Source organism: Hemiscyllium ocellatum, chromosome 13 (assembly GCF_020745735.1).
Source record: "Hemiscyllium ocellatum isolate sHemOce1 chromosome 13, sHemOce1.pat.X.cur, whole genome shotgun sequence".
NCBI classification, from domain to species: Eukaryota; Metazoa; Chordata; class Chondrichthyes; order Orectolobiformes; family Hemiscylliidae; genus Hemiscyllium; species Hemiscyllium ocellatum.
The window spans coordinates 73,761,300-73,905,478 of NC_083413.1; the positions used below are offsets into that span (position 1 = coordinate 73,761,300).

The 144,179-nt window shown below is 44.4% G+C and overlaps 2 protein-coding genes and 2 non-coding genes across 5 annotated transcripts; all 4 read left to right on the forward strand.

Moving 5' to 3' along the window:
* The first annotated feature begins 319 nt into the window (after nucleotides 1-319).
* Nucleotides 320-19,867, forward strand: LOC132821614 (uncharacterized). The gene is made up of 6 exons (XM_060834290.1): nucleotides 320-388; nucleotides 5,388-5,472; nucleotides 9,250-9,355; nucleotides 11,745-11,818; nucleotides 15,351-15,602; nucleotides 17,596-19,867. Exons 1-6 carry the CDS (start codon nucleotides 334-336, stop codon nucleotides 18,581-18,583), a joined length of 1,560 nt encoding a protein of 519 aa, XP_060690273.1. The 5' UTR covers nucleotides 320-333; the 3' UTR covers nucleotides 18,584-19,867.
* A 4,962-nt stretch (nucleotides 19,868-24,829) lies between these two features.
* Nucleotides 24,830-75,060, forward strand: LOC132821941 (autophagy-related protein 16-1-like). 2 transcript variants are annotated; one of them, XM_060834937.1, is made up of 18 exons: nucleotides 24,830-25,044; nucleotides 37,681-37,774; nucleotides 40,206-40,308; nucleotides 40,586-40,659; nucleotides 41,218-41,469; nucleotides 43,559-43,624; nucleotides 43,892-43,978; nucleotides 47,156-47,206; nucleotides 50,475-50,577; nucleotides 53,631-53,736; nucleotides 55,337-55,407; nucleotides 58,032-58,103; nucleotides 62,247-62,367; nucleotides 63,226-63,331; nucleotides 66,262-66,411; nucleotides 67,544-67,591; nucleotides 68,733-68,834; nucleotides 71,509-75,060. In XM_060834937.1, exons 1-18 carry the CDS (start codon nucleotides 24,945-24,947, stop codon nucleotides 71,600-71,602), a joined length of 1,800 nt encoding a protein of 599 aa, XP_060690920.1. In that variant the 5' UTR covers nucleotides 24,830-24,944; the 3' UTR covers nucleotides 71,603-75,060. The 2 variants fall into 2 exon arrangements, with proteins under 2 accessions (XP_060690920.1, XP_060690921.1); XM_060834938.1 differs by having other exon boundaries at nucleotides 24,957-25,044; nucleotides 40,206-40,303.
* LOC132822002 (small Cajal body-specific RNA 6) lies at nucleotides 54,353-54,626 on the forward strand. The gene has a single exon (XR_009645387.1). It is a non-coding gene; the product is annotated as a small Cajal body-specific RNA 6 (non-coding RNA).
* Nucleotides 58,563-58,822, forward strand: LOC132822001 (small Cajal body-specific RNA 6). Its single transcript, XR_009645386.1, has one exon. It is a non-coding gene; the product is annotated as a small Cajal body-specific RNA 6 (non-coding RNA).
* Nucleotides 75,061-144,179: the final 69,119 nt, after the last annotated feature.

The following is a 144,179-nucleotide window of genomic DNA, read 5'->3' on the forward strand; positions in this document are numbered from 1 at the left end:
TGCCAGACCTGCTGAGTTTCAGCAGCACTTTCACTTTTGATGACATTAACACGGTGCTCAAGGTCAATGCAGGCTGAGAGGGATGGGCAAGACTGGCGCATATCAACAGCTCACAGCGCCTGTATGAAAGATGGCGACACGAAGCCCAAATGGTTGTCCAACCTGCCGCCTGTTTGGAAACTTGGGTACTTTAAAATGCGACTACTCTTCTGTTTTTCTATCTCAATCGAGGGGCTGTAGTCCGTAGCTTTAGTACGATTCTTGCCCCGACGCCTCGACAGGCAGATAGTCGGGAAGCTCGGCGCCGCTGTGTGTGGAAGGACCCCGGGGAAGATGGCGGAGCGGGAGCGGTTGGAGCGGCAGTCGCTGGGAGCGCTGTTCGGGGCCTGTAGGTACCGGGTCGGGCTGGGTTGACAGGCCGCCTGTCGCACTCTTACTCTCCCTCTCTGCTTGGACGGGGCTCCCGGACACTCCTGTCTGACCCTGAGCTGAACTCTCCCCGGTTCACACCCCACCCCCACCTCCAGCCAAGCCCCAACTGCTGCTCAAAACCCAACATTACAAATCCATTCACTAACATGTGAAGATAATCACTCTCTTTGAGCTGCTCAAAACCCCTCGTCCTGATTCGCATGGGATTGACATCCACTCCCAAAAGGCAAAAGTGAGGACTGCAGATGCTGGAAGTTAGGGTCTAGATTAGAGTGGTGCTAGAAGACGAACAACGAGACCTTGGAGTGCAGGTTCATAGCTCCTTGAAAGTGGAGTCACAGATAGGTAGGATAGTGAAGAACATGTTTGGTATGTTTTCTTTTATTGGTCAGAGTATTGAGTACAGGAGTTGGGAGGTCATGTTTCGGCTGTACAGGACATTGGTTAGGCCACTGTTGGAATATTGCGTGCAATTCTGGTCTCCTCCCTATCAGAAAGATGTTGTGAAACTTGTAGGGTTCAGAAAAGATTTACAGATGTTGCCAGGGTTGGAGGATTTGAGCTACAGGGAGAGGCTGAATTGGCTGGGGCTGTTTTCCCTGGAACATCAGAGGCTGAAGGGTTATAGAAAGTTTATAAAATCATAAGCACGGACAGGATAAATAGACAAGGTCTTTTCCCTGGGGTGGGGGAGTCCAGAACTAGAGAGCATAGGTTTAGAATGAGAAGGGAAAAGTTTAAAAGGGACTTAAGTGACCACGTTTTCACACAGAATGGTGCATGTAAGGAATGAGCTACCAAAGGATGTGGTGGAGGCTGGTACAATTACAACATTCAAAAGGCATCTGGATGGGTATATGAATAGGAAGGGTTTAGAGGGATATGAACCAATATCTGGTCGGCATGGACGAGTTGGACCAAAGTGTCTGTTTCTGTGCTGTACATCTCTGTGAGCCCTTACTCAAATACTTTGAGGAGTCTGTCCCAGAAATTTTCCAGGTTTTGTCCGTAGTGGTTTTCCACCCTTAACTGTGTGGACTCTGCTCGTGATGCTGAGAGAGCAGAGCCAGCTGCTGCCATCCTTCACACGGATTGGAGCAGTTGTGGACGCGACACTACCCACTGCACCTCAATGTATCCTGCTCACTCAGATCCACCTTCTGACAGTGTGCAAATACCTCAAAGTCAGAAATCACACTAAATAACTATACCTGGTGAAAGAGCAGCGCTCCAAAAGCTTGTGATTTTAAATATACCTGTTGGTCTACAACCTGGTATTGTGTGACTTCTGACTTTGCCCACCCTGGTTCAACACCAGTATCTCCACATCATAGCAAACATCTTAAGCACATCCCCAATCCCTAGCAAACATTACAACCCTCCTTTTGGGCTATGGAGTTTGACCATTCTAGATCTTTGGAGAAACCATTCTGCTTTTTTGTGCCATGTGGTGGAAATATGGAATTCTAAAATTATTACTAAACTTTCAAAATGACATCTGCAAATTCCAAGATTGTTACTAAACTTTCAAAGTGACATTCGCAATTTGTCCAGTTGCCCCAGATGTCTCAAGAACGTGATTTGAGAATAAAACATTCATTCTGCTCAGCGAGGGTCTTTTGGTACAGCAGTACTGTCACTTCTTCTGAGTCAAAAAGTCTATGTTTAAGTTCCACCTGCCTTGAAAATGGGTCATAGGATGTCTGAACAGCTTGATTAAGTGTTTAACAACTTGTGTATTCTAAATTTTCAGTCTACTTTCGTTTGTAATTTATCAGACAAATAAAAGTTGAGCCAGGTGTCACTGAAAAGTCAGGTGAATGATATGGGGTAAATTGTTGGGTCAAATGTAGCTGTATTCCCTGAACAGATGGCATTTATTTTTCCTGTCCGGAAGCAGTGGGAGACTGAACGGGAGTGACGTTGGAGACCAGGAGGTTGCAGGAAAGGTAAGAGAACAGTATAAATTCTTACCTTCGAAGCCCACGGCCTTTTTCTTGTCCGGGTGCAGTGGGAGACAATGGGGGTGACGTTGGAGACAACAAGGTTGCCGGGAAGGTAAGAGAACAGTATAAATTCTTACCTTCGAAGCCTAAGGCTTTTTTCCTGTCCAGGAGCAGCAGGAGACAGAGCGGAGGTGACGTTGGAGACAGGGAAGTTGCAGGGAAGGTAAGGACTTAGTATAAATTTGGGCAGTGGCTAAACCCGAGATACTACATACGTAGTGTCTCTCTCCTGCCCACCCTCCTCTACCAGAAGAGAAAGGACTCTGTAAGGTAAGGTTTATTTATTTTTCCTTTCTTATCTTTCATATATTTAAGTACATTGTTTGTTTGGATGGAAGCTTATCTCTCCATGCTTCCAGCTCACTGCCTTTATTCCTGATGAAGGGCTTTTGCCCAAAACATCGATTTCGCTGCTCGTTGGATGCTGCCTGAACTGCTGTGCTCTTCCAGCATCACTGATCCAGAATCTGGTTTCCAGCATCTGCAGTCATTGTTTTTACCTATTCCAGGTAACTACAGACCAGTGAGCCTAACATCAGTTGTGGGAAGTTGCTGGAGAAGGTACTGAGAGATAAAATTAATTTATATTTGGAAATTAATGGGTTTCTCAGTGATAGGCAACATGGTATTGTACGGTGTAGATCGTGCCTTACCAACTTAATAGAGTTCTTTGAGGAAGTGGCCAACTTGATACGTGGAGGAAGGGCTGTAGATATTATATATGTATATTTTAGTAAGGCGTTTGCTAAGGTTCCCCTTGGTAAACAAATAGAGAAAATGAAGTCGCAGGGTGTTCTAGCTAGGGGGATAAAGAACTGGTTGAGCAACAGGAGACAGAGAGTAATAGTTGAAGGGAGTTTCTCAAAATGGAGAAAGGTGACTAGTGGTGTTCCACTGTTCCGCTGGGACCACTGTTGTTTGTGATATACATTAATGATCTGGAAGAGGGCACTGTTGGTCTGATCAGTAAGTTTGCAGATGACATAAAGATTGGTGGAGTAGCTGAAAGTATAAGGGACTGTCAAAGAATTCAGGAGAATATAGATAGAGTGGAGAGTTGGGCAGAGAAGTGGCAGATGGGGTTCAATCCAGGCAAATGTGAATTGATGCATTTTGGGAAGTCTAATTCTAGAGTGAACTATACTGTAAATAGAAAAATTGATGAACAGAGAGATCTGGGAGTTCAGGTCCATTACACCCTGACGGTGGTTGCACAGGTGGATAGAGTGGTCAAGAAGGCATTCGGTATGCTTGCCTTCATTGGACATGATGAATTGACATGATAAACCCTTTAGACCTGTCGGGTCTGAACTGATTTTTCCATCTACCCCATCTTCTTTCACTGGGCAAGCAACCCCTGTCTGCAGGCAGTGCCAGATCAGCACTGTGGGCACTGGAGATCTGAAATATTAACAGAATGTCATGGAGAAACTTAGCAGTTCTACAGAATCTATAGAGAGTGAAACAGTTAGTGTTTTCATGTCTTGTTTGGAAACAAATCCAAAGAAGAATCACATTGGACTTGAAGCGTTAACTCTGTTTCTCATAAATCTCCTGCTGCCAGACCTGATGAGCTCCTCCAGTAGGCATGCCAGATCAGCGAATCCTGCTTTTCGTGTTTCTCCTGGAGTTATCCTGTAATAGGAATCATGTAGCTATTATTTCATTTGGCTCTAAGTAAAAACATTATCTGCCACAGTTCGGTTCAGACATAATCAATCACTCTAGCATTAGATGGAGTGGAAGATGCTACAACAGGTTCTAGAGTCTGAGTGGTTAGGCTTCTGTGTGGCTGGTGTAGCCCATTAGGACTATTCAGTCGTGATAGGTAGTTTTAATTTAGGAGCTGTGATTTATTTGTTTTAGGAGGTGAGCTACATGAGGAAGGTAACTCTCATTGGCTACCTTCTTTAGAGCAGAATAATTTTTATGTCAAATTATAATAACGTTGAGTTGGACTGGAGTCAGGCATATACCAGGCTAGATAGGTGAAAGTCCTTGGAAGACCTGAATTGATTTTTTCCCCTTACCCCATCATGTTTCTCCTGAAGCTGCTAATCTGCCTCTTAATGAGGGAGGTCTTACAATGCCCCAGGCCCCCTCCACCATGTCTTTATAATTGATGCTGCCTGTTATGTGTGTCAACAGCTTGTTAAACACTAGGAGCCTGACAGTCGAGTCTGATCATGCTGTTTCCCACCAATTTTTAGGAGCAACACCAGATAACGATAGGGAGCTCTTCCCTCCCATTCATCCTGACTTCACCCCTCAATAGTTTAGATGCATTGAGGATAACAGCTGAATTTCCAACACTTGATCCACATATGGTCTAAAGCTGGGTACAGACGATTAAACTGAACAACTTATGTTCTCTGTGTTTTAGGCAGTAGCTGTATCCGTTTAGGAGGGCACCTATCATTTCTTGGGTTGTTAGTCATGATAGAACGTGTTGAAATATCTTTGCACTTTTCACTATTTTTCTGCATCCAGGTAGAAGTGGCAATAAAACTTAATCGAATCTAAATATGCTGGAGTCTGTGCAATGACTTCTCCGGAACAAGCATCAAATGTAGGATCCTGAGCTGTTTAATGCAGTGTCACTTGGATCACTGATTTGACTCAGTAAAGTTTAAAAATAACACAACACCAGTCCAACAGGTTTATTTGTAAGTGCAGCTGTACAAGCTTTCGGAGTGCTGCTCCTTCATTTGGTAACTAGTGCTGATGAAGCCAAGTGCTCTGAAAGCTTGTACTTCCAATTAAACCTGTTGGACTATAAACTGGTGTTGTGTGACTTTTAACTTTGTCCACCCCAGTTCAACACCGGCACCTCCACATCTTGACTTGGTAAGTCAGCCTGTGGTGATAGTAGGCAAGCTATTTGAATGCTCTTGAGAGCAGTGGACATCATACTAACTCTGTTTTGCTCATGTTTTACATTTATTGTAGATGGTAAGCTGCTGGACAAATGCGATCTGCAGGCAGCTCTGACTGACAGACTTCGGGTTGAAAAATGTGACCTCCAAACTATCAGGTATGTCAGGAGTGTACAAGCTGTAATGCCTCCATGTCATTATAGTGATGCATTCATACCATGGAGTCTTGAGGTAGGATGGTAAAAATCTAAAATTTTAATCTGTGATCCATGAATAGCCACTTAGGAAACCCCTACAGATAGGAGAGCATTCTCACACTTCAGAGTTTATGTATTTGGGCATTGTTCCTCTTATATTTCCATCATGGCAGCTATAATAGTGGTCTGCTCCTGACTGGATTTTAACTTTCTTATTCTGAGCCATTACAGGCAGCTGTGCCTTCAACAATCTAGTCCCTGAGCTCTGGAATTCAATACCTAAACTGCCTTCTCTCTCTGTCTGTGCCTGTCTCTGTCTGTATCTCTCACTCACTCGCTCTCAAAACATTCCCTATAACATATTGCCTTGAATAGGGGTTTGGCCATACAGTGTAATACGCCTTTTCCTGATGTCAGGTTTTGTTTTATTATGCTCTAGTACATAATTAGGAGCAAGTAAAGGCCATTCCGGCCAGCTCTGCCATTTAGTAAGATTGTGGCTAATTTTCAATCTCAATTCTTGCACTGTCCAAGTATTCCTTGGTATGCCAAAAATCTATTTGATCTATCTGTCGAATGGACTCTATCACTGAGCACCTTCTGGGGCTGAGAATTTCAAAGCTTCTCAAACTTCTAATGAATCCCTCCACACTCTTCCGCAGAAAATGCCAAGTGCCTTATTTTGAGATTGTGACATCAAGGTCTACACTCTCCAATCAGGGGAAACGTTCTCCCAGCATTTACCCTGAATGTTATGTATTTCAATTGGATCACTTCTTGTTCTTCTAAATTCTAGGGAACTCCACTCTAACCTACTCAATTCCCCCTCCTGGGACAAACCCCTCATGCCAGGAACCAGTCCATTGAGCTTCCAGCACACTCCCTCTTTGGATAAGATAGGCTGATCAAACCTGTAGACTGTCCTCCAGATACAGTGTTAGCAAGATCCATTGTAAGTGCATAATTTCACATTTATTATATTCCACATTCTTGTTCACTTCCTTAACCTGTCTATATTTTTGGCAGCCTCTTTGTATCCTCCTCTCAGCTTACCTTTCCACCTAACTTTGTTCTATCAGAAAACTTGAAAGTAATACAGTTGGCCTCTCATCTAGATCCTTGATAGAGATTATAAGTGGCTGAAATCCAAGAATGTTGAGACAATTTATGTTAAAAGTGTTATATAGATTGATTCCCGTTTGACTTTGTGTCTGAATGTTGTACAGTTGATTCTGTTGGATAAAGACAATGCTAAATTAAGCTACTGTGTTGATCCCCACTGAAGTGGCAATCGAGACATGACAATTAGCCTCAAAGCTACTAGTTAAAGGTTAGAAATATTAACCTCAGCTCCTGTTCCTGCTGGAATTTGTACATTCAAAGAAATTTCTGATGGAAATAGCACGGAAACAGACCCTTTGGACCAACTCGTCCATGCCAACCAGATATCCCGATTTAATCTAGTCCCATTTGCCAGCACTTGGCCCATATCCTTCTAAACCCTTTCTATTCATATACCCAACCAGATGCCTTTTAAATGTTGTAATTGTACCCCAGCCTTCACCACTTCCTGTGGCAGCCCATTCCATATACGCACCACCCTCTGCGTGAAAAAGTTGTCCCTTAAGTCCCTTTTATATCTTTCCCCTCTCACCCTAACCCTATGCCCTCTAGTTCTGGACTCCCCCACCCCATGGAAAAGACTTTGTGTATTTAACTTATCCATGCCCCTCATGATTTTATAAGCCTCTGAGGTCACCTCTCAGCCTTCAATGTTCAGGGAAAGCAGCTCCAGCGTCATTCCTCCATGATGGAAGTGTCTGCTGACATTTTCTGTCTCAGAGCAGATGATAGCATGGCTCCTCGAGTTATGTATGGAAGGCGATGGCAAATTTTGGAATTGCAATCTTGAAGAATGGGACGAAGACAATAATTTCTATTTTCACAGCATCTGTCATGAAATCGGAACATCTCAGACTGTTTCACAAGCACCAGAAAGAAATATATTGGCAATGCAGTTGTTGCTATGTGAACAAATGCCCCCTCAAGTTGCTAATCTCAGTAGTTTTGCTTTGACTATTCGAAAAGAACTTTGGTTAATGTTCCTAATTCTGTTGGCAAATAAAGTAGGATGAAACTAAGAACTGAAAGCAGGGTGACTGGTCACAGATTTACAAGGCTTGAGAGAAACTAAGTGGGATAAGTCAGAATAAATACTGGCAAAATAGAATTGTATCTGGCATCCTCTCACTTGCTCATCAGCTCTTCTCTGGTGACCTCACTGTCTCACTGTTTTGCATGTGTTTCTTTCTCTCGCAAACCTTTCTGTATTTTTAAAGTGGGCGGCACGGTGGCACAGTGGTTGGCACTGCTGCCTCACTGCGCCAGAGACCCGGTTTCAATTCCCGCCTCAGGCGACTGACTGTGTGGAGTTTGCACATTCTCCCCGTGTCTGCGTGGGTTTCCTCCGGGTGCTCCGGTTTCCTCCCACAGTCCAAAGATGTGCAGGTCAGGTGAATTGGCCATGCTAAATTGCCCATAGTGTTAGGTAAAGGAGTAAATGTAGGGGAAAGGGTGGGTTGCGCTTCAGCAGGTCGGTGTGGACTTTTTGGCCCGAAGGGCCTGTTTCCACACTGTAAGTAATCTAATCTAATCTAATCTACATTGCATGTAATCTCATCTAATCTAATCTCTTGTGTTCCTATTTATCAGTCTCCAGTATACCATACTTTGTGTATCTCTCAAGCTCGTTTTATGTTCATTCTCAGACATCCACAAACATTTCCCTTTCCTGTAGCACATAATATTTAAATATTATTAGTGCTGTAATTAGTCTGTGTGCCTTTTGGTGGCTGAGGATCTAAATCCAGGAATTCATAGGAATAGATGAATCATAGTACTTATAGTAAAGCACTAGAACTCTGAGTCATTAAAAAAAAAATAGTCATCTGTTTAAAATAGATGAGACAAGATGTTCTCTCAGAAGAATGTTGTTCTTCAAAAGATGGTGGAAACAGAGTCTTTGAATATTTTTAAAGCAGAGATGAATGGATTCTTGTTAAGCAAGGGATGAAAACTTATCAGTTATAGGTGGGAATGTGAATTTGTGATTACAGTCAACCCTTATTAAAGGCTGGAGTGTTCGAAAGGCCGAAACTACTCTTGTTCCTCATTCATATGTAGGCAGATGCCATTTGACTGCCATTCACATGCTGGTTATTTGAAAGAGTAGCCTTGCTTGGTTTGGCATGCCCATCTTTTTTATCATTACTCTGCAAGTTCCTCATCCTTGTTTTACTTCATTTTCAAATTACTTACGGAATCATCATTTGCTATCTCTTCAGGGAGATTTTTGACCTTGTCAGGATTCCAGATCCTGGCAAATCCTCAAGTCATTCAAAATATCAAATCTCCCTGTTGCTGAAAAGAGAAACACATTTCTAAAGTTTTGCATCTTTAATTTATCAACACAAATGGAAGAATGCCAAATTTCAAACATTCTCAACAGTTTTGATTTCCCTGGAGCTTGGGAGCGTGTAGTACATCACTGCTTTCTTCATAGCAAAGCCTTACCCAATCAGTCAACCTGCCAGCCATTCTCTCATGTAGTATAAAGAGTTGTATTAAGTCTTCCTTTGCTAGTGTATAAGCATGGTGCAGCTGAGACCTGTTCTTGATTACGTAAAAACCTTCACTCTGACCATTAACATGTCTATTTTTATCCCTCCCACATATTAGACCAGCCCTGCAGGGGACACAGCATGAAATACTGCGGCAAAAAGGCACTCAGACCTGGATCCAGCAACAGGATGAGTTGATGGAGTTTCACAAAAATCGCGGAGATGTAGGTGTCAACCCCAACGGTCAGGGTTCTTTGCAGTAGCTCTCAGCTGCACAGTTTTGCTATTTGGTGCGATTGAATACCTGAATCTCTTCTTCAATAGATTGGAAGGTCATGACTAAAGCTGTGTAGCCCCAGAGTCCTTATTCCTACAGCTTTAACTGTGGTTCTTCATCTCCCTTGAAGCTCTGATGTTCTGTAATTTGACAGTCGCTTATCAGCAGAAAGTCCCTCTGTTATCCTAGGCCAGCAAGGCCAATTTCATTGCTTGTTATGATCATTTGCTGTTCCTGGTTCAGGAATCATCTCTACCTTTGACCTACTGTTCTTCTGCTTCTGGTATTTGCATCAAATCCCTATTTATAATGAGTTTCTGCAACCTCAGTGTTGATTAGATTAGATTAGATTACTTACAGTGTGGAAGTGGCCCTTCAGCCCAACAAGTCCACACCGACCCTCCGAAGAGCAACCCACCCAGACCCATTCCTCTACATTTACCCCTTTACCTAACACTACGGGCAATTTAGCCTGGCCAACTCACCTAACCTGCACATCTTTAGACTGTGGGAGGAAACCGGAGCACCCGGAGGAAACGCATATAGACTCGGGGAGAGTGTGCAAATTCCACACAGACAGTTGCCCGAGGTGGGAATTGAACCCGGGATCTCTGGCGCTATGAGGCAGCAGTGCTAACCACTGGGCCCCCGTGTGTGTGATGACACTGAGAGACAAGCTCCCCGAGGTGAGGTCAAGTCTCAAGTGTATTTGTGAACTGTGAGGGAGTAACCATCCCACACAAAGTTTAAAATGATGAAGACCATGACACTGAGGCAGAGGTTGAGTATTGGGAAGCTGTGTCCATATAATATACAAGAATTCTGCCTTGATGTCTTCAGGAGAAAGTACATTAAACTTTCTTAGATTGCTGGTTTAGCCTCTGCTGGAACATTGTCCACCTGTGGGAAATATACTATCGGAAGGTTGTCATGACCTTAGAGGGGGTACAGAGGTTTAACAGAATGGGACTAGCGATGAGGGATTGAGACTGGAAAAGCTGGAATTATTATCCCTAGAACTCAGCTGTTACGATGGAAATTTAATAGAGCTGTTAAAATTTATGAAGAGTTTTAGTAGAAGAAATCAAGAAAAATTGGCAGGAGGGTCAGTGCTCAGAGGATGGCAGAGGGAAGATGAGAATTTTTATTATGCTGTGACTTATGATGATCTGGAACGTATTGTCTGAAAGCACAGAGGAAGCAGATAACATTAAAAATGGAATTGAAAAAATAAAGTAATCAGGGCTCTGGGGAAAGAATGGTGGAATGGATTAATTGCATGGCTTTGACAAAGAGCCAACCTGGGCCTGATGGACTGAAAGCTGATCTCCTGAGTTGAAAGATACTTTGTTGTGTTGTCCCACATTAACTTTAGCTTTCATTGAGGAATTTTGTGTCAGAGACATAAGTTCAACAGTGGCAAAACATATCTGGATCTTTGTCAGTACAATGTGTAAGAAATCAACATATTAGAATTTAGAGTGTTCCTGAAATCCTAGCATATTTTTAAAACAAATTTGTTAAAGGGCTGTGTGCATGAACAGCATAGCCAACATTTATTGCCTTTTCACTAGCAGACCAGACCAAACCAGGTCAGGATGATAAATTTCCTTTGCTAGCATCGGCCAAGCAGTCTCCCCTGCTGCCATGCATTGAAAAAGATGGATTGCTGATTGGGGTATTTATTTGTGGTGGTAGCTACCTTGGGCCAGCATAAGTGTCCTATTAATTAGAGAATGGTGGAGGGAGGCTTGTACAGAAAGTTTGGGCACAGAAACAGCCCATTGTAGAACGTAATATTACAGTACAGACATAGCTCATTAGCCCATAATGTCTGTTCTGGTGTTTGACTGCACTTGAGCCATGTTCTCCTATTGCTTTGATTGCTGCCTGTATCCTTCAATGTCCCTCTTTTTGATAAACTACCTAATTCCACTTCAAAAGAATGGAAAAGTGTTTTAACAACAGGTTGTTGCCCCAGTTTGCATTTCAATTAAGTAATACATTTAATGTTTTTTAATGACATTAATTTTATTCCTCCTTGTTACTGTTTTTTTTGCCAGTCAAAATCACGTGTCACATTTTGCCTTACAACTCTTCATAACATTGATGGTTTTAGATTCAAACAGTCACTACTTAAGTGAACGTTATTCCCACCCCCATCCATCATTCTTGCTTTGTTGCTTCATTTACTTCAGTTAAATGTACCTTAACAGTTAGGCATAATTGATTGGATTTATTTAAATAAATTAAAATATGCACACAGTAGATGCCATGGTTTTGTACTGTATGGGGTCTTGTAATTAATTTTTTTTTCTCCTTTCTCTCTTGCCCAGCTCACACAAAGCATGATCGAACTCAATAGCAGACTGCAGCAAAAAGATAGAGAAATCTTGACCAACGAGGCAAAGTAAGTTAGACCATAACACATAGGAGTGGAAATTAGGCCATTCAGCCCATTGAGTCTGCTCCGCCATTCAGTCATGGCTGATAAGTTGCTCAACCCCATTCTCCCCCTTTCTCCCTGTAACCCGTGATCCCATTGATACTCTATCGCAGTTTTAAATATACTCAATGACCTGGCCTCCACAGTCTTCTGTGGCAATGAATTCCATAGACTCACCACTCTCTGGCTGAAGAAGTTTCTCCTTATCTCCATTCTAAAAGGTCTTCCCTTTACTCGAAGGCTGTGCCCTCAGGTCCTAGTCTCTCCTACCAATGGAAACATCTTCCCAATGTCGACCCTGCCCAGGCCATTAACTAATCTATATGTTTCAATTAGATTCTCCCTCATCCTTCTAAAGTCCATCAAGTATAAACCCAGAATCCTCAAACTTTCCTTATTTGTTAAGCTTTTCATTCCTGGGACCATTCACACGAACGTCCTCTGAGCATGTTCCAGGGCCAGTACATCCTTCCTGAGATATGGGGCCCAAAACTGCACACGATATTCCAAATGTGGTCTGAATCCAAATGAGCCTCACAGAGCCTCAAAAGTACATCCCTGTTTTTATATTCAAGTCCTTAAAATAAATGCCGCCATTGCATTTGCTTTCCTAACTGCATTTGCTTTGCTGACTTAACCTGCAAGTTTACCTTGAGAAAATCCTGGACTAGAACTCCCAAGTCTCTTTACACTTCAGACTTCTGAATCTTTTCCGCATTTAGAAAATAGTCCATGCCTCTATTCTTCCTACCAAAGTGCATGACCTCACACTTTTCCACATTGTACTCCATCTGCCATTACTTTGCCCACTCTCCTAACCTGTCCAAATCTTTCTGCAGCCTCGCCACCTCCTCAATGCTCCTGTCCCTCTACCTATCTTTGTATCATCTGCAAACATAGCCAGAATGCCCTCAGCTCCTTTAGCTAGATTGTTAATGTATAAAGTGAAAAGTTGTGGTCCCAACACAGCCTTGCGAAACACCACTTGTCACTGGCTGTCATCCTGAGAAGGACCCTATTATCTCCACAATCTCCCCACCGTCATTCTTCGTTGGTCCAGTGTTCACTTTTGCCTCTTTTTTGCCCTTTATATACATCGAAAGAACCTCCTAGTCTTCCTTTATACTACTGGCTAGCTTGCCTTCATTTTAACCTTCTCTCTTCTTATTTCTTTTTTCTGTTGCTGTCTGTCCGTCTTTGTAAGCTTCCCAATCCTCTAGTTTCCCACTGCCCTTCGCCACATTATATGCTTTCTATTTTGCTTTTATGCTATCCCTGACTTCCCTAGTCAGTCATGCCTCATCCTCCCTGTACCATGCTGCTTTTTCCTCGGGATGAATCTCTGCCGTGTCTCCTGAATCACTCCCAGAAACTCCTGCCATTGCTATGGCTTTGCTGCCAGGCTCCCCTCCCAGTCTATTCTATCCACTTCCTCCTGCATGCCTCTGTATTTGCCTTCATTCAGCTGAAATACCATTATCTCTGATTCTATTTTCTCTCTCTCTCTCAAATTGCAGAATAATTCAATCATATTATGATCACTGCCTCTGAAGGTGCTCCTTAAGCTCCCTTATCAAGTCAGCCTCATTGCATAACACGATATCTAATATTGCCTGTTCCTTATTGGGCTCCATCACAAGCTGCTCCAAAAATCCATCTTATAGACGTTCCACACATTCTTTTTCTTGCATTCCACTACCAACCTGATTTTCCCAGTCCACTTGCATATTGAAATCCCCCATGATCACTCAAACTTTAACTTTACCTTTCCTACACATGTTTTATATCTATTGGTATATATTGTGTTGCAGCTCCTGAGTACTATTTGGAGGCCTGTACATAACTTCAGCTATGTTTTTTTAACCTTTTGCAGTTCCTCAATTCTACCCACACAGAATCTACACCATTTGACTCTACTTCATTTCTTACTATTGATTTAATTTCAGTTCTTACTAATAAGGCAACCCCACCCCCTCTTCCCACCTGCCTATCTTTTCGATAGGATGTACATCCTTGATTACTCAGTTCCCAATTCTGATCCCCTTGCAGCCACATCTCCATGAAGCCCACCACAACATACCTGCCAATTTCAATCTGTGCCACAAGTTCATTTACCTTATTCCTAATACTGCGTGCATTCAGGTATAACATCTCCAGTCCTGTATCAACCTTCCCTTTTCTCATTGTTGCTTGTTTGTCCAGTGTGCTTGAAGTTTGGTTGCTAACCCTTCCCATTCACTCTGGCCTGGAGATTTTAATAACCTCTCCTGAGTTCTGCACTCTTACCTCCTTTAATTCAGGTTTTCTAATTTCCCTTAGAACTGAGCTGTCCCCACTGCCCCTTACTACCACCACCATTTAGTTTAAAGCCCTGCCTACAGCCCTAGTTATATGATTCTCTAGAACCCTGGTCCCAGCATGGTTCAGGTGAAGACCGTCCCATCGGAACAGGTCCCTTCCTCCCCAGTACTGGTACCAATGTCCCATGAATTCAAACCCATTTCTCCCACCCCAATCTTTGAGCCATGCTTAACCTTATTGGTCCTGTGCCAATTAGCTTATGGCTCAGGTAGTAATCCCGAGATTATTATGTTTTCGGTTCTGCTTTTGAATTTAACTCCTAACTGTTCATACTCCCTTAGCAGAACCTCTGGCCTAGTTTTATCTATGTTGTTGGTACCTATGTGGACCAAGACCACTGGCTCGTTAGTGGGCAAATTAGAGTCAGACTCATTTTAGATTTGAAGAGAGGATATTTAGATGCCCATCTGCCTGCAATTGAGCGTATTTTTGCATTGAACTGAAAGAGAATATCTCTCTCTATGATAGTACAATCCTGCAACCCATGATTCATCTTTAAACCGTGTCCTTGACTCTGCTGTAAATCCTTTGAATTTTATCTTATAATTACGTGCTTTCATTTGAAATCCTTCAATGGCAGAAGCTCTCTGCTTATTTCACACTTTGAATTGTTTCTGATTTTTGTATTGATATATTCAGTCAGAATCACTCAGACCAACAATGGCAGATTGGATTTTATAAATGAGGAAATTTGGAGGCTCATGTATTAAAGGGCTAAAGGAAAGTTGGAATACACAGTGTATGCTGGAAACGTAGCTTCAAATCAAAGGAGATAACTCTGTTCTTTAACATCTTGTGGTCTTACATTCAAATGGGTGAACCTTGTTCTTACTGTTTCCCTGCACCTGTATTTTCTCTTACTCCTGAAATCGGATGTGTTATTAAGTTTCTTTCAGCCAAGTCTTCCCAAGGTGGAGATCAGGACCCCAAGTGGGGTCATGTGTGAAATGTTGTGATTGTGATGGCCATCACAGATAAATCCACTCTCACTCTCAGAGATATTTTGTATCTTTACCCCATTTTTGTAGCCTCCCTGTTGTCCAATGTAATTGTGAGACATATCCACCTGCTGAACACATGCAGTCTTTGTAAATTACCCAAGTAAACCTGCACTTTGCATCCTACTGTGTTTCAGAATGGTAGAGTACCACAAACGGATTAAGAGGCTGGAGGTGGAATGCCAGGAGCTGCGGACTAACCTGCAGGACTTGGAGCGAGCCAATCACATACTGAAAAATGAATACAACACTCTCCACATCACATTCAGCACCCTTGAAGAACGACTGCAGAAGATGGCTGATGAGAACCGTGAGCTAATCACACGGTGGATGAGTGAGAAAACACAGGACACAAAGAGGCTGAGTACAGAGAATGAAAAGGACTCCAGGTAAATGCTACAATTCAATTGCACTTGCTTTACTGCTGTCGTGTGAAAAGTAAAATAGGTGGGGAGATAAGCAATTGCTAAAATTTTGTATTTTCCATCCCTCTCAGTCTGATGGCTGACTCACAACGTTGTAATTAGTCAATCACTTCATAATTTTGTTTCTTCCCATGTTTAAAAGATGAAGCCTTTCAATATCTGCCGCAAGCCCACAGTTCCCCTTCCCTTTGAGGCACTGTCCTGAGTTCTCACTGTTGGCCTCACTATCTTGTCTGTTGCTAAAGTATGGAGCTCACTTTCCTCTTTTGTAAAGTAAACCGAATCCTTTCTGCTTGACACCTTTTTGCAGAGCAATCCCATTGTTGTTGCTTTTTGTGGCAGACCATTTATCCTCCTGGGAGGAATTGGAACCTTGCCCATGATGCTGACGAATCACAAGCGCACGGGTCTGCCGCTTGCTGAGAAGGTGAAGGTTGTCATGGCCCATGCTGTTTAAGGCTTGAGTCCTAATCTCTGATCTTCTAAAATTTCTCCTGCATTCCTGAACAGAATATAAGATGAAGGAACTTTGTTATCTATAGAGTGCGATGATGATGGCATGAACCAGTTTCATCTGTTAGGCCAAATACCTGTTTCTACGCTGAGATTCTGTGAATTTGATATATGTTATTTTTCTCTCAACTGCAGCTTCCCATCTCTTAGTTCCTTTCCTTCCTGTCCTGTCCCTGATCAATGCAGTGATGTTCAGATCTCCTTTGAACTTGAATTATTTGTTCGTTTTTGATTGAAATCAGCAACTTCACATGATCTTGCTTCTATCTGACTCTCACTGCCCAGAATTCAGCCTAGTATTCTGACCGTTTTATTCTAAAAACTAATTGGTGATGGATGATATTGGAGGTACTGTTTACTTACTCTTATATTTATTTGAAGAGTGAAACATTTACAGGCATACACCTCCGTTTCCTTATTAAAAGCAAACCACTGCAGAAACCCATTCCGTTCCTGCTCAGTTTCTCCACTGCTTTGTTTTTATTACTGTTTCCTTATTATTTTCTTTTGTTTGTGCTCAAGTGAAAGCCCATTAAGTGCTCTCTTCCTGGATATAGTAAACGCAATGGATGTAGAATTTACACTGACAACTGCTCTTACTCCTTCATTCCCAGGATCTCAGAAAACATTGAATTTTTTTATCCTTTAAACACTTCCGTGCCAGCTCATCAAGACTTCCTGTTTTAACTTTTCTGTACTCTTACTTGTTTTGTGAGCCTTCGCTTGCCAGTTTGGCTTCTGATATAGATTGGAGCAAATGGTCATCTGGCTGAACCACTGGTGGTCCATTGAATGAAAAGCAGAATCCAGTAGATGCTGCACAACTGAAATGAAAACATGAAAATTCCTGGAAATATTCAGCAGGTCGTCATGAAAGGCCATGACTTGAAAGGTTCAATCTGTTTTTCTCTCCACAGATGCCCTGACCTGCTAGGTATTTTCAGCAATTTTCTCTGTATTTCTAGTCCATTGATTTCTTGCTGAAGCCGGTACTTTATAGCATAGCAGCTTGGTATACCAGAGTCGGAGACAGTAAGCGACTGGTAAGACAGGAAGCCTCATGGGCAATTAAGAGTCAAGCACATTGGCTGTGGGTTTGGAGTCACATGTAGGGTAAGGATGGCAGATTTTCTTCCTCCGTGAACCAGATGGGATGTTTATAACAATCAACAATGGCTGCTATCAGACCAATTTTTAATTCCAGATTTTACTGAACTTAAACATCAACATGTCCTCAGAACACATTAGCCTGGGTTTTTGGACAATGAGTCTGGTATAATTATCACTACACCACTCCTTGCTGTTAGTTTGCCTCATGCCAATTGTTTCTTGCAGTGTATTTAAAATCTGTTCTTGTTTGTGTAATTTATTCCTTACTGTTTTTGTCATTATCCAGATACTCATTCACTGTACAAAATCTCATTGCTGCTTCTTTTTATGGCAGACCATTTATCCTCCTGGGAAGAATTGGAACCTTGCCCACGATGCCAACGAATCACAAGCGCACAGATCTGCCACTTGCTGAGAAGGTGAAGGTTGTCATGGCTCTGCAAGGCCCAAAAGTCTCCTACGCCTCAGTGGCCAAGATGTTCAACATCTCCAAGAGTCAGGTGGGACGCATCAGCCAGAACAGGGAGAGCATCCTGGAAGAATGGCGACAGAACGCCAATCCCAACCGCAAGAGGAAGAGGAAGGGGAAGGACATTGAGGTGGAGGACGCTCTTCTCTTGTGGTTCCAGCACGCTGTGGCTGAAGGAGTCCGCATCTCTGGCCCCATGCTAAAGACAAAGGCCAAGGAGTTTGCGGAGGAGCTACATCACAATGACTTTGAGCCAACTGATGGATGGCTCTCGCGATGGAAAGCTCGGAACAACATTGTCTTTAAGAAGGACCCCAACGAGCGGCACGATTGTGATGGCTCTGTGGCAAATGGGCTGACTCCTGAGAGACCTGAAGCCGAGGCCAGAGTCACTGATATTGGCCACAATGTGACCTTGCTCGATGCAATCCAAATGCTGTATCGGGCCTATGGGGGCATGGAGCAGACTCCCTGTGCTGACCCACACCATGGAGACAAGTTGAAAAAGCATGCAATCTGTCTGGGTCCCAGACTCCCCGGGGGCGACCTTGACTCGACTAATTTCTGTCCTCACTTGCTCCCAGCAAAACAGGAGGAGCCTCCTGGCATGCAGCCCAAATCTGAGGACAGTTGTGTGACAACCAAGAGGCCCCGCCTGGAGATCAAAGTGCAAGAGCGTGAGGCTGACAGAAGGTCACCAAGCATAGCCCCTGTCATCACCAATAACGAGGTGTTAGAGTGTGTGAGCAAGCTGGGAAACTGGCTTCAGCTGCAAGGACCATCGGGAGTTTACGAGCCAATGCTGTGCATGCTACAGGAAATGCAGACTGCAGTGGCAACTTTCCTGAGGTAGACATTAGGGTCTTGCTGATGATACAAAGAAAGGTTTTTTTTAAAAAAGAAATGAAACTGAAAAATGCTGAAATTGTACCTGTAAAGATTAACCCTCTAATGGACCTTTCTTGGAACTTAAAAATCAGGAGGCCAAGAGAGCAGGGTCTTGTGAAGATGTTTCATTTTGATGGGTGGCTGTGCCTTCAGACTCCAAGGTCCCAAGCTCTTTCACCAGACCTTCTGTCTCTGTCCTTCTGATTAAGACATTTCTTAATACCTACCTCTCTAATTGCCACCAATCTTAATACCCCTACCTGTTTACTTGGCTTGGCATAAAATTTGTTTGGTTATTCTTCTGTGAACCAACTTTGGACCTTATACTATTTTAATGACTCTCTACGAGTGCAAATTGTTGGTGTTTGATTCCAACCACAACATCAACATCTGGAAGATACTTCACTGATTTTTTTTTAGATTAGATTAGACTTACAGTGTGGAAACAGGCCCTTCGGCCCAACAAGTCCACACCGACCCGCCGAAGCGCAACCCACCCATACCCCTACATTTACCCCTTACCTAACACTACGGGCAATTTAGCTTGGCCAATTCACCTGACCCGCACATCTTTGGACTGTGGGAGGAAACCGGAGCACCCGGAGGAAACCCACGCAGACACGGGGAGAACGTGCAAACTCCACACAGTCAGTCGCCTGAGTCGGGAATTGAACCCGGGTCTACAGGCGCTGTGAGGCAGCAGTGCTAACCACTGTGCCACCGTGCCGCCCACGGTGTATCTCTAATGCTTTCTGTTTTCTGACTGAATTGATTTCTCAAATGTTTTTATATATTTATCTGAGACACATTGTATACTACACAGTAGTCAGAATATAAAAAAAGTCCTATTATAGAAAACAAAACTCTGCTAATTTATTTAGAGAAGCCTTTTTTTATACTTACAATAATAAAGAAGTAACTGAGTCCAGTGGAGGCTACATTTTAGCATTTAGTACAATTAAATCAGTAAGTTGGCTGGGTTTAATGTTTGTAAGGGCTTAAAAGAGATGATCAATTCAGTACCAAAGACTGTATTGCGTGTATTAACTGCCAGATATTATGTTAAATTGAAAAGCACCACAACTGCAACTTAAATGGATCAGTTCACCCTTATAAGGGCTGAGATATTGACAGTATTATACCATAGAGTATGTAGAACAGTCTCGGCTGGTGTGAAGCAAACTGCACTGTACAACTTCATGTTTGATGCTGTTTCCACTTCACACAATAAAGTAGTGCAGTGTTTTAATCCTGCTGTAAACCACATGTTCTTTATGATCTCTGTGTTAGTGTTGGTGTAGAACTGTTGATGCTGAGGAAGTAAGATTCCGACTTCAAACAGTGGGAGGTTTAACATTGATTCCAAAACCATTTAAACAAATGAAGCTGTTAGTATGGCAAGTGTTATTGCTACACAAGACAAAATAAGAGCTTCTGCTGTAGGGGATGACATTAGTAGGGGTAGACGATTGGTTAACTAACAGGAAATGTCAGGATGGCAAGATGTATGTGAGAGGAGCATCAACTCCTAACAACTTATTTATACATAACTTGGATGACAGGACCAAATGTATCTTGTTGCTAAATTTGCTGATTAGATTAGATTACTTAGTGTGGAAGCAGGCCCTTCAGCCCAACAAGTCCACACCGACCCGCCGAAGCGCAACCCACCCATACCCCTACATTTACCCCTAACACTACGGGTAATTTAGCATGGCCAATTCACCTGACCCGCACATCTTTGGATTGTGGGAGGAAACCCACGCAGACACGGGGCGAACGTGCAAACTCCACACAGTCAGTCGCCTGAGGCAGGAATTGAACCCAGGTCTCTGGCACTGTGAGGTAGCAATGCTAACCATAGTGCCACCATGCCGCCCACAAGATGACACAAAGATATGTAGGAAAGTAAGCTTTGATGACAACATAATGATTTTGTGTGGGATGTAAATTGGTCAAGTGAGTTGGCAACAATTTGGCCAAGTATACATGATAAAATATGAAAGTATCCACTTTGGCAGGAAGAATTAGAAAGGCATATTATTCAAATAGGGGAAGATTGCAGAACTCTGCTGTATGGAAGGATCTGGTATTCTGATACACACATCCCTAAATGTTAGTATATGGGGACAATAAATGATTAGGAAAACAAATGTAATGTATCATTTGTTTCAAGAGGAATGGAATATAAAAGTAGGGGAGTTTTGTTACAGTTATATAGGTTATTGATGAGATCACATCAAAAGTACTGCATACAGTTTTGGTGGTCTTACATAATGGTATTACAAGCAGATCAGAGTTGGTACTCAGCTGATTGCTGGGACATGGAAACGTTGGATACATTGAGCCCATATCCACTGGAATTTGGAAGAATGAGAGCTGACATTATTGAAACCTATGAGATCCTGAGAGGGCTCAATAAGGTGGATAATGAAAGCATGTATCTCCTTGTGGCAAAGACAAGTACTTGGTGACACAGTTTAAAAATAAAGGGGTCTCCCATTTTAGAGAGATTTTTTTTTGTGATAGTCAAGCATCTGTGGAATTGTCTTCCCAGAGAGTACAGTATTAGAGACATTGTTGTTGAATATTTTTAAGACAGAATTTGATAGATTTTGTTTTACAAACAATGAAGTATGGGGTTAAGCACTAGAATAGAGTTGAGGCCACAACCAGATCATTCCATCTTATTGAATGGTAAAGCAGGGTTGAGGAACCAACAACCTGCTCCTCTGTCCATTCTTACATTCCTATATAATTAAGTTGTATTGGCTATTTGGTTGACAGACTTGTTGCTCCTAGTAACTGATGCCTCACAGGCATCTTTTGGATGGACTTAATAAGCCATATTTGTGCAGAGGGTCCCCAGCCAGGGGTGCAGTTTAGGTTTCCTCCTATACAGTACTTACATTCACACTCACAGCAACAATCAGCTTCCATAATTACTGTCCAACACACAACAAATTGAAACTTATAACTTTGCGCATGAAATGAATGAGTTAATGTGCAGCAAGATGAACAGTTGTTTTAGTGAGCTATGTATTGGTCTCAAGTATTTGGCAGAAAAAGACCTTCTGTAATTTCAGGCAAAGCTGCAATTTGAGTTTATTACAAGGGGCTAACTTATATAGGCGCAAGTTAACAGATAAACAGCAGCTGAGTGTTAAACTTACACTAATACTTTCAAATTATTTCTGAAAGCAAAATAAAAAAGTGTTGTTGAACCCTCAGCTGTATCCAGATAAATGTAAAATGGGTTCCAGAGTTGTGACGGGTTCTGTTGAATCAGAAAAATGAAAATTGTGAGAGAACTCCAGTCATGGCAAACATCTGTTACAGATCTTTATTGGCCTGGCAGCACAGTTCAGCTGTAAACCTTTTATAACCAGAAGATGGTTCAGACCTGTAACATCCAATTAGAATGTGATTGTATTGAAGTAGCTAGTCACCATTTACTGTCTGTCTTTGAATTAAAATGGCCACTTGGATGATGCACAAGCAGGCTGTCCAGATAATTACAACAACTTTTACCAACATGAGTCCCTGCCTCGACTGGAAACATGCCCCCATTATGAAAAAAATACACACTGACATTAACGTTAAAGTGCACATTAACACTTGCTGGAAAATATTGGTTATAAGTACTATCTATGTCCTGATTGATTTTTTAAAAACTTTTATTTGTGCACTTTACTGTCAGTCTCACATACTGGAATCATGCCAATATGGTTGAATTAATGTGTTTGCCTGGTGGAAATATTTGATGGGCTCTTGCTCTCAATAAATTCTAACGGTTGACCAGTAATGTAATCACTTACCACCATGTCAATAGATATAAAATAATGCTGCTGACACAACTGGTGATTGAGGATACTGACCTGATCACTGCACATCCCAGAAATGACACTAGCAATAATTGCTGCTGTAATTATCAATTTGATTTACAAAGACTTTTGCAGTGGGCATGTAGCAGCACGGTGCCTCAGTGGTTAGCCTTGCTGCCTCACAGTGCCAGGGACCTAGGTTCAATTTCACCCTGGGGTGGCTGTTTGGAGTTTGCACATTCTCCATGTCTGCATCCCTGGTTTCCTGCCATAGTCAAAAGATAGGCAGGTTAGATGGATTGGCCAGGCTAAATTGCCCATAGTGTCCACGGACGTGTAGGCTAAGTGGTTTAACTATGGTAAATGTGGGGATATGGGGATAGGGTCGGGGGGGGGTAAGTCTGGGTGATCTTTGGAGGGTCAGTGTGGACTTGATGGGCTGAATGGCCTACTTAAGCATGTCTAGATTCTATGCATGTATAATATTGTGAATGCTGGATGTGTGCAAATGACTAGTTTTCAGCTCATCTTTTATGTTTTTATGTCATTATAGGGAGGAGACATGCTCCTGGTTTCTCAATGCTAAAAGGACTAATTATCAGGAAAACTGAACAGAGAGAACAAATCTGTTTGTTTCTCCTGCTAATTATGTTCTTTCAATATTCTAGCAAAATGAGAAAATTGAGAGATGATCTAGTAGATAGTCAAAGGTTAGTAGATAACTTTTAAAATGTTTCCACTTGTTGGGGAAATCCAAACTTTGGGATCATAAATTTGAGAGTCATCAAAATCCAATTTGGAATTCAGGAGGAATCTCTCCACAGAACGTGGATAGAACGTGGAATTTGATACCATATGGAGTATTTAAGTCACTTTGCATAGGTACCTCAAGGAGAATCAAGATAAATGCATTAGGGAGAAAGGAGTAGGGTTTGTTAATATAATTCGATGAAGGAGGCTTGTGTGGAGCATAAACATATATGAGAAAAGACTTCTTCTTGGGACCATGGGTTTGTGTGATATGCCACTAATGAAGTGTTGATTCACAGGTGTTGAAAAGCTGGATAAATGTCTGATCAGCAACAGGATTAGAGGTTAGAATGTTAAGTCTGGATAGATATAATCCGATGTATTGAAGATATTGACTCAGCTATAATGTCAGGCCAAGGGCACGAATTGGAAGGTCTAGTAAGGTAAATTCAGGAATTACTTAGTTGAGCTTTTGGATTGGAAAACAGTTGCATAGAAATATCCCTCAACAAATTGAATGAATTATTGCATAGAGTGTACTTCAGTTAGGGCAAGTATTGGCTTTTCTTATCTCAGGAGCACAGTATTGTTTGTGAATTTATCATTAAATCACAGATAAGGAGCAAATGAAGAGAATATTCCATAGTGAAAATGCATATTAAGTTTATTTTGTTAGTAATTGTCTTTATTGTTAATGGCTCCTGGTTACCTAAGTACAGTAGCTGAAAATGTGTTGCTGGAAAAGCGCAGCAGGTCAGGCAGCATCCAAGGAACAGGAGAATCGACGTTTCGGGCATAAGCCCTTCTTCAGGACCTACCTAAGTACAGTAACCTGACACATCTCCAGTGTAGTGTGAAAGTAAGCCACTTCATGCATTTGATAATTAAGAAAAAGCATTGTTTTTTTGGCTCAGTTGGAAAGTTACGGGTTCAAGCCCAACCTCAGTGACTTGACCTTATCCCACACGGAAGAGTGCTACACTGTCCAAGTGAATGTAAATGAATTGAAGAACTTATATCCACCTAATATTTATCATGTTGCGTCTGAGTTCCAGATGAGGCAGCACAGAGTAGAGTTACTGGCAGATCAGGCAAAGAATTCAAGAGCAAATGTTTTGAATTGAGTTGTGGGACGTACTTGTACATAGGAGCTTCTGCATCAATTCAAGGAGGCTAATGGCACTTGGGTCGAAGGTGTCAGCTATGTGATGATAGCTCCAACTGTACTGCACGAAAAGTATTGACTTTTCTTTGTGCTCAAGCCCTCAAGTGGGACTTGATTCAGAAAAAGAGTGCTACTAACTGTGCCACAGCTGATCTCTAACCCTGTTATAATGAAGAGGAATCCAAATTTGCCGTGAGGGAGCAACAGGTCAGTGAAGTGGGAGGAAACTCAATGTGGATTTCAAATAGAGGCGCTGTGTAATTCTGTGGTCAAAGTTAACATAACCATGTTATAATCCAACAGATTTATTTGAAGGTGGAAGCTATAGTGTCCACTCTGATCCAACACGAACACCTCCACATCTGTGAATAGTGGTAGGGTAAACACTGGGCTGAAGCTGGCGGTGCCTTGATCAAATATGGCAACTGGCGACTTTATCAAACATGGCGGCGCAGCGATGGGGGCATGGCCCAGCACTTCATGTCTGCGCATGTGCAGCCTCAGTAGGCCCGCGTTAGTGAGAGGCACCGTCGCTGGTCCCGGAGCGGGAGCGGAGAGCGCGGCTTCGGCCGGACAGAGGGAGAGAGATGGCAGCGGCGGCGCAGGGCTGGAGGAGAAACATCAGCGAGCAGCTGCGGCTCCGGGACCGGCTGCAGCGCCAGGCCTTCGAGGAGCTGATCCAGGCGTGTGAGTGTGAATGCGGGCCCGGCCTGAGGGGAGCGGAGCGGAGCGAGGCCCGCACCTGGAGCTGGGCCTGAGCACCGACGCCACGGCTGCCTTGGCGGTTCTGAGCATCCCTTGGGGGGAAGGGGGGGCGGTGTCGGCGCTGCAGCGAACTCGAGCCCCGGGCTCCTGCGGGGCCCACAGTGTGAGCCACTGGACAAGCAGATGGATGGTGTCCTTGACCCCTGTAGGGCATCCTCCCTCCGTCCCTCCCTCTGCAGCATTGTAACCTCCCACCAGATTAATAACTCACCATCCCGTCCTTTCTTTACTTCTCTATCTTTCCTGAAAGCCTGGTGTCCAGGAATATTTAGGACCCAGCCCTGTCTTTTTCTTTCTGAGCCAGGGTCTCTGTCATCGCCAGAGCATCATAGTTCTGCCATGAAGGCAGGCCTCAAGCTGGTGTCTGTAATAATATCTCACAATCCCTACAGTGTAGGTTCATCGAGTCCACACCGACCACCCTCCTCCTCCGTCCCTGTAAGGGACATGGCTAATCCAGCTAACCTGCACATCTCTGAACAATTTAGCATGGTCAATCCACCTAACATGTGGGAGGAAACCCACGAGGATAATGTGCAAACTCCACACAGATGGTTACCTGAGAGTGGAATCAAACCCAGGTCTCTGGCGCTGTGAGGCAGCAGTGCTAACCCCTGAGCCACTAAGGACTCTTTCATCAGTGCCTGAATCCTTCATCTAGTTTCCAGTGCTATGACTCACTGAGTGGTTGGGGAAAGTATAGAGGAGCTAATTTGCACTTTGTCACTACTCAGCTGTACGTCAATTAAATACTTCAACCATTCACCTGTAGACCAGATAATATAAAGTGCAGAGTGGAGAGAGTTTCTAAAGTGTGAATTTTGTGGATCAGTGTGTTTCTACCTTGGAACAAAGAAGGCGTTGCTGGTTCTGAAAAATCAGAAAGTACATCGAGTCAGTGGAGGAAAATCTGGGGACAGTGATCATATCATAAAATTAGGCTAGCTGTGTCTTGTCCTTTCCATAATCAAGATTCAAATATATTTGATTGGAGGAGGGCCAGTCTTGGTGTGCTGAGAACAGGTCACAGCCTGAAACTGAAATTGATGGCTGATTTAAATATGCCTTTCAAAAGTGAACCTGATAGTACTTGAGAGAGAATGTGCTGGAGACCATGCTTACAACTTGGGATAAGAAAGCAGCAAAAGGATGTGGAATTAGAACTTCTGTTTTTGTTGGGAGTAAGTACTAATATGGCCTAAATCTTATTTGCCAAATACCCTCCCTCCCCCACTTCACACTTTCACTGCTCAGCCCACCAACTTCCACAATTTTACATGCGTGCACTTGCGCTGCTTGAACCTAAACAGGTTGTCGCAGTTGCCCAAACACTCTAGCTCTGCGTCCCTTAGCTTACAATCTGTTCAATGCTTGAATAATGCTCATTTTGTCAATCTTGCATCTCTTTTTACGTCCTTTTGCTTTTCTGTTGTCTGTGAGGATCTTCACCTATATTATAATACTCTGGCCATCTCATCCTAACAATGAGGAGATTAACATTGTCTGGCACTGCACCTGATCATATGGAATCCTTAAGTGTAGAAGCAGGCCATTTGGCCCTTCAAGTCCACTCCAGTCCTCCAAAGAGTATCCCCATCTAGATCCACCCTCCTATCCTATCCCCGTAACCCTGCATTTCCCATTGGCTAATCCGTCTAGCCTGCACATTCCTGGATATTACAGGCAATTTAGCATGGCCAGTTCACCTAACCTGCATACCTTTGGACTGTAGGAAGAAACCGGAGCACCCAGAGAAAACCCATGCAGATATGGGCAGAATGTGCAAACTCCACACACAGTTACTCAAGGCTGGATTCGGAACACACTGTGAGCACTAACTAGAATGCTTTACCAATGGAAATCCCCCATATCCCCCCAAGATTGTCTTCAACTGGTGACTGAAGTTTGCTAACATATATGTGATAAGGCAATCTTTTCTTATTTAATTTCCAAAATTGTATTCTATCAGACCCATAATATGATTTGGAGCAATGACTTAGGTTTGTACTGTTAGTAAAAACTAAAATTGTTAGTGGTTTTCTGAGACAGCAGCCATATGTCATTGCTTTTGCACTGTAACTGTAGCAGCCTTGCATTTAATTCCTACTAGAACCAATAAAACTCTCTCTGCTTTGTTCATTAAAGTAGCATTGAATGGTTTTCCTTCCATTAACCAGTACTTTTGATATATTGACCCTATCCATACGCAGACTGTGCAAAACAAATTTTTGCTGTGTCATATTCTTTGTCTTCAAAATCTTTATAAAGCTAACTTTATTTTATATATGTCTATGTGAAAGTGAGGATAGCAGATGCTGGCGATCAGAGTCAAAAGGTGCAGTGCAGGTAAAGCACAGCCGGTCAGGCAACATCTGAGGAGTGGGAGAGTCTATGCTTCGAGCATAAGCATTTCTGATGAAGAGCTTATGCTCGGAATGTTGACTCTCCTGCTCCTCAGATGCTGCCTGACCGGCTCTGCATGTTCATATATCTCCTTACCCCAGACAGGGACTTTGTCTTACCCTCTAAAGGTGATGTACCTTATGATATTCTACTACACAAAATGCTGATGTGTAAGTGTGAATTTTTGAACATTTCTGACTTTGTGAGAGTTTGATCTATGTTTGAACATAGCAGGTATTGCTCACGAGATGGGTATGGTTGAAGATGGATGTTTCCCCTGGTTTTGGGATCTACAACCATGGGGCACCGTTTCAGAATAAATAGCAAGCTATTTAGGACTGAGATAAGGAAGGTTTTATTCATATAGTGTCATGAATTCTATGGAATTTTATGCACTGTTGAGAGATATAACAATGGTTTTACAGAGTTTTGAAGGTGGACAATATTACACAGCAAACTTTGTGTTGCACAATCTGGAAACTGATAGGATCAATAAAATCAAAAGTCATTTTAAGACTGAGATCTGAATATGGTCATGACATGGGGAGAAGGGTGGCTCATTGGTTAGCACTGCTGCCTCATAGTGCCAAGGACCCAGGTTCACTTCCAGTCTCGGGTGACCGTCTGTATGGAGTTTGCATATTCTCCCCGTATCTGTGTGGGTTTCCTCTCTCAGTCCAAAGATGTGCGGGTCAGGTGAATTGGCCATGCTAATTTGCCCATAGTGTTCGGTACATTAGCCAGAGGGAAATGAGTCTGGGTGGGTTACTCTCCGGAGGGTCGGTGTGGACTTGTTGGGCCAAAGGGCCTGTTTCCACAATGTAGGGAATTTAATCTAAAAAGAAATCAAGGGATATGGCGTTGAAGTAAACGATCAGCCATGACTTAGAATGACAGGGTCAAGGGGCTAAATGGCCTCTCTGACTGTTTTTTTGGACCTCCAGTGATTCTAGATGACCGCTTGCTCCTTCGTACTTCGTCTATCCTTAAAAACACTGTGGTGTGTTCACTATAATGTGCAAATGTTTAATTGAATGTTAAGTAGGTCTGTTGAATTGAGAAAACAAGATGGAGGACGGGAGAAATTTCTGGCTGTAACAGGCTGCTCCTTTTCTTTTGATGTATTTTAAGTGTTGGGATTGATTTCCTCAAAACCCAGGAGCAGCAATTACTGTTTTATATGCTGTTGCATTGTTTTGGAACTTCTAGAGAAAAAAAAATGTGAAAACAATTGCACTTCTAAAAGGGAGAGGAACAGACAAAGGTAGCACATGGTGAGGTCAGTGCAGGAGGGCGAAAGAGAGAGTGAGAGACAGAGAGAGTAAGAAAGAAATCCACACTGCTAACTGACACAGCAGCGAACCTGCGCAGTTACTGCCTTTGTTGTTTAACTCATGTATCGCTGGACATCGGAGTACATCTTGGGAAATTAAAAAAACAGTGAAATTCTCAAGTAATCTTGGAAGAACCTGTTTGGGAGAGGTCACAGCACAGACTGATAAGTAAATAGTTTTCAGCATGACCTTGAGGCCTTGCTGTAAGTCTGCAGTAGTGAAAGGAGTGGGTTCTTTCTTAATTATGTTTATTGAGATATGTCTCTTGACTAAACTTAAAAATATAAGCCATAAGTATTAAGTTAGCCTGGAGCAATGTTTCGTAGAGGAATAAGATGGGGTTATATTCTGGGGTCTGTAGACTGAAAGAAGCAAAAATGGTCCTCAGTAGAGTGATATGCTCATCTTGTCGATGTGGGAGTTTAGGGAGAGTTTGCATGTTACTAAGGATTATATTTGAAATAAATGCCGTTGGTTGAGATTCCTATCAGATCTAATGGAGCAACAGTTAGAGGCAATGAGGAATTTACAAGAGTAAGGGGGTGTGATGGATGGCAGCTAGAGGAAGGGAGAAAAGTCGCAGATACAGTCACATAGGTTAACTCGACGAAAGGTAAGAGAGGTGGGCAGGTAGTGCAGGAGTCTTCTGTGGCTATCCTCATTTCAAACAAGTATGCTGTTTTGGAAAGTGTAGGGGGTGATGGATTCTCAGAGGAATGGAGCACGAACAGGCATGTTTCTGGTATTGAGACTGGCTCGAATACAATGAGGGGTTTGTTAGGTTCTAATGGATCAATTGTGTTCGGGGACTCTCTAGTCTGAGGCACAGACAAACATTTCTGTGGCCAGCAGCGAAAAATCAAAATGGCGTGTTGCTTCCCTGGTGCCAGGATCAAGGATGTCTCAGAGAAGGTGCAGAATGTTCTCAAGAGGGAGAGGGCCCAGCAAGAAGTCATTGTACACATCGGAACCAACAACATAGGAAAGGAAAAGGCTGAGATTCTGAAGGGAGAATATAGTGTTAAGCGGGAATTTAAAAAGGAGGTCCTTGAGAGTAGTAATATCTGCATTACTCCCAGTGCTACGAGATAGTGAGGATAGAATAGGAATGCATGGCTGAGGAGCTGGTGTATAGGAGAAGGATTCACATTTTTGGATCATTGGAATATCTTCTGGGGTAGAAGTAACCTGTACAAGAATTGCATCTGAATTGGAAGGGGACTAATATATGGGCAGGGAGAATTGCTAGAGCTGTTCGGAAGGATTTAAACTAGTCAGGTGGAGGGGTGGGACCCAGGGAGATAGTGAGGAAGGATTTCGATATGAGACTGGTACTGAGAAAAGAAGCAAGCCAAACAGTCAGGGACAAAACAGAGAACAAGGTTGGACTGGTAAATTAAACTGCATTTGTTTCAATGCAAGGGTCCTAACAGGGAAGGCAGATGAACTCAAGGCATGGTTAGGAACATGGGACTGGGGTAACATAGCAATTACAGAAACATGGCACAGGGATGGACAGGACTGGCAGCTTAATGTTTCAGGACACAAATGTTACAGGAAGGACAGAAAGGGAGGCAAGAGAGGAGGGGAGTGGTGTTTTTGATAAGGGATAGCATTACAGCTGTACTGAGGGTGGATAATCCTGGAAATACATCCAGAGAAGTTATTTGGGTTGAACTGAGAAATAAGAAAGGGATGACCACCTTATTGGGATTGTATTATAGACCCCCCAATAGTCAGTGGGGAATTGAGAAATAAATTTGTAAGGAGATCTCAGTTATCTGTAAGATTAATAGGGTGGTTATGGTAGGGGATTTTAACCTTCCAAACATAGACTGGGACTGGCATATTGTTAAGGGTTTAGGTGGAGAAGAATTTAAGTGTGTCCAAGAAAAGTTTCTAATTCAGTATGCGGATGTAGCTATAGGGAGAGGTTGAATAGGCTGGGCCTGTTTTCCCGGAGTGTCAGAGGCTAAGGGGTGACCTTTCAGGGTTTATAAAATCATAAGGGGTGTGGATAGGGTAAATAGACGAGGTATTTTCCCTGGGCTGGGGGAGTCCAGAACCAGAGGGTGTAGGTTTAGGGTAAGAGGGGAAAGACATAAGAGAACTTAGGGGCAACATTTTCATGCCGAGTGTGGTACGTATGTTGAATGGGCTGCCTGGGGAAGTAGTGAGGAGAGTACAATTGCAACATTTAAAAGACATCTAGATGGGTATATGAATAGGAAGGGTTTGGAGAGATATGGGCTGGGTGCTGGCAGGTGGGACTAGATGGGTTGGGATATCTGGTTGGTATGTATGAGTTGGACCGAAGGTTCTGTTTCTGTGCTGTATATCTCTATGACTCTCAGTCGATTCCCATGGGAAATGCACACAAGTGCCATCCAGGAAAAAAGACGCCTTTCACCCACCCTACTTATTTTGAAATAAAAATGGTAATGCTGGAGCAACTCAGAAAGTCTTGTAGCATCTATGGAGTATGAAACAGGAGTTGATGTTTCAAGTCCAATGACTGTTATTCTGACCTGAAAGGGACTGGAAAATGATGGGTTTTTTTAATGCCATTAGCAAAAGAGGAGGAGGAGAAGCAGTTGGAATACATTTGTGAGGGTGTCCATAGCAACAGACGAAGGGAATGCTCATGTTTGTAAAGGAGAGATTGAGATGTAACGTAAAATTGAAATGTAAAAGGGTATGTGAATGGAAGGTTAAAGTAGAAGAAAAAAGGTCCATGCTGGTGAGAACAAAGCAATAAGGCACTGGCAAGATGGGGGTGGGGAGGAGGGGGAGGCTGAGAACACAGGAGCATTCTTGCTGTCAAATAGTTGACGTTGAGTGCAGTAAAATGTCTGTGTGGTAAATGCGATGCTTATTCTCCAGCCTGTGTTGAGTTTTATTGGAACACTGTAGCAGGCCTGGAATGGAACATGTTGGTTATTGAAGTGACAAACAGCTGATAAGTCAGTGTCTTTCTTATTATCACTGGTGGTGTTCTACAAACTGGTCACCCAGTCTGAGATTGATCTTGCCATTGTAAAGGAGACTGCATTCTGAGCAGGGAATATAGTAAAATAGCTTGAAGGAGTCTGACCTCGTTTGTGGGTTGAAGGGTTTTTGCCCGAAATGTCGACTCTCCTGCTCCTCGGATGCTGCCTGATCTGTGCTTTTCCAGCGCCACACTCTCTACTCTGATCTCCAGAATCTGCAGTCGTCCCTTTCGCCTTGTATGTGGGTAAATTCTTGGAGGTGATTATAAAAGATAGGATTTTAGAGAGGCAAAAATTAATTAGGGGTAGTCAGCATGGTTTTGAGTGAGGAAAACTGCATTTCATAAACTTGATATTGTTTTGAGGAAGTTGCCAAAAAGATTGATGGCAACATAGTAGATGTTGTTTATGTGAGACTTTCGAAAAGCCTTTCACAAGGTTCCACATGATAAACTAATTAGTAATGTTTGGTCACATGGGATTCAAGGCGAGCTTGCCGATTGGATATATGCTTGCATAATGGCAGGAGACACAGTGTTGGTGGTTTGCATTTCAGACTTGAGGCCTGTCACCAGAGGTGTTCCACAGGATTGGTTCTGGGTCCTCTCTTGTTTGTCATTTATATAAATGATTTGGATGACAACATAGAAGGTATGGTTAGTAAGTTTGTGGTTGACACCAAAATTGGTGGCATAGTAGACAGTAAAGAAGGTTTTCTAAGTTTACAATGGGATCTTAATCAAATGGGTCAATGGGCTTAAAAATGACAGATGAAGTTTAATCTGGACATATGTGAGGTGTTGCATGTTGATACAACAAGCAAGGGTAAGGCTTATACAATTAATGGTAGTGCCTTGGCTAGTATTGTAGACCAGAAGGACCTGGGGTGCAGGCACATAATTCTTTGAAGTTTGTGTCACAGAAAGACGGGATGGCTAAAAAGCCTTAGGCATGCTTGCCTTCATTGCTGAGTTATTTGAGTATAGGAGTTGGAAAATCATGTTGAGGTTCGACAGGACATTGGTGAGGCTTCTTCTGAGACATTTTTCACTGGAGAGTCCAAGGTTGTGAGGCGACCTTATAGAAGTTTATAAAATAATGAGGGTATCGATAGAGTTAATGGTAGGATATCTTTTCCCTAGGATGGGGGATTTCAAGACTAGGGGGCACATTTTTAAGGTGAGAGGAAAGAGATTTTAAAAAGACACAATGGGCTAATTTGTTTTACACCGAGGGTGGTTCGAGTGTGGAATGAACTTCCTGACAAAGTGGTGGATGGGCACAAATTAAACATTTAAAAGACATTTGGATAAGTACATGGATGGGCAAGTTTTGGAGGGGTATGGGTCAGGAGCAGGCAGGTGGGGCTAGTTTAGTTTCAGGCTATGGTCAGCGTGGACTAGTTGGATTGAAGATTCTGTTTCCGTACTCTGACTCATAGTACAAGTAAGTAGCTGCCTCATTTGGAAGGTATGTTTGGAACCTTGGACAGTGAGGAGGGAAGAGGTAAAAGAGAAAAATGTTGCACCTTCTCTGATTACATGTGAAGGTACAATGGGGAAGTGAGGAAGTGTTCGGAGTGGATCACTATGTTGCGAAGGGAACAGTCCTTGTGGAATACTGACATTGGAGGGGAGAGAAGCATGGGATTATGATGATGGATGGTCCTTTGAATGTGGAGATTAGCATTGTGGAAATTGAAGGGACATATCCACGCAATCTATCTCTCTCACTTTCTCTTGCACGTGCTGTCATACAGTCTTCAGCCATTCTCCTCCATGGCTATTTCCTGTGCTTCTGTCCTCACCCCTTCTCCTCCATCCAGAACAATGATAAGGTCATCTTTTGCTCACTTTCCACACCATTAGTCTGTGCATTTTGATTGCCCTCTTCCCATGTCTTGTTGCTTTGCCAACAGCAAAGCTGTCCTGTTTTCCCCCACTCAGACCTCATTTATATACCCCCCTTTTTTAACCACCATTAGCCCTCCCTTTGTCTTTTCCTCTGGGCACCCTCGCCATCTTTTCTCCTTGTTCCTCCTTCCCTTTGCCAAAAACATAAAATGTCTCTAGTTCCTCTTGGTTCTAAAGAAGAAACTTTGAACTCAAAAAGATAACCCTGTTTCTCTCTCAGATGCTGCAGAGTTTTTCTAGCTTTTTACTGCCTCCACAGTATTTTGCTTTTATTTGTGTCACTGGACATGGGAGTGCATTTGGGAAAATTAACAAACAGTGAATTTCACAACTGATCTTGGAGGAACCTAATCTAATCTAACCGGTTTGGGCGAAGTTCACAGCACAGAATCAGATAAGTTAATTGTTTTAAGTCAGTCCAAGAGAAAGGCTGCATTAGTGAGTACAGTGGGTTCTTTCTTGATTATATATTTTTGGCGATAAGTCTCTTGATTAAAGTTAAAATATAAGTCATAGCTATTAATTTAACCTGGTGCAGTGTTTTGTAGAGGAATAAGACGGTGTTATTTTCTGGGTCTGTAGATTGTCAAGGAGCAAAAATGGCCTTTGCAGTGATATGTATTTCTTGTCAGATGTGGGAGTTTAAAGAGAGTTTAAGGGTTACTGCGGATTATGTCTGCCATAAATGTTGTTGGATGTGAATCTTATCAGATCGAGTGGATCGGTTGGAGAAACAGATAGAAGCAATGAGGAATTTGCAACAGCAACTGTATGTGATGGATGGCAGTTATTGGGGGGGGGAGGGGGGAGGAGGGGGGGGGGGGGCAGGAATGTCTCAGATACAGTCACAAAGATGGGTTAATCCCAGGAAGGGTAAGGAGAGGTAGGCACCTAGGGCAGGAGTCTTTTGTGGATATACCCATTTCAACCAGGTATGCTGTTTTGGAAAATGTAGGGGGTGATGGATTCTTTGGGGAACGTAGCACGAACAGCCAAGTTTCTGGTATTGAGACTGGTCTAATGCAATGAGGGGTATGTCGGCTTCCAAGAGATCAATTGTTTTAGGGGATTCTGTAGTCCGAGGTATAGACAGACATTTCTGTGGCCAGCAGAGAAAAAGCAGAATGGTGTGTTGTTTCCCTGGTGCCAGGATCAAGAATGTCTCAGAGGGTGCAGAATGTTCTCTCGGGGGAGAGGGGCCAACAAGAGGTCATTGTCCACATTGGAATCAGCGATATAGGAAGGGAAAAGATTGAGATTCTGAAGGGAGATGACGGAGAGTTAGGCAGAAATTTAAAAATGAGGTCCTCAAGGGTAGTAATATCTGGATAACTCCCAGTGTTACAAGCTCGTGAGGGCAGGTATAGGAGGATAGAGCAGATGAATGCATGGCTTAGGAGCTGGTGTATGGGAGAAGGATTCACATTTTTAGATCATTGGAATCTCTTTTGGGGTAGAAGTGGCCTGTACAAGAAGGACGGATTGCACCGGGATTGGAAGGGGACTGATATACTGGCAGGGAGATTTGCTAGAACTGCATGGAAGGATTTAAACTCGTAAGGTGGGGCGTGGGACCCAGAGAGATATTGAGGAAAGAGATCAATCTGAGACTGGTACAGTTGAGAACAGAAGTGAGTCAAACAGTCAGGACAGGCAGGGACAAGGTAGGACTGATAAATTAAACTGCATTTATTTCAATGCAAGGGGCCTGATAGGGAAGGCAGGTGAACTCAGGGCATGGTTAGGAACATGGGACTGGGATATCATAGCAATTACAGAAACATGGCTCAGGGATGGGCAGGACTGGCAGCTTAATGTTCCAGGATACACATGCTACAGGAAGGATAGAAAGGGAGGCAAGAAAGGAGGGGAGTGGCATTTTTGATAAAGGATAGCAATACAGCTGTGCTAAGGGAGAATATTCCCGGAAATGCATCCAAGGAAGTTATTTAGGTGGAACTGAGAAATAAGAAAGGGATGATCAACTTATTGGGATTGTATTGTAGACCCCCTAATAGTCAGAGGGAAATTGAGAAATAAACCTGTAGGGAGATCTCAGCTATCTGTAAGAATAATAGAGTAGTTATGGTAGGGGATTTTAACTTTCCAAACATCGACTGGGACTGCCATAATGTTAAAGGATTAGATGGAGAGGAATTTGTTAAGTCCGTACAAGACAATGTTCTGATTCAGTATGTGGATGTACCTACTAGAGAAGGTGCAAAACTTGACCTACTCTTGGGAAATAAGGCAGGGCAGGAGACTGAGGTGTCAGTGGGGGAGCACTTTGGGGCCAGCGACCATAATTCTATTTGTTTCTAAATCGTGATGAAAAAGGATAGACCGGATCTAAAAGTTGAAGTTCTAAATTGGAGAAAGGTCAATTTTGACAGTATTAGGCAAGAACTTTTGACAGCTGATTGGAGGCAGATGTTCACAGGTAAAGGGACGGCTGGAAAATGGGAAGCCTTCAGAAATGAAATAACAAGAATCCAGAGAAAGTATATTCCTGTCAGAGTGAAAGGGAAGGCTGGTAGGTATAGGGAATGCTGGATGACTAAAGAAATTGAGGGTTTGGTTAAGAAAAAGAAGGAAGCATATGTCCGATATAGACAGGATAGATTGAGTGAATCCTTAGAAGAGTATAAAGGAAGTAGGAGTATACTTAAGAGGGAAGTCAGGAGGGCAAAAAGGGGACATGAGATAACTTTGGCAAATAGAATTAAGGAGAATCCAAAGGGTTTTTACAAATATATTAAGGACAAAAGGGTAACTAGGGAGAGAATAGGGCCCCCCAAACATCAGCAAGGCGGCCTTTATGTGGAACCACAGAAAATGTGGGAGATACAAAATGAATATTTTGCATCAGTATTTACTGTGGAAAAGGGTATCGAAGATATAGACTGTAGGGAAATAAATGGTGACATTTTGCAAAATGTCCAGATTACGGAGGAGGAAGTGCTGGATGTCTTGAAACTATAATGGGGGATAAATCCCCAGGACCTGATCAGGTGTACCCGTGAACTCTGTGGGAAGCTAGAGAAGTGATTGCTGGGCCTCTTACTGAGATATTTGTATCATCGATTGTCACAGGTAAGGTGTTGGAAGGCTGGAGATTGGCTAACATAGTGTCACTGTTTAAGAAAGATGGTAAAGCCAAGCCAGGGAACTATAGACCAGTGAGCCTGACCTCGGTGGTGGGCATATTGTTGGAGGGAATCCTGAGGGACAGGATGTACATGTATTTGGAAAGGCAAGGACTGATTAGGGATAGTCAGCATGGCTTTGTGCGTGGGAAATCATGTCTCACAAACTTGATTGAGTTTTTTGAAGAATTAACAAAGAAGATTGATGAGGGCAGAGCAGTAGATGTGATCTGTATGGACTTCAGTAAGGCATTCGACAGGTTGGACCGAAGGGTCTGTTTCCATGCTGTACATCTCTGACTCTATAAATTGAGATGAGCTAAAATTTGCATCAATTCAAAAATGATATTCTCGCTATGTGCAGTCGTTTGCTCAGTGTGTGCCATTAGTAATTAATGTCCACTCCATTCAGTGTTTCAATCAGCCATTCCCACACATGTAGAAGTATTGAAAAGATTTCTGTTTGCAGTCTCTAAAACTAACCATCTGAACTGCATGTGGGCAATAAAAATTCATTTTATGGTGGGATCACTGAGACTGCTTTAGATGGAAAATTCTTTAGTATCTCGGTGAGCCTATCTTATTTTAGTAAGGCTCAACCAAAACTCAATAGCATTCACGTTTTTGAATGACACCTCATCATCGACCTGATTCATTGACTCTCTCTTGCTATTGTTTGTTTTTTTTATTTTAGAGTTTCCAGCATGTGCTGATTTGGATTTTTGGTTTGTGTGCATGGGTTTTCACTTCTTTCAATGTTTGGTCCTCACAGACAATAAACTTCTGGAGAAGTCAGACCTGCAGACCGTGCTGGCTGAGAGGTTTCAGGGGGAGAAATATGACCTTCACAACCGCCAAGACATTAGGTACGTAGCACGTGTAAGTGCTCATGCTTTCTGTTTACTGTCCCTCAGATTAACTGCTTGAAACCCCCAAAAGATTGTAGTAGCATATAATATTTCTTATCACCATCCTCCAACTCCCTTTGCGGGGAAATAATATGCTCAGAGAACAGAAGCTTGGCCCATCATGTCTGTTTCAGCTGTTTGAAAGAACTGTCCAGCTAGTCTCTGTCTTCTGCTTTTTCCCTGTAGTTACTCAAGGTGTGATGAATCAAAGTGGGGATACTGCTACTAAAGAGCAGTGGGGAACAATGCCAGAAAATAAACTGCTGAAAAATTGTGGATTGAGATGCTGGGCCCTATAGCCATCCCAACAGATATGCTGTTGAAATTATGGACTGTTGTTCTTGATTTTTTTTTCATTTCTTTGGGGCATGACAGCGTTACTGACAATGCCAGCATTTACTGACCTTCTGAAGGACATCTTGAAACTCTGCACTCCCTAAGGAAGGTGCACACGGGGTTAGAACAGGAGTCCCAGGGATGTAGCCAACTAACAGGCAGAATGATTGTAGTCCGTGGGCAGGGTGCACTGTATATTGCATAGAGGAAAGTGCATCTAGTTCCTGTGGCAAATTTTGGAAAGTTAAAAATGGCACAGTGGTTAGCACTGCTGCCTCACAGCGCCTGTAGATCCGGGTTCAATTCCCGACTCAGGCGACTGACTGTGTGGAGTTTGCACGTTCTCCCCGTGTCTGCGTGGGTTTCCTCCCACAGTCACAAAGATGTGCGGGTTAGGTGAATTGGCCAAGCTAAATTGCCCGTAGTGTTAGGTAAGGGGTATGGGTGGGTTGCGCTTCGGCGGGTCGGTGTGGACTTGTTGGGCCGAAGGGCCTGTTTCCACACTGTAAGTCTAATCTAATCTAAAAAAAAACACCAGGTTTTAGTCCAACAAGTTTATTTGGAAGCACTAGCTTTGGAGCACTGCTCCTTCATCAGGTGGTTGTGGAGAATTCTCTTAGTCGGAAGTTGGTCATCTGAGGGTCAGAATATTGTGGGTGTCTTACACAATGCTGTCTTTTAGATGAGATCTTACATTCGGACTTTGTCCTCTCCCAAATGGATGTGAAAGATTCTGTGATAATGTTTTCAATAAGAGCAGGAGTCTATGTCAATATTAGTGTCTCATTCTCTCATAACAAAAACAAATTTCCACCAATTTAAACCCACGTAAAACTTTGCCTGTTTGTATCCAGAATCAAGTCTTATTCAAACATTACCTGTTTGTTCGTTGGCTTTCGATCCATCAGCACTTTGATTTTTAAAACCTGCTGACCTTGTTTGTCTTATCACTGTAACCTTTTCCAGTCCAACAACCTTGAGATAATTTTCTTCTCATCTAACCTTGGCCGCTTGTGTAATTATTTTGCTCCACTATTTGCAATTGTTCTGCTTTTCTCTCCTTTTTTTGAGATCCTTCTCAAAATCTTCCTCTTTGACCAGAGTTTTACTCATTCATCCTAATATCTGCTCCCTTAGCTCAGTGTCTGAAACACTCCTATGAGGTGCTTTGAAGTTTATTGACCTAAATATTGACACACAATTATCAGTTGTTGGGATTGTGCTGAAAATAGACTTAATCATTTTGAAACTTATTCTTAGCTGTTGTTCTATCTACCATCTTCCCTATCCATCACAAGCTTTACTCCCCACATTTGATGGTGTCTAATTGCTCCTTCTTTAGTACGGCTGTGTATCGTCATGGGTTTTGCTGTACGACTTTTGCTAAGTGAGAATAAATAGATCGTGGGAAGGTCAAAATGCTCTGATAGAAAATAACTTTGAATCTTGTGACTACTTTTCATTTGGTCATAGACATTGATCTGTGTTGTTAATTATTTCAGTGTAATTTAGTAAGTTTTGAAGTGTGCTGCTTGATTGGCAAAGCTTATATTATGGGAGAAAGTGAGGACTGCAGATGCAGAAAGCTTATATTATGCCATGGATGTCTATTCTCTGTGACCCAGCTAGATTGAGAGATTGGGGAGTGTTATGTTGAGCACTTTTGACCCAACATGGGGCACCACACATCGTTGTCATTCCCTGGTCTTGATTGGAGGAGAAGGAGAAGATATTTCCTGATCCTTATTGCTGAATGGTTAATGCATCTTTGAATGGTGGCAAGGACAGATCAGATTAGACTGAGATTCCTCGCTACCAGAGTTTCCTTGGTCAGAGACCTTGTTAGCACTTAGTGTTTTTACACTTAGCTGAATAAAAGTCACTTTACTGGAGTGTCTTTGGGAAAAGGGCAAACAGCACAGATGGAACTGATGCCTGAATAAAAGTGGGACATTTAGGTCAATTGGAAAAAAGTTCGCTACAGCGAGAATTATGCTTTTTTAAAAATCCACACTAAAGTTTGTGTTTTCTTATTGCTGTCTTGGTGCTCCAGTCCAGGCTCTGATGGGGCACGGAATGAGATGGCGCACGAAATCGCCCAGATGCGAATTCGTCACCAGGAGGAACTTACGGAACTCCACAAGAAGCGTGGTGAGGTGTGTGTGTGTATGTGTGGAACAGAAAGCTATTTGCCTGTTTTGCTTATTGTCATGGGTTACCTAAGCCTGAGTTCAAGCCTGCTGCAGCTCCTCTAAACGATTTGTATCATGATGTCTTAAAGACCTTGTAAAGCTCCAAATAGCTGGTAATGGGAGACACTTCCCTGTTTGAATGGTTTTTGGTTAAAATAGTCTGTGGTAGCAGGAGGCTTAAACTGTACTTAAGTATGTATTAATTTTTTTCATTATTTTTGTGCATATGTTCCTCCTTCAGCTTGCCCAAAATGTGATTGAACTCAATAGCCAGTTGCAGCAGAAAGACAAAGAGATTCATGCAAATGAAGCAAAGTAAGTGGCAACCAGCAAACATTTGGAGATACTCCCTTGACCTTGATCAGATTCTGAAGCTTTTCTTTCGTATTTTGGATTGTAAGTACCAGGGTGCCGTATAAGCATTGCACGTGAGACACATAAGCCTCTAACAGCATCTGAGCATTACCCAATGAGGCCTGCTGTAAAGTTAGAGGTCAGGAGCCTGAAAACTGACTGACTCAGTTGTCCTCTTCTGGTTTGGATGTTAAGACTAGTCACATCTAAGAATTGATAACTTGGCAGAGAGAGATTTGGCCACTGACAGAATTAACTATTAAAATGTTGAAGGAGGTGCAAAAGAGCATCTAGTCCTCGGATCTGTCAGCTTTGACATATCCTAGTGTAGCACAATGAGCTTTTTGGATTTACTGGAGGTGGGTTTTGGGGTTGACAGAGACTATTGAATTAATTAAAGAAGGTGGGGTGGCTCTTATGATCAAAAACTTGCCTGTGTGCCTACTGTCTTCTTTAAAACCTTTGCATTGTCACCTTGAGAGCTTTATCTCTGCCCAGCCTGTATGTATTTTGTTTAAGGATGATGGACTATGAGAAGCAAATACAACAACTGAGTGATGATTGCCAGGAGCTGAGAAACAAGCTCCAGGAGCTGGAGCAAGCCAACCAGACTCTGAAGGACGAATATGATGCCCTCCAGATCACCTTCACCGCTCTTGAAGAGAAGCTGCGGAAAACCTCTGATGAAAACCGGGAACTAATCTCACGGTGGATGGCCGAGAAAGCACAGGAGGCTAATCGGTTGAATGCCGAAAATGAGAAGGATACTTGGTATGACTTTGTCTGTTAAAGATTTTGTGTTGATGGTAAATGTCATCTCATTAGTATGAGCCACTGCTAATAGGTAACACAGGCTGGCATTTTTAATTGATTTGTTCTCTGCTTATTGGCAGTACTTACACTATTGTAGTATGGCTTGATTCACCCAAGTACGGACAAATTCAGCATGTTTAAGGGCCAGTTTTATAGTGTGAACTAGTCACCTGTTGGCCAGATGAGGTTGAATGACTGGCATCTCTCTGGAATATCAGTATATGTTTTTCTGATAACTTCCATGACACTGTTTTTCTGGGGCCAGTGCACTGAGTTCGCCCATACGTCTCATCACTTGGTTTAGTGTGATGTACTTCTGTATTATGGTAGAGTGCATATAATAAGGGTATGAGAAGTTGAAGCAGGAGTAAGTTATTCAGCTCCTTAAACCTGTTCAGCCAAACAATATGATTATTGCTGATCGAACACTGTTCATCCATTTCTCCTGCTCTTTCCCTATAACCCTTGATTCCATTACTGATTAAGAATCTTATCGATCTGAGCCTTAAATATTCTCATTGATTCTGTCCCCACAGCAAGGAGTTCAGTCCCCCGAGAGAAGAAATTCCTCCTTATATTAGTCTAAAATTGGTGCCCCTTAATCTGAGAATACGCCCTCTGGTCTGAGAAACTCCCATGAAGGGGAGCATTCTTTCAGCGTTTACCTTGCCAAACCACTCAAACTTCCTATATGTTTGGATTAGATCACTTCTCATTTTTCTGAATAAGGTAAAGTCCTAACCTGTTCAACTATTGCTCATCATTGAATCTCTCCATACCAGGGATCATCCTGGTGGACCATCACTGAATTCCCTTAAATAAGTACTCCAGATATGCTCTCACCAGCACCTTGTTCAGTTGGATTAAGACTTCACTACTCTTATACTCCAACCCCTTTTTGAGATAAGGGCCAAAATTCCTTTAGCCCTCCTGATTCTCTGCTGCATGTGTTCTAGCTTTCTGTCTTTTGAGCACAAGTCCCTTTGTGTTACAGCTTTTACTTCATTTCTTTTAAGCCCAAAAAGTTCAGAATGGTGCTAGATTATCTTGACTAATATAAAATTAACTGGGACTTTTGGAATTGGTTTATATCAGGCTTCCACGCTGCTAGGAAACAACAAATATCTTGTTATCTGTAAATTGAAGCAGCGTCACATTCCCATGTCATGGAATACCATATAGGAATTCTGCATATTTAATCAGTTAGTTTTGCTGTGTAGATTAATGTTTTGTTTTGTATGTGAGCATCAAGTTTTTGAGTTTGTGTGTTGATGTTAAGTACTGTGTACCAGTGTACCAAGGGACTGTAGTATTGCCTTTCATTATTCTCTCAATTCTGCTGCTTTTGAGATAAGGGACCCAGCGTGTTAAGAATGGGGAGAAAAAGACTGATAAAGGACATACAAAAATAGAAAACCCATTTTGGATAACAGATGTTTGAATTATGGAATATTAATGTATGAACAACCTCTGAAGGACCTACCTTGCAATGCAGGGGGAAGGCTGACAGTTTGCAGTTATTGAGAATTGGTTCTGTGCTAACCTTTGCAAGTAATTATTTGAACTGAGTTCTGTGCTATATCTGAGATTGCCAGGAGAAATCAGTTTGACGTTTCTCTTCCCTGCTGCTCAAAAGAATATTTGAACTGGCTTGGTTATGGTGGGGCCAGTTGTATGACCTATTTCATCCACATCCTATGTTATTTACAAGGAGCTTCTTTAGAGCTAAAATCAATGGGGCAGATGTGGCATGGGATTCTAATATAAGGGTTATCAGGTGAAGCCTTGATTTGCTTTAGTGTCAACTAAGTACTTGGTTTGGCTTTCTTATTGAGAACTTAGGTCAAATTGAGTAATGTATCTTTTCTGTTTAGTTGTCAAGCACTTTGTTAAATTTTGACCCACTGGCCAGGCTATTAACCTTGCCTTGAAGTTTTGTTGAAAGTGGATGCTACTTTAAAGTTGACAACTGTGCGTTTGGCTCAGATAGACATGAAGAAAACAAGTGACAAACTTTGTTTTCATCTGGGCCTTTTTCACTTCTCAGGAGACGGCAGGCAAAGCTGAAAAAGGATCTTGCAGAGGCTGCTAAAGAGCCATTGAATATTGATCCGTGAGTTCCTTCTATTGCAGTAAGTCGTTTTTAATGCATGAGCACTCCGTCTCATGCAGTGTGTTTCTCCTAAGTTATGCACTAATCCAGAAGTGTGCCAAACAGGCCCAAAGCAGCTGTGTCCCTCTGGATCTGTGTTTGTACAGAACTGTGCAGCCAACTTTGGAGTGAAGTGCACTTCTGCTGCTCTGCAGGGTCAGTTGTACATGTCTGCAGCAGAGTGGAGTGAATATTGTATGCTTTCTTTCTGTTCTCTGCCTCTCCTAGAGATGATGATATAGAGGTGCTGGGTGAAGAAGGACCTGATGCTTCTGGAGAAACGTCACCGGTGCGAGCAACACACAGGACCTCTAGGTGGGAGTATTTTCTCTGAGAAATAATTGTGATAATTATCATACAGTAAAATAATTTGGTTTAAATTTGCAACAGATTATTTTCTTTAACTTTGATTGCTTTGGATTGAATGTGCTAATCAGTCTAGCTTTGACTCAAGCTAACACATGGAGGGTATCAGATTCACACATTATCTTTAAGTCAACTGATGCGCGTCCAGATATCAGCATGAGAATATTAATTGGAGTTCCTGATCTCGAACTGGTGACCCACTTCTGAAAGAGTATCTGCATGATTCACAGGTGATGGTGCAATTGTTTCAGGCAGCACTGCGCTCATTCTGACTGGACTCATACATTTGGATTGGTCACCAGAGCAGGGCCAGCAAAAAATGTTTTGGGGAGAAAAAATTGATTGAAGCAGCACACTCTTAAATTAATTCATGCTCATATTGAAGAATGTCTGCTGACACTCCAGCAGTGTGCTGAGTAAACGTAGAAATCATACTTGCATGGTGTCCCTGATGTTCATGCCTGTGACATCACACTATGCCATTTGCTCATATTTATTGTGGTTATTTAGGTGCCAACTATATATAGTTTTTAAACTAACATTGTGTTCTGCAAAGTGTGTATGCATAGAACTTTCTGTTAGGAGTGTCAGGAAATATAGCTTTTTATGTTGAAGGTGTGTGATGTAACAACATGTTATCAGATGTCACTATTAGATTAGATTACTTACAGTGTGGAAACAGGCCCTTCAGCCCAACAAGTCCACACCAACCCTCTGAAGAGCAACCCACCCAGACCCATTCCCCTACATTTACCCCTTCACCTAACACTATGGGCAATTTAGCATGGCCAATTCACCTAACCATTCTCCAGGTGAAATGCTGTTCAGAATGATTGGAAAGGCTCAATCTGCAGCTGAACTAATGGCTGTTTATCATGATTCCAGGGAACAGGATACAAAATTTTCCTTATACTTTAGGATCAGTTCATTTCTTTTTAAAAAATATTAGTAACGTTTTTGATGACATTGGGAGTTTTTACAGGTGTCCTTGCTTAAATGGTGGAAGGAGAACTTTCAAGAATATAAAATAAAAATTCAACAAAAGTCTCCCATTGGCATGGATAAGCTCTGTCTACTGATTCATTGCAACTAGTATAATAGTTAATATAATAAGATTTAATAGTAATTATTTTGTTGTTAAATCTCTAAATAATCTTGAGAAGTACAATTACTGCTCCCTTTTCAACCACACGATACCCAGTGAATCAGACTTCTTCTGAGAACTGAAGTTTCTAGTGCTTTCAGTTTAGACAGAAATTGTGCATTGAAATTGTTCAGCAGCAATGATGGTTTTACTTATTGAAAATCTGTTTACTGAGGGGGACAAGTTAGTCTGAAAGCATCTCAAATTTCGTGGATCTACTCTACATTTTTGCAGTTTCCAATATTCCTATGTTTTCTGAGCTGTACCAAGACACATTGGGTAAATGAACTCATTTCATTCCAATCAGAGGTATCCGTTTTAAGGGTGTATCTGGTCAATCCAAAACAAAGAACTGCAGATGCTGGAAATCTGAAACAAAGACCAGAAATTGCAGGAGAAACTCAGATCTGGCTGTCTCTGTGGAGAGAAAGCAGGACCTGAAACATTGACTCTACTTTCTGTCCACAGTTGGTGACCAGACCAGCTGAGTTTCTCCAGCAATTTCTATCTTTGTCTGGCCAGACCATCCTGGTCTGTGCTGAAGGGAGCTGCTGTTAATTGCAGTCACATTTGGAATTCTTCTGTTCTCCTCGCTCTGCAAGATTGGGAAACGAGGGAATGCTCCAGTGCCCATATCCCTTTGCCTCCCCAGAATCCTTACCTGGATCAACCGAGGTTAAGGTCAAGCTCTACCATGATGTCCTCTGCAGATGAATGGCTCATTGTTACATTTGCCATGCCTGGAAAGTGTTTGCTAGAATCAAATATTGATCAATCGTGTGTACCTGAATTTTCAGTACCATAGACATCAAAGCTCTTTGCCAACATTGCAGTCTGCTATAGTGGCCCATCACATACATGGCCCAGACCCAGGTATAAAATGGTACAGTTCTGCTTTAAATTTAGCCCAGGGACACGTCTCAAAGTATGAATTAAGGGTCACTGAGACATAGTGAGGGCAGTGCCCTTGTGTTAACATTTTGAGAGTATATTTTTAAGATTAGATTAGATTCCCTACATTGTGGATACAGGCCCTTCGGCCCAACAAGTCCACACCGACCCTCCGAAAAGCAACCCACCCAGACCCATTCCCCTACATTTGCCCCTGACTAATCCACCTAATACTATGGGCAATTTAGCATGGCCAGTTCACCTAACCTGCACATCTTGAGTTTGCTGGGAAGGTCTTCTGGTGCAGAGGTCCCTGACGTTCATCCAGCATTGGTGGATTTTCTTGTTTAATAATAACATGTTGTGAAAAAGTGCTCTTCACATTCCTCCCCACCCTGGTAACAGGTCTTTGGTGTTCCCTCCCATCAGCATTCACCACCTAGTTCTCTTCTGAAGATAACATGCCTCGACCAATTCTAGCCCACCTAAAGTGCAGTGTTGATTGCACATACCCTATGTGAAATGTATTTTTACTGCCTCAAAATGGGTATTTGGAAGCAATTGGCTGACACCTTGACCCAAGATTCAGATGACAAATAGAAACTAAACTGTTCCACCCTGTCCTAGAGTGTAAAAGGACATTGTCTGACCCACAGTACCATCCAGAGGATAACTATCATCCGTTTCTACTGCTTATGATAGACATGCTCTTGTATCAGTAATGAATGTATGTGGGATCAACCTTGACTCTACCCCTAAAATGCTTAAGAAATATTCATTGGATGATGCTTACAAACAGTCCTACATGTGAAAGAACGCCACTTGGTTGAGTTTCTTGGAGTGTGTGGGAAACGTGGCTCAGCCAGGAAGAGTAGATATGGAAGGTAGGGAAGGAAAACCAAGAACGTTTAGGATCTTTGTGTGCATGTGTGCATTTGCGTGTGTGTGTCTGTGTGTGCTGAGAGAGCTCATTTGTGCCTGATGGCCTTTGGGGAATGTGGGTAGGGAGGTGAAGGTGTATGATCTCAGCCAGGAAGGTGAGTGGGCATTAATTCAACTGCACTGCTCACATTTCTTTCTGTTCTTTGCAGAAGGACTTCGCAGACAGCTGGTCTCTTGGATTCTATCAGTAATATCTTTGGGTAGGTTAGGAACATTCTCCTCATGTTTTCTTTTTCAATGTTTGATCAAGATCTAATGTGATCAAAACCAATTTTTAATCAGACGGTAATTTAGCTGTCATTCTCTTACAAAAGCACACGCCTCTACCCATTTTATTTTGGTATTACCCTCCTTTTACACGGAATTGTTCCTAAGGATGATGCTCAGTGGTTAGCCTTTTGCTCATAACACTGTGTTTCTGCTTTTCATCTCTGCGCTGCAGTAAGCCCCAGGTTAATCCGTAGAGCTGAAAACACACCGCACTGAGAATTGGAGATGCCTTGTAGAAATTAAGTTAGCAATTATATCAGTAAAACATATTCGACAGCCACTACATATTTTGTAGTAGCCTCTGTTTTATACAAAAAAAACTTCTTCAAACGCTACTTCTGTCTGCTCTTTCAAATCAGTGTTCTGTCTTGTGAATCTACCAAAGGCAACATCCCAGACATGAGTCCCAAGAGCTCACTCGAAACTGGCATTTGCCCCTGCTCTGCCTCGGTAATTTTTTTCTTCTCTGCCTTATAAAGTGCAGCGTTCAAGACACCATTTGCTCTCCATTACCTAACTACAAGCAGCCTAGTTTCATTTGTGACCCTCTGCAATGAGTGACAGCAGATGATTTCAGTAAACAAGGAGGATCTTGGCCTCAACTATATTAAGTTCAGCCTCCTGCAGGAGTCGAGGAACAATGCAGCAAAGGAACAGACCCTTTGGTGAACTGAGCCTTCATTGACTCATGGGCACCATTCTCAACTAAAACCCTTTTTGCCTGTACGCAGTCTGTATCTCTCCATTCCCTACCTGATCATGTATCTGTCAAAATGCCTTTTAAGCATTGCGATTGTATCCACTTCTACCACCCCCAGCACATTCCAGGCACTTAGCACCCTCTGGATAAAAAAACTTGTCTCTTGCATCTGCTTTAAATTTCCTCCTATCTCCTTACTACTATGTCCATAGTAATTGATATTCTTACCCTGGGAAAAAGATTCTAATTTTCCATTCTATCCATACCTCTTGTAATTTTATAAACTTCTATCAGGTTGCCCCTCAGCCTCTGATATCCATGTGAAAACAAACTGAGGTTTTTCCAGTCTGTCCTCATACCTAATACCCTTCAAACTAGGCAACATCCTGGTAAATGTTCTTTGTACTTTCTCCAAAGCCTTTGCATCTTTATAGTAGTCTGGTGACAAGGACTGTTTGCAGTATTCCAAATGTGGCTTTACTAAAGTTCTATACAGCTGTAACATGATTTGCCAATTTTTAATACTGTGTGCCCTGATCGATGAAGGCAAGTATTCTATATGTCCTCTTGTCCATCTTATCCACTTATGTGGCCACTTTCAGGGAACTTTGGACCTGTCTGCTTAATCCCTGTATGTCAATGTGTCTAAAGGTTCTGTGATTTACTATATGTGTCATTTCTGCATTAGATCTTCCAAAATGTATTATCCTGCATTTGTTCAGATTAAATTCTATCTGCCTTTTCCTGCATATTTATATCCTGCTGTATCCTCTGGTAATTTTCCTCAATATCTACAGCTCCCCAACCTTTGTGTCATCCATAAACTTATAATTCAGACCACCCATATTCTCTTCCAAATCATTTATAGAATTTACAAACAACAGGGGTCCCACTACTACTCCCAGATCTCCAGTTGGAAGAATACCCTTCCATTGTGGCACTCTTCCAGGATGAAGCCCGTTCTGTAGTTTACCAGCTCACTGTGGATTCCATGTGATCCCATCTGATATTTTCTGTATATCTTCTGTATCAGCCTACCATGTGAGACCTTGCTGAAATCCATGTCAACAACATGTCCCATTGCCCTCATCAATAATCTTTGTCACTCCCTCAAAAAACTCAATCAAGTTTGTGAGATACACTCAAAGTCACGCTGCCTGCCACTAATAAGTTCATACTTTTCCAAATGTGAATAAATTCTGAAGCTAAGAATCTTGTCCAATAACTTCCCTACCACTGACGGAAGGCTCACCAGCCTGTAATTTACGGGTTATCTTAAATGAAGGAACAGTACTGGTTATTTTCCACTACTCTGGGACCTCTTCTGTGACTAAAGAGAATACAAAGTTTTCGTGCAAGGCTCCTGCAATTGCCTCCCTTGCCTTCCTCAGCATTTTGTAATGGATTCCATCAGATCCTGGAAACTTGTCTGCCTCAATGCTTTTCTAAGCACTCAACACCCCCACCATTTTTACATTGGCATTCTGCTGAATATCAACATACCCCTCTCCTGACTCAATATCCACCATGTCCTTCTCCTTTGTGAATACCAATGTAAAGTATTTAAGAATCTCACACACATCCTGTGGCTCCATGCGTAAATTCCCTCCTTTGTTCTTGTGTGGATGTACCCTTTCCCTTAATACCCTCTTGCTCTTTATATACATATGAAAAGCTTTTGGGATTTCCTTAATCCTGTTTACCAAGGTCGCTTCATGACCTCTTTCAGCCCTCCTAACTCAGTGTTTATGTTCTTTCCTACTTTCTTTACATCCCTCAAAGTTCTGTCTGTAGTTTCCTAAACCTTATTATGTCTCCTTTTCCTTTCCAACAAAACTTACAATTTTTCTTGCTATCCTTATCCTTCATTTTCAAAAGAATGTACTGGTCCTGATTCTAATGAACAGGCCATTAGAAGATACCCATGTGATAGGTATGGATTTATCTGAAGCACCTTAATCTATATTCCCCAGTTCCTGCTTAATGTCCACCCCCAATTTAGGGCTTTCACCTGAGGACTATACTTATCCTTATTCATACATAACTTAAAATTTGCAGAATTATCCCATGACTGAATAAAAACACAGGTCTTTAACTGAAAGCTCCCACTGCTGCTTATCCCCAGGTTCACTCTGCTCTGCTCCTGTCACCACTCGAGTGTAGTCATTCACTCGTGATCAGAAGAAACTTGAACTACGTGAGGTCCTCTTAACACCCAAAACCAGTTGTTGCCCTTGGTGATATAAGCTAATGCTGCACAGACTGACCGTAGAGCTGGGCTTTCCAGTCTGTATGATTGAGACCTGCATTTGTCCATCTCATGATTTCTTCATTTGATCCATTATTGTAGATCAGCTAACGTATCTTGCTTCTCTCCTTACTCACCGCACTGTCCAAAATATAAATACACACGTTGTTCTAAGTGAATGTTGTTCCTTGGTTATTTTTCACCATCTGCAGATGGAGTAAATGAGAGACTCTTTGTTTGCTACCTTTAGAAAACGTTCGCCCACATTGCATGGGACTGTGACAGATTGCCCCAGTGTGCGCACGGGGCCATGCAACGAGATGCGACTTCCCACCACAGCACTGCACGTATTTGTAAGTATTTGAACAAATAAGTAAAAGGACCTGCTATTCAACTTAGATGCAGTAGGATGGGAGGAGGCTCCGCGGAGCCTAAGTTGAGCTTACAACCTAGTAGGTGTGAAGGGAACAAACAGATGCTGGAATGTGTACTGAAAACAAAATGCTGGAAATCATAGCGGTTTTGACAGCATCCATGGAGAGAGAGAGAGGAAGCTAACGTTTCAAATTTAAATGACTTGTCATGAGACATGAAGTGTGGAAGGAGCAATACTTACGCAATGGTGAGTGATTGGAGTGCTGGAGGAGGAAGGATGTTGATTGTGTAGATTAAGTGATCAGAATGAGAGACTGGCAGAACAGTGGTGTGATTAATTTCCAAACTGGAAAGAACAGACAGTCCCACTGGGTTGGTGGAGGGGAGAGATAGAGAGAGAGAATGTAACAAGTAAAGCTAAAAGAAAGGGAAGGAATGGGACTCGGTTCACAACCTGATAGTATTGAACTCCATGTTAAATCAAGATGGTTGTAAAATGCCTAGTCTGAAGATGAGATGTTGTTCCTCCTGTTGCAGTGTTGGAAACACTGCATTCTGCGTCACCTACCAGTTTTTACTTGTCTCTGCTTAGAATTTTGCTGAATCATGGCATGTGAGTAATTTTCCTTCTATTGGACTGAGTTCCCGATCAGTGCTGGTCCTGCAGATTTAGTGAAATAAGATCATGCTGTTAACTTGGACTGTTTGAGAGTTCTGTTTAACAGGAAAGCATAGGAATAACATGACCATTACAATCCATCTGACTGGTTCCAATCTCGCAAGAAATGTGCTGTACAACATCTTTCATCTGACTGAATTGAGCTAAATTATTAAGTTGGAAAGCCAAAATAAAATCCTGGTGTAGTAAAATGGCAAAGAATAGCTTGTGCCAAAGCAGCATTTTATCATATCTGTCAGCAATGTCGCACGGTGCTTCTCTAAGTGTCATCATTGTCCGATAAACTTGAACAGGATTGTTCTCACATTTATTAGCTGCTGTTTAATGTTTATGGTTTGGAAGAAAGTTTTTTTTTCAGAACATTCTTGGGGAGGCCGAGTGCTTTTTTCAGACTCTTGTTATACACAACATATTAGAACAATCAAGCATCACAAATTGCATAACCTTTTTTTATATATCAATGTTACACTATTAATGATTCGTTTTACGGTCGGGCGTGTCTTTAAAAAGTAAGTTGAAATGTTGATGTGATTCACATTGTGACTGAAATTCAGAAGAAAGATCATGATTTATTCCATTACTTAAGCAAAAATACTGTAATTTCACTCTCCTAGTATTCAGCTGTCAAATGATATCACTGCTTTATCCAGGAGTCTTTTGCACGTATTGATATAAATTCTGAATATACTTCCCAGTCGTTTCATCTTTTGCTGCTAATTTGACTGTCATAGTTGACTTTGATATTAATTTGCAGGTTGACTTTGTACAATTTAGGATCTTTATTCAGGCCTCTTTCTGAAGCTGAAATGGACAAGCTTCTCCTGCCTTACCAGTGAATATAAAATGAGCAGTTTATGGCTCTTGATACCCATCACCAAAGTTTGCATATGCTCTTTGTTATTTATTTATTGTTTTGGTGCATTTTCAGTCTGGTGCTTTGCTGAGTTGTAAATGAGGATCGAGTTCAGTGATGTTGAATATATGGTCTGATTTGACATATTTCATCCTGTGTCCATAACAGGTGTTTAAACCGAACTACTGTCAGTGGACTGTTAGATGACGTGGGGCTACCTGTAATACATGACTTGATTTGGAAATGATTTGGAGATGCCGGTGTTGGACTGGAGTGTACAAAGTTAAAAGTCACAACGCCAGGTTATAATCCAACAGGTTTAATTGGAAGCCCTAGCTTTCGGAGTGCCACTCCTTCATCAGGTGGTTGACGATGGTCCTTCAACCACCCGATAAAGAAGCAGTGCTCTGAAAGCTAGTGCTTCCAATTAAACCTGTTGGACTATAACCTTGTGATGTGACTTTTAACTTTTGCTGAGAGCTGTGTTGTTTTTGTTCAGTGTTAAAGAATAATAAAAAAATTCTTGTATTCTTGAATAACTTTTCTGTTGAGTGGAGTGTCACTCCTAATACTTTGATATAACTGGCGATTATATTGTGCTGTTCATAACATCTGGACATTGCAAAGTGCTTTACAGGCAACAAAGTACTTCAGAGGTAGTTAATGTTGTAGTCTGACAGCAGCAGCTAATCTATGCACTGTCCTGGTCCTGTAAACAGCACTGAGGTAGACAACCAGGTAATCTGTTTTAGTGATGTTAATTGAGTGATAAATATGGCACACTACCAGAAAGAACTCATCAGCTGTTCTTTGAACAGTGCCTTGGGATTTATTTTGAATCCAGTTGAGGAGATAAGGAGGTGCCTCATTCTGGATTCTGGGTTAGTTAATCAATAGAATGCAGAGCATAGGAATGGATGGATCTTTTTTGAGTTGGTTGGTATAAGTAACTAGTGGAGGGCTACAAAGACCATTGCTGGGACCTCCACAATTTACAATCTATATTACTTGAGTATTTTGTGACCTGAGAATGGCCTAACTCTGACCTTATTGCAGGCCCAGGGTGCTACTGAATGTTGCAGGTTGTGGCTGGTGGTGAAAGAGTGAAACTTCGGTGCTAATAGCAGAAGAGCTAGGAAATACAACATCTATTTGCAGATGGATGTCTTTTTGGGAAGATAAATTGTTTTCATTCAGTACCTATGAGGAAGGCAATAGAAAACTAGCTCCAGTTCTTTTCCCTAGTCAAATTGCTCATGCTAATTGTTGAAGGTGAAAATGGGGCAGTCTTCTAACAACTAAAAAAGGACTGGAATGGAGAAAGGAAAAGAATTGACCTTGGCAATGTCATTACTATACTTTGTTACCTGCCTCGCTGTTGGCACCTGTGTGGTTCTAATACACACAGTTTCTGCTAAGGGTGTCCTTCCTGAGATGATCCCAGTATAATCCATGGGTTTCTCTTAACTTAGCTCTGGATTTTACTGTTTTATTTTTAGGATGCTCATGATGGAGAGGTAAATGCAGTCCAGTTCAGTCCAGGATCTCGAGTAGTGGTGACTGGTGGCACAGACCGGAAGGTTAAACTCTGGGAGATCTTGTCAGGTATGTTGCGGGGGATTTACTTCTAAATCCACACTGGTGCCAAGTAGCAGGATTAGAGCTTAACCTGACTCTTGTGTCTGTGACTGTTTTACTGTTCAAAAACATGATGGGTAATCCTAGCAATGTTTTCAGGGTTTTATGGGGGAAGGAAATCTCCTCTACCTATCTGCCATGAGCACCTATGGCGCACGTGTTGAAGCTTCAGTTGTTTTAGTTTCCTGTTCTCTTCATTCCCTCCCCATAGCTGTAAGTCCTAATGGGCTGTATTTCCACACCTGCTGAGTTTTGTCAAATGGAGAGTTAGACAGTGAGCGTTAGTAGACAGTTCCACTTTGGGAGGTATTAAAGCAGAATCTGATCCTGTCCTTTTCAATCTTCACAGAACACTTTGTGTAGTGATCGGGAACTTGAGTTAATTTTTGTAGCATTCCCACCACATTAACTCTTGGAGGTGAGATGCTTTGTAACCACCTGCCCCATTCCTTATTATGACCTGACTGAGAATAAAACTTACATTGTGCTTGGCGTGTTTTTATTGCCTCATTTTAAGATGTGCACAGTAATACCCATGTTCTTCTAAACTAGTGGTGGTTTTTGTAATTGTTTGAAGTACAGAGGTCAGTGATGATGGATAAACGCTCTGATGGCACTTTATTAAATGCCCACATGCTCGCTCCCAGGTGCTCCTGTGTTTTCCATTCTGCACCAGTTGCGCTGTGATGGACTTGGAGTTCCTGACAGTGACCGATGCTGCTGTTTCAGTTGATATTCTCGCAGAGCAATGTGGGATGTCTTTACAGCGTGCATCCTACAGAATTCATCCCATAGGAGCTTTTGAGCATGGTGGGATTTCTTTCTGGTGCATGAATGCAAGTTTTCAAGCTGAGACCTCTATTGAGACAGTGGGGTTAATCTTATATTGGTCTGGATGCTGATGTGAAACGCTGACGATAATTAGTCTCATCTGATTGCTAATCAATATTGCCTTACTTTAGCGATCAGTTATTTGAAGGGATGTTTCACTATGGGTGATTTGTAGTAGTTTTGCTTTTGGTTCCCATGAAGAATTGCTTGACGCTAGCAGCTGATGTCATTGGTTTGGAAAAGGTGCCCTGTGGGGATTCCTACGCAGTCACCTTACTGGTTTGGAGCATCAGGTGTAACCTGCTGGAGATGGATTTTTATTTAATGTTTATTTATTTCCTTTCCTTCAAGATACTGACCCCAACTTGAGTTCAGTGCCCTCTATCCTTGATTTTTCTTGCTTGCTCTTTAGATGAGACCAGTGAGCGAGTGTGGTACCTCTCAGTCCAGACCTATCCTTGCTCAGTGAACACAAGTAGCCGGGTAGCTGACTAAGCTCTCTAAACCAGGGCACTGAAGCAATTTGTAGCTTTCCTACTTCAGAGGTTAATTTTTTTTATTAAGCACATCCTGGACCTGGCCTGAGAGTACTTGTGCCTAAAATGCAAAGATTCCATTCTCAAAATTATGATCCCTCAACATGAATACAAATTCATCCAGGAATTCTAAATTTGCAGTGAAAGACTACCCCGGTTGTGAGACTGACAACTAATAGACTGTTGTTTGTTTTATCCAGGAAAGTGTGAGTTGAAGGCTTCACTCACTGGCAGCAATGCTGGCATTACCAGCCTTGAATTTGACAGCACAGTAAGTTGGAGTTTATGTGCTTTCGTGACTTTTGCTTGGTGCTTGCCAAAGTTGCAAAGAACCTGATTCCGTGTTAGAAGTATCGCAGTGAGCCGTACTGCTGGAAGGGGAGCTGAATCTCTGATTCTGTGTAAGAGACTTGGTGAGGACTTAAGAGCAGTTTGACAACTGTAGCAGTCAAACTCGAGCAAGCTGGAGGAATTGGATAGCTAAGTTTGAGATTTTGGAGAAGATTTGTGGATCAGGTTGTAAATTTGCTCGCTGAGCTGGTAGGTTTGTTTTCGGACATTTTATCACTATACTAGGTAACATCATCAGTGAGCCTCCAGTGAAGCGTTGGTGCTCTGATCCACTAGCTACTTAGCTGTCCCGGTTTGTTGTGATAGGTGATGTCATTTATAGTTCTGTTTTGGAGAGGTTGGTAAGTGGGATCCAAATCTATATATTTGTTAATGGAGTTCCAGTTTGAATGCCAGGCCTTTAGGAATTCCCGTGCTTGTCTTTGGTTAGCCTGTCCCAGAATGGATTTCTTGTCCCAGTCGAACTGGAGACCCTCTTCATCTGTGTGTATAGATACCAGTGATAGTTGGTCATGTCTTTTGGTAGCTAGTTGGTGCTCATGTATCCTGGTGGCTAGTTTCCTGCCTGTTTGTCTAATGTAATGTTTGTTGCAGTTCTTGCAGGGTATTTTGTATGTGACATTTGTTCTGCAGGTTGTTGGTACAGCGTCGTTTTAAGTTCATCAGGAGCTGTTAGTGTGGTAGTAGGTTAATGGAGTGCCATGATGCCTTGGGGCTGGAGTAGTCTGGTCGTCATCTCCGAGATGTCTTTGTATGGCAGAGTGGTTAGATTCTTTAGGCATGTTGTGTCATCTTGTTTAGGTCTGTTGTGCAGGAGTCGGCGGACTGCGCTTATCAGATACCCGTTGTTCTTGAATATGTTGTGTTGCTGTTTTCCTTGGCTTCTCGTAGTTCCAGGCTGCTGCAGTGTGTTGCGGCTCATTTAAATAATGTCCTGATGCAGCTCTGTTTGTGGGTATTTGGATGGTTGCTCCTGTAGTTGGTCAGAGAGTATGGCTTTGTTGTAGGTGCTGGTCTGCAGCTCCCCATCGGCTTTTTGTTTTACTTTGACATCTAGGAAGGGCAGTATGTTGTTATTCTCTTCCTTTTTGGTGAACTCTATACCAGTAAGTTCACAAGCAGTGTTTGCTTAGTGTAACTGAGCAAATTTGGAGCCTATAGGAAATATCCAGAGGCAAGGATGAAGAGCTGTTATTAGGCCTGTGAATAAGTACTGGAGTCTGGACAAGCTGCTCCTCTGGAAAGGAGGGCGATTGACTTGAAAAGAAACAGTTTTGCAGAAATCCATGATAGAATGACTCGAGAATTTGTTACAAGTCCAGATTGGTGAAAGTGAAGTATTGGGAAATTTAATGTGATCTGATGACCCACCTTCTCAGTAATATTTGAGGAGAATGGCTGGAAGGTTCATGAGACCTGTCTTTATTGCATTTGTTGTTTGATTTTTGCTGTGCGATGTTTAATCACAGTCTATTACCCATATTTGCCACATATTAATTTTGTGTTAGGAAATAAGCTGTCCATATAGTTTAGATTGCACTATTATTCTAGCATTGTACAGTAAAGTTTATTGTTTGTGCAACAGTTTCTTGAGGCTTTATTCTCTTAGTAAGTCCCTTAGGTGTCTCTCTCTGTTTTTAATCAATCATTCAGGGGACATGGGCCACCAATTATTGCCTATCCCTATTTGCCTTTGAGAAGATGGTGGTGAGCTGTTGCCTTGAAGCACTGCAGTCTGTGCTGTAGGTAGACGCATAATGCTGCTTGGGAGACAATTCCAGAATGTTGATCCAATAACATTAAAGATATATATTTCCAAATCTGAATATAAAGTGGTTTGGAGGAGAACTTGCAGGTGGTGGTTTTGCCATGTATCTGTTGCCCTTGTCTTTTTTGGATGGCAGTTATCATGGGTTTGGAAGCTGCTGTCTAAGGATCTTTGAATTTCTGCAGTGCATCTTGTGGATATTACACTCTGCTGCTATTGGGGATTGATGGTGGAGACAGTGGGTACTTGTGGATGTGTTGCCAGTTTAGCTGGTTGCGTTGTCCTGGATGGTGTCAAGCACTCTGGGTGAGTGGGGAGTATTCCATTACACTTGTGACCGGTACTTTGTAGATGGTGGACAGGCTTTGGGAGTCAACATATGAGGTACTTGCTGCAGTATTCCTAGCTTTTAGACTGTTATTGTAGCTGCTGCATTTGTTTGGTTAGTCCCATTCAGTTTCTTTGTCTATAGTTAAAGTTTCAAGTTGCTGATTCTAACCAGATTGTAACATAAATTTAAAGGTGTGCAGAGGGATTGTGACATTCAGAAATATTTAAAACTGATTTTCCTCCCTTCATCTGTACATAATGGACACATAATCATGCAGGAACATTGAATATGATCTTCATTCCTGCTCCTATCCTAGCTGAACTAACAGATTAGATTGCAGTTGAATCTGTTACAGTTCACACCATTCCGTGTTAGCCATGTTTTGTTCTGTTTGGTGATTTAGCTCTGTTTGCAAAGTATTAAAGTAACTTCTTTTTTCCCTCAGGGAGCGTACCTGCTAGCTGCCTCCAATGACTTTGCCAGCAGAATCTGGACTGTCGATGATTCTCGGCTGCGGGTAGGTAACAAATGTTTAACATATACTCAATTTAGTCTCTAATGTTGTGCTCCAAACCTATTGGTCTGGAGCTTCCTTCATACTATGTGTAGTATTTTGTCATGAGAATGAAAGATGAATTTTAAACTGACTTTGTGCTCATGGTAAATATTTTGTTTTTTGAAGTAAAGAAATACATAGTGACCAGTGTCCCTAGATAGTTCCACTAGTAGATAAACACAAACTCATAGCTTCTAATAACTCCGAACCTCTTCTAGTGAAAATGCCTGGTCCTTTAGTCTCTTCTAAAGCTGAATCCTCTGGTCCTTCCACATTTTGGCGATCTCTTCTGCACTGTCTCTACGGCATCACCAAGTAAGTCCCTGACTCCACACATTATGTAAGTGGCCAAGCCATGGTTAGAATAGATTTGAGACAGTCATGTTCAACTGACAAAGCCATATAAAGCTGCTGTGCAGAGGTCAGTGATGATAAGTAAAAGGTCTGACTGCACAGAGTTATCCTCACAGCCTCGCTCCCAGGGAACCCTGCAATTCCCATCCTGCTCTAGACGTGCTGCGATGGTAGAAGGTTTCCTGATAGTAATTGATGCTGTTGTTTAGTCAGTTCGCGAGTTTTGGAACATGTCTGCAATGCACACCTAACACACATACTTACTCAGGAGTGTGGTGCTGTGAGGTTTGTCTCTGTTGCCTGACTGCAAATTGAAAACTGAGACCTCTCATTCTAAACCTTACAGAGAGAATTTTGCATTGAACCAAATATTGTGTGTGACCTAAGGGTTTTTTTAATTGTATGTTTTATGTCTGTGGACGTGACTTTCTGCAACTTGCCCTGGTACACTCTGCACTGACGTTACAGAGCACTATTTGAGTTTTGAGTGTGGGCAGACCACTCTGCTGCAACCATCTTTCCCTGAGGTGCTGTTGTCGAGCTGTGTGAAACTGTGGATGCCTGTTTCCATTTTAAATATGTGAGCATAATTAGAGAATAATCTGTGATGGCTTTTCTTGCGCCTCATGCACTCCTGTATCTGGTGTTTCCCAAGTCTCAATCTGTGATCCTTTTCCAATTTTCATCTATATGCTACTCATCAATACTAACATCTGAAAATATATAGTGTTTCCACATGTGCATCTACCACACCACCCCCTCTCTCAGTGACTCTCACTAGCCATGCTAGGTGACTGACATCCCAATGTTGGAACAGCAGAAATCTCTCCGTTTAAAATTACAAACACATAAGTTATTATCCATTGTGCTTGCAACATCCTTATTTTGAAATTTCTCTTAAGGCCTGATCTCTTGATATAATCTCCATGTCATATAGCATGCTTTTAGCATCTGTGTTTGTGTTCAGTCTCAGCGTAAAAGATGCAAATCTAGGTCAGTATGCACGTTAAAACTCCAGGCCACATGTCGAATGTGAGATATTACAGAAAGGTAAGCACAGAGAAAATATATCATTTGGGAGCATTGCACAGCAGAAGATGGGATTCAGGGGTGAAGTGGTGGAGATGTCCTTTTTTGAATGTGCAGGATTGGTAGGAGATGCTGGGTAAATGGAACAAAGGAAAATTGGCCTGACACTAGTGAGCATGAACGCATACAGTGTGTGAGAAGCAGTGACTCGGTGCAGCATATTTGGATTTAAAAGTGAAGTGGGGGTGATTCACAGCTGGCAGTAGGTGAAGTCTTACAATTTAGAAAGAAAGGAAAATTAACATTTTGGGTCTGTGATGCTCTGTCAGAACTGAAAAATGTAAAAAGCTGAGAAAATAAGCCTTTGTTGCAGAGGCTAATTGGAAAGTTACAGGAAGTGGTTGGTCTTTGCAAGACATTGTGGCAAGTTTGAGGATATCCTGTTTGTCAAACCAAACAGTGTGGCATTAAAATATGTCTTTGGTTGAACTTCAGATATGTGCCTTTAGTTTGTGTTTGTAGCTAAGTGCAGTTGGGTTTATTTAAATTAATCTCTTTCCTAATTTAGCCTGGGAGCCATTTGCAGTTCACTAGTCCTTTACCAATGACCTCCAGCAGAATTACTGTTTCATGTGTTTCTCCCTGTTTAATTCCAGCCAGAAGAAAATTGACTGAATTAGAATTTGGTGCAGTTCTCTTTCTTTCTACCTAGAAAACAAGTGCTCTTGGTAATCAAGAGGTAGTCCAGCTTCCAAGTCAGTGGACCCCATTAAAACTGAAGCTTCTGTTGCTATTTTAACTTGTGTAACTCTGATGCAAACTTTGGCAGTATGATCAAACCAAACTCGCTGCTGGAATCTCATACTCAGTCAGCCCAGTATCCCATCACACCTGAAGGTGACTTTTGAGCCAGACTTTGGCCTAAGGTTTGGTTTTGAAACAAAACTCACATTTTGTTTTTAGAAGACTATTGTTTGGATAGCCTTTTAAGCTCTGAGTTCAAGTCAAGACCCACTCCAGGACTTCGAGTAAAAAGTGAGGTCTGCAGATGCTGGAGATCAGAGCTGAAAATGTGTTGCTGGTTAAAGCACAGCAGGTTAGGCAGCATCCAAGGAACAGGAAATTCGAGACGTTTCGGGCCAGAGCCCTTCATCAGGAATGAGGAGAGGGTGCCAGGCAGGCTAAGATAAAAGGTAGGGAGGAGGGACTTGGGGGAGGGGTGATGGAGATGTGATAGGTGGAAGGAGGTTAAGGTGAGGGTGATAGGCTGGAGTGGGGTGAGGGCGGAGAGGTCAGGAAGAGAATTGCAGGTTAGGAAGGCGGTGCTGAGTTCGAGGGATTCGACTGAGACAAGGTGGGGGGAGGGGAAATGAGGAAACTGGAGAAATCTGAGTTCATCCCTTGTGGCTGGAGGGTTCCCAGGCGGAAGATGAGGCGCTCTTCCTCCAACCGTCGTGTTGTTATGTTCTGGCGATGGAGGAGTCAAGGACCTGCATGTCTTCAGTGGAGTGGGAGGGAGAGTTAAAGCGTTGAGCCACGGGGTGGTTGGGTTGGTTGGTTCGGGCGTCCCAGAGGTGTTCCCTGAAGCATTCTGCAAGTAGGCGGCCTCTCTCCCCAATATAGAGGAGGCCACATCGGGTGCAGCGGATGTGGCCTCCTCTATATTGGGGAGAGAGGCCGCCTACTTGCAGAATGCTTCAGGGAACACCTCTGGGACGCCCGAACGAACCAACCAACCCAACCACCCCGTGGCTCAACACTTTAACTCTCCCTCCCACTCCACTGAAGACATGCAGGTCCTTGACTCCTCCATCGCCAGAACATAACAACACGACGGTTGGAGGAAGAGCGCCTCATCATCAGCCTGGGAACCCTCCAGTCACAAGGGATGAACTCAGATTTCTCCAGTTTCCTCATTTCCCCTCCCCCCACCTTGTCTCAGTCGAATCCCTCGAACTCAGCACCGCCTTCCTAACCTGCAATCCTCTTCCTGACCTCTCCGCCCCCACCCCACTCCGGCCTATCACCCTCACCTTAACCTCCTTCCACCTATCACATCTCCATCGCCCCTCCCCCAAGTCCCTCCTCCCTACCTTTTATCTTAGCCTGCCTGGCACCCTCTCCTCATTCCTGATGAAGGGCTCTGGCCCGAAACGTCTCGAATTTCCTGTTCCTTGGATGCTGCCTAACCTGCTGTGCTTTAACCTGCAACACATTTTCACCACTCCAGGACTTGCACATTAAAAAGCAGGGGGCCGGCTCTCCAGTGCAGTACTGAAGTGTGCTGCGCTGTTGGTGGTGCTGCCTTTTGGATAAAATAGACTGAGGTGCCATCTCTGCCTGTTCAGGTGGATGCAGAAGACCACGTGATACTTTGAGAAACAGCAGGAGAGTTATGCCATGTCTTGGCCAGGGCTCATTTATCAGACAGTAGCCCAAAAAATAAGTTAACTGCTCATTATCAAATAGCTGTACATGGCAACCTGTTGTGCTAATGTTAGCTGCTGTACTTCCTCTAGCACAACACAGTGACCTCACTTCACAACTACTTCATTGACTGTGAAGCACTTTGAACTGACTGGGTGGTCATGGAAGATGCCCTATAAATGCAAGGTTATTTTTCTCAATTGAGAGCAGAGCTGTGTGGGTAAGCCAGTTGCACTTCCAATACGTTGTAGTTGACAGCTGACTTGTACGTTGTACCTTCTCTTTCCATAACAGCACACGCTGACGGGACACAGTGGGAAAGTGCTGTCTGCAAAATTTCTTCTGGACAATGCCCGGGTAGTGTCAGGAAGCCACGATCGGACACTCAAGCTGTGGGACTTGAGCCGTAAGATCTGTAAGTAGGAGTGTGGTGTTGAGCTAAAGTGGCGTGAAATAGATTGGAATGCTAAGTTTCTTTGTCCTGTGCAGCACAGCGCAGCACAGGCTTAGCAACCTCCTGACCACCGTGTAGCAGTAAGCTATAACCATCAGGCAGTAAGATTTCATTCCCATTCACAGTTGAGATTGCTAATTTCAACAATTAAAATCATACCTGCATTACGAAACAAGGGGAAAAAAAGACTTGTGCTGAGTTATTCTATGCAAAAATGGGTTGTGGGACTTAATTGAGCTTCAGCTTTCCATGGTTCAACAGCCCCCTCTTACCCCCTGTTGACATGCAAGGTTTGGTGAGATTACTGGTGTCAGTGAAATGTTACCTCCTGCTGGTAATGCCCTTTATTAAGGTGGGAGGGTGAGGGACAGCAGCCAACCATTGGCCCAAGAGAAAACTTTCAAAATTCAAAGGATTGAATCACAAATGTTGACTTCTTCCTGCTTGTGTGCATCTCACTAAATTAGAGCGAAGAGCAATGAAAGACCATCTTGTTTCAGCTCAGTGCCTTCCATTCCTCACCCCTCCCAAAATGAAATCCATCTACGTGATAACCATGTGAGGCTCCTGATCAGACATCAAATGAACAATTAGTCGATGATTGATAGATGCTTGTGAGCAGCAGATTGGCAAGTAGGTGGAAGTCACAATGTGTAGCACATTGACTTCTAGAAACTAGTGAGAATGTTCTGTTCCTGAAAACCTTGACGTGTACAAGTATTAGTGCGCAAGTCTTTTGAATAAAGCACAATATGGCTCTTGAGGAATACCATTCTATCTTCTTACCATTTCTTTCAATGTTAACCCTTTATCTTCTAGGTACAAAGACAGTGTTTGCTGGTTCAAGCTGCAATGATATTGTTTGCACTGAGCAATGTGTTATGAGTGGGCACTTTGACAAGAAGATTCGTTTCTGGGACATTAGGTGAGATGAAGACATTGAGTTTCTCTCCAGAATCATTTAATATGCTTCTGAAAAGTTATCATGTCATGGACCCAAACAGCAAAGTTTTGTAGACTGGACAGTTTGTAAGACTGAAACAAATACAGAAGATCCTGGAAAAGCTCAGCAAGTCTGACAGCATCTGTGGAGATAAATCAGTTCATGTTTCAGGTCCGGTGACCCTTCCCCTGAACTTTCTCAGCGGTTTGTGGGACTGCTTTCTCTGAGTAAGATCTCTGTGAAACTGTTCTCAAGTCCTAAAAGGAGTAGGTTTGAGGTTACTGCAGAAGCAGCGCCAAAGGTTCCAGCTTTGAGCAAGGAGGTTGCACAAAGTTGTCAGAGCTTGATGGACACGTGGAGTAAGATACCTTTGGGATGAGGTAGTGAACACAGTCTGTAGATTTCTTATGTAGAGGATATAAGATTTAGCAAGATTATGAGCCATTGGTTTTGTTCTGCCGTTAAGTATCCTGGCTAAGCTTCAGCATTAACTTAATTTTTCAACTTATTTGCATACATTTTAATAGCCCCAACTGACTAAAAATGTCTCTATTGGCATTAAATATATTAAATCAACCAAGCATCCTCACTGTTCTTGGGACGAAGTCTAACTTAAGCAATTTCTCCATGTCTGAAATGGCTGCTTCCTTGCTCTGAGAGTCTGGAGTCAACAACCAAGGGTAACAGACTCTCATTATCTATCCTGCCAAAGCTTCTCAGAATTTTATATACTTCAATAAGATCCCTCCTCATTCTTGTAAGCCCAAAGAATATCGACAAATTTAGATAAAAAGGTGAAAGGAACAGCTGACTGAGAAAAACTAGTTTTGGAACTGGTGGATTGTAAAATCTTTTTTAGTTCTGCATTTGCCATGTAACCAGAAACACACAACATTGTTGAGTATTATAATGTTATGTTAGTGAGACTTGTTCTGCAGTCTGTTAGGTAAGCCTGGGTAGCTAGGGGAAATTGATTACTGGAAATCAATGGCATCTTAGATCATTTTTCTGAAAAAGAAAGTGCCAAATATTTATATTAGAGATTGTAGTAGACTGAGTCTTCTAAAATCCCTGAAAGGAGTCACTGGTCCCAGGTTGTAAACAGTTGTGGTGTAAGCTGCTTGTTCATGTCAAAGATGCATGGCAGTTGGGACCAAGGATATCTCATTAACTTTCTACCTAAATGCAGGATTAATGTGCTTTACCTTAGTAATCACTTTGTTGGGATCAAGTTCCAGGCTTCTCTACATGTGGCTTCACATCGCAGTTAGCAGTTGTTTGTGTTGAGCAGAGAGAAAGGTCTGCTTGATATTGCAAGATGGTACAGTTGGATGTCGGAAGGGTGTCTGGTGATTCTCTATGCAGAAGATATATCCTGCAGCTATCTATGATTTTCGGGTAATATCCTCTGGCATGATCAGGGGTATTATGGCACACGTTTTGAGCAGGTGGGGCTTGAACCCGGGCTTCCTGGTCCAGATGTAGGGATACTACCGCGACACCACAAGAGCCCTTGATATATTTTAATTAACTTATCCAAAGATATTGTTACACACCTTTTGAATAAGTGAACCCAGGCTTCCTGCCCAGAGATAGGGATGCCACAAGAGCCCCAACACAGGAACCCTTGGGTAACTTATAATCCACTGATTCAGGGATACTATTACAAACCTCTGGAGCAGGTGGATCTTGAATGCAGGCTTCCTAGTTCTAAGTTAGGGATGCTATCACTGCTCCTTAGAGCTCTTAGATTTCTAATCCATCCCCATAACCTCTTGATCATGACAACAGCCTTGAGAGGAACACTTAGATATTATCCTTAGAAAACCTCTTGAGAGATTTTCAGAACTGACTGTAGTTAGGAAGAGGTTGTTATATATAGCAGAGAATGGGCTGGGGGATGGTGCGGGGAGGTGGCAGAGTAACCAGTAGGTAGAGATGGAACCCAGCGAGAGAGAGGGGCACAGTTGGGCAGAAAAAGGAGTGGGTAAAGGTCAGCCTGGGAGAATGAATTGTTGCCAGTGGAGTCTGTATTTTACTGACAATGAGTTGCTCGTATGTGGTAGCAGTCCATTTGATGACAGCGCCTGTTGTGTCAGGGTTGGGGTTAGATGATGGGCAGAGGTGCTTAGACTCTAAAGTTATTGAACTCTATATTGAATCCAGAAGGCTGCAGTGGAAGTACATTTCCCAAGTGGAAAATGAAATGCTGATCTTCATTGGAGCGCCGCAGTAAGCCCAAGACACAGATTTTGGCCAGAGACCGTGGTCATGTGTTGAAATGGCAGGCAATCAGAAGCTCAATCATTTTTCCAGACAGAATTTAGGTGTCCTGCAACTTCATCGTCCAGTCTGTGTTTCATCGCCCCATTGAAGAGGAGACCACATTATGAGCAGCAAATTCTGTAAACTGGATTGAGTGAAGGCTTTATTTTGGCCCCAACATCAAATTAGCTGTGGACTTTTCACCCATCATTCCAATTAATGGAGAGCCCTTGGGGCAAGCAGAATTATTGAAATCATCTGATGAGCCCGTCACTCAAAGTTAATGTTCAGAAGGCAGGATATAGAACCCCCTTCGAAACTGGGATTAACCATGAACTCTCTGCTATAAGGACTAATTATGTGGGGAATGTGATGTGATGTGATGTGATTAATTATACGAGAGGAACATTTCAGTCTTGCTTAAAGTGTAATTTTCCTACAAAAAGGTACTTAATGCAATTCAGTCATTTGTTCTAATAAATGTTTAAAAATAGTATCCTGTTACATCATTCCTCTATTAACTGGAGGTTTGAATCTCTTTTAAAAGAAGTTCTATCTCTATAGAGACTGCAACATTGCACTGAGTGAGCAGTAATGACACACAATAGCTCCATGAATAACTACAATACTTTGCCAATTCTCCCCAGGACAGAGAGTATTGTGCGTGAGATGGAACTGCAGGGTCGTATCACAGCACTCGATCTCAATCCAGAACGCACAGAACTACTCACCTGTTCCAGAGATGACTTGTTAAAGATCATTGACCTACGTACAAATGTTACCAGACAATCCTTCAGGTAAATATAAAGACTGGTCAGGGCTTCAACATTTAAAATGATTCAGTATGGCCCGGTGGCACAGTGGTTAGCACTGCTGCCTCACAGCGCCTGAGACCCGGGTTCATTTCCCGACTCAGGCGACTGACTGTGTGGAGTTTGCATGTTCTCCCTGTGTCTGCGTGGGTTTCCTCCGGGTGCTCCGGTTTCCTCCCACAGTCCAAAGATGTGCGGGTCAGGTGAATTGGCCATGCTAAATTGCCCATAGTGTTAGGTAAGGGGTAAATGTAGGGGTATGGGTGGGTTGCGCTTCGGCGGGTCGGTGTGGACTTGTTGGGCCGAAGGGCCTGTTTCCACACTGTAAGTAATCTAATCTAATCTAATCTAATTCCTCAGCATAAAGAAAAAAAATGTAAGTCTACATGCATTTAGGAAGCAGCATGCATTCTCATTTGTTTTTATATGGGGTTTGGTGCCCATATTTTAGCTTGTTCATAGCGTGTGAATATTGCTGGCAAGAGTAGCATTTATATAGTAGTGAAAGTGGGTACTGCAGATGCTGGAGATTAGAGTCAAGATTAGAGTACTGCTGGAAAAGCACAGCAGGTCAGGCAGCATCCGACATTTCAAGCAAAAGCTCTTTTGAAGGGCTATTATCCAAAACGTCAATTTATATCATGGTTCCTCATTGCCTTTTAGAAGGTAATGATGAATTGCCTTCATGAACCACTGCAGTCCATTTGGTGAAGGCATTCCCACCATGACTGTGTTGTTTTAATACAACTGATTGACTTGCCAGACCACGTCAGTGAACAGTTAAGAATCAACTTCATTTCCATAGATCTGCAGTCATGTAATATCCAGGCTGGGGTAAGAATGCCAGATTTCTTTCCTGTGGTCGCTGGTGAATCAGCTTGTGACAATCTGAGAGTTTATAGTTAACATTACTGATCCTAACATTTTATTGCAGATTTTTATTTAAAAAGCTGCATTTATATGGTGCAGGTACAGTGGGATTTTATTTCTGAATCAGTTATTCTCAGCCACTGAGTTAATAATCAAGTAAATTAAGTGTGCCACTATACTTTAATGTGGATAATTGGTATCTGTCTGTCTGCTCTTTCTAACCATGTATAATCTCTTTTCCACACAGTGCACAAGGATTCAAGTGCGGATCAGATTGGACAAGAGTAACATTCAGGTAGTTGAGTCTATCTAACTTTGAATCTTTGCTTGTTCACAAATGGTTGTGTTTTACTGAAGAAAGAGAAGGATGGTGGTTGTGCAGACTCCAAGTGTACAGGCGTGGACTTTTGTCTGTTGTGTCAAAGTGATGTGTCCCGTCAGGGGCAGAATCAGTAACACTGGCTGGGGGGGTCCAGCATAGCAAGGATTGCTACCTGATGACTCTCGGGCTATAACTGCTTTTGGGTAGGGTCGAGAGTGCCATTTATGTCAGGTTATGGCAGAGAACTTAATTTAGGACAGGTTTATATCTTTTCAAATGATGTCCATGTCAATAGTCACACTTCTGCAAATTTCTGATCCTAAAATTTCAATGACTGGGTCAGTGCAACAAAAGAGAATCCAACTCATGGATTTGTACCAGTGTTGAAATTACAAATACTTGGGTTCTTGTTATGACTTAGAGGATCCATTTTCCATAACGTAAAGACTTCTCCACGCGACATTAAATATCATGTGCTGCTGCTGATAATGAGACCCTTGGCTTAGCAGACCCATTTCTCATACATGAAAGGCATTATTGAATGCTTCACCTTTCAGACTCTGATATCAGCTGATAGCTGGTGGCAAAGCTAATCAGGGTCCACTGGCATCTGTTGTCTTAGATCTGAGCTGCTGGCAGTGGAAGCTAGTGGCTTAATGGTAATGTCACTGGGTGAGTAATCTAGAATTCCAAGCTAATGTTCTAAACACACGGATTTCAATCCCATGGCAAGTATTTAAATTTGAATTCAGTACAATAATTCCTAGTGTAACGGTGACCATGCCAATTGTTGGAAAAAGCCCACCTGGTTCACTAATGTCCTTTAGGGAAGGAAATTCCTGCTGTCTTTTTCTGGCCTGACCTACATGTGATTCTTGAACCACAACCACATGGTTGACTCTTAATTGACTTGGAGTAACTAGATTCCAGGTTTGGCCACAGATACCCTCATGTCATGAACAAAGACTGGGGTTTTCAACTGAATTAAAATTCCTAAAACTGGTTTGAGGGGATTTGAACATGCATTGTCTTGATTAATGGTTCGGAAATTTGCTTTCATGGGATGCAGCCTTCTTAAATAACTTCTTGCCAATTCATGTTGTTTTTTTTCCAGCCCGGATGGGAAATTTGTTACAGCTGGGTCTTCAGATGGAATACTTTACGTGTGGGGTGTTGAATCTGGGAGGATAGAAAGAAGTCTGGGAAAGCACCACAGGTTTGTTAAACTCCAGGCTGAGCATTGCTGTGTAATAGTTGCTTGTAACTCAGTTTGCCTACTGCCCAAATGTCTTTGACTGAAGGATTTAACTGCCATAAGTACAGCTGTCCAAACTGTTTGCTCCCTACCAGTTATGATGTGTTACAGTAGCCTGTCCACACTAAAACGCTGTCATCTTTCACTGGGAACAGCACTTCTACTGGCTGTTCTTCGGATGTCAACCTAGATTGCCAATGCCCAAAAGACTAAAGGTTCTGAAAGCTGATCCAAATCATGCTTGCACCTAATGTCCCCAGACAGGCACATCCCACAAATGAGAGTTTGTGGATGTTGATTCAGTGCTGTAATCCTGGTGACTACTTAAATCTCAGGAATTATTTTATGAGGGTGCTACTAGAGTTTTACCAGTTATCACAGAGCACCAGAGAGAGGTCTGTTCTTTCTATATTCTGTCAGTGTTGAATAAGCTGTCAGGACATAACCAGAACTAAAGTTACCATTGAGTTGATGTGATTCCTGACCTTCTAGCTTGAGGTGTGCCATTTTGGAATTGCCGGAGTCCCAAAGGTACTCTGTTTGCTCCTCCGGTTCCTTCACTAAAGGAGGATTGTCACACAGTCATAGACATGTCCAGCACGGAAATAGACCTTGTGGTCCAACTCATCCATGCTGACCAAATATTCTGAATGAATCTCTTACCATTTACCAGCATTTGGCCCATATCCCTCTTAAACCTTTCCTGTCCATGTATCCATCCAGATGCATTTTAAACATTGTTATTGTGCCAGCCACTACCACTTTCTCTGGCAGCTCATTCCAAACACTCACCACCCTTTGCATGACAAAGTTACCCCTTAGGTCCTTTTTAAATCTTTCCCATCTTACCTTAAGCGTATGCCGTCGAGTTTTGGAATCTCCTACCCTGGGAAAAGACCTTGACTATTCACTCTATCCATGCCCCTCATCATTTTATAAACTTCTATAAGGTCACCTCTCAGCCTCTGACACTCCAGGGAAAACAGCCCCAGCCTGTTCAGCCTCTCCCTATAGCTCAATCCCTCTAACCCTGGCAACATCCTTGTAGATTTTTCCTGCACCCTTTCAAGTTTAACATCTTTGCTGTAGCAGGGAGACCAGAATTGAATGCAGTATTCCAAAAGTGGCTAACTAGTGTCTCATACAGCTGCATCATGATCTCCCAACTCCTATTGCTCAATAAGCTGATCAATAAAGATTTGTATAAGAAACACTGCCTCCACCACCCTGTCTACCCTGTGACTCCACTTCCAAGGAGTTATGAACCTGCACTGAGGTCTCTTTGTTCGACAACACTTTCCAGGTCCCTACCATTAAGTCCTGCCCTAATTTACCTTACCAAATGTAGTACCTCCATCTGCCACTCCTCAGCCCATCTGATCAAGGTCCTGTTGTCTGAGGTAACCTTGTTCAGAGTACCAACCCAATTCCTGTGCGAGGTGCTTGACAAAGAAAATGAACATACAGGGTGACTCCTGTATCCATGAGTCCTGTTACTGCTGTTTCAGTTACCTGCAATTTACTGTGGCCCGAACACATTACCGGGCTCATTCGAGAACCAGGGACCAGGAGGCTGCCGGGAAGGTACCTTTCCCATTTAAGTGAATGAGTCTGCTACTCTCCGTGGTTTTGGTCTTCTGTGGTAGGTCTTGGAACATATCACCCACTGGCACGGGGGGGACTACTGCATTTATTCCATTTGCCTTGCACCCAAATAAGTGCAGAGTATAGTGCAGTAGAATATCATTGGGAATAGCCACAGGATCCAGCTTTTCGTCCTGTAGAGTTTCCACTTACCACATTCTGATTAATTGTCCAGTTTACCCCAAGCAGATGGAACTGTTGATATTTAAATAAGATTTCTTGTAAAATGACATTTTTCCAAACTGTCTTCCTCACTCTCCTGAAGATATTGGGGAGATATAACAAGCAAGAAGAGCACAAGCAGCAGAGATTAAGATGAGCTTAGGCTAGCAAAGGGTGACAAGAAGGGCCAGCATCATCAGTATTTGCTACTGTGATGAAGCTGCTCCTTTAACAAGGTTATGCAGTCTTGGCTTTTTTTTTCCCAGAGAAGTCATAAGGGACCTCCAAAAAGCCTGAAGGTGAAGGGTGTTCGGGCCAAGGTGATATAGCTAACAGAGACTGCCTCAGGCAGAAGGCTTTCAAATAAAAAATACTTGTACAATGAAATGGGTGTGGCCAGTTTTCCTAGTTCAGCTTTTCTATGGCTTGGATTTTTTTTGGTAGCGTGAAAAGAAAGGCTGCTGGACGCAAAGAATTAGGTCCAGGCTGGTACCCTTTCTCTGACTTGTATCTGATAAGAATCGGTGTTTGATTTTACCTTTTGTGCCAGGGGCTGTTTATGGGGATTGTTGCAAATATTTGGAACAGCATCATTAAGTTGGATGACCTGTTGGGTTTTTGGAGAGGTTGACTTATACGATATTCTGTTTTCTGTTGCTTGTGTTTCATCCAGTAATCTTGTAAATCAATTCTGTAAAGTTAGGGTCTTGGGCTACCTTCTTGAAATGTTTTGAGGGGTCTGGCCTGGTCCATAACACCACAAGGGCGGGTGTGGTGCTGAACTGAATCTCTAATCGTTCCTTGTGCTTTTTGTCATCCTCCTCCTCAGCTCTTCTATAAATGCAGTATCCTGGTCACCATCTGGAGAACATGTAATCAGTGTGGACAAAGGAAGCCGTGTGGTACTTTGGTCAGAAGCGTAACCTAAGATGCCAGAAGATAACCAAGAGGTGCCCTTATACATGTGCAACTTCCAGCCGTACGCAGGAGATTGGCCTGTGGCACACTCCAAGCCACGGCACACGGCCTGACAAGAGTGAGACTTCTCCCACAAATCAGTGCCACTGGGAGGGCATTCAGACAATGACAGTGAGCTTTTTGTACATTCTCAATCGTTGGTGAGAAGCACACTCTCCACCTGCTGGAGTGTATAGTTGAGGAATAATATGGAGGGTCTGTGCTGTGTACCAGCTGCTGTGATTGACTTTGGAGTGGGAAGCCGTCCTATTTGCTGCAGGGTAGTCACCCAAGGTGTCCAGTTGTTTACTCTGTCCACGGCTTACATTTTCTTGCTGCCATGTCATGGTGGGATTTACTGCCATTGTGTCGGTTTTACTTCCCTTTCTACCCTATCTCTCCAACCTGAATAAGTGTGTTCACTTTTATGTCCTTGGAAAGCGTGGAAGAGTAATAGTCTAATAGTATGGAGTGGTTACAGCTGACATGTCTTCAATTATTTATGTTCACTGGTAAAATAGCTTAAGTGGAGAATAGATGTGCTGTAATGGTGGGGAGAAGTGGTGCTGTGTAGTTTGCTTTTCCTAGATGGCGCTGTAAACCACTTAAGATAGCATTCCCCTCAAAAGAGGCAACTTAATATCAATAACTGGGAGAATAAGCATTTCCTTTTGCATTTATGTTTTGCATGCAGGCAGCAGTGGAAAGGCTGCATTTATTATCCATCCAAACTGTCCTTAACATTGCATGCAGCATCCCTTGGGCTGACGAGTTAGCTGCAAGAGTCAAGCATTAGTCATCCCAACTAAGAGAGTATATGCACACAATGGGACTGGTTAACAAGCTATACAATCTCCCTGTGTTTACCTTCAGAAACACACTGACATGCCCTTCCCTTTATCTATTTAATCACATCTCTCTCTCTCTCTATCTCTCTCATATATTAACTATTCTGACTTCCTTTCTCACTACATTTAATTTCACACACTCTTTTCCATCATTTGACAAATTGACAATGTTTGCACTTTGTGATACACTGATCAATTTTCCTCCTTTTTCACGTTCAGTAAGTTGATCCATTTGTACATGTGTACAGAGAACCAGGTTTGCACTTTGGAATGTGCGTCTCTGGAGTCATCAGAGTAATCTCGAGTTTAAATGTCTCTTCAGAAAACTGAATGCTGAGGGCACTGCCAGAGTAACACTAACCTCGATTGATGATGGATGGTCCCAGGATAGATTCTCTGGCATTTCAAGCATCTGTTTGGTGCCTTAAAGCTTACCACACTGCTCCTGGGCTGGGGGGAGGAAAGGCCAGCTCCAGGTTTCCAGGCCTAATCGTTGCGCTGTGATTGATGGGTGGAGTGGGGAGTGTTACTGATCCCATGGAATGCCAGCACACACTCTCCAGACATACGGAGTCATAAGCTGAGCACTAAATCTAACGGGAAGGTGCCTAACCCAGGCAAGAGTTGGCGCTTTCAGAAGAGAAGAGAAAGAAGGGCAGTTTAATATAAACGTGCACTAACCTTAAACACCACATGTAACATTGGTATTGACCATATCAAAATATAAATGCAAACGTGGACCAGAAACTTCAGGAGGTGTACGCACAAACCTTGTGGCTGAAACTCGGATTGAAGTTTCTGATGGCTTACTACCTGCCAATCCCAGCTCTCATTACTAACACCTATGCCAAACTTAAAACAAAAAGCAGTAATTTGCACTTTGAGATGAATGGTGGTATCCAATTATTATGGCTACAGATCGATGATTACTAGTGGTCAGAGATGAAAAGACTGTGAAGAGCAGTCGTGAGGAAGCTCGTTGGTCACTGTAGACTCCTCTACTACCATACACAACTGCTGCAGACCAGACTGTACCCTGCACTGATGTAGGGTTCTGAAATCTGGGTTCAAATCCAGTCCTCAGTGGGACGGGAGTTACTCAAAGGGGAGTGATACTTCCAGCCCAGTTCCTGTTGCACTAAACTGATAAGATTAAGAACCTGAAAAATTTTCATTGCGGTGGACACCATGAGATATCATGCCCTAACTGGCCTGATTGGAAAAATATGAAGGGATTTTTACTCTAATGTCTATGGTTTCTGTTCTGGGAGTGTTTTTGATATTGCAGAAGAGTCTTTATTCTGTATCTAACCAGGATGAATGTAATTTTGAAATGACTGATGGGTGAATATGGAGGGAGCTATAACTTAGATCTCAGCAGGGAATGCTTACTGCAACAGTGTAAGGTCATAACAGTCTGACTTGAGTTCAGTACACAGTTTAAATATTGAGTGAATCTCCCTCCATTTTGGTGTGTTGCAGCTTTAGTATCAACTATGTGCTCATCACACTGTTAGAAGAATGTTTGTGCTGGGTCCAATTTACAACAAGAACTGAGACTGCGAGCTCAGTTCACATGAGTTCGTTTTCAAAATAAGGACTAACTTAGGATGAAAATTCAATCAGTTTTGAATTTAAACTCTAGTTAGTAAAGGCTAATTGATTGCATCATTTGGTCCCATGTTTCTGGTTTTTCAACTCAGTTAATCAACATAATTTATAGCAAGTGAAAGCATGTATCAATTACTAGAGAAATCCAAAACTGCCAGTTTGTTTGGTGATTTCCCATCAGAATGAGTTTGGTAACTTTAAAGAAGCTCTTCCTCTTGTGGGTATCAGCCATGTTACTCAGTTCCACAGTACTTAATAATGCCATGATAAATGCTTAAATCTAGTTTCAGGTCCCATTTCTAATCTCCTGCAAATGTAACATTTTGAGGAGCAACTCTGAGGTTGGCTGTTGGGGCTAGAGAGTGGTGCAGTACCATTACCATTCACTGGAAGACCAAGACTTCATACTTTTCCCCTCACAGCTGCACACGAGATGTTTAAACATCTGGAACTTCTCCTTACTACTGATCCACATGGAAGAGTGTGCTGAGTTTTGTTGAGAGTGTCTGTTGCATGTACAGCCTGCTGCCAGAGTTGGGAAGAGTGCAAACCAGTGTCTCCTGATATAGCTGAATGCACAGATCCAAAACTTTCCTTGGCTACTACAGTTTTACCAAATGTGCTATTCAGAAATTGCTTGCACTGTGACTGTGGACAAATTCATGCTCCTGTACTGGGTTAGAGAGCAACAACAGCAGGATCTGACCTTTGTTCTGTGTGTGTAGTTAAGTGGCATGTTCCGATTACCTCGTTTATATCGATGCTTTAAGAGTCCTCTACACAAAGTCTTATTTGCACTTTATATTTTTTTCTGAAGAACATGGCATTGTAACAGCCTAGTTGCCTGGCTGAGATTCGGTTCACTTGTGTCTGAATCCCATGTAGTAATCACCAACTTGCTTTGTAACTCTGCCAGTGCTGCTTCATTACAAATGTTTCTTTTCAAATAAAATAAGTTCTAAAAAGCTGCGTTGTGACATGTTTTGTGTTTCCCTTTCAGCTTTAGGTATGCCTCCTGTGTTTAAAGTGTGTATGTGTAAAAGTTTGAGATAATTTGAGGGTAAGGCCACTTTTAAATTTCCTGCACAGCTAATTCTGCTTTGTCTCCTGTCAGCAACAGTCCTTAATAGCTCCATAATTGCAGCTGCACAGAGCAGCAGGACATGATTTTAATCTGGGCGATACTAGAGGATGATACAGCAGAAGCAGGCTTTTTCGCTGGAGCTGGGCAATGACCATGAATCTGACACCAATTTATGCAGAGTTAACTGATCTCAGTTGAAAACTCTAGAACCTAGTACCAACAGTGCAAGAACAGTGAGGAATTGATTAGTGATCATCATGGAATGTAGCTGCGGTGAATGGGCCTTTTTCTCATTTGCTGAAAACGTGTTGCTGGAAAAGCGCAGCAGGTCAGGCAGCATCCAAGGAACAGGAGATTCGACGTTTTGGGCATAAGCCCTTCTTCAGGAATCATTGAGGCTTATGCCCAAAACGTTGAATCTCCTGTTCCTTGGATGCTGCCTGACCTGCTGCGCTTTTCCAGCAACACATTTTCAGCTCTAATCTCCAGCATCTGCAGACCTCACTTCCTCCTCTTCTCATTTGGCCTGATATGTTAATGTGAGCTCTTCGTGAAAGCAACTCATCCTTTACCTGTGTCCCTGAAAATCTTCTCCCTGAACATGTGTCCAATTCCTTTTTGAAAGCTTCCACTATACTCTCATGCAGTGATTTCTACATCCGAAACACTTGCTACTTAAAAGTAGTTTTTATGCTGCTGTCCCATGTCCACACCAGCCTGCCTATGAATATTTTGGAAAGACCAATCGGAGCAGAAGTTATACATTTGATAGTAGGGTCCTGAGAAATATTGCTCAACAAATTGGGTGCAGGTTCATAGTTCCTTGAAGGTAGAGTCACAGCTAGATAGGATAGTGAAGAAGGGGTTTGGTATGTTTGCCTTTATTGGTCAGTGCATTGAGTGTAGGAGTTGGGATGTCATGTTGAAGTTGTACAGGACATCAGTTAGACTGCTTCAGTTCTGGTCTCCATGCTACAGGAAAGATGCTAAACTTGAAAGGATGCAGAAAAGATTTGTAAGGGTGTTTCCAGAGTTGGAGGGTTTGAGCGATGGTGATAGACTGTGGGACTATTTTCCCTGGAGCGTTGAAGACTGAGGTGACTATTTAGAGGTTTATAACATGGATAGGGTGAATAGTCAAGGGTTTTTTTTTACAGTGAAGTGGAATCCCAAACTGGAGGGCATAGGTTTAAGATGAAGGGGAAAATTTAAAAAGGATCTAAGGAGCAGCTTTTTCACACAGGGTGGTGTGTGGCTGGAATGAGCTGCCAGAGGACAGCAGGTGGAAGCTGGTGCAACATGTAAAAGGTATTTGGATGGGTACATGAATAGGAAGGGTTTCAGGGATATGGGTCAAACACTAGCAAATGGGGTCAGATTAATTGAGGATATCTCGGCATGGATGAGTTGGGCTGAAGGGTCTCTTTCTGTACTGTATATGTATAATTGTCCTTTCCACAGAACACACTGCTTCTAAGTTTTGTCATCCACAAATTGTACTCTGCATACTCAAGACTGAGTCTTTACTATATGTCAAGAAAAGTAGGGGTCTTACGATGGCGAAATCTAATGGTTCATCTTTCCTAGTTGTATGCGCAATAATATTTGTTCAGAAGGCTGTCTGCTGTCTTGAGTTCCAGACCCCAGCTTGTTCTAAATCCTGACGCAGACATAGAAGTATAATTACCAATGGGTAATTATGGAAATTAGTGTTGAATATGAAAGGGCAAAGACAAAACCCACCATTGTGCTGAAACTAAAATAGTGTGTTAAATGTCAAGCTTGTTTCAGTGAAAGTACAAAGCCCCAGCCAAATGCCAAAGATTTGAACCTGTAAGCTTTGTCACCACTTCAATGATATGCTGCATTGTCAGATGTGCTAATTTTCAAATGAGATGTTAAATTGAAGCCTGTTCAACTGCTATAGAATCGTAGAGCATGAAAACAGGCCCTTCAGACCAATTTGCCCATGCTGTCCAGTTTTCACAATGAAATAAGTTCCATTTGTCTGCATTTGGTCGATCTCTTGCCATACCTATCCTAGCCATGTACCTGTCTAACTGTTTCTTGAATGACAACATTGTACTCCATTCCAACATTACCTCTGGCAGCCCATTCCAGACATTTCACCCTCCATGTCAAAAAAAACTTGCCCTCGGACCCTTATGTATCCCCCTCATCTCGCCTTAAACCTGGGCCCTTTAGTTTTCCATGGGGAAAAGCTGTTGGCTATCCAAATTAGCTATATCTGTCACAATTTTATAGACTTCTATAAGGTCACCCCTCAGGCTCCCATGGTCTAGGGACAAAAAAAGGTTATTCAACCTCTCATTGTAACTTAAAGCTTACAGTCAGGTAGCACCCTAGTAAGTCTTTTCTGCAGTCTTGCTGGTTTCATAAAATCCTTTCTATAGTAGGGCGACCAGAACTACATGAGGTATTCCAAATCTGGCGTCACCAACATCTTGTACAACTGCAAAAAGACGTCCCAACTTCTATACTCAATGCACTGACCAATGAAAGCCTTCACTTCCGTGTCTACGTGTGACTCCACATTCTAGGGCCTTTAAACTTGTTCTGTCCCCATGATCCTACCAATGACTGTGTATGTCCTGCCCCAGCTGAAAATGTGTTGCTGGTTAAAGCACAGCAGGTTAGGCAGCATCCAAGGAATAGGAATAGGAATTAAGATGCTGCCTAACCTGCTGTGCTTTAACCAGCAACACATTTTCAGCTGTGATCTCCAGCAACTGCAGACCTCATTTTTTATCCTATGTCCTGCCCCAGTTTGTCTTACCAAAATACACCTTGCATTTATCTAATTTAAGATCCATTTCCCATTCCTCGGCCCAGTAGCTCAAGATCTTGTTGCTTTCCCAGATGACCTTCTTCACTGTCCAATGTACCACTAATCTTGGTGTCATCCTCAAGTCATCCTCAAGTCACCCTTGTCTTACACGTGCAGAGTACATGAAGCTGACCTAGCTAGCTCAAAGCAAGTTGTGTGAGTGAGCAGAACCTCGATGCTCCTGTTTATTTTTCTCTTTACGCTGATCCAGCTCCCTCAGAGCCATCTCTGAATGAATAGAACCTCTGACATTACTGATTTTATTTTTCTTTTATCTCCCCCTAACAGCGTAGTGTTTGTTTTTCCCCAGCACCCATGTTGTGTGCGTCAGGTGTAGGACACAGGAACAATAAGTGCGTGAATCTTCATTTGTATTCCATCACCAGGAAGAAAGGAAACATGCAAGTGGCCAGTGACTAGCAGTGCCCTTCTCATCAAAGGACAATGCTGCGTGATCAAACAGTGAAGGGGAGGGCAGGGATTAAATCAAAATAGAGTTGGAGGGGGAAAACACTCCTGTTTATGTCTGTCAGCCAGGGCTCCCTGATTGGACTAAGTTAACATCCCTAGTTAGGGAACTGATATTGTATTAAATCTGCTTAACTGACCTTGTTCCAATCGCTACATTCCTTCCCCTCTAAGTCCTAGGGCATCAGCCAGTTCCTTTTCCTGCAGCATTGCCTGAAGTATTTCTCACCAGGTCCGGTTCCTCTGACTCAGCCTCGGATATTGGCAGCATATACTGGACCGTAGCCTGCCTCTTGAGCTGGGAGGGTAACTGTGTTGAGGCTGCGACATCTGCTGTGTCTATTTTATCCTCGGAGGTTTCTTTGATGCTAGGCAGAAGGGGACAGCTCACAGGTTCTGACAGCACAGCTGGATGCTCTGAAAGGCCAGATACATTTTGCTGCCGCCCAGTTTGACAGGTTGCAGCTTTTGTGTGGTCCACATGCTTTTCCAGGACAGCCTCTCCCACCCAAACTTTGTATGTCATGTGACCTGACCTCGGGTCGACCATGCTGCTTCAACAGCAAACTTCATCCCCTGACATAAACTGCCTATCTCACATGGAGGAGTCTTTGATCTGACGCTGGTAGTCCTGATGCCAATTCACCCTCCCCACAAGGTCCATGGAGCACATGGGAATTTTCCTGGTGTCTTAACTAATGTACTGGTGTAGTCTAGTCTAGGTTTTAGGGCATTTTAAGCAATTTAAGTAACGGATAAGTTCATGGAGCAGTGGCTGGAGGTGATTGCAGCAAATGTGCTGATGTAGGAATGGAACTGCATGATGATACTAGGGAGTCTTTTTGTTGGGGGCTACGAGGAAATAAATATTGACATAAAAAAAACTTTCTAAATTGAAATCCACATTTCTACTCTATGAAGGTACCCAAACATCCTCTCGTGTGATTCTGTGCGCATGTTCCATCTCCTGTTCTTTGACTGTCGGTGGCTGGAGGGATTACCTTACACTGAAAGACTGAAGCGACTGGGCTTGTATACCCTTGAGTTTAGAAGACTGAGAGGGGATCTGATTGAGACATATAAGATTATGAAAGGATTGGACACTCTGGCAGCAGGAAACATGTTTCCGCTGATGGGTGAGTGCCCGAACCAGAGGACACAGCTTAAAAATACGGGGTAGACCATTTAGGACAGAGATGAGGAGAAACTTCTTCACCCAGAGAGTGGTGGCTGTGTGGAATGCTCTGCCCCAGAGGGCAGTGGAGGCCCAGTCTCAGGATTCATTTAAGAAAGAGTTGAATAGAGCTCTCAAAGATAGTGGAATCAAGGGTTATGGAGATAAGGCAGGAAGCGGATTCTAATTAGAAATGATCAGCCATGCTCACATTGAATGGCGGTGCAGGCTCGAAGGGCTGAATGGCCTACTCCTGCACCTATTGTCTATTGTCTAACATGTCGCATCACCGTTTTTATTTGGAGAAGGACATTTAAATTGGACCCACACACTTCTCCCAAACACCTCATACTCCCCAACGTTTTTGTTTGCAACAACATTGTTATGTCATCAATGTTAGTCTGTAATTTCAACCATTGCCTGCTGACTGGCATGGAAAGGAACTCTGGCAATCAACAGCTTCATTTGGCATCTCACAACCATTTCTGCAGCTGCCACCTAACAACAGGTGTTCAGGCTCCCTCTCTTCAGGTTGCACACTGTGGATTGCTGTGAGTACCCAATGCACTTTTTTGTTTTCCAGTCACTTTCTCTCCATCCAGACACCGCCTCACTCAGGCTATCTGGCTCTACTGCTACTGTATGTTACACTATCTAAGACCACCTACACTGATGTCGCTTGACTTTCTGTCTTCGCTTATCAATGGAAAACACCTCATCTACCCTTTGTTACATGTAGGCTCAACTACTCCCAACAGTCTCTAGGTTGAACGCCCACTTCTACTGTCTCTAAGCTTGAGATCACCCCAAATTCTACTGCCTGAGTATATTAACTCATAGCACATTCTGTTCTTCTATCACTCCCATGCTTGTGTCCCTCTTCCCCCTCCCTCTCCCCCTACCTTCTCCCTCCCTTTCCCTCTCCCATCTCTCTCCTCTCCTCTTTCCCCCTCCATCTCCCCTCCCCTTCCATCTCTGATATCTCTTCCAAATCTATGACAATTTGAGCTCACTGCACTCCTGATTCTGGCTTCTTGTGCATTTCCAATTATGATTGCTTCACCATTGGTGGTCGTGTCTTCAGTCATCTTGGCTCTAAGTTCTGGGATTCCTTTTCTTCGCTTCCCCACCTCGCTTGCTTGCCTCCTTTAGGTCACTTCCCCTTTGACCAAACCTTTTTGGTAGTCTGACCTAATATTTCATGTGGCTTAACATCACACTTTGCTCCTGTGAAGCACCTCGTTATGTTTTGTTACGTTAAGGCACTGTGCAAATATGAGTGTCTCCCTGCCTCTCTCCAGCATCTCCACTATCCCTCATAGTTTCTTTCTTCGCCTATTCCCAAATGACCTTTACATCCGAGCCCTCTGCAGCTGCCACAGTTGCCATGGATATTTGAAGAGACTTGCAGGAAGTTAGACACCACGGGAGTAAGTAAATTGGAGTTGGAGATGTGTAGCAGTCTTGATTTTGATGTGAAAATCAAGACATCATCGGCATAATTTAGAAGAGAAAGTTCCCAGCGTAAGGCGTATTTTAGCATTGACAAAACTGATGACGATCTGAGCTAAGAATTGAAAGAAAGCTTAACACTTCAAGCTTCTTTTATCCTCACTTGTATTACTATAGATTTGTTCACAGTTATCAGGTCTTTCTGTTCCAAGCCATGTGCTGAACTAAAATTATTGCATTAATACACAGAGTGATGAGTCAGATGCTGATTGCATGGAGGATTATAGAGGGATTCTCAGCTTTACCAGACACACCTTATGCTCACTGAAGGATCCCTACTCCTGGGAGGAACCATGTTTAATTTGCCAAATGTTTCTCAATGCTCATTGACTCCACAGCCTTCTGAAACCTCTTGAATTATTCTTTCAAAGATAGTATAGAACTAGTGTATTAATTAATTGCAAAAATCACCAGAATTCAGAATTAATGCACTTATTTTCTCTGCTGCGATATTCAAGTTCTCTCTGATGTCTCCTTAAGCTCAGAGATTCCTTAAGACCTTAGGTTACCCAATCCCCCATGGCTTGTGTCCCTATTCCAGTCTCAGATTCCTCCATTACCTTTGTGCTGACTTACCTGGCTAAGTAATGCCTTGCTTTAAAAATTCTTATCCTTTCCAAATCTCTCGCTGACTTCACCCATCCATCTTTGTAATCTCCTCCCATCTTACAATGTTCCAAGATAGCTGCACTCTAATTCCGGTCTCTTGAACATCCCTGATTTTAATCACTCCACCATTGCTGGCTGTGTCTTCAGCTACCTGGGCACTGAGCTCTGGAATTCCCTTGTTAAGCCATTCCTCCTCTCTATCTCTCTCCCTTCATCTTTAAAGCACTCCTCAAAACCAACAGTTTTGAGAGAGTTTTTTAGCCATCTGCTTTAATATCTCCTACGTGGCTGGGAGTCAGGGTTTGCATTATAATACTCCTGGGAATAAACAAACAAATACTTTAGGAATGATTTATCGTATTAATGGTGTTATATAAGTGCAAGCTGTTGTTATTTGATTCTAAGGCAAGCTCATGGAGAATTGGAACTCTGGGCACCATTTCTACCCCTTGGAGGTGGAACAATGAAAAGTGGTGGCTGTTGGTTTACATACTGGATTGAAGATTCTCAGTGGGACTTCATCCAGAACATAGAATGCCATTCATCTGTGTCAAAAAGAATTCCTGCAATGGAAATGCAAAAACTTTTTTGGGTTTCGGGCTATTTTTGTGCAAGATATTTGATGCTGTGTAGTGTCGACTGCGATTCAACTATGTCTAAACTCTTCCAAGGCCCATTTATAGATGAAATGTACCAATGGGATCTTGCTTCCTAGTTGTACTCTCTAACAAATCCCCACAAGTACATCTTGTGACACTTTTTTTTTCTCTCATTGAGATGATGTTCCAAAAAGTCCTGAGTCACTTTTGAAGTGTAAACTGCAAGATTATAGAACCTTATAGAAGGAAACCTTTCAGTCCAACATGCCTGTATTTTGAATGAATTTGCCAACAAGTCCTGGTGTCCTGCTATTTCTCTGTAAACCTGCAAATGTTTCCTTCCTTTCCATGTATCTATCCAATTCTCTAATTAATGGATGATTTCAAACCAACTAGATCCGCTACCTTACCCCCAGTCTCAACTACACTGTGTTGTCAGGTCGACAAAAAGGTGTGACCAGGTCAAATCTGAGCAACTGCCCATGGATCTGTGTAAGTACAAGTGATTAAGTATAATGTGACTTCAGCAAATGCATGCATGTTTTCCTATGAAAAGTTAAACTTAATCAATTAATATAGGCTCTGTTAGTTACAAACCAAACCACAAATAGGTTGCAAGAATTGTGTTCTGTCTAAATGCAAGGTTATAGGATTCCCTAGTTCATATTAAATCATAGCCTGTAGCATTATGAATGTATATTAAAACTAATTTTTCTCTTCAGTTCTCCAGAAGACCACAATTTATACAATGTGCACAGTTCTATATATTTGACACCATGTCATACCTCATTCAAGCAATCTTTAAGTTACCACGCGAGATCAGCCAGTTGAGCTGTGAAATTGTTTTACCCAATATCCATATAAGCACTTTTTTATTTCAAAAATATACTTTAAGTATATTTCAAAAATATACTTAAAAAAAAACTTTAGTCACAAATGCAATTCTGTTCTTTATAGTAGCATATGAAGCAAACATTGGAGTTTGATTCTATCCAATATACATAGAACATAGAACATGGAAAAATACAGCGCAGTACAGGCCCTTCAGCCCTCGATGTTGCGCCGACCAAAGCCTACCTAACCTACACTAGCCCAATAACCTCCATATGCTTATCCAATGCCCGCTTAAATGACCATAAAGGGGGAGAGTCCACCATTGCTACTGGCAGGGCATTCCATGAACTCACAACCCGCTGAGTAAAGAATCTACCCCTAACATCTGTCCTATACCTACCACCCCTTAATTTAAAGTTGTGTCCCCTAGTAACAGCTGACTCCATTAGCGGAAAAAGGTTCTTACTGTCAACCCTATCTAAACCCCTAATCATCTTGTACACCTCTATCAAATCTCCCCTAAACCTTCTTTTCTCCAATGAGAACAGCCTCAAGTGCCTCAGCCTTTCCTCATATGATCTTCCTACCATGCCAGGCAACATCCTGGTAAACTTCCTCTGCACTCGTTCCAATGCCTCCAAGTCCTTCCTATAGTATGGCGACCAAAACTGCACACAATACTCCAGATGAGGCCGCACCAGAGTCTTATACAACTGCAACATACAAACCAAAAGCATTTTTTATTTGTACAGGACTATATTTATATGCATTTGAGGTACCAGGAGGGTCCGATGACTGAACAGACCCCCATTTAACTTCAGCAGAAGGATCTCAGACAGTGATCTTTCCCCAATGCTCCTTGGCAGCAGCTGCCCTAGGCTTTTGTATGTCCTTCAGCATGTAGTCCTGAACCTTGGAATGTGCCAGTCTGCAACACTCGGCCAGGTCAACGCTTGCTCTGGAAGACCAGCACATTTAAAGCAGACCAAAGAGTGTCTTTCACTGAGTTGATGGTCCTTCAGGCACAGTTGATGTTTGTTTCAGTGTGTGTGCCAGCGGACAGGCTGCTGAGCCTAGAGTCCTGCGTCACAGAACTGCGAGGGACTCACCTCAAAAAAACCCACTGCAACATTGTGCAGACGTCCTTTACAAAGGCACATTCCATGTACCAATGTTAGGGGTGAGATTCCTAGGTTAATAATCCTACCCTCAGCGATGTTAATATAGCCAATTGTAGTTTTCACACTGTTGTCTAATGGTGACCAATTAATTCACTGCAAACAAATGGTCTAACCTGAGCCTATTGATTGGCATTATACCAAACATTATACCCCTAATCAATCTGAGCCGGCAGCATACTGTAATTGGGTGACTCCTGATCAGTGAGCATTGTTTTCTTACAATTTATTTGATGTTAATTTGCAAACTGTTATGTGAGATGTTGTAAATCTCTTGAAGGTGTCAACGGATTACATGTGTTCATTAAAGGATTTGCACTTTTGAAGAGATGTAACCTTGGTGAAAATCTGCTGTGCTGACAATGGCCCATAAGCTTCTCATGCTGACGGCCAGTGGAGACTTACAAAAGCCTGTCGTAAGGTCTCCGAGCTTGAACACGTGAATGGGAATTATGAGCCTCCCTCCAAGGGTTTAGGGGCGGTCCCAGCAAAATGCCAGGCTATAAATGACTCCCGTTTCCCACTTGCAGGCACCATTACGACGACCAGTGGTCTCTGAGAGGAAGACTCCCGGCTTGGAGTATCAGAAGGCCAACAGAACCCACTTGTCCCCAGGGATTGTCCAGGAGCCGCTGAAGGGTGTTGATTCATTGACTTTGGTGTTTCTACCCAGAGGTTCCTTCAGGTACTCACAGATGTTCCCAAAATTTATTTTCATTGCTGTTTAAAATTATTAGTGTGGCCAAGACAGTTTTAGGGAAGGGTATACTGTGGTAGTGGGGGAAAGGCCTTCAATTTGTTTAAAAACATTACCTCATTTTGACAAGCCTCAGTCATGAAGATACAGCTAGCTCTCTCTCTCTCTTTCGCTCTCTCTCTCTCTCTCTCTTTATCATCTCTCTGACCAGTTTCAATCTTTGGGATGGTAAGTTTCACTCTTAACATTTCTCTGATGTCATCTATGTTGCTCAGCCAATAATAATGTTGAGTTCATCTTGTCTTCTTGAGTAATCCTTGGGATCTGGGGTGACTTTCCTTGCTTCCAGAGTTCTGGGTCCCGAGATGACTAGACAGTCCATTGCTAGATCTGATGTGGAGGTGCCGGTGTTGGACTAAGGTGGACAAGGTCAGAAGTCATGCAATGCCAGGTTACAGTCCAATAGGTTTCTTTGAAATCGCAAGCTTTTAGAGCGCTGCTCCTTTGTCAGGTGACGTGGAGGGATATGCACAGGCAGAGAGATCAAAAGAGTGTATAAAAGGGAGAGGGGAGTGATGACTGGCTGAGCAATAAGTCTTTGCAGGTTATCAAAAGTATCAGACGGTGTGAGTAAATTGTCAACAACTGAATAGCAAGTGAAGGGATGACCTAAAACCTGATTAATTGAGGCAGAGAGAAAATTGCAAAATATTAAAATTAAGGTGGTGCTGGAGACAAACCAAATGGCTGGAATTACATGATAGGTATAAGAATCACATGGCAAGTGTCTAACCAAAGTAATAAGTAATACAAACTGGACAAACTAATTAAGGTAGAGCGATCATAGCAAGTTATCAAGGTGTCAAAACAGGACAGTAAGGGAGATTTTACAAACACACAACAGTATGGTGGGGTTACATGTAGCATGACATGAACCCAAGATCACTGTTCAGGCCATCTTCGTGGGTACGGAACTTGGCTGTCAGTTTCTGCTCGGTGATTCTGCATTGTTATGTAACTCGAAGGTTGCCTTGGAGGACACTTACCTGAAGATTGGAGGCTGAATGTCTTTGACTGCTGAAGTGTTCCCTGGCAATTGTTGTGCAGCGTCCATTCATCAGTTGTCGTAGCGTCTGCATAGTTCTGCCAATGTACCATGCCTCGGAGCATCCTTGCCTGCAGTGTATGAGGCAGACAACACTGGCCAAGTCACATGATTATTTGTCATGTACATGGCGGGTGGTGTCCCCACACGTGATGGTAATATCAATGTGGATGATCTGGCATGTCTTGCAGAAGTTGCTGTGGCAGGGTTGTCTGGTGTTGTGATTGATGTTGTCCTGAAGGTTGGGTAGTTTGCTGTGAAAGGTTTAAGATTTGGTGGTTGTTTGAAGAATAGAATTGGCAGGTAGGGATGATCTTGGTGAGATGTTCATTGTCATCGATGACAGGTTGAAGACTATGAAGAATGGAGCGTAGTTTCTTTGCTCTGGGGAAGTACTGGACAGTGAAAGGTACTCTATTAGTCATGTCCTGTGTCTGTTTTCTGAGGTTGTTGCAGTTTTTCGCTGTGGCATGGAACTGATAATCAATTAATTGAGCATTGTATCCTGTTCCTGTGAGGGGGTCCGTCAGCATCTTTAGGTGTACACTGCATTCCTCCTTGTCTGAGCAGATCCTATGCATATGCAGGGCTTGTCTGTAGGGGATGGCTTCTTTAACATGTTTAGGGTGGCAGCTAGAAAAGTGCAGCATCATGAGGTTATCTGTGTGCTTGCGGTAGAGTGAGGTACTGAGATGTCTACCCTTGATGGAGATGCGTGTGTCCAAGAATGAGACTGATTCTGAACTGTAGTCCATGGTAAGTCTGATGATGGGGTGAAACTTGTTGATATCGTTGTGTAGTTGTTTCAGTGACTCTTCGCCATGAACCCAAAGGAAGAAAATGTCGTTGAATTATCTGGTATATAGTGTTGGTTGAAGGTCATGTGTAGAAAGAAGTCTTGTTCGAACTTGTGCATATTGGGGTGCAGATTTGATCTCCATGGCTGTTCCGTGTGTCTGAATGAAGAACTGGTTGTAAAGGTGAAGACGTTTTGTGGTTGCGGATGAAGTGGGTGAGTTGTAGGATGGCATCTGGAAATTGGCAGTTGTTGGTGTTGACATGTGACTTTTATATCTGTTGTGTTATTCCAGCCATTTGCCTTGTTTCCAGCACTGCCTTATTTATAAATTTTTGTAATTATCTTTCTGCCTCAAATAATCGGATGACAGGTCATCCCTTCACTTGCTATTCAACAATTGACACTTTACTCACACTGTCTGACAATTTTGATCACCTGCAGAGACTTATTATTCTGTTCGCCGAGCTGGGAATTTGTGTTGCAGATGTTTCGTCCCCTGTCTAGGTGACATCCTCAGTGCTCGGGAGCCTCCTGTGAAGCGCTTCTGTGATCTTTCCTCCGGCATTTGTAGTGGTTTGAATCTGCCGCTTCCGGTTGTCAGTTCCAGCTGTCCGCTGCAGTGGTCGGTATATTGGGTCCAGGTCGATGTGCTTATTGATTGAATCTGTGGATGAGTGCCATGCCTCTAGGAATTCCCTGGTTGTTCTCTGTTTGGCTTGTCCTATAATAGTAGTGTTGTCCCAGCCGAACTCATGTTGTTTGTCATCTGTGTGTGTGGCTACTAAGGATAGCTGGTCGTGTCGTTTCGTGGCTAGTTGGTGTTCATGGATGCAGATCATTAGCTGTCTTCCTGTTCGTCCTATGTAGTGTTTTGTGCAGTCCTTGCATGGGATTTTGTGCACTACATTGGTTTTGCTCATGCTGGGTATCGGGTCCTTCGTTCTGGTGAGTTGTTGTCTGAGAGTGGCTGTTGGTTTGTGTGCTGTTATGAGTCCGCGTGGTCGCAGTAGTCTGGCTGTCAGTTCAGAAATGCGCTTGATGTATGGTAGTGTGGCTAGTCCTTTGGGTTGCGGCATGTCCTCATTCCATTGTCTCTCCCTTAGGCATCTGTTGATGAAATTGTGTGGGTATCCGTTTTTGGCGAATACATTGTATAGGTGTTCTTCTTCCTCATTTTGCAGTTCTGGTGTACTGCAGTGTGTTGTGGCCCTTTTGAATAGTGTCTTGATGCAACTTCTTTTGTGTGTGTTGGGGTGGTTGCTTTCATAGTTCAGGATTTGGTGTGTGGCTTCCCTGTATACCTTTGTGGTGAATTCTTCCTCTCTAGTGAATCAGATTCCTGTGCGTGTGGCGTTGATGATCTGGTGTGTTCTCTATTTCTGTGTTTTTAATGATTACAAAGGTATCATCTACATATCTGACCCAGAGTTTGGGTTGAGTTTGCGGTAAGACTGTTTGTTGTAACAGCTGGAACTGACAACTGGAAGCGACAGATTCAAACCACTATAAATGCCGGAGGAAACATCACAGAAGCGCTTCACAGGAGGCTCCCAAGCACTGAGGGTGTCACCTAGACAGGGGACGAAACGTCTGCAACACAAATTCCCAGCTCGGCGAACAGAACCACAACAACGAGCACCCAAGCTACAAATCGTATCACAAACTTTGAACTTAGTATTCAGCCTGTCAACACCCCACTCATTTGTACGACCTTTTGATCTCTTTACCTATAAATTGTGTCAAAAATTACACGACACTGGGATATAGTCCATTAAGTTTAGTTGAAACTGCAAGCTTTCGGAGCCTCACTCCTTCTTCAGGTAACTACTTGAGGAAGGAGTAAGGCTCTGAAAGCTTATGGTTTCACATAAACCTGTTGGACTATAATCCAATAAAGAGTAGGCCATTCAGCCCTTCAAGCCTGCCCCACCATTCAATAAGGTCACGGCTGACCTGATTTGAACTCCAACTCCACTTTCTTGCACATCCCTGATAACCTTTCACCCCCTCAGTGATCGAGAATCTATCATCCTATTCCTTAAAAAAAACTTAAAGGTTCTGCATCCACCGCCCTTTTGAGGAATAAAATTCCAAAGTTTCACAATTCTCTGAGAGCAAAAAAAATGTTTCTCATCACTATTTTAAATGAGCACCTTTTATTTTTAACTTTTGACTCCTAGTTCTAGATTATCTCACAAGAGGAAATATGCTTTCCACATCAACCTGGTCAAGTGCCCTCAGGATCTTATATGTTTCAATGAGGTCACCTCTGACTCTTCTAAACTCCAGAGGATACAGGCCTTACCTCTCCAGCCTTTCCTCATAAGGCAGACTGCTCATTCCAGGTGTTACTCTAGTTAACTAAGCTGCTTGCAATGCATTAACATTCTTCTATAAATACAGGGACCAGTACTGTACACAATAGTTCAGACGCAGGCTCACCAATGTCAGTATAACTGAAACATACCATCCGACTCCGGCATTCAATTCTTCTCACTATAAAAGGCAATATTCTATTGGTTCTCCTGATTACTTGCTGGAACTGAATATTAAGCTTTTGCATTTCAACTTAGATCTCGCTACATTCCAGAGCTCTGTAACCTCTCACCATTTAGATCTTTTTTTTGATATTCTGGATAAAGTGGTGGTCAGTGCCTTTTGCAGTTGGCCCACTTCAGTGTCTGGTCAATGATAATCCCAGGATGTTGACAGTGGGGGATTCTGTGGTGTTACTGCCATTGAGTGTCAATGGGTGATGTCAGGATTCTCTATTGTTGTAGATGGTCATTGTCTGATACAAAGATGTTTTACATCAAAAAGTAATTTTGAAAGTATTCCATATTGGATTGGTTTCACTTTATTGATGTGTCCCTCATGATTATTTAGCAGGACTAGCCTAGACAGAGAGCGGCATGTACTTGTGGTTGATGTACATTCCTGGTTACAGGGGGAGCAAGGGGCAGTTCACTTATTGTGGAAGGAACAATTCTGTATTTTTCTGTTGACTCCATATTGAATTGGTGTTCTCTACCATGCCATCTTGATGGGCATGGTTGAACTTGAAAGGCCAGCTCACTCTCTCTTCTCTCCATTATAAAGGACGTAGTCTGGGTCAGTCTTACTGTGTGTATTTGGAGTATGTGAACACAAAGCCTTTAAGGACTTCACAAGGCAACATGCTGTGATGTGCGGAGATTTGGACTGTACTAGCACTGCCATTGAGATCCCTTATTTGATCACCTTCATTGACAGCTCCCACCACACCATTGACCACCACATCCAGGGCCCCAAACTTTCCTCATCCTGCCCTCACTCCAGATCCTCCACACACCCCAAAATAAGTGACACATCCTTGTAAATCTAGAACCTTGATGCAAGCTTCCACTTTCCTGCTCTCCTCCCTTGCAAGTTAATGTTCCCTGACATAAATATCTGGCAATTCATATCTGCTTTCAATGTAGAGATATACAGCATGGAAACAGCCCCTTCAATTCAACTCTGCTGTGCCGACCAGATATCCTAAATTGATCTAGTCCCTTTAGGATGTAGGTTTGCTCGCTGAGCTGTAGGTTTGATATCCAGACGTTTCATTACCTGGCTAGGTAACATCATCAGTGGCGACCTCCAAGTGAAGCGAAGCTGTTGTCTCCTGCTTTCTATTTATATCTTTCTCCTGGATGGGGTTCCTGGGGTTTGTGGTGATGTCATTTCCTATTCGTTTTCTGTCAACCTGAGCTCCACCTCAACCTGAGCTACAAGCCTTCACAAACCTTGCAATGATCTAGTCCCATTTGCCAGCATTAGGCCAATACATCTCTAAACTCTTCCTATTCATACACCCATTCAGATGCCTATTACATTTTGTAATTGGACCAGGCTCGAACACCTCTTCTGGCAGGTCATTCCATACACACACCCACCCCATGTGTCATAAAAGTTACCCCTCAGATCCCTATTGCCTGCAGACATTGTACTCCTCCAACTGCATTAGCTGGTTATCAGTCTGTGACCTCTGGCTTCTGACCCTTCTGCCTCTGGGAATACTTATCTAATTTAATAACACCATTCAAGCTTTTTAACCAACCCCACCTAATCTCTCTCTCTCTCTCTCTCTCCCTCTTCTCTGTGGAGAAGAAACTGATTTCCCCCAATTTTCTCAACAATTTGAAGACTTTGAAATCTGGTTTCACTCAGGTAACTATTCTCAGCACCTTCCCAAAACTGTTGACAGCTTACTGAAACTGGCCAGAATGCTTCTATTCAGTTATAATCAGTGCTTTATTAAGATTGAGCAGAATTTCCTTGCTTTTATTCTCTTTTTAAGTAAGCCAAGGATACTATAGGATTTTTCATGGCTTCTTAACTTAGCCTAGCATCTTCAAACATTTTGGTTATCTTTGAGTCTGACCCACTGTCCCAGTCAGTCCCAGAGTGTGAAAGGACAGTGTCTGACCCACTGTCCCAGTCAGTCCCAGAGTGTGAAAGGACAGTGTCTGACCCACTGTCCCAGTCAGTCCCAGAGTGTGGAAGGACAGTGTCTGACCCACTGTCCCAGTCAGTCCCAGAATGTGAAAGGGCAGTGTCTGACCCACTGTCCCAGTCAGTCCCAGAGTGTGAAAGGACAGTGTCTGACCCACTGTCCCAGTCAGTCACAGAGTGTGAAAGGGCAGTGTCTGACCCACTGTCCCAGTCAGTCCCAGAGTGTGAAAGGACAGTGTCTGACCCACTGTCCCAGTCAGTCCCAGAGTGTGAAAGGGCAGTGTCTGACCCATTGTCCCAGTCAGTCCCAGAGTGTGAAAGGACAGTGTCTGACCCATTGTCCCAGTCAGTCCCAGAGTGTGAAAGGACAGTGTCTGACCCACTGTCCCAGTCAGTCCCAGAGTGTGAAAGGACAGTGTCTGACCCACTGTCCCAGTCAGTCCCAGAGTGTGAAAGGGCAGTGTCTGACCCATTGTCCCAGTCAGTCCCAGAGTGTGAAAGGACAGTGTCTGACACACTGTCCCAGTCAGTCCCAGAGTGTGAAAGGACAGTGTCTGACCCACTGTCCCAGTCAGTCCCAGAGTGTGAAAGGAAAGTGTCTGACCCACTGTCCAGTCAGTCCCAGAGTGTGAAAGGACGGTGTCTGACCCACTGTCCCAGTCAGTCCCAGAGTGTGAAATGACAGCGTCTGACCCATTGTCCTAACCAACAGAGAGTGTGAAAGCTGTTCATGTTTAGTCCTGGTTCTCAGCAAGCCCATTATTTGAATAATTTGCTGTTCCAGAATTATTCATATTTTAAGACTGTTTTGCTTAACTTTAACCTAGGGCCCACATTTGCTGACCTTCCGTGTTACAGGAAAGATGAGCAAGGATTCGAAAAAGAATGTTGTCTACAAAAAAGTGTCACGCGACAAGTCGGTTTGTACTTTCTTAATTCCTCTTTCTTGTTCCCTGCAAAGATTTCACACAGGAACAGGAAAGGTTCTCTCTGCGCCCATAGACAGGATAATCTGCCATTTCACGGACCACCGTAATTGACCTAGTTCTGATACACTTTACCAAATGTTTACCATCTATTTACCGTATCCAATGTTGGCAAAAACCTTACCCTGTTAAATAGCAAATGAACAAAAATGTATATTGGTTCAGAGCATTTCCTGTAGACGATATCACTTTGCAGTAAACACAGTCCTACATTTGGGAATGTGTGTACAGTACAGAGAGCTTCCCCAGAATGATGAGCAATCATTCACAGTGACTCACATTGATTGCCTACTGAGTGGGTGAAGGGTTGTGAATCTCTTTATATCGGCTCATACTAAAACAATCAAATGTTATCCATTCTGGGTTAATGGTTTTGGGTGGTTTATTACCTTGGATCACTGACCTGATTGCTGAACACACTACCAAGGAGCATGGCCTGATCATTGTTCAGTGTCAATGTTTGAAGATTTATATTGCAGCAACTGAGGTCTTTTTCTTGTCCTGTCATTGTGATCAGACAGTGTCCAGCTTAGACCTGTGCTGACTTTCTCAATCCTAAGTGCGGTACATCCCAGGGCACAGATTTTGGTTTACCCAGAACCCAGAGTGTGGTTTACCCAGGGTCCAGAGTGCGGTTTACGCAGGGTCCAGAGTGCGGTTTACGCAGGGCCCAGAGTGCGGTTTACCCAGGGCGCAGAGTGCGGTTTACCCAGGGCCCAGAGTGCGGTTTACCCAGGGCTCAGAGTGCGGTTTACCCAGGGTCCAGAGTGTGGTTTACCCAGGGCCCAGAGTGCGGTTTACCCAGGGCCCAGAGTGCGGTTTACACAGGGCCCAGAGTGCGGTTTACCCAGGGCCCAGAGTGCGGTTTACACAGGGCTCAGAGTGCGGTTTACCCAGGGCCCAGAGTGCGGTTTACCCAGGGCCCAGAGTGCGGTTTACACAGGGCCCAGAGTGCGGTTTACACAGGGCCCAGAGTGCGGTTTACGCAGGGCCCAGAGTGTGGTTTACGCAGGGTCCAGAGTGCGGTTTACCCAGGGCCCAGAGTGCGGTTTACGCAGGGCCCAGAGTGTGGTTTACGCAGGGCCCAGAGTGCGGTTTACGCAGGGCCCAGAGTGAGGTTTACCCAGGGTTCAGAGTGTGGTTTACACAGGGCTCTGAGTGCGGTTTACGCAGGGCCCAGAGTGCGGTTTACGCAGGGCCCAGAGTGAGGTTTACCCAGGGTTCAGAGTGTGGTTTACACAGGGCTCTGAGTGCGGTTTACACAGGGCTCAGAGTGCGGTTTACCCAGGGCCCAGAGTGCGGTTTACCCAGGGCCCAGAGTGCGGTTTACACAGGGCCCAGAGTGAGGTTTACCCAGGGTTCAGAGTGTGGTTTACACAGGGCTCTGAGTGCGGTTTACCCAGGGCCCAGAGTGTGGTTTATCCAGGGCCTAGAGTGCGGTTTACCCAGGGTCCACAGTGTGGTTTACACAGGGCTCAGAGTGCGGTTTACCCAGGGTCCAGAGTGCAGTTTACCCAGAGTCCAGAGTGCGGTTTACCCAGGATCCAGTGTGCGGTTTCAGGGTCCAGCGTGCGAATTACCCAGGGTCCAGAGTGCGAATTACACAGGGCCCAGAGTGCGGTTTACCCAGGATCCAGTGTGCGGTTTACCCAGAGTCCAGAGTGCAGTTTAACCAGGGTCCAGAGTGCGGTTTACCCAGGGCTCAGAGTGTGGTTTACCCAGGGTTCAGCATGTAGTTTACCCAGGGCCCAGAGTGCGGTTTACACAGGGCCCAGAGTGCGGTTTACACAGGGCCCAGAGTGCGGTTTACGCAGGGCCCAGAGTGCGGTTTACGCAGGGCCCAGAGTGTGGTTTACGCAGGGTCCAGAGTGCGGTTTACCCAGGGCCCAGAGTGCGGTTTACGCAGGGCCCAGAGTGTGGTTTACGCAGGGCCCAGAGTGCGGTTTACGCAGGGCCCAGAGTGAGGTTTACCCAGGGTTCAGAGTGTGGTTTACACAGGGCTCTGAGTGCGGTTTACCCAGGGCCCAGAGTGTGGTTTATCCAGGGCCTAGAGTGCGGTTTACCCAGGGTCCACAGTGTGGTTTACACAGGGCTCAGAGTGCGGTTTACCCAGGGTCCAGAGTGCAGTTTACCCAGAGTCCAGAGTGCGGTTTACCCAGGATCCAGTGTGCGGTTTCAGGGTCCAGCGTGCGAATTACCCAGGGTCCAGAGTGCGAATTACACAGGGCCCAGAGTGCGGTTTACCCAGGATCCAGTGTGCGGTTTACCCAGAGTCCAGAGTGCAGTTTAACCAGGGTCCAGAGTGCGGTTTACCCAGGGCTCAGAGTGTGGTTTACCCAGGGTTCAGCATGTAGTTTACCCAGGGGCCAGAGTGCAGTTTAGCCGGGGTCCAGAGTGTGGTTTACACAGGGCTCAGAGTGTGGTTTACCCAGGGGCCAGAGTGTAGTTTAGCCGGGGTCCAGAGTGTGGTTTACACAGGGCTCAGAGTGTGGTTTACACAGGGCTCAGAGTGTGGTTTCCCCAGGGCCCAGAGTGTAGTTTACCAGGGCCCAGAGTGTAGTTTACCAGGGTCCAGAGTGTGGTTTACCCAGGCTCCAGAGTGCGGTTTCCCCAGGGTCCAGAGTGTGGTTTACCCAGGGCCCAGAGTGTGGTTTCCCCAGGGCCCAGAGTGTGGTTTACCCAGGCTCCAGAGTGCGGTTTCCCCAGGGTCCAGAGTGTGGTTTACCCACGGCCCAGAGTGTGGTTTACACAGGGCTCAGGGGGCGTTTTACACAGGGCGCAGAGTGTGGTTTACACAGTGCTCAGAGTGTGGTTTACCCAGGGCTCAGAGTATGGTTTACCCAGGGTCCAACGTGCGGTTTACCCAGGGTCCAGAGTGCGGTTTACCCAGGGACCGGAGTGCGGTTTACCCAGGATCCAGCGTGCGGTTTACCCAGGGAACAGAGTGCGGTTTACCCAGGATCCAGAGTGTGGTTTACCCAGCATCTAGTGTGCGGTTTACCCAGGGACCAGAGTGCGGTTTAACCAGGATCCAGAGTGCAGTTTACCCAGGGACCAGAATGCGGTTTACCCAAGGTCCAGAGTGCAGTTTACCCAGGTCCCTGAGTTCAGCTTACTCTGCGTCCAGAGTGCAGGTTACCCAGGGTCTAGAGTACAGTTTACCCTGCGCCCAGAGTGCAGCTTACCCTGCTCACAGTGTGCAGCTTACCCAGGGCACAGAGAGTGGTTTACGCAGGGTTCAGAGTGCAGTTTACCCAGGATCCACAGTGCGGTTTACCCAGGGCCCAGAGTGTGGTTTACCCAGAGCCCAGAGAGCAGCTTAGCCAGGGTCCAGATTGGGATTTATCCAGGGCCCAGAGTGCAGCTTGCCCATGGCCTAGAGTGCAGTTTGCCCAGGGCCCAGAGAGCAGCTTACCCAGGTCCCTGAGTTCAGCTTACTCTGGGTCCAGAGTGCAAGTTACCCAGGGTCTAGAGTACAGTTTATCCTGCGCCCAGAGTGCAGCTTACCCTGCTCACAGTGTGCAGTTTACCCAGGGCACAGAGTGCAGTTTGCCCAGGGTCCAGAGTGCAGTTTACCCAGGGCACAGAGTGCAGCTTACCCTGGGTCCAGAGTGTGGTCTGCCCAGAGCCCAGAGTGCAGTTTACCCCGGGCCCAGAGTGCGTTTACACAGGATCCAGCGTGTGTTTACCCAGCGTCTAGAGTGTAGGTTACCCAGGGACCAGAGTGCGGTTTGCCCAGAGCCAAGAGTGCGTTTACCCCGGGTCCAGAGTGCAGTTTCCCCAGGATCCAGAATGTGGTTTACCCAGGATCCTGGATGCAGTTTACCCAGGGTCCAGAATGCGGTTTGCCCTGGCTCCAGAGTGTGGTTTACACAGGGCTCAGGGTGCGTTTTACACAGGGCTCTGAGTGTGGTTTACCCAGAGCCCAGTGTGCGCTTTACCCAGGGCCCAGAGTGCGGTTTACCCAGGGCCCAGAGTGTGGTTTACACAGTGCTCAGAGTGCGGATTACCCAGGATCCAGAGTGCAGTTTACCCAGAGTCCAGTGTGCGGATTACCCAGGGCTCAGAGTGCGGTTTATCCAGGATCCAGAGTGCGGTTTACCCAGGGCTCAGAGTGCGGTTTACCCAGGGCCCAGAGTGTGGTTTACACAGTGCTCAGAGTGCGGATTACCCAGGATCCAGAGTGCAGTTTACCCAGAGTCCAGTGTGCGGATTACCCAGGGCTCAGAGTGCGGTTTATCCAGGATCCAGAGTGCGGTTTACCCAGGGCTCAGAGTGCGGTTTACCCAGGATCCAGAGTGTGGTTTACCCAGGACTCAGAGTGCGGTTTACCCAGGGTCCAACGTGCGGTTTACCCAGGGCCCAGAGTACGGTTTACCCAGGGTCCAGAATGCGGTTTACCCAGGGCCCAGAGTACGGTTTACCCAGGGCTCAGAGTACGGTTTACCCAGGATCCAGAGTGTGGTTTACCCAGGGCTCAGAGTGTGGTTTACCCAAGGTCCAGAGTGCAGCTTACCCAGTGCCCAGAGTGCAGTTTACCCAGGTCCCTGAGTTCAGCTTACTCTGCGTCCAGAGTGCAGGTTACCCAGGGTCTAGAGTACAGTTTACCCTGCGCCCAGAGTGCAGCTTACCCTGCTCACAGTGTGCAGTTTACCCAGGGCACAGAGAGTGGTTTACCCAGGGTCCAGATTGGGATTTATCCAGGGCCCAGAGTGCAGCTTGCCCATGGCCTAGAGTGCAGTTTGCCCAGGGCCCAGAGAGCAGCTTACCCAGATCCCTGAGTTCAGCTTACTCTGAGTCCAGAGTGCAAGTTACCCAGGGTCTAGAGTACAGTTTATCCTGCGCCCAGTGTGCAGCTTACCCTGCTCACAGTGTGCAGCTTACCCTGCTCACAGTGTGCAGTTTACCCAGGGCACAGAGAGTGGTTTACGCAGGGTTCAGAGTGCAGTTTACCCAGGGCACAGAGCACAGTTTACCCAGAGCCCAGAGTGTGCTTTACCCAGGGTCCAGAGTGCAGTTTAAAGAGAAAGTGAGGACTGCAGATGCTGGACATCAGAACTGAAAATGTGTTGCTGGAAAAAGCGCAGCAGGTCAGGCAGCATCCAAGGAACAGGAGATTCGACGTTTCTGGCATAAGCCCTTCTTCAGGAATCATTCCTGAAGAAGGGCTTATGCCCGAAAAGTCGAATCTCCTGTTCCTTGGATGCTGCCTGACCTGCTGCGCTTTTCCAGCAACACATTTTCAGCCCAGAGTGCAGTTTGCCCAAATTCCAGAGTGCAGGGTCCAGAGTGCGGTTTGCCCAAATTCCAGAGTGTGTTTACTCAGGGTCCAGAGTGCAGTTTAACCAGGGTCCAGAGAGCAGCTTACCCTGGGCCCAGAGTGCGTTTACACAGGGTCCAGAGTGTGTTTTCCCAGCATCTAGAGTGTAGGTTACCCAGGGGCCAGAGTGCGATTTGCCCAGAGCCCAGATTTCAGTTTAGCCCGGGTCCAGAGTGCGGTTTACCCAGGGTCCAGAGTGCAGTTTGCCCAGGGCCCAGAGAGCAGCTTACCCAGGTCCCTGAGTTCAGCTTACTCTGGGTCCAGAGTGCAGGTTACCCAGGGTCTAGAGTACAGTTTATCCTGCGCCCAGAGTGCAGCTTACCCTGCTCACAGTGTACAGTTTACCCAGGGCACAGAGCACAGCTTACCCAGAGCCCAGAGTGTGGTTTACCCAGGGCTCAGAGTGTGGTTTACCCAAGGTCCAGAGTGCAGCTTACCCAGTGCCCAGAGTGCAGTTTACCCAGGTCCCTGAGTTCAGCTTACTCTGCGTCCAGAGTGCAGGTTACCCAGGGTCTAGAGTACAGTTTACCCTGCGCCCAGAGTGCAGCTTACCCTGCTCACAGTGTGCAGTTTACCCAGGGCACAGAGAGTGGTTTACGCAGGGTTCAGAGTGCAGTTTACCCAGGGTCCAGAGTGCAGCTTACCCTGGGCCCAGAGTGTGGTTTACCCAGGGTCCAGATTGGGATTTATCCAGGGTCCAGAGTGCAGCTTGCCCATGGCCTAGAGTGCAGTTTGCCCAGGGCCCAGAGAGCAGCTTACCCAGGTCCCTGAGTTCAGCTTACTCTGGGTCCAGAGTGCAAGTTACCCAGGGTCTAGAGTACAGTTTATCCTGCGCCCAGAGTGCAGCTTACCCTGCTCACAGTGTGCAGCTTACCCTGCTCACAGTGTGCCGCTTACCCTGCTCACAGTGTGCAGTTTACCCAGGGCACAGAGAGTGGTTTACGCAGGGTTCAGAGTGCAGTTTACCCAGGGCACAGAGCACAGTTTACCCAGAGCCCAGAGTGTGCTTTACCCAGGGTCCAGAGTGCAGTTTAAAGAGAAAGTGAGGACTGCAGATGCTGGACATCAGAACTGAAAATGTGTTGCTGGAAAAAGCGCAGCAGGTCAGGCAGCATCCAAGGAACAGGAGATTCGACGTTTCTGGCATAAGCCCTTCTTCAGGAATCATTCCTGAAGAAGGGCTTATGCCCGAAAAGTCGAATCTCCTGTTCCTTGGATGCTGCCTGACCTGCTGCGCTTTTCCAGCAACACATTTTCAGCCCAGAGTGCAGTTTACCCAGGGCCCAGAGCGTGGTCTACCCAGGGTCCAGAGCGCGGTCTACCCAGGGTCCAGAGCGCGGTTTACCCAGGGTCCAGAGTGTGGTTTACCCAGGGTCCAGAGTGTGGTTTACCCAGGGTCCAGAGTGCGGTTTACACAGGGTCCAGAGTGCGGTTTGCCCGGGGTCCTGAGTGCGGTTCGGCCAGGGTCCAGAGTGCGGTTTGCCCAAATTCCAGAGTGTGTTTACTCAGGGTCCAGAGTGCAGTTTAACCAGGTTCCAGAGTGCAGCTTACCCTGGGCCCAGAGTGCGTTTACACAGGGTCCAGAGTGTGTTTTCCCAGCATCTAGAGTGTAGGTTACCCAGGGGCCAGAGTGCGATTTGCCCAGAGCCCAGATTTCAGTTTAGCCCGGGTCCAGAGTGCGGTTTACCCAGGGTCCAGAGTGCAGTTTGCCCAGGGCCCAGAGAGCAGCTTACCCAGGTCCCTGAGTTCAGCTTACTCTGGGTCCAGAGTGCAGGTTACCCAGGGTCTAGAGTACAGTTTATCCTGCGCCCAGAGTGCAGCTTACCCTGTTCACAGTGTACAGTTTACCCAGAGCACAGAGCACAGCTTACCCAGAGCCCAGAGTGTGGTTTACCCAGGGCTCAGAGTGTGGTTTACCCAAGGTCCAGAGTGCAGCTTACCCAGTGCCCAGAGTGCAGTTTACCCAGGTCCCTGAGTTCAGCTTACTCTGCGTCCAGAGTGCAGGTTACCCAGGGTCTAGAGTACAGTTTACCCTGCGCCCAGAGTGCAGCTTACCCTGCTCACAGTGTGCAGTTTACCCAGGGCACAGAGAGTGGTTTACGCAGGGTTCAGAGTGCAGTTTACCCAGGGTCCAGAGTGCAGCTTACCCTGGGCCCAGAGTGTGGTTTACCCAGGGTCCAGATTGGGATTTATCCAGGGTCCAGAGTGCAGCTTGCCCATGGCCTAGAGTGCAGTTTGCCCAGGGCCCAGAGAGCAGCTTACCCAGGTCCCTGAGTTCAGCTTACTCTGGGTCCAGAGTGCAGGTTACCCAGGGTCTAGAGTACAGTTTATCCTGCGCCCAGAGTGCAGCTTACCCTGCTCACAGTGTGCAGCTTACCCTGCTCACAGTGTGCAGCTTACCCTGCTCACAGTGTGCAGTTTACCCAGGGCACAGAGAGTGGTTTACGCAGGGTTCAGAGTGCAGTTTACCCAGGGCACAGAGCACAGTTTACCCAGAGCCCAGAGTGTGCTTTACCCAGGGTCCAGAGTGCAGTTTAAAGAGAAAGTGAGGACTGCAGATGCTGGACATCAGAACTGAAAATGTGTTGCTGGAAAAAGCGCAGCAGGTCAGGCAGCATCCAAGGAACAGGAGATTCGACGTTTCTGGCATAAGCCCTTCTTCAGGAATCATTCCTGAAGAAGGGCTTATGCCCGAAAAGTCGAATCTCCTGTTCCTTGGATGCTGCCTGACCTGCTGCGCTTTTCCAGTAACACATTTTCAGCCCAGAGTGCAGTTTACCCAGGGCCCAGAGCGTGGTCTACCCAGGGTCCAGAGCGCGGTCTACCCAGGGTCCAGAGCGCGGTTTACCCAGGGTCCAGAGTGTGGTTTACCCAGGGTCCAGAGTGTGGTTTACCCAGGGTCCAGAGTGCGGTTTACCCAGGGTCCAGAGTGTGGTTTACCCAGGTTCCAGAGTGCGGTTTACACGGGGTCCAGAGTGCATTTTGCCCGGGGTCCTGAGTGCGGTTCGGCCAGGGTCCAGAGTGCGGTTTGCCCAAATTCCAGAGTGTGTTTACTCAGGGTCCAGAGTGCAGTTTAACCAGGGTCCAGAGTGCAGCTTACCCTGGGCCCAGCGTGCGTTTACACAGGGTCCAGAGTGTGTTTTCCCAGCATCTAGAGTGTAGGTTACCCAGGGGCCAGAGTGCGATTTGCCCAGAGCCCAGATTTCAGTTTAGCCTGGGTCCAGAGTGCGGTTTACCCAGGGTCCAGAGTGCAGTTTGCCCAGGGCCCAGAGAGCAGCTTACCCAGGTCCCTGAGTTCAGCTTACTCTGGGTCCAGAGTGCAGGTTACCCAGGGTCTAGAGTACAGTTTATCCTGCGCCCAGAGTGCAGCTTACCCGGCTCACAGTGTACAGTTTACCCAGGGCACAGAGCACAGCTTACCCAGAGCCCAGAGTGTGGTTTACCCAGGGCTCAGAGTGTGATTTACCCAAGGTCCAGAGTGCAGATTACCCAGTGCCCAGAGTGCAGTTTACCCAGGTCCCTGAGTTCAGCTTACTCTGCGTCCAGAGTGCAGGTTACCCAGGGTCTAGAGTACAGTTTACCCTGCGCCCAGAGTGCAGCTTACCCTGCTCACAGTGTGCAGTTTACCCAGGGCACAGAGAGTGGTTTACGCAGGGTTCAGAGTGCAGTTTACCCAGGGTCCAGAGTGCAGCTTACCCTGGGCCCAGAGTGTGGTTTACCCAGGGTCCAGATTGGGATTTATCCAGGGTCCAGAGTGCAGCTTGCCCATGGCCTAGAGTGCAGTTTGCCCAGGGCCCAGAGAGCAGCTTACCCAGGTCCCTGAGTTCAGCTTACTCTGGGTCCAGAGTGCAGGTTACCCAGGGTCTAGAGTACAGTTTATCCTGCGCCCAGAGTGCAGCTTACCCTGCTCACAGTGTGCAGCTTACCCTGCTCACAGTGTGCAGCTTACCCTGCTCACAGTGTGCCGCTTACCCTGCTCACAGTGTGCAGTTTACCCAGGGCACAGAGAGTGGTTTACGCAGGGTTCAGAGTGCAGTTTACCCAGGGCACAGAGCACAGTTTACCCAGAGCCCAGAGTGTGCTTTACCCAGGGTCCAGAGTGCAGTTTAAAGAGAAAGTGAGGACTGCAGATGCTGGACATCAGAACTGAAAATGTGTTGCTGGAAAAAGCGCAGCAGGTCAGGCAGCATCCAAGGAACAGGAGATTCGACGTTTCTGGCATAAGCCCTTCTTCAGGAATCATTCCTGAAGAAGGGCTTATGCCCGAAAAGTCGAATCTCCTGTTCCTTGGATGCTGCCTGACCTGCTGCGCTTTTCCAGCAACACATTTTCAGCCCAGAGTGCAGTTTACCCAGGGCCCAGAGCGTGGTCTACCCAGGGTCCAGAGCGCGGTTTACCCAGGGTCCAGAGTGTGGTTTACCCAGGGTCCAGAGTGCGGTTTACCCAGGGTCCAGAGTGCGGTTTACACAGGGTCCAGAGTGCGGTTTACACAGGGTCCAGAGTGCGGTTTGCCCGGGGTCCTGAGTGCGGTTCGGCCAGGGTCCAGAGTGCGGTTTGCCCAAATTCCAGAGTGTGTTTACTCAGGGTCCAGAGTGCAGTTTAACCAGGTTCCAGAGTGCAGCTTACCCTGGGCCCAGAGTGCGTTTACACAGGGTCCAGAGTGTGTTTTCCCAGCATCTAGAGTGTAGGTTACCCAGGGGCCAGAGTGCGATTTGCCCAGAGCCCAGATTTCAGTTTAGCCTGGGTCCAGAGTGCGGTTTACCCAGGGTCCAGAGTGCAGTTTGCCCAGGGCCCAGAGAGCAGCTTACCCAGGTCCCTGAGTTCAGCTTACTCTGGGTCCAGAGTGCAGGTTACCCAGGGTCTAGAGTACAGTTTATCCTGCGCCCAGAGTGCAGCTTACCCTGTTCACAGTGTACAGTTTACCCAGAGCACAGAGCACAGCTTACCCAGAGCCCAGAGTGTGGTTTACCCAGGGCTCAGAGTGTGGTTTACCCAAGGTCCAGAGTGCAGCTTACCCAGTGCCCAGAGTGCAGTTTACCCAGGTCCCTGAGTTCAGCTTACTCTGCGTCCAGAGTGCAGGTTACCCAGGGTCTAGAGTACAGTTTACCCTGCGCCCAGAGTGCAGCTTACCCTGCTCACAGTGTGCAGTTTACCCAGGGCACAGAGAGTGGTTTACGCAGGGTTCAGAGTGCAGTTTACCCAGGGTCCAGAGTGCAGCTTACCCTGGGCCCAGAGTGTGGTTTACCCAGGGTCCAGATTGGGATTTATCCAGGGTCCAGAGTGCAGCTTGCCCATGGCCTAGAGTGCAGTTTGCCCAGGGCCCAGAGAGCAGCTTACCCAGGTCCCTGAGTTCAGCTTACTCTGGGTCCAGAGTGCAGGTTACCCAGGGTCTAGAGTACAGTTTATCCTGCGCCCAGAGTGCAGCTTACCCTGCTCACAGTGTGCAGCTTACCCTGCTCACAGTGTGCAGCTTACCCTGCTCACAGTGTGCAGTTTACCCAGGGCACAGAGAGTGGTTTACGCAGGGTTCAGAGTGCAGTTTACCCAGGGCACAGAGCACAGTTTACCCAGAGCCCAGAGTGTGCTTTACCCAGGGTCCAGAGTGCAGTTTAAAGAGAAAGTGAGGACTGCAGATGCTGGACATCAGAACTGAAAATGTGTTGCTGGAAAAAGCGCAGCAGGTCAGGCAGCATCCAAGGAACAGGAGATTCGACGTTTCTGGCATAAGCCCTTCTTCAGGAATCATTCCTGAAGAAGGGCTTATGCCCGAAAAGTCGAATCTCCTGTTCCTTGGATGCTGCCTGACCTGCTGCGCTTTTCCAGTAACACATTTTCAGCCCAGAGTGCAGTTTACCCAGGGCCCAGAGCGTGGTCTACCCAGGGTCCAGAGCGCGGTCTACCCAGGGTCCAGAGCGCGGTTTACCCAGGGTCCAGAGTGTGGTTTACCCAGGGTCCAGAGTGTGGTTTACCCAGGGTCCAGAGTGCGGTTTACCCAGGGTCCAGAGTGTGGTTTACCCAGGGTCCAGAGTGCGGTTTACACGGGGTCCAGAGTGCATTTTGCCCGGGGTCCTGAGTGCGGTTCGGCCAGGGTCCAGAGTGCGGTTTGCCCAAATTCCAGAGTGTGTTTACTCAGGGTCCAGAGTGCAGTTTAACCAGGGTCCAGAGTGCAGCTTACCCTGGGCCCAGAGTGCGTTTACACAGGGTCCAGAGTGTGTTTTCCCAGCATCTAGAGTGTAGGTTACCCAGGGGCCAGAGTGCGATTTGCCCAGAGCCCAGATTTCAGTTTAGCCTGGGTCCAGAGTGCGGTTTACCCAGGGTCCAGAGTGCAGTTTGCCCAGGGCCCAGAGAGCAGCTTACCCAGGTCCCTGAGTTCAGCTTACTCTGGGTCCAGAGTGCAGGTTACCCAGGGTCTAGAGTACAGTTTATCCTGCGCCCAGAGTGCAGCTTACCCGGCTCACAGTGTACAGTTTACCCAGGGCACAGAGCACAGCTTACCCAGAGCCCAGAGTGTGGTTTACCCAGGGCTCAGAGTGTGATTTACCCAAGGTCCAGAGTGCAGATTACCCAGTGCCCAGAGTGCAGTTTACCCAGGTCCCTGAGTTCAGCTTACTCTGCGTCCAGAGTGCAGGTTACCCAGGGTCTAGAGTACAGTTTACCCTGCGCCCAGAGTGCAGCTTACCCTGCTCACAGTGTGCAGTTTACCCAGGGCACAGAGAGTGGTTTACGCAGGGTTCAGAGTGCAGTTTACCCAGGGTCCAGAGTGCAGCTTACCCTGGGCCCAGAGTGTGGTTTACCCAGGGTCCAGATTGGGATTTATCCAGGGTCCAGAGTGCAGCTTGCCCATGGCCTAGAGTGCAGTTTGCCCAGGGCCCAGAGAGCAGCTTACCCAGGTCCCTGAGTTCAGCTTACTCTGGGTCCAGAGTGCAGGTTACCCAGGGTCTAGAGTACAGTTTATCCTGCGCCCAGAGTGCAGCTTACCCTGCTCACAGTGTGCAGCTTACCCTGCTCACAGTGTGCAGCTTACCCTGCTCACAGTGTGCCGCTTACCCTGCTCACAGTGTGCAGTTTACCCAGGGCACAGAGAGTGGTTTACGCAGGGTTCAGAGTGCAGTTTACCCAGGGCACAGAGCACAGTTTACCCAGAGCCCAGAGTGTGCTTTACCCAGGGTCCAGAGTGCAGTTTAAAGAGAAAGTGAGGACTGCAGATGCTGGACATCAGAACTGAAAATGTGTTGCTGGAAAAAGCGCAGCAGGTCAGGCAGCATCCAAGGAACAGGAGATTCGACGTTTCTGGCATAAGCCCTTCTTCAGGAATCATTCCTGAAGAAGGGCTTATGCCCGAAAAGTCGAATCTCCTGTTCCTTGGATGCTGCCTGACCTGCTGCGCTTTTCCAGCAACACATTTTCAGCCCAGAGTGCAGTTTACCCAGGGCCCAGAGCGTGGTCTACCCAGGGTCCAGAGCGCGGTCTACCCAGGGTCCAGAGCGCGGTTTACCCAGGGTCCAGAGTGTGGTTTACCCAGGGTCCAGAGTGTGGTTTACCCAGGGTCCAGAGTGCGGTTTACACAGGGTCCAGAGTGCGGTTTGCCCGGGGTCCTGAGTGCGGTTCGGCCAGGGTCCAGAGTGCGGTTTGCCCAAATTCCAGAGTGTGTTTACTCAGGGTCCAGAGTGCAGTTTAACCAGGTTCCAGAGTGCAGCTTACCCTGGGCCCAGAGTGCGTTTACACAGGGTCCAGAGTGTGTTTTCCCAGCATCTAGAGTGTAGGTTACCCAGGGGCCAGAGTGCGATTTGCCCAGAGCCCAGATTTCAGTTTAGCCCGGGTCCAGAGTGCGGTTTACCCAGGGTCCAGAGTGCAGTTTGCCCAGGGCCCAGAGAGCAGCTTACCCAGGTCCCTGAGTTCAGCTTACTCTGGGTCCAGAGTGCAGGTTACCCAGGGTCTAGAGTACAGTTTATCCTGCGCCCAGAGTGCAGCTTACCCTGTTCACAGTGTACAGTTTACCCAGAGCACAGAGCACAGCTTACCCAGAGCCCAGAGTGTGGTTTACCCAGGGCTCAGAGTGTGGTTTACCCAAGGTCCAGAGTGCAGCTTACCCAGTGCCCAGAGTGCAGTTTACCCAGGTCCCTGAGTTCAGCTTACTCTGCGTCCAGAGTGCAGGTTACCCAGGGTCTAGAGTACAGTTTACCCTGCGCCCAGAGTGCAGCTTACCCTGCTCACAGTGTGCAGTTTACCCAGGGCACAGAGAGTGGTTTACGCAGGGTTCAGAGTGCAGTTTACCCAGGGTCCAGAGTGCAGCTTACCCTGGGCCCAGAGTGTGGTTTACCCAGGGTCCAGATTGGGATTTATCCAGGGTCCAGAGTGCAGCTTGCCCATGGCCTAGAGTGCAGTTTGCCCAGGGCCCAGAGAGCAGCTTACCCAGGTCCCTGAGTTCAGCTTACTCTGGGTCCAGAGTGCAGGTTACCCAGGGTCTAGAGTACAGTTTATCCTGCGCCCAGAGTGCAGCTTACCCTGCTCACAGTGTGCAGCTTACCCTGCTCACAGTGTGCAGCTTACCCTGCTCACAGTGTGCAGTTTACCCAGGGCACAGAGAGTGGTTTACGCAGGGTTCAGAGTGCAGTTTACCCAGGGCACAGAGCACAGTTTACCCAGAGCCCAGAGTGTGCTTTACCCAGGGTCCAGAGTGCAGTTTAAAGAGAAAGTGAGGACTGCAGATGCTGGACATCAGAACTGAAAATGTGTTGCTGGAAAAAGCGCAGCAGGTCAGGCAGCATCCAAGGAACAGGAGATTCGACGTTTCTGGCATAAGCCCTTCTTCAGGAATCATTCCTGAAGAAGGGCTTATGCCCGAAAAGTCGAATCTCCTGTTCCTTGGATGCTGCCTGACCTGCTGCGCTTTTCCAGTAACACATTTTCAGCCCAGAGTGCAGTTTACCCAGGGCCCAGAGCGTGGTCTACCCAGGGTCCAGAGCGCGGTCTACCCAGGGTCCAGAGCGCGGTTTACCCAGGGTCCAGAGTGTGGTTTACCCAGGGTCCAGAGTGTGGTTTACCCAGGGTCCAGAGTGCGGTTTACCCAGGGTCCAGAGTGTGGTTTACCCAGGTTCCAGAGTGCGGTTTACACGGGGTCCAGAGTGCATTTTGCCCGGGGTCCTGAGTGCGGTTCGGCCAGGGTCCAGAGTGCGGTTTGCCCAAATTCCAGAGTGTGTTTACTCAGGGTCCAGAGTGCAGTTTAACCAGGGTCCAGAGTGCAGCTTACCCTGGGCCCAGCGTGCGTTTACACAGGGTCCAGAGTGTGTTTTCCCAGCATCTAGAGTGTAGGTTACCCAGGGGCCAGAGTGCGATTTGCCCAGAGCCCAGATTTCAGTTTAGCCTGGGTCCAGAGTGCGGTTTACCCAGGGTCCAGAGTGCAGTTTGCCCAGGGCCCAGAGAGCAGCTTACCCAGGTCCCTGAGTTCAGCTTACTCTGGGTCCAGAGTGCAGGTTACCCAGGGTCTAGAGTACAGTTTATCCTGCGCCCAGAGTGCAGCTTACCCGGCTCACAGTGTACAGTTTACCCAGGGCACAGAGCACAGCTTACCCAGAGCCCAGAGTGTGGTTTACCCAGGGCTCAGAGTGTGATTTACCCAAGGTCCAGAGTGCAGATTACCCAGTGCCCAGAGTGCAGTTTACCCAGGTCCCTGAGTTCAGCTTACTCTGCGTCCAGAGTGCAGGTTACCCAGGGTCTAGAGTACAGTTTACCCTGCGCCCAGAGTGCAGCTTACCCTGCTCACAGTGTGCAGTTTACCCAGGGCACAGAGAGTGGTTTACGCAGGGTTCAGAGTGCAGTTTACCCAGGGTCCAGAGTGCAGCTTACCCTGGGCCCAGAGTGTGGTTTACCCAGGGTCCAGATTGGGATTTATCCAGGGTCCAGAGTGCAGCTTGCCCATGGCCTAGAGTGCAGTTTGCCCAGGGCCCAGAGAGCAGCTTACCCAGGTCCCTGAGTTCAGCTTACTCTGGGTCCAGAGTGCAGGTTACCCAGGGTCTAGAGTACAGTTTATCCTGCGCCCAGAGTGCAGCTTACCCTGCTCACAGTGTGCAGCTTACCCTGCTCACAGTGTGCAGCTTACCCTGCTCACAGTGTGCCGCTTACCCTGCTCACAGTGTGCAGTTTACCCAGGGCACAGAGAGTGGTTTACGCAGGGTTCAGAGTGCAGTTTACCCAGGGCACAGAGCACAGTTTACCCAGAGCCCAGAGTGTGCTTTACCCAGGGTCCAGAGTGCAGTTTAAAGAGAAAGTGAGGACTGCAGATGCTGGACATCAGAACTGAAAATGTGTTGCTGGAAAAAGCGCAGCAGGTCAGGCAGCATCCAAGGAACAGGAGATTCGACGTTTCTGGCATAAGCCCTTCTTCAGGAATCATTCCTGAAGAAGGGCTTATGCCCGAAAAGTCGAATCTCCTGTTCCTTGGATGCTGCCTGACCTGCTGCGCTTTTCCAGCAACACATTTTCAGCCCAGAGTGCAGTTTACCCAGGGCCCAGAGCGTGGTCTACCCAGGGTCCAGAGCGCGGTTTACCCAGGGTCCAGAGTGTGGTTTACCCAGGGTCCAGAGTGCGGTTTACCCAGGGTCCAGAGTGCGGTTTACACAGGGTCCAGAGTGCGGTTTACACAGGGTCCAGAGTGCGGTTTGCCCGGGGTCCTGAGTGCGGTTCGGCCAGGGTCCAGAGTGCGGTTTGCCCAAATTCCAGAGTGTGTTTACTCAGGGTCCAGAGTGCAGTTTAACCAGGTTCCAGAGTGCAGCTTACCCTGGGCCCAGAGTGCGTTTACACAGGGTCCAGAGTGTGTTTTCCCAGCATCTAGAGTGTAGGTTACCCAGGGGCCAGAGTGCGATTTGCCCAGAGCCCAGATTTCAGTTTAGCCTGGGTCCAGAGTGCGGTTTACCCAGGGTCCAGAGTGCAGTTTGCCCAGGGCCCAGAGAGCAGCTTACCCAGGTCCCTGAGTTCAGCTTACTCTGGGTCCAGAGTGCAGGTTACCCAGGGTCTAGAGTACAGTTTATCCTGCGCCCAGAGTGCAGCTTACCCTGTTCACAGTGTACAGTTTACCCAGAGCACAGAGCACAGCTTACCCAGAGCCCAGAGTGTGGTTTACCCAGGGCTCAGAGTGTGGTTTACCCAAGGTCCAGAGTGCAGCTTACCCAGTGCCCAGAGTGCAGTTTACCCAGGTCCCTGAGTTCAGCTTACTCTGCGTCCAGAGTGCAGGTTACCCAGGGTCTAGAGTACAGTTTACCCTGCGCCCAGAGTGCAGCTTACCCTGCTCACAGTGTGCAGTTTACCCAGGGCACAGAGAGTGGTTTACGCAGGGTTCAGAGTGCAGTTTACCCAGGGTCCAGAGTGCAGCTTACCCTGGGCCCAGAGTGTGGTTTACCCAGGGTCCAGATTGGGATTTATCCAGGGTCCAGAGTGCAGCTTGCCCATGGCCTAGAGTGCAGTTTGCCCAGGGCCCAGAGAGCAGCTTACCCAGGTCCCTGAGTTCAGCTTACTCTGGGTCCAGAGTGCAGGTTACCCAGGGTCTAGAGTACAGTTTATCCTGCGCCCAGAGTGCAGCTTACCCTGCTCACAGTGTGCAGCTTACCCTGCTCACAGTGTGCAGCTTACCCTGCTCACAGTGTGCAGTTTACCCAGGGCACAGAGAGTGGTTTACGCAGGGTTCAGAGTGCAGTTTACCCAGGGCACAGAGCACAGTTTACCCAGAGCCCAGAGTGTGCTTTACCCAGGGTCCAGAGTGCAGTTTAAAGAGAAAGTGAGGACTGCAGATGCTGGACATCAGAACTGAAAATGTGTTGCTGGAAAAAGCGCAGCAGGTCAGGCAGCATCCAAGGAACAGGAGATTCGACGTTTCTGGCATAAGCCCTTCTTCAGGAATCATTCCTGAAGAAGGGCTTATGCCCGAAAAGTCGAATCTCCTGTTCCTTGGATGCTGCCTGACCTGCTGCGCTTTTCCAGTAACACATTTTCAGCCCAGAGTGCAGTTTACCCAGGGCCCAGAGCGTGGTCTACCCAGGGTCCAGAGCGCGGTCTACCCAGGGTCCAGAGCGCGGTTTACCCAGGGTCCAGAGTGTGGTTTACCCAGGGTCCAGAGTGTGGTTTACCCAGGGTCCAGAGTGCGGTTTACCCAGGGTCCAGAGTGTGGTTTACCCAGGGTCCAGAGTGCGGTTTACACGGGGTCCAGAGTGCATTTTGCCCGGGGTCCTGAGTGCGGTTCGGCCAGGGTCCAGAGTGCGGTTTGCCCAAATTCCAGAGTGTGTTTACTCAGGGTCCAGAGTGCAGTTTAACCAGGGTCCAGAGTGCAGCTTACCCTGGGCCCAGAGTGCGTTTACACAGGGTCCAGAGTGTGTTTTCCCAGCATCTAGAGTGTAGGTTACCCAGGGGCCAGAGTGCGATTTGCCCAGAGCCCAGATTTCAGTTTAGCCTGGGTCCAGAGTGCGGTTTACCCAGGGTCCAGAGTGCAGTTTGCCCAGGGCCCAGAGAGCAGCTTACCCAGGTCCCTGAGTTCAGCTTACTCTGGGTCCAGAGTGCAGGTTACCCAGGGTCTAGAGTACAGTTTATCCTGCGCCCAGAGTGCAGCTTACCCGGCTCACAGTGTACAGTTTACCCAGGGCACAGAGCACAGCTTACCCAGAGCCCAGAGTGTGGTTTACCCAGGGCTCAGAGTGTGATTTACCCAAGGTCCAGAGTGCAGATTACCCAGTGCCCAGAGTGCAGTTTACCCAGGTCCCTGAGTTCAGCTTACTCTGCGTCCAGAGTGCAGGTTACCCAGGGTCTAGAGTACAGTTTACCCTGCGCCCAGAGTGCAGCTTACCCTGCTCACAGTGTGCAGTTTACCCAGGGCACAGAGAGTGGTTTACGCAGGGTTCAGAGTGCAGTTTACCCAGGGTCCAGAGTGCAGCTTACCCTGGGCCCAGAGTGTGGTTTACCCAGGGTCCAGATTGGGATTTATCCAGGGTCCAGAGTGCAGCTTGCCCATGGCCTAGAGTGCAGTTTGCCCAGGGCCCAGAGAGCAGCTTACCCAGGTCCCTGAGTTCAGCTTACTCTGGGTCCAGAGTGCAGGTTACCCAGGGTCTAGAGTACAGTTTATCCTGCGCCCAGAGTGCAGCTTACCCTGCTCACAGTGTGCAGCTTACCCTGCTCACAGTGTGCAGCTTACCCTGCTCACAGTGTGCCGCTTACCCTGCTCACAGTGTGCAGTTTACCCAGGGCACAGAGAGTGGTTTACGCAGGGTTCAGAGTGCAGTTTACCCAGGGCACAGAGCACAGTTTACCCAGAGCCCAGAGTGTGCTTTACCCAGGGTCCAGAGTGCAGTTTAAAGAGAAAGTGAGGACTGCAGATGCTGGACATCAGAACTGAAAATGTGTTGCTGGAAAAAGCGCAGCAGGTCAGGCAGCATCCAAGGAACAGGAGATTCGACGTTTCTGGCATAAGCCCTTCTTCAGGAATCATTCCTGAAGAAGGGCTTATGCCCGAAAAGTCGAATCTCCTGTTCCTTGGATGCTGCCTGACCTGCTGCGCTTTTCCAGCAACACATTTTCAGCCCAGAGTGCAGTTTACCCAGGGCCCAGAGCGTGGTCTACCCAGGGTCCAGAGCGCGGTTTACCCAGGGTCCAGAGTGTGGTTTACCCAGGGTCCAGAGTGCGGTTTACCCAGGGTCCAGAGTGCGGTTTACACAGGGTCCAGAGTGCGGTTTGCCCGGGGTCCTGAGTGCGGTTCGGCCAGGGTCCAGAGTGCGGTTTGCCCAAATTCCAGAGTGTGTTTACTCAGGGTCCAGAGTGCAGTTTAACCAGGGTCCAGAGAGCAGCTTACCCTGGGCCCAGAGTGTGTTTACACAGGGTCCAGAGTGTGTTTTCCCAGCATCTAGAGTGTAGGTTACCCAGGGGCCAGAGTGCGATTTTCCCAGAGCCCAGAGAGCAGCTTACCCAGGTCCCTGAGTTCAGCTTACTCTGGGTCCAGAGTGCAGGTTACCCAGGGTCTAGAGTACAGTTTATCCTGCGCCCAGAGTGCAGCTTACCCTGCTCACAGTGTACAGTTTACCCAGGGCACAGAGCACAGCTTCCCCCGAGCCCAGAGTGTGGTTTACCCAGGGTCCAGAGTGCAGTTTACCCAGGGTCCAGAGTGCAGTTTAAAGAGAAAGTGAGGACTGCAGATGCTGGACATCAGAGCTGAAAATGTGTTGCTGGAAAAGCACAGCAGGTCAGGCAGCATCCAAGGAACAGGTGATTCATTCCTGAAGAAGGGCTTATGCCCAAAAAGTCGAATCTCATATTCCTTGGATGCTGCCTGACCTGCTGCGCTTTTCCAGCAACACATTTTCAGCCCAGAGTGCAGTTTACCCAGGATCCAGAGCGCAGTTTACCCAGGGTCCAGAGTGTGGTTTATCCTGGGTCCAGAGTGCAGTTTACCCAGGGCCCAGAGTGTGGTTTATCCAGGGCCCAGAGTGTGGTTTATCCAGGGTCCAGAGTGCAGTTTACCCAGGCTCCAGAGTGCAGCCTACCCAGGGCCCAGAGTGTGGTTTATCCAGGGCCCAGAGTGTGGTTTATCCAGGGCCCAGAGTGCAGTTTACCCAGGTATAGCTGAGTTTTCTGTTTCATTCATGGCACGTGGATGCTGCTGGCTGGCCAGCATTTATTGCCCAACTTTCAGTGACCTTGAGAAGGTTTTGGTGTGCTGCTTGTTTAAACCGCTGCAGACCACCTAGTGTGACCCACAATCCCATTAGGGAGGGAGTTCCAGGATTTTGTCCCATCATCAGTGAGCGAACGCCAACGTATTTCAGAGTCATGATGGCGGATGGCTTGTCAGGGAACTTGAAAGTGGTGATGTTGCAATTCATCTGCTGTCCTTGTAGATGTAAGTGGTTCATGGGTTTGGATGGTGCTGTGTAAGGAGCTTCGGTGAATTTCTGCAGTGCATCTTGTAGACAGTACATCCTGCAGTAAACACTACACTGTTCTTATTTTGTTGTGTTGTGTTGACATAGATTACTTTATGTGCACTTTTAATTAATATACATTTGAATTACTTGATATCAGGTTAATGGCTGCGTTAAGCAATGGATAGAACATTGGTGGGCGGCACGGTGGCACAGTGGTTAGCACTGCTGCCTCACAGCCCCTGAGACCCGGGTTCAATTCCCGACTCAGGCGACTGACTGTGTGGAGTTTGCACGTTCTCCCCGTGTCTGCGTGGGTTTCCTCCGGGTGCTCCGGTTTCCTCCCACAGTCCAAAGATGTGCGGCTCAGGTGAATTGGCCATGCTAAATTGCCTGTAGTGTTAGGTTAGGGGTATGGGTGGGTTGCGGGTCGGTGTGGACTTGGTTGGGCCGAAGGGCCTGTTTCCACACTGTAAGTAATCTAATCTAATCAAAAAATTGCAAGAAGTTGATGATAATATCACTGATCATTTTTATCTTGAAATAATCTATTCCATGCTCTAACTTCTTTCATAGATTGCTGCCTATCTGAGCAAAAGAGATTTTGTGGATCACGGCAGCCATGTTGATCCTGTGGGTGAGTGTGAACCACTGATTGTTAATGTACTCCACTTATTGTTAATGTAAAGCACACACTCAACTTTCATGCATTTACGCGAGCGAAAATTCTGCAATTTGCTTTTACCTTCTGCTATGAATTTCCACTTTATTGTTAGGAAGAATTCCTCTTGTGGGGATCTAGTCTGTTACCCTGGACGCAGACCGCCCTCCACAATATTGACAGCAATCAGCAGGAGGTGCCATAGAGCACATGGAAAGTTGACTCTCCAGGTAATACAGACTTGGTGTAGTCCCCTTCACTCTGGGTCAGGCAGCATCCTTGGAGAGCAAGCAAGCAAGCTAAGATTTTGAAGTCGGCTCTGATGAAGAGTCATCTAGACTCGAAGTGTTAGTTTGCTCTCTCTCTTGACGATTGCTGCCTGACCCACTGTGATTTCCAGCAGTTTTTGTTGTCAGTACAGATTCCAGCATCTGCAGGAATTTGTCCCTCCTTTCACTTTGTGCTCTCACTCTGCACAGTCTCCTTCACTCTGGGGTCTGTCACTTTGAGGTAGTCTCCCCGCTCCTCTGGGGAATATAGGATTGACTGTGAGCTAATGATCAGCTGCGTCCGTAAGCTGCAGGAGCCTGACGAGAGAAAGACTGAGAGTCAAAATGGTGGGGGGCTTGAAGATTAGGGTCAGGCGTGTGGACCGAATGGAGGTGGTCCACAAAGTGAGCACTCGGTCTCTGTTTAACACCTCCATCCCAGTTCACAAGTGCAAACAGGAGCTTTTGGCCTCCTATCATTTTAATTCTCCATAGCACTTCCACTCTGCCCTCAGCCTCATGCACATTGCAATGCAACATGATCAAGAAGTACACCTTTCAACGAAGCATCAGACAGCCTTCTCGAGTCAACCCTGAGTTTAGCAATTTCAGACTACAGCCACTACCACAATTATTTCTTTAAAATTCTGTGTCTCTTACTTTTAGAATCTTCTGGTGATGATTCTGTTTTGCATATTTAAATCACCTCTTGTTTGGGTCTTTTGCCATGGCCATCATTCCTTTTTGTCATTTACTCTCTCCTGCTTTTCACTCTATCTGTCTTTTATTTGTTCTTGTCCCAACTATTCTTGCCTCCTCATTAGCTGAAAATCTCCTAATGTCCTTAAAATCTTTGCAGACCTGACCATGGGTCATCAATATGAAACATTGACTGTTTCGGGTTCCATTGTAATCTTGTCGGACAGTATCTCAAATACTTTCTGCTTTCATTTTAGGTTCTCAACATCTGCCATAGTTTGCTTTTGGTTTGAGCTTTCCCTGGCATTAGATAATGGTGTCGACCAAATAGTCTATCCCAGAGGAGAGTCTAGTGACTTCCAACGTTGATGGGCTGTCAAGGGTACAAGAGCCTTGGAAAAGATCAGAGCAGATATTGATGCTAGGAATGATGTCAATCATGTAGAGATACTGGCAAATGTAGGATTGCTTTCAGTAGAAAAGGTAAAGGGGAGATTTGATTAAGGTGTTCACAATTATGAATAGTTTGAATGAGTAAATAAGGAGAAATTATTTTCAATGGCAGGAGGGTGAGTAACTAGAGTTTTTAGACACTGTATTTGGTAAAAGATTGTTTTTGAGACGATATACTTTTACAAAGTGAACTATTATATTCAGGAATAGGTGCCTGAAAGGAAAGTAAAAACATATTCAGTGGGTGGCACGGTGACACAGTGGTTAGCACTGCTGCCTCACAGCGCCAGAGACCCGGGGTCATTTCCGGCCTCAGGCGACTGACTGTGTGGAGTTTGCACGTTCTCCCCGTGTCTGCGTGGGTTTCCTCCGGGTGCTCCGGTTTCCTCCCACAGTCCAAAGATGTGCAGGTCAGGTGAATTGGCCATGATAAATTGCCCGTAGTGTTAGGTGAAGGGGTAAATGTAGGGGTATGGGTGGGTTGCGCTTCGGCGGGTCAGTGTGGACTTATTGGGCCGAAGGGCCTGTTTCCACACTGTAAGTAATCTAATCTAATCTAATCTAACACAATGCATGATGGGACGAATAACCTCCTTTAGCCCTTTCAGGTTCTGTGCAAGACTGACTTATTTCTTTGCTATTTTGCTGAAAGCACGGCTCCTGGTGGGGTGTGGGTTCCAACTGCATTGGCTATCCTCCAGTAAATGACTCAATATGCCAACCTTTACATACAAGCCTCGCCTTTAAACATCAGGCAGTGGTTTCACTGTGGGGAGCTCCACATCTAAACCCAAAGTTGCCCTCCTACAAGCTCCCTACAAAAGTACTTTGTAAGAGATATTTACAGAACTGTGGTTGGGCCTTGGGCTGATTGATTTTCCCTCAAAAGCATTTGAAACTGGTACTGGTGTATAAATGATTTAGAGATGTGTTGACTTGACATTTGCAGTGTGTACCTGATATTGGGTTGAGAAGTGCTATTGAATGACGCTGAGGGAAGTTATTGAATTGCATTTAGAGGCAATTGCATTTAAAGCCAGCATAACCATGATTCTATTTGTTGCTGTAGATGGCGTGTTGTTGGTGGACACCGGTTACATAAAAGATCAGAAAGGTAAGCTCTCTGCTATTAGCACTTCAAAAAGGCCTCTATCCACTCCCGAATGGACATTGACATTATGCCTTCACAATCACAGATAATGGGTTCTTACAATATACTCTTAGAAAAATCTTCTGGAGTAAAATTTAGTCCAAAAGTACTCAGCGCACCTCTGAAGAAAGGAACGGAATGAGTCAGTGTTTACTGCCAAAAAGAAAGATAGGAGAGAATGAGATAATAAACCTCCTGGTTCAGATGATTGAACAAATAAGTCTGTATGGAGTTTGCACATTCTCTCCGTGTCTGCGTGGGTTTCCTCTGGGTGTTCTGGTTTCCTCCCACAGTCCAAAGAAGTGTTGGTTGGGTGAATTCGCCATGCTAAATTGCCCTGCAGAGTCCAAGATCATGCAAATCAGGTTGGTAAATGTGGGGTTACAGAGCTGGGGTTGGGAGTTGGGGAGTGTTGGTGCAGACTCAATGGTGCGAATAGCTTCTATCTGCACTGTAAGGATTGTATGATCCTAATTTACTAACTCACCTTCTTTCCTTTCTCTCTGGGTTTAGTGGAGATGTTAATCAGTTTAGAAAAACTGATTTTTTTTTTCTCTCAAGATATAGGCAAGGTTGGCATCTTATTACCAATCACTATTTGCCCTGAAACAGTGATGCCAGTGCAGGGACAGCTAAAGGAGATGCAAGGATGTTGGAAGTGCCAACCCCTGGTTGTGAAGAAGACTTCTCCTTGGGGCCAATATTTACCCCTCAATCAAACATCACTGAAACAGATAGTCTGGTCATTCTCACATTGCTGTTGGTGGGACTTTGCTGTTAACCCATTGACTTCTTGTGTTTTCTACTTTACAACTGTGACCACGCTTCATTGGCAGTCAAATACTTTGGGTCACCCAAATTCATAAACGGTGCTGTAGAAATGCGAGTATTTCTTTCTTCTCATACAGTTAGTGCCATTGTATCAATACAACTGAGTGAGTTCTAGACCCGGTGAGAATGCAGTCAAACATCAGTCGTTTTAATGTGGGAATGGAGTCACGTATACCCCAGACTACTTGTGAGCAGCAGATTTCCTTGTGGAAAGGATGGTGCTTTTTCTGGACAGTTACAGACACAATTTATTGTTTTATTTTTCTCTTTTTATTTTCAAACTAAATTCAAACTGGTCGAGTGTTGTTGCCAGCTGGATAAATCCAGTCGAGCCCACTAAGGGTTGGATGGTTCAATCTTACAGCGCAATTTTAGGGGCCTGCTTTTTTTGTAGTTGTTTCATGTTCCTAGGATAAGATGAGCTGCATTTCAGAATTCGTAGCCAGGTTATAACGAATGGCCCCAACGTTCAGACATAATCCCCACGTGGGTGTAAATCACCTCACTTTTAGGAAGCTGGTGTTTCAGGCGAAGAGGGGAGGGTGCATTGTGGGTGAAAGACTTACCCCCAGGCCTCCGACGGTAGCCATTTAAGAGGTTGCTGAAGAAAGTGAAGACTAGCTTCGCTTTGCTTCCCAGCTGACCTGCTGCATACCTCTGCATTATTGCTTTTTACTTCTTCCCGCCTTTGTAACCTTGTTCTTTTCCTCTATCGCCAGTATATTGTAGACTGAGCTGTATTTTCCACTATGGACCTGAGGACATCGAGATGATTGGACAGGCATTCAAACGAGATCTGTATGTGTCCACAATCCAGGTCTACCCTCCAACAGACAGTCAAGTGAAACCCCTCACCAAAATGCAGGAACGTCTGATGAGGAAGCTCGGAGACAAAGCCTTGCCCTTCTGTTTTGAGGTGCACTCTGCAATCTGTAGTGACAGTAGAAATTACTCTGGTTAAGACTGATTCCAGTTGGGAGGTGTGCAAGGTGTGTGGTGGGGGGCGTGGGGAGGTTGGTGGGTGGGGGGATGGGGAGGGGGGGTGGGGAGGTGGGTGGGTGGGTGGGGGGATAGGGAGGTGAGTGGGTGGGGGGGGGGGGAATGGGGAGGGGGGGAGGAGGAGAGTGGTGCTCAATTTGATCTTGGCCGTCCCTACCAAAACAAACATTGAACCTTTACAATTGGTCAGATCTTCAACTGGACTCCAGTACATGTCTGCAGCCAGTATTACCACCATTCACTGAGTTCAAAAGATTCCCAGCTAGACTAGGAAACCCAGACAATAGAAATTCCCGTATGGTTGAAAAGATGTATTTGGTACAATTGAAACCAAGTCTCTTTGAGAGAGCTTCGGTGATGGGTGAGCTGCAGACATTTGCTGTGAGATTCAAAGGGGCTTGAGCGATATGTCACTGTATGGTAGAGCATCAGAAACAACTGATGAAGGAGAACTGGAACTTAATGAGGCTAAAGCTTCAGGAAGATTGTCCATCTGCCACCATTAACATTTCTGTCTTTTCCCTTAACAGTTCCCAAATTATCTTCCCTGTTCTGTGTGTCTTCAGCCTGGTGCTAATGACCCAGAAAAGGTAAGATCTCTATGTTCTTGTTACGAACTGGAGGAAAACTGTGCACAATATGGTGGAGGAATAGTCTGCAAACAGTGTAGAGGAACACCTTGTTGATGCCATTAAAGTGATTTTCAATAATCCATCAAAAGTAAGTCGCACATGGATTCCAGATCTGGCTCTCATCTGAACTCCAAACTCCCATTTAAGATTTAAATTTGGTCCACATTCATGTGTGGACTTCATTCACAGTGAATTGGCCAAATTCTAATGGAGGAGTTATTCTAATAATGCACAGAAATGAGCTATACACTGGAATTCATTTGAAGTTTGAACGGTTTATATATATTTTTATTCATCCATGTTGCTAGCTAGGTCGGCATTTATTGCCCAATCCTAAATGCCCAGAAGACAGCTTTGAGTCAACCCCATTATGGTGGCTCTGGAGTCACATGTAGGCCAGGAATTTTCCTGATAACTGATAATGCTTTTATGGTCACCATAGGATTATAGAATTCCTACAGTGTGACAGCAGGCCATTCAGCCCATTGGGTGCACGACAACACTCCAAAGAGCATCCAACCCAGACCCATCCCCTATCCTATCCCTGTAAGCCTGCACTTGTCATGGCTAGCCCACCCTAGCCTACACACCCCTGGTCACTATGGGCAACTTAGCTTGGCCAAGCCACCTGACCTGCACATCTTTGGATGATGGGACAAAACCGGAGCACCCGAAGGAAATCCACACATACATGGGGCGAATGTGCAAACTCCACACAGACAGTTAGACTCTTAATTCCACATTAAAAATTAAATTCAAATTCCAATATCTGCCTTGGAGGGATTCCGAATATTACCTCATTTTTTGAACGAACAGTCTCGCAATAAAACCACTCAGACATTATCTCCCCATATGTCTCATAATAAGGACCCAGTGAGAGCAGATTTATGATGTAGCATCAGAAATGTTAAAACTATTCTCCCTGGAACAGAAATCAGTAAGGGAGATCAAATTTTAATTTTAAAAATTAGAGATCTTGTACAGAGTAAGTAAATAAAACTAAAATCATAAGCTGTTTTGCAGAAATTATTTCTGTGGAGATTAGACCAATCACAACAGAGTTAAAATTGTTGGTAAAGGAGCTAAACAGTTGGCAAGGAGATTATTTTCAGAGTGTTGTCAGGGTCACTGCCTGACAGATGGTGGAATTTGATTTAATAAATCATTTTAAAGTAGCTTTTAATGTCTTTATGATTCTATCTGGGAACGTATTACAAGGTTACAGGAAATGTAATCCTGATCTGAGAGATAGTTCATGCAGAGAATATCAACTACCTGGGAGGACGTTACAATCAAATCCCATTCATTCACTGATTTATGAAACACTTTGATATAAAAAGCCTACAATCAGGAATTAATTCAAAAGATTTGGATAATGCACATTTAAAAATAAAATGAACACCTAAGAGTTAGTTGTCGGCAGGTCACATTGATGGTTCAACTATATCCCAACATGAGACTGTATAAGTAATAGAAAACAACAGCTGTGAACCTTAGGCTTGAATGGGAGGGTAAACTGTGAGGAATATGCAGAAATGCTTCTGTGTGATTTGGACAAAATGACTGAATGGAACTATGTATGGCAGATGAAGTATAATATGGACAAAAGTGAAATTATCCACTTCGGTAGCAAAAACAGGAAGGTGCATTATTATCTGAATAGTGATCGGTTGAGAAAAGGGAAGGTGTAACACTACCTGGTGTCCTTGTACACCACTCACTGAAAGTAAACCCTCAGGTGTAACAGGTGCTGAGTAAGGTACATAGCATGTTGACCTTTGTAGCAAAATGATTTGAAATGGTGGTCTTGCTGCAATTGTACAGGGCCTTGTTGAGACCACACCTGGCGTGTTGTGTGCAGGTTTGATCTCCTTATCTGAGGAAGGCTGTTCTGGCTATGGAAGGAGTGCCACAAAGGTTTATCAGATCACTTCATGGACTGGCAGGATTGACATGTGAAGAGAGGCTGGATTGGTTAGGATGATATCCATTAGAAGAATGAAGGCTATTCTCATGGGAATAGAATTAGAATTCTAATAGACTAGGCCAGGAAAATGGAGGATGGATATTCCTGATGACTGGAAAGTCCTAAACCAGGGATCACAGACAAAAGATAGATGGCAGGTCATTTAGGACTAAGATAAAGGGCAATGTCTTCACCCATAGAGTGTGGAGCCTGTGGAAGTCTCTATCACAGAAAGTGGTTAAGTCCAAAACATTGAATGTTTTCAAGGAGATAGATATAGTACTTAGGGTTAAAGGGATCAAAGGGTAAGGAGACAACATGGGAGCAGGATACTGGATTAGATGGTTAGCTATGAACATAATGATTCGTGGAGCAATCTCAAAGGCCAGAGGACTGCTGCTGTTATCTTCTATGTTTGCAGCCAAACAGACAGCTCCCAACAATACCTTTCAGGTGCAGCAGTGATTTACTTGCAATTCACTACTGTGTTCACTGCTCACAATTTGACCTCTTCTACACTGGGGAAACACCGTGTTCCCTGCCCAACAGCTCTGCCTCAGGTTTGCTGTGGTGCTCCAGTAAAGCTCAGTGCAAGCTGGAAGAACAGCATCTCATTACCTGCTTGGGGACCCTGCATCCTACAGGACTCAATATCAAGTTCAAGCCTTCTTCTATATCCTTATCCCAATCCCCACACACCAGATCCTGGCATTACATGCCTGCTTTCATCACTGCCAACCCATTTTCATCTGGAGCATTGGAGGCTGAGAGGTGACCTTATAGAGGTTTACAAAATTATGAGGGGCATGGATAGGATAAGTAGGCAAAGTCTTTTCCCTGGTCTCGGAGAGTCCAGAACTAGAGGGCATAGGTTTAGGGTGAGAGGGGAAAGATATAAAAGAGACCTAAGAGGCAACTTTTTCACACAGAGTGTGGTACGTGCATGGAATGAGCTGCCAGAGGAAGTGGTGGTGGTGGTAGAATTGCAACATTTAAGAGGCATTTGGATGGGTATGTGAAGAGGAAGTATTTGGAGGGACTAGGTTAGGGTGGGATATCTGGTTGGCATGGACGGGTTGGACCGAAGGGTCTGTTTCCATGCTGTACATCTCTATGACTCTATGACTCTACTAATGATCCCTATTACCAACTTTTCTCTCTCCCAGACTCACCAGTATCCATCCCTTTTTCTGCTTAACTGCTGCTTTCTCTCTCTCTCTCCCTCTCTCACTTTCTGGTCACCATTTTCCCCTATTGCACACACCTTCTCCCTCTCCTCCATGTCCTGTCTTCAGCATATATCCCACCTTCCCCCAGCTACCATCAGTTCTGAAGAAGGGTCACTGAACCGAAAACATTAACTCTGCTTTCTCGCCATAGATGCTGCCAGACCTGCTGAATTTCTCCAGCAATTTCTGTTTTTGTAAATAATCACTTTGTTCGTTGGGACACTGAGGGATGGTGGAGGCTGAAGTGGAGCATAAATGGGATGGTTGAATTGAGTGGCCAGTGTGTGTTGTACATTCTGCATAATTCAACATAACCTAAAATGATTCAAACGAATCTGAACTCTAGAATAATCTGGTGAATAATAATAATTCTGTGCCCTAATTTACCCTTCCCACTGGATTATTATTCTTCCTGATCTTTCACTTTCTCTGCAGTTCTGCTCTGTGGAGTTTGAGGTTCTGGCTTTCTGCGTGAACAATCTAGAGGAAAAGATCCATAAAAAGTAAGTGTGGTGAGGTGGAATATGTTGCATTCTGGAAGGCAGTCCTGCTGTCTATGTTACCAGCCTCTCACCCCAGTCCTCATTTTCAATGGTTGGGCTATCATCTCCCATCAGAAGTCTCCGCAGTTGGGCCACAAATGGGCAAAAGCACTACTGTGGTGTGCCATTACCATCTACAAGGTGGCTTATCAGGACTCCCAATCATCCCCTCTCTCTCACTTCCTGCCAAACAGCTACATGGGAAAGATTTACAGGCTGGTAATCAACCTGCATGGCCACACCACAAACGCATCTCTAATGGCCAACAAAGCTGCTGGTCCTGAGGTAGGGGCGTTACCAATGTCATAAACCCTCCTCCAGGGATTCTGCTGTATCCCCCATATTCTGTGAAAATAGTCAAATATCAAACACCATTGTAGCACCTGTGACACATTAACTTCAACACAATAACATACCTCTACTTGAATTGTGCAGTACTCAAAGTTTCAATTGGCTGCTCCAAAATGGTCACCTGACAGTTTGCGTAATCCCGGCTGAAAGAGAACCAACACTGGGCCAATACATTGAACTATAAGCTACCATTCAGTCAGCTTTTAGTGATTCCTAGGAATAAACTAGTTGCTGACACCATTACTGAGTAAAGCTCTCACCTTGAAGCCTTATCTAGTCATTGGCCTGAAGAGGATTTGATAGCACAAAGCAAGGACAAGAGGTTAGGCTCCAACCTTTCACCACAGAGACTAAGGTGGGATCAGGTCCAGAGGCCAATGGGCCGAGGAGTGGCAGGTGGCATCTAATTTAGATAGATGTGAAGTGCTGCATTTTTGAAAGGCAGATCAAGGCTGGAATTATGCACTTAATGGTTAGGTCATGGAGAGTGTTGCTGAACAAAGACATCTTGGAGTATAGATTCATAGTTCATCAAAAGTGGAGTCACAGGTAGATAGGATAGTGAATAGGCTTCTTTTGTAATATTGAGTGTAATTCTGGTCTCTCTGCTATAGGAAGAATGCTGTGAAACTTGAAAGGGTTCAGAAAAGATTTACAAGGATTTTGGAGTGTTTGAGTTAAGGGGAGAGCCTGAATAGACTCAGGCTATTTTCCCTGGAGGATCAGAGGCTGAAGTTTATAAAATCACGAGGAGTATGGATAGGGTGAATAGACTAGGTCATTTCCCCAGGGTGGGGGAGTCCAAGACTAGAGATCATAGGTTAAAGGTGAGAGGGGCAAGATTTAAAAGGGGCAACTTTTTCACACAGGGTGTGTATGGAATGAGCTGCCAGAGGAAGTGGTGGAGGCTGGTACTATTCCAACATTTAAAAAGCATCTGGATGGGTATATGAATAGGAAGGGTTTAGAGGGATATGAGCCAAATGCCGGCAAACGGGACTGGATTAATTTTGGATATCTGGTCAGCATGGATGAGTTGGGCCATTGAGTCTGTTTTTGTGCTGTATATCTCTATGACTCTATCTATGACCCTGACTATGTTGTCTGTTGTTAGGAGCGTAATGTTAGTCCTGTTCATGAAAAGCTACAGCAACTTTTCTTCATTCAGCACCAATGGACAATCTTTTAGCAACTTAAAGAAAACATAAAGAATGGTGTGAGGAAAGAAAAATAAACACCATATTGGTCTCTTCAGTGTGTAGCTGAGGAACACTGACAATGCAAAGAGAAGTTTAGTTTGCATTTATCTCGCATTATATTTGCCTTGAGAGTATTTGATGGGACAGTGTAGAAACAGCTTTAATCGTGTGCACAAGTTTACTCATTCCCCATTTTCTGGGATGCCTTAAGGTGTGAATTCACCAAGTTCTGGAACACTCTGTCTAAACCTCTCCAACTCTATCACTGTCTTTGCTCCTTTAAGTTGCTCCTTCAAACCTACCTCTTTGGCCAAGACTTTGGGCCTTTTCCCCTTGTAATTGCGATGTTGTGTCAATTTTTGTTTTGATAGCACTACTGTGAAGCGCCTTAAGATGTTTCACTGTGAGAAGGATATGCTATAAATTCAAGTTGTTGTTGTACAGATTACTACAGTATTTAATCTGTTCTTGTGGTGTGGAAAACCCAGCGCATTAAGGGTCTATCCACATGGGAGACTGATAGCGTGGGTAGGGAATGGCAATGTCACCTCCCTGAATAACAACAGCCGTTTAGCTTTGTTAACAATCCATCAGTTTATATATATATATGTGTGTGTGTGTGTATATAAATATATTTAATTTTAGTGTTGATCACGTTTCTCTTCTTTATTTTGACAGGAGTTCTGTGCGTCTGGCTATACGTAAAATACAATATGCTCCAAATCAGTCAGGGCCACAGCCCAGTGCCCATATCAGCAAGCATTTCCTGATGTCAGACCAGCCACTCCACCTGACGGCCACGCTCAATAAAGAGGTGAGGGGACTCCGGACAGGACTTACTCATTGGATAATGGTGAAGAACTTGGTTTTACCATCAAAGGGAAGATAAAAATGGAAATAATACATTCACCCCCCACCCCAAGGCTGCTCCACTATTCTAATTGATCATGGTTGATCTGCACCTCAACTTCATTCATCTGCCTTTGTTCCAAATCCCTAGCGGCAATTCCTAATTTAAAAAATCCATTTCAGTCTTAATAACTTCAATCGCCCTGACTCCAGTAAGCTCCAGTCCTTTCTACCCTTTGTATGCAAAAAACACATCCTGATTTCACTCAAGTGTAACTCAGCACTAGTTTAAAAATTAGGTCCTTTCCCCTCATTTATCCACCAGACAGCCCTCTGTCTCACCTTTGACAGGAAGAATAGAAAAGCAGAATATTGTTTCAATGGAGAGTGATCACAGAGCTCTGACCTACAGAGGTTCTGGTACATGTATCACACAATTTGCAGCTACAGCAAGTGATTATGAAGACGAATGAAATGTTGTCATTTTTTTGAAAAAGGGATTGAATCTAAGCATAGTGAAGTTTTGCCACAGCTGTACAGGGCATTGGAGAGACCACTTCTGGAGTACTGGATACAGTTTTGGTCTTCTTATTTAAGGAAGGATATAATAGCATTGGCAGCAGTTCAAATAAGGTTCACTCCGTTGACTCCTCAAATGACAGTTATCTCATGAGGAAAGGTTGGACAGGTTTATCTTGTATTCAGTGGAGTTGAGAAGAAGGAGGTGTGATCTTACTGAAACATTTAAAGCTCTGAGGAGATATGACAGTGTGGATGCTGAAAAACTGTTTCCACTTGTGAGCAAGATCAGAAGCAGCAGAATGCAGTTTAAAATTACGGGGTCTCCCTTTTAAGACAGAAATGCGGGAATTTTTCACTCTGAGTTTTGTTAGTTTGTTGAATTCCCTTCTGCAGACAACAGTCAAGGTTGCATCATTAAAGCTGGGATGGATAGATTCTGGATTGAGAAGGAACATGACTGATCCTATTTGATTTGATTTATTGTTGTCACATGTACCTAAATACAGCGAGAAGTTTTGTTTTGTAAACTGTGTAGGCAGATCATAAAATACAAGGACAAACAGACCATAGGGTGTTTGGGCAGAGCAAGGCATATAAGGTGATGACTGCACAGGAGGGGCACCAAAGCAAGCTAGTAATTTTTATAGACTGAGAATTGAGGTTTAAAGGTGCAGAGCAGTTGTAAGAAATGTGAGGATAAGATCTACCTTAGAGAGCTTGCAAAGTCTTACCCAGTGTCAGTGCCATCTCGAGTCTAAGTAACAGAGCAGCTTTGAGGGACTACTCCTGTTTCAAAGTTGTATGCTCAGATGTTATCAATCCATCCAAGTTTTTATAAGCTGTCTTTGTAATTTAAACCTTCAAACTTCAGGCTCATTCTGGTGAATTTGTGTTGAGTGCCCCTCCGTAAGCACCTCCCCTAAAGTACAATGCTGAGAATTGAATGCAATGCTTTAGATAGGATCTGACCATACCTTTATAGATCTGAGGAATAACCTCCTCCTTTTCATATTTCAGCTCCTTTAACATCAAGGCAACATTCCAGCAGCCTTTTTGATTGTTTTAATCTACCGATTAGCTTTCAGCAACTTGTCTGGATTCTCAAATCGCTTCACTCCATTACAAGTTTCTCAAAACTTGGAAAATAAACTGATTTCTTGAGTCTGAAATGGATCATCTCATCTCATCTCCCCCCACAATTTGCTGGAAACACTCAGCAGGGCTAGCAGCACTTGGGAAGAGAAGTCAGAGTTAACATTTTGGGTCTGTTGACCCTTCCTCAGAACTGATGGTGACTAGGAAAATGTTGTACTATATATGCAGAAGATAGGTTGGGGGAAGAGAGGGAGAGAAGTAAATGATAGGTGGGGATACAGCCGAAAGAGAGAGAAGAAGAGTTGGACAGACAAAGGAGTGAATAACAATCTGGCTAGGTGGGTGAATGGGGATTGTTACTGGCTAACAATAGGTAGTGTGTAATGGCAGACTATTTGATAACAAGGAGAAAGTGAGGTCTGCAGATGCTGGAGATCAGAGCTGAAAATGTGTTGCTGGAAAAGCGCAGCAGGTCAGGCAGCATCCAAGGAGCAGGAGAATCGACGTTTCGGGCATGAGCCTTCTTCAGGAAACCTGATTCCTGAAGAAGGGCTCATGCCCGAAACATCGATTCTCTTGCTCCTTGGATGCTGCCTGACCTGCTGCGCTTTTCCAGCAACACATTTTCAGTATTTGATAACAAGGCCTGGTGTGTGTGGATATGGCACTAACGTATGGGAGAGTTCAGGCCCTAAAATCATTGGACTCGATATTGAGTTCAGAGGGCTGCAAGGTCCCCAAGCGGGAAGGCAGGTGTCATTTTTCCAGCTTGCACTGAGCTTCATTGGAGAACTGCAGCAAGCCTGAGACAGAGATGTTGGCCAGGGAACAGAATGATGTGTTAAAGTGGGAGGCAACGGGAAGCTCAGGGTCATTTTTGTGAGCAGAATGTAGGTGTTTTGCAAAATAGTCAACCCATCTACATTTTGTTTCCCCAATGAAGAGGAGACCACGTTGTGAGCAGTGAGTGCAGTAGGCTAGATTATGTGATATGCTGCTTCACCTGAAAGGTATGTGTGAGCTTGAGAAGGGAGGAGGTAAATGGGCAGGTGTAACACCTTCAGTGGTTGCAGGGGGGTACTGTGGGATTGGGGGGGGGGGAGGGGAGAATGTTAGGAGTGAAGGAAGAGTGGACCAGAGTGTCCAGGTGGGAATGGTCTCTGTGGAAAGCAGTCAAGGGAAGGGAGGGGAATATGTGTCTGTTGATAGCGTCTCGCTGGATGTGGGGGAAATGGCAGCTAATGAAAATCTGGATGTGGATGCTGGTGGGATGGTAGGTAAGGGCGAGGGGAACCTTATAGCTGTTGCAGGAGGGAAGAGAGAGAGTGAGGGTGAAAGTGCAGGAAATGAGTCAGGCTTGGTTGAAGGTTGTGTCAACAACAGTGCTGGGTGACCCTCATTTGAGGAAGAAAAAAAACATTTTGGAGGTTCCCTTGTGGAAGAAGACCTCATCATAACATATGTGACAGACACAGGAACTGGGAGAATGGAATGGAGACTTTAGAGGGTGTGAGGTTGTATAGGCTAGGTAGCTATGGGAGTCTGTGAGTTTGCAATGGATATTAATGGCCAGTCTATCCCTAGACATGGAAACAGATGTTGAGGAAGGGAACAGAGGAGTCAGAGATAGACCAGTGAAAATGAGGGCTGGGTGAAAATTGGAAGCAAAATCGATGAACTTTTCCAATTCCTGACGAGAGAGGGAAGCAGCACTGATGATATCATCGATATATCGGAGAAAGAGTTGTGGGTGCGGGCCAGAACAGGACTGGAACAAGGAATGTTCTCATATTTGTTTCACATTGAATTCTGTTTGCTCTAATTTCTCCCCACTATGTGTATCTTTCTAATTTATTGCTTCAATCTTATCATTTTATTGTCCCTCTTACATTTACAGTAACTCAAGATACAAAGTGACAGTTTTGATCAGACATAGAGTTTAATGTATTTAACTTTCTCTTGTCATAATGGAAAATAATAGACATGCTTCCCTCATGATTTAAATAAAATCTTTTTGAATTATATTTCTGTATTTGTCCCTGAGGCCTGGTGGAATCATACCTGGCTGTCTTTATAGCCTTATAGCTGACTGTCAGTTCTCTGTCACAACTTCCTTTGTGGTTAGTGTATACTCCTCCCTCATAGCCAAAAGAATCAGAGATTTCCCAAAACACTGATTACTCGGTCTTTATTGAATGCTGTGATCGACTCAGAGTTTGCAGCCTTGAGGAACATTATGCCAAATCTCAGCTGGCTAGCATGTTAATCACCTATCATCACAGTGTTTGCATTTAATTTTTAAAATCATGTACATAGAGTCATAGAGTTCGACAGCATGGAGACAGGCCCATTAGCCTAAACTGGTCTATGCTGACCAAAATGTCCATCCACACGAACCCCATTTCCCTGCACTTAGCCTATATCCTTCGAATCCTTTCCTATCCATGAATTTGTCCGAATGCCTTTTAAATGTTGTTAATGTATCCACCTCAACCACTTCTGCTGGCAGCTCATTCCACCCTCTGTGTAAAAATGTTGCCCCTCACGTTCCCTTTTAGTCTTTCTCTCCTCTCACATTAACCTGATGCCTCCTAGTCCTTGATTCCCCAACCCTGGGAAAAGAGACTGAGTGCATTCACCCTATCCTTGCCTCTTGTGATCTTATATACCTCTATAGGATCCCCCCTCAGTCTCCTATGCACTAAAGAAAAATGTCCTAGCTTATCCAACCTCTCCCTATTACTCAGATTCTTGTACGATACACTTTTCTTTAAAATCCCGAAATGTAAATATTAATTCTTTTTGAATGTAGGTCTGTAGAAAAATGCAAGAAGTGGCACGCTCTATGATGAATGAGATAGTGAGGAAAGCCCCGATTGGCGTGGGTTAGATGCAAAATGGAGCTCCCTCTACATTCCCCTAAAATTAGCTCAGCTTTAACCTGAAGGATACAGTTCTTTATTCCTTCAGTGTGACAGTTTGCAACTGTCATTTTGCATGCTCTTTGAATCAGACAACCTTTTGATCTTGTATCATGGGTGGCAGCTCACTTTCAGTGAATGTAATGGGGAATTGTTGCTGTGTTCCTCTGGGTTCCCTGTACAGTTGGCCATTGCATGTAAGGGCCTTTGTATTACTGGTTTAGTATCAAGTTCGGGTCAAGCCGAGTTTTTATCTTAGTCATGTATCTGCAACAAGCGTGACAGAAAGGACCGGCCTTTATTTTTCTGGAAGCTGTTAAACAGGAGAAAAAACGATTGCATCCAACTGTCTATCACAAGGAGGCTTTAACAAATTTGAGCCTGATTGGGATAATGACAGTTTTATTTTGTATATTGCATTAATTTACTCCACTCTTCTTAAGAAAGCTTCCCGACAAACGGGTATACATAACCACTTTAATGATTATGTACGGCCCCACTTAGTTAGTTGGTAAATCTAACTCCGAACTGAATTGTAAGAGATCTATGAGCTGCAGCAAAGTTCACTGATTTCAGCCTGGGTCACGGCAATGGATGTGTTGTAGAGGGAAGACATGTTGATTGCTGGCTGCCAGTACCTGTCCAATGATTCTTGCTAGCAGTCATCGTGAGTCTCAAGCAAGGATAGAACTGGGCTTGCCTGTGATGCTGCTATAGTTGAATAGCCCAGGGATACTTGCTAATCTTAGATATGAAAGAACAGACTCGGACGAAGCCCTGGAGAGGAACAGACAGCATCTGGGTGGCCACCTTCTCAGAAAGAGTTGGCACTTTCAGGAGAGGAAGAGAGAAAGTTAAAACCAAAGGGCATAGTTTGAGCTAATTACTTATTTCTTTCCTCAGGTATACTGCCACGGAGAGCCTATCAACGTCACTATTGAAGTGGCTAATAATTCGAACAAGGATGTGAAGAATGTCAGACTATCAGGTATGGTGGAGCTGCTGTGCTTAGCGACTAATAACCTGGAAGTTCTGAGTTCAAATTCCACGAGGGCAGGTTGGAAGCTTGAGCTTGATAACACCTGATAGCTCTGGTCACTAGAAAAGTGACCATAGAAACCACTAAATTTCTATCTCTATGGGGAAGGGTATTGGCCATTCTTTCTTTCTTTTGTCTGGGCCAGCCTTCATTAAACTCCAGAATCACAATACAGCGTTATCTCTTAAAACTTTGCAATGTCTTGCCAATTAAACCTCTCTGGAGTAGAAACAGTACGAGGTTCAAAAAGAAACGGTGACTGCTTTCCTAAAGCAACAGGGAGTTGAGCCATGATCCTGCACCAAACACACATTTTTAAAAATGTTGCTAGATTATCCCAATGTTTCCACTCTGATTTCACTAATCCCTTTCATTATCATCAAAATGGTAACATAAAGGTAAACATTTGTTCACTTTTGAAATATGGTTTAGCAAGAAATCAGATAGCATGTAAAAGCCAAGTGACATTTAACATCTTAAATTTAATGATGTGTCTGGAGCTTCAGTGTTAACTGTTGAGTCTCTCAGTAAACAGTGCATCTCTGAGTTAACAGCTCAAATTTGTGAATCCCTGAGTGAACAGCACTAACAAATGAGCCTTTGATTAAAGTGTGTTACCCCAGTGAGTAATCACTATCAGGTAGCAGTTAAATAAAAGCAAAGTATTGCAGATGCTGGAAAACTTAAATGAAAGAAGCAGAATATGCTGGAGAAACTCTGACAGCATCTGTGGAGATAGAGACCGAGTTAATGTTTCACACTCCATGTGACTCTTTTCCCTTAAAATATGGGACAGTTGGTCAATGTGTGTTAAAACTCTACCTCCTCAAGTGGATTAATTCAAAGAAGGTTAGAGGGGTTATCCCTGTTCCATTGACAATGTCAATCAACATCACTTATAATGGTTTTCTGGTCATTGATACACTTGCTTTTTGTGGGTGCAAACTGCTGTCATCTTTCCTATGTTATAACAGTGACTCCACTTCCAAAAATATTTAATTCACTGAAAGCTGGAAAAGGTGCTGTTTAAATGTTAATTTTTCTTCCTTTCTCTCAATTTCTTTTGTACCTTTTCCCGTACCAATACGTAATTTTTGGAGAAAGCTGCTCACAGTATGCAAAGTGAGCTCGAACAAACTTTTTTTCCAAGATTTAAAACTTCCCAGTTTTTTGAAATAATTTGTCAAGAAACGAGCCTCAGCAATCTGCTTATATTTTTTAATGGCTCTACTAATCTGCATCACTTCCTTTTCTGATTTGTGTCTCTGTGCTCCCTCTGCTCCACACGTTCATTTAGATTTTTATTATCTGAGCAGTCTGTGCGCTCCTTATTCTTCTTAATGAAGCATACCATCCTACATTTACCGAGAGTTCCATTTCCAATTGTGTGTCCATTCTGAAGATAAATTTATATTTCTTTTTGTGTTGCCACTGTTTACACTGTACTACTACTTTTGTTTCCCAAAGGGCCCAATTTTAACTCACGTGAAACCCATCACCTACTTGGGGTTAAAATTAGGCCCTTTGACTTGGATTATGAACCATTTTTGCAACAGCGAACTCTGTGCATTTAGTGGGCCTGAAATTCTTTCCTTTGTTCTCAGTTGAACAAGTGACTAACGTGGTGCTGTACTCGAATGATACTTACACCGAGGAAGTTGCTTTGGAGGAAACCAAGTAAGTACAGCACTTTGTTCACATTAGACAAGGCTCACTGGAGGACCAAGGACGATAAGAACCATGCATGAGGACCTGAACTCTGTGGGGCAGTCTAGTTTGTATAACCAGGATGTGGATATGCCAGTGTTGGACTGGGATGGGTACAATTAAAAATACACAACACCAGGTTATAGTCCAACAGGTTCATTTGCAAGTACTAGCTTTAGGAGCGCTACTCCTTCATCAGGTAGCTACCCTCATCACCTGATCTCTGCTTGAAGGGAATTGCGTGTGTACATCCCACTCAGGTAAGGCTGAGATGCCCTGCACAGTTAAACAGCCCATCAACAGTATCGCCGCAAAGCACAAATTAAACAAAATCCATCTTTTAACTCCATCAGTCCTCTATAGGATCATAGAATCCTCACAGTGTGGAAACAGGCCATTTGGCCCAACAAGTCCACACTGACCTTCAGCACCCCATCCAGATTGATCCCCCATATACTATCCCTGCAACCCTGCGTTTCCCATGGCTAATGCAGATAACCTACACATCCCTTAACACCATGGACAATTTAGTATAGCCAATGCACCTAACCTGCACATCTTTGGATTGTGAGTGGAAACCGGAGCACCCGGCAAATACCCATGCAGACATGGGGAGAATGGGCAAACTCCACAAATACAGTCGCCTGAGGCTGGAATTGAACTCCTGTCCCTGGTGTGCACACACTGTTCCTTTTGAGAAGATACAGAGCATCCTACTTATACAGTCCAATTCCAAGATCAACATTCCCCATCACAGGTGAACACAGCTTGTCACCATTTGCCAGGCCTGCCATATTAGGGTAACCACAATGGTTTTCCACTGGACACACCTTTCTTTCCTCAGTGATCGTCAGGAAGTGAATTGGTAATTTAGTTTTATTACCATGCAATGCCAGGTTGATGGTTTGAAACACTTGCTGCTATTTTAAGATTTTGATGCTTAAGTTAGATTATGACAATCTCCTCCACATGGCCAGATGTGTCTACGACTAGAGGGCATACACTTAAGGTGAGGAGCTAGGGGTTTACAGGAGATCTGAAGAGAAAAATCTCACTCAGAAAGTGGTGGAAATATGGAATGTGCTGCCTGAGAGATTGGTAGAGGCAGCATTTATGAAGCATCTGGATGAGCACTTAAAATGCCAGGGCATATTAGGCCATGCAGGTGCAAGTAAATGGGATTAACCTAAGAACATAAGAACTAGGAGCAGGAGCCGGCCGTCTGACCCTTTGAACCTGCTCCACCATTCAATAAGATCATGGCTGACCTTTTCATGAGCTCAGCTCCACTTAGCCACCCGCTCACCATAACGCTTAATTCTTTTACTGTTCAAAAATTTATCTTTGCCTTAAAAACATTCAACAAGGTATCCTCAACTGCTTCACTGGGCAGGGAATTCCACAAATTCACAACGCTTTGGGTGAAGAAGTTCCCCCTCAACTCAGTTTGAAATCTGCTCCCACTTATTATGAGGCTATGCTCCCTCATTCTAGTTGCACCCGCTAATGGAAACAACCTTCCTGCTTCTAGCTTATCTATTCCCTTCATCATTTTGTATACTTCTGTAACATCCGCTCTAATTCATCTAAATTCCAATGAGTCTAGTCCAAGGTGTACTTAACCTCTCCTCATTAAACAACCCTATCAATTCTGGAATGGACTTCCTCTGTACTCCCTCTTGTGCCAGTATATCCTTTCTCAAGGAAGGAGACTAAAACTGTACACAGCACTCCAGGTGTGGCCTCACCAGCACTCTGAACAGCTGCAACCTAACCTCCCTGCTTTTACACTCATCAAGCGAGGAAGGACCATATTCCATTTGCCTCCTTAATTACCTGCTGCACCTACAAACCAACTTTTTGTGATTCATGCACCAGGAAACCCAGGTGCCTCCGCACACTAGCATGCTGCAATTTTTCAAGATTTAAATAATAGCCCATTTTCCAACAAAAATTGATGACCTCACCTTTAGCAAAATTGTATTCTATTTGCTAGACCCTTGTCTACTCACTTAACCTGTCTCTGTCATTCGACAGATTTTCAGTGATCTCCACGCACTTTGCTCTTCCAATCATTTAGTGTCATCTGCAAACTTTGACACACTAAACTTAGTCCAAATCATCTATGTATATTGTAAAAAATGTTGTCCCAACACTTATCCCTGAGGCACACTACTAGCCACTGATCTTCAACCAGAAAAACACCCATTTAGACCATAAGACCAAAACACATAGGAGCAGAAATTAGGCCATTCAGCCCATTGACTCTGCTCCACCATTCAATCATGGCTAATAATTTTCTCAAACCCGTTCTCCCACATTTTCCACATAAACCTTGATCCACTTGACAATCAAGAACCTGTCTATTTCCGTCTTAAATATACTTGTTAATCTGGCCTCCACAGCCTTCTGTGGCAGTGAATTCTATGGATTCCCCATTCTCTGGCTGAAGAAGTTTCTCCTCATCTCTGTTCTAAAAGGTCTTCCCTTTACTCTAAGGCTGTGACCTCTGGTTTAATCTCTCCTACCAATGGACACATCTTCCCATCATCCACTCTGTTCAGTAATCTATAAGTTTCCATTAGATTCCCAACCCATCTTTCTAAATTCCATTGAGTATAGACCCAGAGTCCTCAAACATTCCTCAAATGTTAAGCTTTTAATTCCTGGGGCCATTGCCATGTACCTCCTGTGAACACACTCCAAGGTCAGTACATCCTTCCTGAGGTATGGAACCCAAAACTGCACACAATACTCCAAAGAGTTATCCCTACTCTTTGCTTTCTATTAGTCAATCAATCCTCTATCCATGCTAATACATTACCCATAACACCGTGCACCTTTATCTTATTGTGAGGCACCTTGTCCAATGCCTTCTCGAAATCCAAATATACGATATGCATCGGTTTCTGGTTGTCCACCATGATGTCCTCCAGTAAATTAATTAAATATGCCCTGAACCCATGCTACATCTGGTTTGGTTTGGTGTGGTTGGTCAACACACACATGATGGTCTGAAGGGCTTGTTTTTATGATGTTTAACTCTAAACTTCTGAACTTCAGTAGTTTAAGGTCTTTGAGCTCTGAGCAGATTGAGGAAGTCATGGAGAGTGGGAGTTTTTCTTTTCTATCCGTACTTTTAGATAGAGACAACAGAAAGTGGTTAAGTAAAGGACTGTTATAACCTCTAGTGAAATAACATTAGTGTCTATAGGCCATGCAGGAGACCCTTTTCAATATAGCTCAGAGTGGTCAGGGTCCCCCAAGTAGTAAGCAGGAACTTACTGGTTGGATATGTTGTAAGGCGGTAGGCATTTTGCTACTTTCGATTGGATTCTTTTGTTAAATGTCAATGTTCTCTTTTTACTAGTGACCAGATTGCTTCAGGTTCCAAGTTCGCTCAGACCTATGTGCTCTTGCCATTAATGGCCAACAATCGCGATAAGCATGGCATTGCCCTGGATGGTAGGATCAAGCAGGAGGATACGAACCTGGCTTCTTCCACAATGTAAGGCCATAAGGTTTGATTTGGGGGAGGGGAAGGTGATAGAGTCTGAGAGGAAGGAAGGAATGAACAGTGCTATGGGAGAAAGGGAGTTGGGCAGGAGAGAAAGACTGAATGGAGGGAGGTGGGCTAGCAGAGTGAAGGACATTCAGTGTATTAGCCTCATACTGCACCATCTTGATCTGGGTGGTAACCGTTGTGTTGACTGTTTGACAAAAAGTGGCGAGGAACTGGCAGAGCAACAGAGGTGAGAATGCTTTCATAGAATCAAACAAACTCATTTGTGGGATGTGGGCTTTGCTGGCTAGCCCTAGTTACTCTCAGTTTTTTTTCCAATCTGCCCATGCAGCTAGAGTTCCCCAAACCTGGAAGTGTTCTCGTTAATCTTTACTGCACTTTTTCTCATTCTCTGGCATGCTTCCTAAAATCCACTGCCCATGGTGCTCCAGATTTTAGAATTAGAATCGCCCCACAGTGGAAACAGGCCATTTGGCCCAACCAGCCCACACCGACCCTCTGAAGTGTAACCCACTCAGACCCATTCCCCTGCCCTATTACTCTATATTTACTCTTGACTAATGCACCTAGCCTACATACCCCTGAACACTATGGGCAATTTAGCATGGCCAATTCACCTAACCTGCATATCTTTGGATGAACTGAACCAGTGTTTTATACAGATTTGCCATAATTTCACTGTTTTTACACACCTTGCCTTTACTCATAAGACCCAATATGGACGAAACTTTATTAACTGCTTTCTCAACTTACTCTGCCTCCTCCACTAATTTGTGCACATTTTTCCGCAGGTCATAGGAACATGGGAATTAGGCTTAGGAGTAGGGCATCAGCCCACTCTACTCAAAGCCCTTTGAGTTTGCTGTGTCATTTGATAAGATATGGTCCCTCTGTCTTTCAGAATTCTGGATTTTATCTGCTGTCTCCTCATCCTTCCAATGAAAAGGAATCACTCCATAGTTCTCTGGATTAAATTGCACCTGCCACTTCTCCCCCTATTCTGTTAAAGTCCTCTTGAAGTTTATTTCCTGTGCTACTCACAGTTTGCAGCACAGTTTTGAGTCATCCACAAAAATCTGAAACTGAATTCTGTATGCCAAGGTCTATTTCATTGATATAAATTAGTGGTCATAAAGTCAATCCCAAGAGAACTATTTCCTGTCATCCAGTCAACTTTATACCCACCGCTGTCCCTGACACTGCAAGAGCTTCAAATTTGCTGACAATTTTTTTTCAGGTAACACCTTCTCAAATGCCTTTTGGAAGTTCATGTGCACTACATCTACACATTACTCTGCTCAACAATCTCAGTTACCTCATCAAAAAAGCCCCTCAAAATTCTCAGCATTGGACATCTGATGTGATGATAGGTGCTACACGTACAGACCCAAGCACCAAGGTCCACAGAGCAGGGTATCAGGCGAAGGGTCCAGGTTCATACTCCGGGCAGCGAACCAAGGTCCATAATGCAGGACATGAAATATCTATAATATGCAGTACAACATGAAGATGAGAAGAGATGCTCACACAAAGTAAGGAGTTGTGTTGGTTGCTCTGGAACATGGGTTTGAGAGAATTGAAGCAGAATGAAATGATTGAAGGAGATATGGGGATACAGGGATTGATGGAGTGCCTTGGCGATATAGAGTGTAATACCAGAGTAACCCTAGGGTAACAGCAGATTAATCTGTCTTTTCTCTGTTTCAGTTTGAAGGAAGGGGCTGACCGGGAAGTTCAGGGAATGTTGGTGTCCTATAAAGTGAAAGTCAGTTTGTTGATTCCTGGGTGAGTGATGTGCACAAATGCTTAATTCAATTCATACTAAATTTCCAGGACATTTTGTATTGAAAAATCTAGATGGAGTCATTCCATTTAGAACCCTAGCTGTGTCCAAGTTTGGGCTTTTATTTTGATTGACAAGTAGTTGTGTTTGTTATGTTTACAGCTGCTGAGGGATATTACAACTCCCCACACAGGAAAAGACTGAACCTCTTTCTGGATAGACCATTTGCATCTCAGTGTGAATCCAATTAGTCTAGAGTCACCACTTCCTGAAGTATCAGACTCTTGTCTTTGACTCAGTTGATTCTACATTCAAGACCAACTTCAGAAACTTAATCATATATTCGAGATAAACACCTCAATGTAGGATGAGTCTTCAACAACAGGCTGTACCTTTCTCTCAGAGGGATGTAAATGATCCCAGTAAACTATTCAAAGAAAAGAGAAAGAAATTTCACAACAGCTTGGCCAATATCTAAGGTTTAACCAACATAATAAAATGTTGGTTATGGTCATTATTTTGTTCCTGTTTGTAAGATGTTGCTGTATGTATATTGGTTTTCAATATTTCCCACACATCATTGTAATAGTGACCACACCACCAAAACTATTTTAGTGCAATAATGAAGCAAAACTTTGTTTCGCTACATTAGCATTCTGCCTTCAAATACATTGTTGTAATTGCCCCATTTCATTGATGGTTAATTAGATACAGAGGACTGTCCAGGCCCAATCCGACTTTTATATTGCATCAGGCTCTTTGCGTTTCACTAAATGATACAATTTCCTGCCTCATCTGTTTCTCAATTACTCCTTCCATCAAAACATTCCATGGATACTCTTGGCACTATTCACCCTCCACCGTATCCCTGGGCAATCTCTTCCCTACATTCTTTACACTCTGATTAAAATTAATTCAACTGTATTAAACACTTGCGCAAAATATTAACTTTGCTGTTTTCCCTTCCTTGCAGCATGTTGGGTGATCTAACGGCCAGGTGAAGTATTGTCAATTGTCATTCTCCAATTAATTACATCCATTACTAAATAGAAAGGCTTCACTGTGACAAGGAAATGAATGCAATTTTCCTCAGTATTTCATATCCTGACTGGCCCAGAAAATTCCCTGTCTTGATTTGGAATGATTTGTTTTAAATATCACCTTGCGAAAATAGAACAGTAGATGTTTTTCCAATGATGAGAGCATCCAAAAGCCACGTTCCTGAGCTGGTGCAAACCCATTAATGGAGCATTTATTCTCAGCTGATATGTGTAACATTTACGGGCTAACACTACAAGAAATGTCTCGAGACACAGAGGAGCTACGAGAAAATCAAACACACACATACACACACACACACACACACACACACACACAACCTATATTATTTCATTATCTGTTACTCATTGCATCTCCCTGTAACTATATCATTGTCAGATGGTGTTATTAAACATTTCATGGACAGGGTGTCACTGGAACAATGCCTTCGCTGACCATGTTACAGTGACTTCTGTTGGCTGCCAGTGTTCAGTAAGCCTTTGCCATTACGATGACCCCGAGTTGGTAAATAAGTAATTTAAAGCAATACTAGCAATTTTGTCTCTGAGCCAAAAGGTTGAGTTCAGAGATTTGAGGCTGTAATTTACGGAGTGTTATTATCTCATATGCTGCCATTGCCAGATATGGAACCCAATCGTTAAACAGTCAGTGCCCCCACAGCCATTTCACACAGGGAACAGAGTTTGTTGCCTCAAGGTGAGGCTTAAGTTCTCAAGGGGGCCTTCCCACCTAACAGAGCTGCCATCCAATGTCACCAGCCAGTGTCTGTGCAGTGCCAACAGTGCCAGGTTTGAGCAGTTGTCACTGCTGGAATCACACACAATCCATGAACAAAAGGAGGCTGTGGAAGTGGATGTAAAGGTCAGTCCAAGGCATTCCTGGGACTTGGCTGCCAGACTCTAATGAGGGTGATGGGAATGGGGGGGTTGGGGGGAGCTTTACTGTGGGTAAGGTTAAAGGAAGGCACGGATTGAGGCAATGGGATGTGCTTTAAATGGGCACAGGGGACTCCCAAATGATGTATCTCCATACTCCCTGCTTATCTGACACCAATGTGAACAATGAAAATTGCTGGAATACCCAAGGTAGTGTGGGTCAGCCTCTGGTAAGAAAAGCAGGGGAGATAGAATGAGGCACTTAACCAGCCATTGATTGGCCATGAACATCTAGGGGTGGGATAAAGGGGAGACTGGGCAAGTACAAAGTCAGTAAATAGGCCACACCGCTGTTATTTCACAAAGCCACCTGCCTTCACACGCACCAAACCAGATGATTCCTGCACGGAAAATATCTCTCATCCCTTGTAAAACCCACCTGATTTTTACCCTCAGTACTGAAGGTGAAAATGACCCTCTTAAGCACATAGTCCAGTGCCACAGAGGGACTGCTGCATTATCAGAGGACCAACCTTTGGGTTAAGCAGTTAAACTGTCAATGAAGCAAAAAAAAATCCATGGAACAGATTGAAATGTAGGAGAGTTCATTCGATTCCCTGACTGACAGTCTGCTCTCATTCAACATCACAAAATTCCAGATTGTCTGGTCACTTAACTCATTCTGTTAATGGGCTCTCACTATGTACAGTTTAGCCACAGCATTTCCTACATTATGATAGTGACCAAATTTTGAAAGTATTTCATTGGTTATGAAGCTTTTTATTGGGAGATCATTAAAGATTAATTCCTTTAGCGAAGAGTGGAAATTTGTACCCCAATAAATCTGGTTGAATTTATTACAAGTCACTAATGATTATGACATTATAATGGGAGTGGTATTGAGTGATATTTTAAAGGCCCATTTGTTGATGCCTTTTCTTCCTGTAGTGATGCGACAGTGGAAATACCTTTCCTGCTCATGCATCCAAATCCTGGTAAGTTTCACCTTTCAGTAAGATATCATGGAATCTAGCTTCTGATGGATATTCCTCTAGTTTGTTAAGCATTAACCCTACCCAGAGCTGCCCATGTGACAGGGTCTTGAACTAAGGAGTAGGGGTGGAAACAGGAAGTGCCAACTGGAGGACTGAGTACCTTCTATCTAATACTGAAAGGCATTAGTGTAAGATCTCTAAAACCTGATTTTGTGAGAGAAATTAATGAGATTGTTAGGTGCGCCCACCTTTTTTTTAGGTTGGTCCTGGAACCTCTGCAGTCCGTCTAGTCTTATGTTAAACCCCAGCAGCAGTTTGTATGATATCAGACTTCTCTTCTGCCCACTCCCCTACTTCAGTCTGATACAGGCACATGCTCAAGCACATTGAAAACAATGCTTTAGGAATTTAGCAAGAATCATTTGGGTTGGGATGGAATGAGGAGCAATTGGCCAACTGAGCAACCAATTGAGGATTATGTGTCGTTATAATAGGAGTGGTGCTGAGTTGCCCCATTGTCATTTGAGAGAAGTCAACGGCTCAAGTGGCCCTGCAAAGACCCTACAAATATAATAAACAAACAATTCAATGAAATGTTTTAAGTAAAACAAATAGAACCTAAACTATTAAAGTTATTAATGTTTCTCATGTTTAATGTTTATCAGAATATCTCTGCATAGTAGAAGCTTCAAATATAACTCTGGGCACTGCATTTTGGAAGTGATTTGGGAATGGATGAATGGGAATCCTGTAGTAGGAATGGGATAGAAATACCAGATTGGATATTGAATTATTAGGAACCCAAGGTCAATTCTGCCATTCCATGGCGAAATCACACTCGCAGAGTTGACAGATCGAAAAGTCAAAGTGTCCCTATTGTAAAAAGTCTATCTCCATCGTATTCTCTACAAGCACTATTTTCCCCACTGGGGATGAATGGAAACATCAAATAGTCCTTCATGGACCTTCATTCAGACGTTAGATTGTTACCTGTTATTTATGAGCAAGCTTGTGTTTCCCAACAATTTTTCCCTAGTGTCACACTGAGCTAAACAGAATAGGACATTACAGAACATAGAACATAGAACATTACAGTGCAGTACAGGCCTTTTGGCCCTCAATGTTGCCCCTACCTGTGAAACCAATCTGAAGCCCATCTAACCTACACTATTCCATTACCATCCATATGCCTATCCAATGACCATTTAAATGCCCTTAAATTTAGCGAGTCTACGACTGTTGCAAGCAGGCCATTCCATGCCACTACGACTCTCTGAGTATAGAGCCAACCTCTGACATCTGTCCTAAATCTATCACCCCTCAATTTAAAGCTATGTCCCCTCATGTTAGCCATCATCATCCGAGGAAAAAGACTCCCACTGTCCATCCTCTGATTATCTTATATGTCTCAATTAAGTCAAGTCTCAATCTTCTTCTCTCTAATGAAAACAGCCTCAAGTCCCTCAGCCTTTCCTCGTAAGACCTTCTCTCCATATCAGGCAACATCCTAGTAAATCTCCTCTGAACCCTTTCCAAAACTTCCACATCCTTCCTATAATGTGGTGACTAGAACTGTACACAATACTCCAAGTATGGCCGCAGCACAGTTTTGTACAGCTGCAGCATGACCTCATGGCTCTGAAACCCAATCACTCTACCAATAAAAGCTAACACACCATATGCCTTCTTAACAACCCTATCAACTGGGTGGCAACTTTCAGGGATCTATGTAGCCGGACACCGAGATCTCTTTGCTCATCCACACTACCAAGAATCTTACCATTAGCCCAGTACTCTGCATTCATGTTGCTCCTTCCAAAGTGAATCACCTCCCACTTTTCTGCATTAAACTCCATTTGCCACCTCTCAGCCCAGCTCTGCAGCTTATCAATGTCACTCTGTAACCTACAGCATCCTTCTGCACTATTCATGCAACTCTACCTCAGTGACCTTAGTGTCATTCACAAATTTACGAACTCGTCCTTTTATGTCCTCATCCAGGTCATTTATAAAAATGACAAACAACACTGGACCCACAACAGATCCTTGCAGTAGTACACTAGTAACTGAACTCCAGGATGAATATTTCCCATTGACCATCACCCTCTGACATCTTTCAGCTAGCTAATTTCTGATCCAAGCTGCTATATCACCCTCAATTCCATACCTCCGTATTTTGTGCAATAGCCTACCATGGGGAACCTTATCAAACACCTGATTGAAATGAGTTGGGACTAGTGGGACAGCATGGGCAGACTGTAATTTATCTCAGTGCACCCACATTAGGGATGGTGAAATTTATCAGACAGGTCTTCAGGTCTCAATCAGTGTGTAGACTGTGTTGGAAATGGTTGGGTTTGGTGTAATATTAACTACACCCAAGTAACATGGCACCATTTACTAATTCTTAGTTATAGTTCTAATCTAGTAAGAAGCTATGTGTCTCTGTTTATGTGCATTTCTGTGTCAGTCTCTCTGTGTCTGTGTCCCTGTGCATATCTACACACTATACTATTATTGGACTTGCACTAATTCCTGTATTTGTTTCTCTTTTCCTAACTCTCTGGTTCTCTTGCTGTGGGATTCCTTCAATAGAAAGTATCAAGTAAGAATCATTTTTTTAAAAACAGATAATTCTTCTGTTGGTACTTAGAGAAACTTCAAAAATGTTTTATATAAAAAAAAGTTATGATGATCATTTTTGGTTCTAGTGTGGTGCAGGGATGGGTGAGTTGTATGTAATCTCTTCTTTCACAGTATGGTGGACAACATCCAATCTCGTAATCTGGTGTGATTACAGTTGCTGATGGTGGCTCAGTGGTTAGCACTGCTGCCTCGCAACGTCAGGGGCCTGGGTTCGATTCCAGCCTTGGGTGACTGCCTGTGTGGAGTTTGTACATTCTCCGTGTCTGTGTGGGTTTTCTCCAGGTACTCCGGTTTCCTCATATAATCCAATGAAGTGCAGGTTAGGTGGATTGGCCATGCTAAATTGCCCATAGTGTTCCGGGATGTGTAGGTTAGGTGAATTAATCAGGGGTAAATATAAGGTAGGGGAAGGGTCTGGGTGGGTTACTGTTCGGAGGGTCAGTGTGGACTTGTTGGGCCAAAGGGCTTGTTTCCAGACTGTAGGGATTCTATGCTGACAATATTACACTGAGAGGGAGACTCATTTGTCTGAGAGGAGATTGGTCGTTATTAAATAAAATTTAGAGTTCAATCAGTTAGTATTCAACTAATAAGTAGTTTTCAATGTATCGTTTTTGGTTTGCTACCAGTTTGATTAGGTATTTGTGATTAATCTTCATTAATTGAATTTCAACATTGGTCAAGAATTAAACTTTATGATTAAAATTTGCTTTTCATTAAATGAAATTGAATTTTCACTCTTCAGTTTCTACAGGATGGGATTTAATATAATGAATTTAGTCTTAATTGAATGAGAGTTCAGTGGTTTGCATCCAAAGGGCTGTTTCATCAATAATGTGAATTTTTTATTTGTTGGTATTAAGATTTCAGTTTAGTTTTGTTTAAGTTAGTTATTTTAAATAGATTTACCACATCTCTAATAAGATAACCCACATAGGAATTTCATAAAAGTGCATTATATTTTGATTTTAGATATCATTTGCAGATTTTATTTTCCTTTTAATAGTAAGTTTTTGTTGGTTTGTGTGGTCTGCCAATTTGCATTTCTTTTAAGGATATGTGCTGCAAATTTCCTCATGGGTTATCATGTTTGGCTGCTATAACTTCAGTGAAAGATCAATAGATATATTGTCCACATAAACAGGAATTGGTTATTCACCACTTGCACTTTTCCAACGTGATTATGGCTGATCTTATCTCGACCCTGTCCACCTTTACTTCTTGATATCCATGTCCAGCAAAAATCCCTCCATGTTAATTGAATTTGTGTCCAGTGCTTTTTTTGTGAGAGACTACTGGATGACAAGGTGTTGCCTAACCTCTCTCCTAAAAAGACTAACAGAGATTTTTAAGGTTTATGCTCTTGCTGCAACTCCCATCTTAAACAGCAAAGGTTTCTCTTCTTGCATATATCCAGGAGTTTCTATCAAAATTATTGAGAGACTCTCTGGGGATGTTCCCAGTCTAACTTAGATCATTTAGGTGTACCCACTGATTCCTTCA

Excerpts from the sequence above, each read along its gene's own strand:
- LOC132821614 (XM_060834290.1), top strand. The coding sequence starts at position 334 with ATGGCGGAGCGGGAGCGGTTGGAGCGGCAGTCGCTGGGAGCGCTGTTC. Across the intron at positions 9,356-11,744 it reads TTCACAAAAATCGCGGAGAT|CTCACACAAAGCATGATCGA; the intron begins GTAGGTGTCAAC and ends TCTCTTGCCCAG. Across the intron at positions 11,819-15,350 it reads ATCTTGACCAACGAGGCAAA|AATGGTAGAGTACCACAAAC; the intron begins GTAAGTTAGACC and ends ACTGTGTTTCAG.
- LOC132821941 (XM_060834937.1), top strand. The coding sequence starts at position 24,945 with ATGGCAGCGGCGGCGCAGGGCTGGAGGAGAAACATCAGCGAGCAGCTG. Across the intron at positions 41,470-43,558 it reads GAAAATGAGAAGGATACTTG|GAGACGGCAGGCAAAGCTGA; the intron begins GTATGACTTTGT and ends TTCACTTCTCAG. Across the intron at positions 67,592-68,732 it reads TGGACAAGAGTAACATTCAG|CCCGGATGGGAAATTTGTTA; the intron begins GTAGTTGAGTCT and ends TTTTTTTTCCAG.